Raw genomic sequence first — 144179 nt, 5'->3', positions numbered from 1 at the left:
GCATCTATCAACCCGAGGGATGTCTATCTCCATATACCAATCGATTAGCAGTCAATCTGGGGGAGGGGGATTGCATCGCAGTTCAGGCTCTGCTCTTCGGCTTTCCTCCTCTCCAGGAGTATTCACGAAAGTGATGGCAGAAGCTATTAGAGTCCTGAGACTGAGAGGGGATCCAATAGTACCATACTTGGGACGACTTACTACTGTTGACCAACTCCAATAATCAGGTTAGAGGTCACAATCTGCAAGTAGCCCAAGCACATCAAAAAAGTTTGGGTTGGCTTCTCAACATTCAGAAAATCAAACTCTGTTAGCGTCTCAACGAGTAAGGTTTTTGGGGTATGAAATAGATTCAATAGAACAAAGAATCTTTCTCTTACCAGGAGATGGGGGAGAAATGCAGTTGCGCATTGAAAACACTTCAAACCAACACAGAGGTTTCTGTAAGGCAAGCTATGTCTGTTCTAGGCCTGTTGACAGCAGCAATACCTCAGTAAGGTGGGCCAGATTTCATGCTCGTCCTCTGCAAGACAGGCATTCTAATGAATTGTTCATACAAGGAACCTCTGGAAAAGAAGTTCAGTATGGGGACAAAAGCAAAAAAGATCACTTTGGTGGTGGAGAGACCAGAAAAAATACCTCAAAAGAACTTCTATGGACTTTTCGGTAACTCGGAGGTTAACAACAGATGCAAACAGATGCAAACGCATGGGGGAGGGGAGCTCACCCCGAGGGACAGACAACTCAGGGGGTTTTGGTCCAAGCCAAAGGCAAGAATGTCCTAAATTGGAGGGGAATTAAATTCTATCCACCTAAGCCTCCTTTCCTTCCAACAGGTTCTAGAGGAACAGCATGTGCAAGTGTTGTCGGACAACGTGCCTGCGATATTATACCTACAGGGGGGCACAAGAAGCAATACCTTGATGGAACTAGCTCATCAAATTCTGAGTTGGGGTGGAGAACAATTTAGCCTCTTTGTCCGCAGTACAGTCCGAATTGGCTCTGAAAGTCAGGGGTTTTTCTTAGGTGACCTCTTTGTAAACCAAAGAATTTCAAAACATCGGCCTTCTTTCTTCAGAGGCAGGATTAAGCTCTCAAGCCCTGTACACATGGCCGAGAATCCCGTCGTAAAAAAAACTTTTTTCTCTACGTGATTCTTGTCAAGCTTGACGGGATTCTTGTCTAGCTTTCCTTGCATACACACTGTCAAGCCAAAATCTTGTCGTTCTCAAACGCAGTGACGTACAACATGTACGACGGCACTATAAAGGGGAAGTTTGATTCCATTGGCTCCGCCCTTGGGGCTGCTTTTGCTAATCTTGTGTTACCGCGTGTTAGTAAAAGTTTGGTGAGAGGCGATTCACGCTTTTTAGTCTTCGTGCTTTCAGAACGTTTTCTGCAGTTCAGTTTGTGCTTGTGGGTTCGTATCCTGTCTTTCAGGACATGTAGTCAGGTCGTATTTGTTTTACAGTGAGTTCCTGTCCACTCGTTACTGATTTTCAGGTCGTTCTTTATAGGACTTGCTGTTCTTCAGTGCGTTCTGTTTAGTTCGTTCTGATCAGGCGTTAGTTTTCTATCCATGTTCGTGCTGTGACCAATTCTCTCACATGCCTCTGCTGCGGGAGATCCAGGAGAATAATCCTGATGACTACAGGAATTTTCTTAGGATGTCTGACCCGGTTTTCAAAATCTCTTGGCTTTGGTTTCCCCCTATATCACCAGGCAGGATACCTTTATGTGGGAAGCCATCACTGCTTAGCAGAGGCTAGTTGCCACGTTACGCTATCTGGCGACTGGAAGAAGCTTGTAGGACTTGAAGTTCACGACAGGCCAGGCTCTGGGCCTCATAATCCCAGACACCTGTTCTGCTATTATACAAGTCCTGCAGGAAGACTATATGAGGGTAAGTTTTCTCCTTTAATATCACATTCTATGTATTTAATGCAGGGCTCAAAATTTCAAGTCCTGAACTACTAGCCAGGCCTTAAGAGTTGTGTAAAAACGTACAAAAATAATATGATAGGCGCAACTTATTAGTGTACAACTCTGCGCTTAAGGATATGAGCAATCAAATTGAATTGAACAACTTCAATGATAAAATTCCATGGATAAAAGCAGCTGCTGAAAAGAAAACAGTCCAAAGCAAAAAAGCAGAAAATGTAATGAATGACTCCCAGAGAGTCCAATACAGTCCTGCAGCAGCGCTGCAAACTCTACGCTTGCTATGATCCTAGACAGTGTTGAGGTAAGAAAGATGTGCTCCAATCACCACTTGTTGTTCACCACGTGGGGGATGGGAAAACCCCTTCAGGGGATACACTTACCAGATGGTAGATGTAAAATAGCATATAATCCACCTCGCTAGTATTCGTCAGACTTTCACCATATTCATGATATTCAGCATTAATGAGGAAAAGAAAAGCCCATATAGTGTAGTAACGTTTTTGGTAAGTTTATTAAACAAACAACCCCCCACAAGAGCTCCTCCCCTTCAGTAATATGCGTACCACATAAGATGAAAAACAGGCATATAAATAGTATATGTGTTTGCCTCACAATTCCTAGACCCTGACGACCGCTCTGTTTGATTTCCCCTCGGCGGCTTCCTGGTTCCTTCGTCGTGGAGCGCAAACGTCACTTCCGGTTACTGTGTTTGGAGAGTCACGCCCTGACGCGTTTCGTCACTTCCGGACTTCAACTGAGGGCGTGACTCTCACATACACAGACCGGATTTAAATATGTCCATGCGCATATGTGTATACATAAGTGTATGTGTGCATATTGGATGTATGGTGCATGTTATTTTATTCATTTTATTGAGTAATCTGGTTTTAATACACACCCATGCATCATATGTTTTATATTTTTAAATTTTATATTTTCTTCATATATGTTTTTTTTAGGAGGGCTCTGTTTGATGTAATTTTTATATGTGGTGGATTTTATGCATATATGGATTTTAACATTTTATGTATTTATGCATCTTTCCACATTGGTTTTTATTAATGTAGTTACATTTAAATATGTGAATACATGAGACCAGGTCTTAGTATGGATAGTTTGGATGAACAATGTTACCATGACTATCCGTCTGCACATAGGCTTTTAAGCATATGCTGATGAGATCCAGTTACACCTGGTTTTGTCTAGGTGTGAATACCCTAATATAATGATTGTTATCCTTTAAATATGAAACAGAGGAGGAAGGGGGCAGTCCCAGGTGGCTCTTGCAAGTATAGTGCAGTGCACGGTCTGTGTGTCTGGGTGGGGATGTGCAGCAGAACGAAGGCAGAGAGGGGCGGTCCCAGGCGGCGAAGTGCACGTTCTGTGTGTCTGGGCGGGGATGTGCAGCAGAACGGAGGTGGCGAGGGGCGGTCCCAGCGGCTCTTTCATGCTTAATGAACAGCACATTCTGCGAGCCTGGCCGGGGATGTGTGGCAGGAGGTGGAGAGGGGCGGTCCTAGGCAGCAGACTTTCATGTGATAGCACAGCCCTGTCATTACTCGCCCTCCTCATTTGTTTACTCGCCAAATGCGAGTAGGCGAGTGCAAATTTTGAGGGCTGTTTAATGTATGCTAATGTATTGTATTTCTTTCCTCCTTCCCTAATTACCATGATTGTAATATTCTGTGAATCTCCTCTTTGTGCCCATGCATGCTGTAATTTTTTAATGGCCCTTTTCTGGCCTACATGCAAATTTCCCTTCACTAACCTCTCCAGCATGCTATCCTGGGCCCAAACACACCTAGCCTACTCTGTTAACAATGTATTTTGTAGGATCCATTGTAGTTCCCCCCCCCCCCTCTAAAATGTGTGCTAAAGTATATTTTCACCTATAAAAAAAAAATTGGGATTTTTTTGTGGTCCCAAACCCATCTAGCCCCCCCCCCCCCCTAAAATGTGTTCTAAAGTGTATTTTCACCTATTTTATTTTTTTTTGTGGTCCCAAACTCATTTAGTAAAAAAATGTGCTCTAAAGTATATTTTCAACCAAAAAAAAATTATATTTTCTTTTGGTCCAAAACTCATTATTTGAGTGTTCTAACGTGTATTTTCACATTAATTTTTTTGTTTTTTGTGGTCACCTTACCCTTGTCAGGGTATCCAGTTTTACTGTTGCAGGTGCTTCACATGTACAGTATATGCTCAACAATGAAATAACAATATTAGCATGTGAGAAAAATGAGACTGCTATTGCTGACCTTCTAAAATGTGGGGAAATGAGACTGCCTGGGTGAGGAGACCGAAAAAATGTGTTCTAAAATATATTTTTACATTCATTTTTTTTTTGTGGTCCCAAACCCATCTAGCCCCCCTCCCCCTAATTATTTTCCAATGGGCCATCAGAGGGGGTGAGGAATGAGATAATAGGCCCTTATATTTTTGTATTTAAATACTCCTTAAAATAAATGTTATAATGATGTTGGCCAATAATGTTTTCATATAACCTGCTTGCAATGTTATGTGCAAAAGTACTACATTTTTTTATCTTGTTTGACTCCACAGCTTCCTTCCACGCCACAGGAATGGCAGACAGTGGGATCGGAGTTTGCCACACGGTGGGACTTCCCCAACTGCAGTGGAGCCATTGACGGGAAGCACGTCCGCATCGTGCCACCACCCTGTTCGGGTTCCTATTATTACAATTACAAGGGGTAGCATTGTGCTGATGGCAGTGGTGTCAGCACAGTATGAATTCCTCTATGTGGATTTGGGGAAGAATGGCCGGATGTCAGATGGGGGAGCCTTCAGCCAGACAGAGTTTGCGTTTCGTCTGCAGAGTGATGAGCTTGCATTGCCACCGGATGCAGAGAATGTGGAAGGACTCCCCTTCATTTTTTTGTCTGAAGCCTTTGGCCTGGGACTGCATCTTATGAGGCCATTCCCCCAGAGGACCCTCACCCCGGAGAGGAGGGTATTCATTTACCGGCTGGCCAGAGCCTGAAGAGTTGTTGAGAATGCCTTCGGGATAATGGCGAGCCGGTTCCGCCTATTTCTCACTTCTATACACATGGCGGAATATAAAATCAACTATATTGTGTTTTGCTGCTGCATTCTGCATAATTACCTACGGAGACGTTCACCAACTTATATGGCCACAGTTGGGTCCGAGGCCGGACTTTACTCTGCAGAAAATACCCTGCTGGGCCTAGAACATGGCCGTCCTGGCTTGCCCCCCAAAAAGTGCCCTTGCAGTCTGGCAGAAATATGTTGATTATTTCACAGGTGGGGGGGCATTCTTAAAAACATAAATAAATCTGTTTAAATAAAATTTTTGATGTCTTGCTTGTGTTTCTTTTAGCTGTCTCCTAGTTTTTCCTAGTGCCAAGTATATTTTCCTTAGGAAATAACAACCATTTCACTGGCAAAAAACACAAAAACTAAACACAATAAAGTTTTTATAGCAGATTTGAGAAAAAAAAACACACTTTGTTGTTGTTCAAATTTTTTATTTTGTGCATATTCACACATGGCCCCGAATTCAGAAACGAGATACGACCGCATATCTCCTGATACGCCGTCATATCTATGCGGCTGATTCAGAGAATCAGTTACGCATAGATTTCCCTAAGGCCTCGTACACACGACCGGATCTATCCGCTGGGATTGATCCGCGGATCAGTTCCAGCGGACAAATCCGGTCGTCTGTATGGCCTAGCGGATATTTATCCGCGGAGATTCGTCCGGCCGATCGATTTCAAGCGGATAGAAATTTCTTAGCATGCTAAGAAATCTATCCGCTTGAATCGTGTCCAGCGGATTGATCCGGTCGTCTGTACAGACTCACCGGATCAATCCGTCCGCTCCCCTCCCTCGCATGCGTCGTAATGATTCGACGCATGCGTGGAAGTACTTACGTTCCAGCGTCGTGCACGTCGCCGTGATAAGGTCAGCTCACCACGAAAACCATGAGTGTAATCATGAATGGAGTAAAAGAATAGTAGAAAGTCTCATCGTGAAACATGTAAAACTCAATGGTTTAATGAAGCTGATAACTTGCTTACACGAAAAAACGGATAAAAACGCCAAACACAGACACTTCCGGTGGGACGGTCGGGGTAGCACGTCACTTCCGGTCACGTCTGGAACCTTACGCGTTGCGTCACGTGACTTCATCAGAGGTTACTGATTGGCTAAACAATACTTCCTTATAAAGGTAAAAAACGGAAATGGAGCCGCGGACATTTTGGAATCCAAAACGGTATGGAAACATCACTGCGGCCATTTTAAAGAAGGGAACCAGACCTCAAATAGAAATAAATCCAAACAAGTAAAGACTTATACCTCAATATATATATATATTTAAAAAAACTTGCCAAAGAGGAAATAATATAATGGCAAGATAATCAGACTCTAAAATCTGCGAAGCATTAACGCTATAAGCAGATGAATAGCAGGCCAGGACAACTAATGGTAATGTCTGTGTATATTATATAAAATCCTTCAAGATAAAATTGAATAAAATTTAAATAAAAAGTTACATATTTCGGTTACGCTGAATCAGCAAAGCCGCACAAAAATATGAAACTGCACTAAAAAGTTGTAGATGAATAGACTAAACTGGAGTGAAGAGTACCCCGTCCGCTTACATCATGATATTAATAGTAAACAGGACCAATTCAACTACAATGAATCATATAGAATCAACACATGCCATAACATGAACAATGGGTTAGTGATATTTAAAAATTACTTAAAAAAACTATTTAAATCAAACTCAACATTTAACCCATTGGGCACAAGTGTATTTAGAGAGTGGATCCACTGGGATTCCTTCTGGCTAATAGTCCTAACCAGATAAGACCCTCTCCATGGCTTATTGAATTTATCTATACCCCAAAAAGATAATTGTTTGGGGTCTTTATTGTATTTTTCCGTGAAATGCCTACTGACACTATGTTTAGGAAAGCCCTTTTCTATATTGACAATATGTTCTTTTATCCGAACCATTAATGCTCTCTTTGTTCTCCCTACATACTGTAGATTGCAAGTACATTGCAAAACATACACTACACCTTCCGTGTGGCAGCTTATGAAGTCCATAATTGGATGACATTCATTAGTATGGGTGGCCACAAATTGAGTCCTTTTTTGTTGAGGACCTTTGGAGTTTTTGCAGGCATAACAGTACTTGCATGGGACAAAACACTTTGTATTAAAGAACGTATAACCACTCCTTGATGGAGGGTCAACTACATTTTTGACTAAAATGTCTCTAATTGTAGGTGCTCTTTTATATATGATGTTAGGTTTTTCTGGTAAAATTGACTTTAAATGTCTATCTCCTTTCAAAACATGCCAATGTTTTTTAATCAATTTTTCCACATCTTTATGTTGAATATTGTAATCCAAGATAATGGCAGGAGCCGTCATATCACGCTGTTTTTTCACATTCCCTTGTAACATAGTAGTTCTATCAAGGTCCGCAACTACTTGAATTTGTTTCTGAATGAATTCGTCTGAGTATCCTTTCACTTAAAATCTTTCTCCTATAAATTCAGCTTGAGCAAAGAAGTCCAAATTGTTCGTACAATTCCGTTTAATGCGGACTAACTGTCCTTTAGGTATATTCAGCAACCATGATTTATAATGACAGCTATTTAAGGATAAATAACTGTTTGTATCAACACTTTTGAAATGTGTTTTAGTGACAAGCTTATTTTGTGTTATAGTGATGTCCAGGTCCAAAAAATTGACCGATTGAGGTATTTTATAAGTCTTTGCTTTTTTGGATTTATTTCCATTTGAGGTCTGGTTCCCTTCTTTAAAATGGCCGCAATGATGTTTCCATACCGTTTTGGATTCCAAAATGGCCGCGGCTCCATTTCCGTTTTTTACCTTTATAAGGAAGTATTGTTTAGCCAATCAGTAACCTCTGATGAAGTCACGTGACGTGACGCAACGCGTAAGGTTCCAGACGTGACCGGAAGTGATGTGCTACGCGACCGTCCCACCAGGATTGTCTGTGTTTGGCGTTTTTATCAGTTTTTTCGTGTAAGCAAGTTTTCAGCTTCATTAACCACTTCCCGACCACCGCATGTACATTTACGTCGGCAGAATAGCACGGACAGGCACATCAACGTACCTGTACGTGCCTGCCTAGACGTGGGTCGGGGGTCCGATCGGGACCCCCCCGGTACTTGCGGCGGTCGGATTCCCTCGGGGAGCGATCCGGGACGACGGCGCGGCTATTCGTTTATAGCCGCTCCGTCGCGATCGCTCCCCGGAGCTGAAGAACGGGGAGAGCCGTGTGCAAACACGGCTTCCCTGTGCTTCACTGTGGCGGCGTATCGATCGAGTGATCCCTTTTATAGGGAGACTCGATCGATAACGTCAGTCCTACAGCCACACCCCGCTACAGTTGTAAACACACACTAAGTGAACACTAACTCCTACAGCGCCACCTGTGGTTAACTCCCAAACTGCAACTGTAATTTTCACAATAAACAATGCAATTTAAATGCATTTTTTGCTGTGAAAATGACAATGGTCCCAAAAATGTGTCAAAATTGTCCGAAGTGTCCGGCATAATGTCGCAGTCACGAAAAAATCGCTGATCGCCGCCATTAGTAGTAAAAAAAAAATAATTAATAAAAATGCAGTAAAACTATCCCCTATTTTGTAAACGCTATAAATTTTGCGCAAACCAATCGATAAACGCTTTTTGCGATTTTTTTTTACCAAAAATAGGTAGACGAATACGTATCGGCCTAAACTGAGGAAAAAAACATTTTTTAGATATGTTTTTGGGGGATATTTATTATAGCAAAAAGTAAAAAATATTGCATTTTTTTCAAAATTGTCACTCTATTTTTGTTTATAGCGCAAAAAATAAAAACCGCAGAGTTGATCAAATACCACCAAAAGAAAGCTCTATTTGTGGGGAAAAAAGGACGCCAATTTTGTTTGGGAGCCACGTCGCACGACCGCGCAATTGTCTGTTAAAGCGACGCAGTGCCGAATTGTAAAAACCCCTTGGGTCATTTAGCAGCATATTGGTCCGGTCAAGTGGTTAAACTGTTGAGTTTTACATGTTTCACGATGAGAGTTTCTACTATTCTTTTACTCCATTCATGATTACACTCATGGTTGTCGTGGTGAGCTGACCTTATCGTGTGGAGACCTGGACTGCTTCTACATACAGAGAACATCCCAGATTCCATTCCAGTGGCTTGAGGATTTCGTTCAGGCACATTTTCTGCTGTTGGGAGGTAAGCGCTCTGTGAGCTCATCCATGTGAAGACCCATCCAGATTGTTGCATTGCTATCCTTGGGCAGAAGTCTTTGAATTAGTTGCTGCACTCACCTTATTTCATGTTTTGGACTTGTTTCACTTTCAGATTTTTTCACTTTTTTGCTTTTTAGCATGTGGATGTGATTATACATTCACTCTTATGATCTCACATTATAGATTGTTATTATATCAGTTTTTATTGTTCACTGTTCTCTTTTAGTGTTTCATTTAGCGCTCATCACTTGAATTTTCATACCCTTATTTTGTTGTTAGCACATACTAGATTTGAGCAGCAATTTGTTTTGTACACCAGTCGTTTTTTTTTAGCTAAATAGCTTCCTTTACCTTACTGCAGTACTGGTTTCATGTCCTCATTGTTCGTTTTTGCTTTGAAGTAGCTGTAATTCTGCTGTGATCTCCACACTTCCTGCTTGTCTGGCTCCTTATGAAAAAACTCATGGGAGCTTCTTACTGTGGTCTAAGCTGTGTGTCTAAAACTCCTCAGAACCAATCAGATTAATTTTAAAAACAAACACTGCCCTGGATTTGTTTGTTTTTGTTCTGTGGGTCTCTTTACTTCACACAAACATGAAACCAGTTTAAAACCGAAAGTGAAACTAGAGGCACATTATATGATAGAATTTAATCTATTTTTAATCATTTTTAAAAGGAATCAGTTAACTTTTATGTCTCTATACCCTGTAAACAGTCATTTCAGCAAAAAAATGTTTTTCCTTTAGTGACCCTTTAATTCACTGTTGGCCAGCGCTTTAGTTTTAATTTTTATTCTAACATTTCTAGAATACAGACATATTTTTTTTTTTTTAACCCTGTATCTTCCAAAAACATTGTATGTAGTGGCCGAACGATGTGTCTGTAACGACCGATTACTGTGCCCACTAAATTTATAAAGATGACATTTTCCAAGGTCCAATAGTAAAAAGCAACAACATGGAGCAACATGCAAGTTCTGAAATACAATAATAGGGACACAGGAGAAGTACTTACTTTTTTCAAGCATTCTTTTAATGCTCCTTAACTGTTCCCTCATTTTGAGGTCTAGTAAACAAAAAATGTAGCGCTAAAAACCGAAAACTCCAAAGTATGTGATACCATGTGAGGTGACAAGGTAAGTATAAAAATGCATATACATAAACCACTGACATATAAATATAAATAGCTCAAACAGTGCTTGATGCAAAGAAAAAGTCTATATTTCAAAGTAGAAAAAACATCAATTGAGTGATGGGTGCAGGGAAAACAGATGAGCTGCTATCCGTTGATTGGGATACAACAGGTGCACAAGTTGTCTGTAGCACTCTATGAGGATCACAATCACATCAAGGTAGGTAGTGGATGAAATACGCTTACCGGATGGGTTGGACTCTACTACTGTACAGCAAAGAGTCAGCCAGACATAGTGGTCTTTGGAAACCGGGACCACTCAAACCGGAATGGGACCATAAGCGAGACTGGAACTCCAAATTGACATGGACGACAGGAACCAGCAGAGCTTGAATGGTGTGTTGGATCAATACCACGAGCTTTGAATATAATCCTTAGACCATCAGTCAGGAGATGCAGGGCAGGATGTTGCTAAAGCTCTCAGGAAACCATGGAGTGGATGATATGAAATGGAAAAAGAACTCCAATAGTGCAGGTCAATTAAAACCAATGAGGTTTATTTGTAAAAAGTCATAGGTAAATATGACAAGGATAAAAAGTGATCACGTACAGAAAATGGCAATGTGGGGTGCTCAATAGCAATACCCGACGCGTTTCGGCTAACTAAGCCTTCAACAGGGGCATAAGGATGCACCCCCACATTGCTCGCTTAAATACACTGAATGGTTATAAGACCCTCCCCCAACAGGGTGGTGCCCTAAAACAGGATATGATGTAATAGATGTGCATTGTGACAGACATAATATAAAAGGAAATAATTCTTTAACTACTTGCCGACCGCCCACCGTCGTTATACGTCATCACTTTAGAGATGAATATCTCGGTAACGGTAGCAGCTGCTGCCACAATCGAGATATTCATCTCTTCTGTGGGCGGCCGTGTTAACGATAATGGCGGTCTCCGCGGCGAATCCGCCGCGAGATCGCCGTTATCGGTGGCGGGAGAGGGGCCCCTCCCGCCGCTGTTCCGCGCCCTCCGCCGCTTACCGGAGCCGTCGGTAGCGGCGGAGGAGATCGCGACCATCCGGATGGTGAGCGGGGACGAGACTGAAGGAAAAATCTCCTTCGCCCGTCCCCATAGCTCCGCTGGGCGGAAGTGACGTCAAAACGTCAGTCCCGCCCAGCGTCTTAAAGAAACATTTTTTTTTTGTCATTTGAAAAAATGACATTTCCAAATTTTTTTTTTTTTTTTTGCATTTAAGCCTAAATATGAGATCTGAGGTCTTTTTGACCCCAGATCTCATATTTAAGAGGACCTGTCATGCTTTTTTCTATTACAAGGGATGTTTACATTCCTTGTAATAGGAATAAAAGTGATAATTTTTTTTTTTTTTTTTTTTTCAGTGTTAAAAATTGTAAAATAAATAAAAATAAATGCGAAAAGCAAAAAAAAAATGTTTTAAAGCGCCCCGTCCCGACGAGCTCGCGCGTAGAAGCGAACGTATACGCGAGTAGCGCCGACATATGAAAACGGTATTCAAACCACACAAGTGAGGTATCGCCGCGATCGTTAGAGCGAGAGCATTAATTTTAGCCCTAGGCCTACTCTGTAACTCAAAAAATGCAACCTGTAGAATTTTTTAAACGTCGCCTATCAAGATTTTTAAGGGTAAAAGTTTGACGCCATGCCACGAGCGGGCGAAATTTTTAAGCGTGACATGTTGGGTATCATTTTACTCGGCGTAACATTATCTTTCACAATATATAAAAAAATTGGGCCAAATTTATTGTTGTCTTATTTTTTCATTTAAAAAAGTGATTTTTTTCAAAAAAAAGTGCGCTTGTAAGACCGCTGCGCAAATACGGTGTGACAAAAAGTATTGCAATGACTTCCATTTTATTCTCTAGGGTGTTAGAAAAAAAAAATATATAATGTTTGGGGGTTTTAAGTAATTTTCTAGCAAAAAAAAATGGTTTTGTCTCGTAAACACCGACTCTGAAAAACAGGCCCGGGGCTAAAGTGGTAACAAGTATACATCACATACTAACATCGCCTCAATCACATAGAAATGCAACAAATACCACCATATTATACATATCATATCAATGAGAGGCAATCATCTGCAACATTCTATGATAAAAAATAATAAAATGTAAATATAAATATAAATAACACAGCTGTTACTGTGTCACCAGATGAGGAACCTCTCATAATTCTATGAGTGGGGACACTGCGCCATCATGTTGCTTTTACAAACATTACTTTGACAAGTGTTCCCACTGAGCATCTACAGACTGCTTCCTTGTAAGGGCGCTCGTCCTTGGGGTTAAACAACCCCACTGTGCTCATAGATTAAACACGATCGCCCCAAATTGTCACCGATCGGTACAGCGCTGCTACTAACAGTCCGCGCACCAATCAGGTGTAATGGGGGCGTGGCATAGAGCCAAGGCGGCCAATCAGCGAGCACCTATAGCATGACTTCCACACCCATCATGTGTGCAGCGATGCTCACACCAATGGGATGTGGAGGGGCGTAGCTTATGATCGCACCATCCAACCAGCGGTCAGACGTTCCATAGACCAATCGGGAGGTGGGCACGAATCACATGGACGCGGCTTCCAATAGGCTAGCGCCGTGAACCTGACAGCGCATCGCGCATCGGAGCCCCGCCCCCCGAACGGAGGGGGTACTCGAAGCTACAAGGCATGACAGCCCGAGACATGGCAGTGCCCCTGGCCGTTGGAGCGGCCCCGAGCGTGGTCACAAATATCAAGTGCTCCAACTACACAAGCACTACAGTACACGGGTAATTCACCTAGAGGTTATAATAACTGACAAGGCATGTGGGGGACTCCTCAGCACCTTTAAGCATAAATAAAAATAAATAAAGGAGACTGTATGCATTGTGGGGATGGCCCCAATTGGCCCGCCCAGACTGGGACAACGGGGACCACCCACAATGCAGAACTGTACTGTGAGAGGAATCAAAATTATAATAGGGAGTCAGCATGACTAATAGAGTCACCATATTGAATCTATATCAGCAACTGATGAAGAAATTAATAGACATAGAACATGAAGGTAAAATAATAAGGACACACGAGCCCAGGATGCTCACCCCTGGTTAATGAAACAGTCAACGTTCATACCATAAGGGGTGTAGCACCTGAGCTCGTGTATCCAAAAAGTCTCGAGTCTCGAGACGCCCCTTAATCTGGAGTCTCCTCTCCAGTGAGGGACGAATCTGTCGATCACCTGAAACAACGATCCCTTGGGATCGGAGTTATGGTGCTCGAGATAGTGGCGTGAGACTGTATGTTTGGGACAACCCTTTCGGATTTTAGCTATGTGCTCGTTGACTCTGATGGAAAAGTTTCTTATAGTCCGTCCCACATATTGGGATTTACATGGACATGTTATAAGATATACGATAAAGCTAGTGAAACATGTGGTGAACTGCTTCATAGTGTATATCCGACCTGTCACTGTAGAGGAGAATGAGTCTATCTTATGTCTAACTATGGTGTTGGTGACACAGACATTACAGGAGCGACATGGATAGAATCCATTAGCCTCTGGGAAGAAAGATATCTTCTTTGGGGGGTCGATAGTATTAGGAGCTATGTCGCTTTGAACAGAGCGTGCACCCCTGAAAATGATGCCGGCTCTATCTGGTAGCGACGGCCCCAAAATCCTATCGTTGAGAAGGATTTTCCAATGTCTATTTAGGATTTTACTAATCTCACTGTGTTGAATGGAGTAACTGGTAAAAAAAGACCACTTAAAGTTATCTTGTTTAGCCATCTTAGGTTTGACCTGTAGGAGGGAAGTCCTATCCGTTGCAGACACCAAATTAATAGCACTGTCAAGCAGTGCGGGCTCGTACCCTTTATCAAGGAATCTAGTTTTTAACATATCACTTTGAAGGTGGAAGTCACTGTCCCTAGTACAGTTCCTCCTAAGACGGAGGAACTGACTCCGAGGGACAGATTCTAACCACCTACGGTGGTGACAGCTATCGACCGGAATGTAACCATTCCGGTCGGTGGGTTTGAAATACGTTTTAAATTCCAATTTGTCATGCGTAGTCGATATCTCCAGATCGAGGAAGTGTATTGAGGTAGGGCTAGCCTCATAGGACAGAGCAATCCCCCGATTGTTGTCGTTCAACTGAATCATGAAAGCATCTAGAGATTCCATATCACCCTTCCAGAGGAAGAGGACGTCGTCTATGTACCTGGCCCATAAAAGGAGCTCAGGTCTCCTAAGAGCATAGACGACGTCCTCTTCCCACTGGGCCATAAACAAATTTGCTAGGCTGGGGGCATATTTAGCCCCCATTGCCACACCCCTAATTTGGGAATAGAAAACCCCTTGGAACCAGAAATAATTATGCTTGGTAGCAAATACTAGAAGTTCCATTATAAAATTTCTCTGTATAATGGGGAGCAATGAGTTTTTAGTCAGAAAAGTCTCGACAGCAGCCAGCCCAAGATGGTGCGGTATACACGTATAAAGTGCCGCCACGTCGGCTGTGACCAGTAGAATGTCTCCCTGGTGTCAAATTTTTTCCAACAATCTAATCGTGTCTCCTGTATCTTTAAGATATGAGGGCACTAGCTTGACCAAAGGTTGGAGATAATGGTCTATATATTTCCCTACCTGCGAAGTCACCGAATCGATCCCGCTGACGATGGGTCGTCCAGGGGGATTAGTCGGATTCTTGTGGACTTTCAGCAGGTACCAATGGTACCAAGAAGTCTAGTTCTTTTTTATTTAGAATTTGTAAAGAGGAACCCTCCTTCACAATATCTACCAACAATTTCTTATATTTGGTGGTAGGGTCATTAGGTAAGATGGCATATGTGGTCCGATCTTCAAGTAGTCTATTCATTTCTGAAATATATGCAACTGTCAAGTATAACGATCCCGCCCCCCTTATCGGCGGGGCGGATAACGAGATCCTTCCTGAGGCATAATGCTTTTAAACCTGCCTCAATGGATGGATCCTGATAGAACTTTTTTGGAGATAATTTGTCTAAGTCCTCTAATACTAAACTCCTGAACACATTAATAGATGAAGATGTACTTGGAGGATTGTATAAAGATGGATTTGACAATCCAGAATGGGTAACATTATCAGTAGAACTGATGGCGCAACTGTCAGTTGATCCAGTGGGCACAGAGCCTGTCTGGCCCGAACCAACCGGATCCTGACTAGGTGTCCCCAAAAAGTGTCGTTGAATATTCAATTTCCTTACAAATTTTTGTATATCGATAAAGGTGGTAAACTTGTTTAATTTCCTGGGCGGAACAAATTTTAACCCCTTGCCTAATACTTGTTGTTCATGTTCGGAAAGTTGGACTGAGCTTAAATTTTAAAACTTCCTGCATCTATTTTGTCCTTTTTCTTTTTGCGCTGTAAGCGCCTCCCCCCTCTGCACCCTCGTTTTGTCTTAAATTTCTGGGTGTGTGAGGGGTGGGTCCGTGAAAACCCTGATCATATGACTGGTCAGGGCCCCTCCACATCCCATTGGTGTGAGCATCGCTGCGCACATGATGGGTGTGGAAGTCATGCTATAGGTGCTCGCTGATTGGCCGCCTTGGCTCTATGCCACGCCCCCATTACACCTGATTGGTGCACGCGCGGACTGTTAGTAGCAGCGCTGTACCGATCGGTGACAATTTGGGGCGATCGTGTTTAATCTATGAGCACAGTGGGGTTGTTTAACCCCAAGGACGAGCGCCCTTACAAGGAAGCAGTCTGTAGATGCTCAGTGGGAACACTTGTCAAAGTAATGTTTGTAAAAGCAACATGATGGCGCAGTGTCCCCACTCATAGAATTATGAGAGGTTCCTCATCTGGTGACACAGTAACAGCTGTGTTATTTATATTTATATTTACATTTTATTATTTTTTATCATAGAATGTTGCAGATGATTGCCTCTCATTGATATGATATGTATAATATGGTGGTATTTGTTGCATTTCTATGTGATTGAGGCGATGTTAGTATGTGATGTATACTTGTTTAAAGAATTATTTCCTTTTATATTATGTCTGTCACAATGCACATCTATTACATCATATCCTGTTTTAGGGTACCACCCAGTTGGGGGAGGGTCTCATAACCATTCAGTGTATTTAAGCGAGCAATGTGGGGGTGCATCCTTATGCCCCTGTTGAAGGCTTAGTTAGCCGAAACGCGTCGGGCATTGCTATTGAGCACCCCACATTGCCATTTTCTGTACGTGATCACTTTTTATCCTTGTCATATTTACCTATGACTTTTTACAAATAAACCTCATTGGTTTTAATTGACCTGCACTATTGGAGTTCTTTTTCCATTTCATATCATCCACTCCATGGTTTCCTGAGAGCTTTAGCAACATCCTGCCCTGCATCTCCTGACTGATGGTCTAAGGATTATATTCAAAGCTCGTGGTATTGATCCAACACACAATTCAAGCTCTGCTGGTTCCTGTCGTCCATGTCAATTTGGAGTTCCAGTCTCGCTTATGGTCCCATTCCGGTTTGAGTGGTCCCGGTTTCCAAAGACCACTATGTCTGGCTGACTCTTTGCTGTACAGTAGTAGAGTCCAACCCATCCGGTAAGCGTATTTCATCCACTACCTACCTTGATGTGATTGTGATCCTCATAGAGTGCTACAGACAACTTGTGCACCTGTTGTATCCCAATCAACGGATAGCAGCTCATCTGTTTTCCCTGCACCCATCACTCAATTGATGTTTTTTCTACTTTGAAATATAGACTTTTTCTTTGCATCAAGCACTGTTTCAGCTATTTATATTTATATGTCAGTGGTTTATGTATATGCATTTTTATACTTACCTTGTCACCTCACATGGTATCACATACTTTGGAGTTTTCGGTTTTTAGCGCTACATTTTTTGTTTACTATTCTTGCTGGCTTTGTTTGTTTGTATGTAGCAGCTAGACATTTTGTTTCTGAACTAGCGCAGTTTTTTTCTTTATTTTTCATTTTGAGGTCTGACCACCTCTTTCTGAGCTGCTCCTTTGATCTTTTCACCCCAAAATGTCTCTTCAGATTTTTGACAACTTTTTTCATTATTTTTGACCTTCTGTAGAATAGGGTGGGTATAGGGCCCATGCTTGCCATCATAATCCGACTTTCTCAATATGTCCACCATTTCCGCGTAGGACATGTTAGATGCCTTGTATCTGCTCCTTGTTCGTGACGCTTCCTCAGGCTCAGGCTTGTTGTGTCGTCGTTTTTTTCAGAAATCGGCCTTATTGCAGACACTTGCTCATCAGATTCCACCATGTCGTGTGCACAGAAAGAGAAGGGGCGGGGAAACATCGAGAAAGAACGTCATGGGTGAGCTACGTGTGTGGAGTGTCACGCATGCGTAGTGTATACAAAGTTAACACACATGTGTCGTACCTACGTTCGGTGTGCGGAGGAAGTAGTAAAAGCGACGAACGTTTGACCGTAGGTATGATTTTAACTTGGGACATCAGTGGCCTATACTGCATAGAGATTGAAGGCCTATATGGGGATAAAGATTACTAGAGTTTAGACTGTGATTGACATTAGTATATTTGTCTTGTGTTTTGCCTTGCAGAAAAAATGAATCCATTTCTGGAACAAGATTTTTTAATAGAATTTATAGATCGGTTAAGAGAGGTGCCTGCTCTTTGGGAGACCAAAAATCCCATACACAAAAAAAGAGGGGTAAGGAAAGCAGCGCTGGAGACCCTGCTCCCATTTGTGCATACTCGCATGCCCCCCGTAACCATCCAACAGCTGGACACTAAAATTGGGACCTTGATAATAAAAATAATTAAAAAAAATAAAAATAAAATTGGGACCTTGAGAGGCACATACAGGAGTGAGCGCTTTAAGGTCCTGGCTTGTCGGAGGAACAGCAACAGCAGGGAAGGTATATGTCCCAACATTGTGGTACTACAACAGACTGTCCTTTCTAAATGACCACCTTGAAGCAAGGCACTCACTTTCCAGCCTTCCCTCCAGCCTTCCCTGCAGCCAAGATGATCCTTCTCTGGAGCAAGATGAGCCTTCCATACTGAAGGAAAACCTGGATGTGCCCATCTGGAGCCAGGTATAGTATTTTCAAAACATTTATTGTGAAAAAATGAATGCTGTAAAATAGATGTTTAATATGAAAAAAAAAAAAGTTTGATTAAAAAGTGTTTTTTTTTTTCATCAAAAAAGCTTTTATTGAGCAAAACAATAATATACAGGGTATACAAACGGCATATGATTACAGCAAACGTCAAGTGGTATCATATAGAATGCTTCACTGCGTAGTGTCCTGTCTGTGCGGGATAGCATAAAGAGAGAAAAAAAAACAGAAGAGCAGATAATACAAAAACGCTTACAATTAAGTGTCCTGGAGTACTGACATGTTGCATCGCATCGGCCACTAGGCATGTGCATTTCGTTTCGTTCCGAATCGAAATTCGGACAAATTTTTCATTATTCGGACATTCGGATGCATACGAATTCCCGAATTGCAATATTAATGAATTTACCGAATCCGAACGAACGTTTTCGATTCCGAATCGAAAACCCGCGGACGAAATTCGATCGGAATTCGATTATTATTTTTTTTCGAATTCCGATCGAATTTCGTCCGCGGGTTTTCGATTTGGAATTCGAATTTTTTTTTTTTTTTTTCGAATTTCGAAATTATATTCGAAAAGAGACTATTTGTTGTCGAATCCAGTCGAAATACTTTCGAATTCGACCGGATTTTTCGAAATTCGGTAGAAAACAAACGAATTCCGAAAACGGTCGAAATATTTTCGAATTCGACCGGATTTTTCGAAATTCGGTCGAAAACGAACGGGTTCCGAAAACGAATTTAACACATGTAACGAACCTAACTTAACGAAATTAATTAAATAACGAATTAAAACGAAACAAAACGAAACAAAATTTTCCCTTTTGCACATGCCTATCGGCCACCCATCCACCCCAGTACCCCCCATCCCTCAGATCCTTCCCATGGGCAAAAAGCATGGCCGCATCGGTCTCCCTTTAATGCTGGTCGCAGGTGTTTTCAGCCACTTGTCCCATATCTTTTCATATTTAGATGGACATCCCCTGTGCAAATAAACCAGTTTTTTGTACGGCAAAACATTGTTGACTTCTGTCAGCCAGTGGGAAAGCTCTGGAGGGTCTGGTCTCATCCATACCTTTGCTATAACCTTCCGAGCTACAAAGAGTGTCTCATGCAAAAATACCTTGAGAAATGTATTAATTTCCGCATCTGGGAAGATGCCAAGCAAGCATGGCTTTGGTTGTAGGGTTATGGGGGATCCCATCTTGTCGTGGAGGAACCTCACCACCTGTTCCCAGAAAGCTTGAATCTTAGTGCACTGCCACATCAGGTGGAAAAAGGTGCCCATATCCTGGCCACACATCGGGCAAGTAGCGGGGTAGTCCCTTCTGTATTTAGAGATCCTAAGGGGTGTAAGGTAGGCCCTGTTTATAATAAAGGTTTGTGTAAGGCGGTCTGATAGCTTAGGGGATACAAATTTACATGCATCCAGAGCATCGCTCCACTCATCATCCTCCATAAGGCCCACCTCCCCCTCCCATCTGGACTTCAAAGCATAGGCCGACGTAGTCGCGCCTGGGAGCAAAAGCATGGAGTGGAACTGGGTAATTAACTTTTTGGGGTCTGGGTATTTGATCGCTGCCATTAGAGGGTTGTCAGGCAGGGTTATGTCATCCTGAGGGAACTGGGCATGAAAAGCATGGCGTAGCTGGGCGTAACGAAAAAGCATATGGTCAGGTAAGTTATATTCAGTTTGCAACACATCGAAGGATTTCAGTTTTCCACCCCTGGCGACGTGGGACAAATAATATATCCCCCTAGAACTCCACGCCTCAGTGTCTCGGATGAGCTCCAACTCCGGGAGGGCAGCATTGTGCCACAAGGAGGTGTAGCCATGCGGGGACGAGATGCAAAGCCTGTCCGAGACCACGCTCCACACCCTCCTATAGTGATACAGGAGGGTGTGACGGCCCCCTATACATCTCACTCCTCTCGCTATTGTCACCAAAGGGTCGTCTGTTGACTGAGTCCACGCGGGGCACAGGAGGCGAAGGAACCTAACCCTGTCTACCTTGTCCATATGAAATAACTGCGCCAGCTGTGCAGCCAAATAGTATGCATTAAAGTCAGGAAGTGCCAGTCCCGCAAGATCAGTCGGGTTCTTAAGTCTATGCCAGGGGAGTTTATGTCTTGCGGCGCCCCATATGAATGGTTTGAGGAGAGCTTCCAGCGATTTGAAGCATCTGAGCACAAGATACACCGGAGAAGGCCACACCATGTATAAGACCTTAGGTAGCAGAACCATTTTTACAAAATTTATGCGACCCGTGACTCCCAGCGGGAGGCGAGCCCATGCCTGAGTCCTCTGTTTTAGCATATCGTACAGTGGTGTGACATTCAAAGAGATATAGTCTGCCGCGTCTCTAGTGGTTCGGACTCCCAAATATTTGATTTCAGCGACTCTCTGCAGCGGAAGAAGGGCCCTATCTCTGGTCACCGGGTAGCTATCGAGTGGGAGTATCTGGGATTTGTCCCAGTTGATCCGGAGTCCCGAGAAAGCGCCAAAGCGCTCTATCAGGGCCAGAGCCAATGGAAGGGAGTCAGTAGAGTCGTCTAGGTATAAAAGAGTGTCGTCCGCGTATGTGCTTATCTTCTCCTCCACTCCCCCCTTTCTAATCCCGTTATACCTAGGTGTGTACGTATGGCGATCGCTAGTGGCTCCGCCGCCAGTGCGTATAACAGCGGCGACAGGGGGGCAGCCCTGCCTCGTGCCTCTATGCAAAAGGAACTGACCCGAGGGCCAGCCGTTGGGCAAAACTCTAGCCACAGGGGCCTGGTAAAGGAGCTGCACCCATTGAATGAATTTGGGGCCTAGTCCGAATTTTGCAAGACATGTCCAGAGGTACCGCCACTCCACCGAATCGAACGCCTTGGCAGTGTCCAAGGCGACGATTATTCTAGATCCCGGGTTGTCATGGTTTGCCTGAAGGTTAATAAAGAGCCTCCTAAGATTGAAGGAGGTGTTCCGACCAGGCATAAAGCCCGCCTGATCAGTTTGTACTAGGGAAAGGATAACTGCGTTGAGGCGGATGGCAAGCACCTTGGCCAATATCTTGATGTCCACCTGTAGTAGGGAGATGGGGTGATACGACTCTGACAAGTGGGGGTCCTTCCCAGGCTTGGGGATCAGCACTATGGTGGCTTCCCTCATCGAGGGCGGAACTTCAGAGCTATCAAAGATGGAATTGTAAAGGGCGAGGAGCCTAGGGACCAGTGTATCGGCGTAGGTAGAATAGAACTCTGATGGCAAGCCATCAGACCCCGGTGCGTTGGATTTCAGGAGGCCAGCCAATGCTTTGGAGATTTCCTCTGCCGCCAGTGGCTCCTCAAGTGCCTGAGTCTGCTGTGCGGTTAGTCGGGGGATCAGTAGATTAGCAAAAAATTCATCCGACAGAGAATCTCCGTCAGGGGCTACTGTGTCATATAGGGAGGAGAAAAAGTCACGAAACATAGCGGTCACCTGTTCCGGATCAGTTACAAGGTCACCCCCCGGAGAGCGCAGGGAAATCCCCACCAGGGGTCTCTCCTCACAGTGTACCAAATAAGCGAGTAGTTTCCCTGCTCTCTCCCCATGTTCAAACGTTCGTTGTTTAAGAAAGAAGAGCTTCCGCTTCGACTTCTCATAGTGTAGTTGGTCAACTGTCCTGGAACAGAGTTTAAGTTCTGCAGCTGAGTCAGCGGTCGGGTTGTCAGTGAACTCCTTTTGTTTTGCAAGGACAAGGTCCGTGGCCCTATCTAGTGCCTCTGCAGATGCTGTTTTGAGGGAATTTATACGGGACGAGAGTGTCATGCGGGCATGCAGTTTGAAGGTCTCCCAGACTACCTGCGGAGACGCAGAGTCAGAGTTACCATCAAAGTACCGCTCCCATTCCGTCGCCAAGTCCGCATCCTCTGGGAGCAGGGTTAACCAGAATGGATTCAACCGCCACGAGGGCGGCGGGCGGGCAGGCCCAGGGCAGTGACAATTCCGCCCAGCAAGGGCAATGATCAGAGAGGGATCGGGAGGAGAGGCCGAAAAGTAGTACGCTCTGTCTGAGGGGTGGCCATATCTCCACGTATCAACGAGGTTGAAGTCTCGCGAATCTCGTGGGATGTGGCGCCACCGATGCAGCTGGGGTTCCAGCCATCCTGTCTAGGGAGGGGTCCAGCACATTGTTAAAATCGCCCAACCAGACTGCTGGCGTATCAGGATGAAGGGCCATAAAATCAAACCCAGCAACCAAAATAGTGGAGTGGAAGGGAGGTGGGACATAAAATGCCATTAGTAAAAGCACATCCCCATGCAGCTTAGCTTTCAAGAAGACATACCTGCCCTGCGGGTCTATCACTGAATCCTGGAGTTCAAAATGAGCCGTTTTGGCAATTAACAGTGAAACCCCTCTGGATTGAGAGGTGTGGACTGAGTGGAATCCCCAGCCCACCCATGGCCTTCTGAGTGTTCACTGGATTGAGCCCTCTGCATGTGTCTCCACCAGGACCACCACATCTGCCCTCTGTTTTTTAAGTACTGCAAAAATCGCAGATCGCTTGATCGGGTCTCTCATCCCACGGACATTCCAAGTAAGTAACTTCAGCGTGGCCATGGGATGAGACAGGAGGAATAAGAAACCCCAGGATTCAGATAACATTCAATTACAATCAGTGACACACCAGGACCACGTTTAAATACAGCAATGCATATTAGTACAATCACATTTGTATACCATCCAGGGACGTTTTGCTCAATTAAAAAGTAAAGTAAAAAATAAAAAGCACTAACGAAATACATTTGAACCCGCCCAACCCCCCTCCCTGCCCTGCACTGTCCCCAACTGGTGCGGGCTTGAACCCTCAACTGCCAACAAGGCAAGAGCAGCACCCAGATCATAGCATAAAAACTGAATTTTAAAAATAAACACAGGGGGGTCACCAGTGCAGTCCTAGATGGTATTCGGACAGACCACATAGGGGAGGTCTGCGCAGTGGCACCCCTCCAGTCTCGGTTGTGGGTTGCTGCAGGTGGGGCGAAACTTCGCTGTGTGCTATGGCACAGTGTAGGACTGTACTCGCTGTCCATTGCGAGCCCTTACGTAGAACGCCTCCCTCCGCCGGAGTCAATGAGAGAAACAAATAAAAGTCCTTTTTAAAAAAAATTGGTCCAACAAAGAAAAATAGAATAAGTGGCTACCACTCCATCCGGGTCCCCGTGATGCCGTACAGGCGATCGGGTATCGTGGGCAACCTGTCTCCCCAGTGAAGGAACAAACTGTACGGGTAAGGGGACATCCCAGCCTTGCAGACACAGTACTCCCCACGGGGGGGGTTACATATTGGGGAAAGGTCGCTTCTCCCGTGGTCACACGGCTGTCGGGCCCCGGGTATCAGAGAGCAATGTCAAAATGCCATATGGAGCCCCCGCCACCACAAAGGGGGAGAGGGAGCGAAAGCCCAGGGATGAAGAGGGGACAGAAGGTGATGGGGTCGATCGCCCCACGGGAGGCGAACTGGGATAAATGGGGATGACCCCCCGGACATGAGGGAGATCAGGGATCACAGGTTCCCCATGGGAGCAGGCGAAATTAACTGCAAGGCTAAGGCACTAGGAACGCCAATGTAGCAAACAGCATTGTACTTATCTGTGTCTATCTTGCCGCTCCAGCCAGGCCAAAACCTCCTCCGGGTCATCGAAGAAATGCGCTCGGTCCTCACCCTCCACACGTAGACGGGCCGGGAATAACATGGCGTATTTCACATGCTTGACGCGTAGACGCCGTTTGGCTTCCATGAAGGTCTTCCTCCTGCGCTGGACCTCAGCCGAGAAATCCGGAAAGACAGCCACCATCTTGTTGTCAAAGGGAATGTTTCCCCTCTCTCTGCTCAGGCGAAGGATGGCATCCCTGTCCCTGTAGTTGAATTTTGCTATGAATGTGCGGGGGGTGCCCCAGGCGGCGGCCTGCCCGACATGTGGTGTGCACGCTCCACAGCAAACATGGGGGAGAAGGCCTCTCTGCACAGAGCAGCTTTTCCAGGAAGTCTTGCGGGTCTCTCCCCTCTACCCTCTCGGGAAGGCCGATGAATCTAAAGTTACACCTTCGGGTTCTGTTCTCGAGGTTGTCTTGTTTCTGCAAGAGCTGGTTAATCTGCAGCTGCATGGCTTCTGAGGAGTGTTGGAGGGGGGAGGGAGTCTTCAACAGTGCCCAACCTCACCTCTGCCTCGGTAACCCTCTCCCTCAGCTTCTGAATGTCCTGTCTCACCAGGGAGATATCCACCTTCACCTCCTCTATCTTCGCCGTGAGGGTGGTCTGGCAGGCCGCTACTGCTTCTTGGCAGAAGCACGACCTCGTGATGCCGCCATCTTTTCCCGGGGAGTCTTTCTCCTGGCGGAGACTTGGTCGCCTTCGGCGGAGCCATGGCCACAGTGTCACCCGGGGTCCTGGGTGGAAGCCCAGGATATAGTGGTAAGGATGATCGTCCGGCGGAGCTCAGCCATCTAGCGTCCCATCCCATGACGCTCCAGGCCACGCCCGATCAAAAAGTGTTTTACATATCAATAGACAGTAGTGGCTCAAAAAGTTGGGGAGAAAATAATGAAAACTGCTGGGGTCAGAATGATTGTCTTTTCTATTTTTTTTTTCATTCAATTTGCAACAGTTATGAGCTGGAAATTGTGTGTGATTGATGAACCCAAAACTTCAACTAGGTCCCTTTTTTATACACAGGATGACATCAACCAGGATGAGGGTCTGGAAAGTGTCAGGCAGGAGGAGGCCGGGGTGAGTGGCAGAGAGGAGGTGGCAAGGGTGAGTGGCAGAGAGGAGGTGGCAGGGATGAGTGGCAGAGAGGAGGTGGCAGGGCCAAGTGGCCGAACAAGGTGCCAGGTGCCTCCCATCTGCCTTCCAACAAGAAGAGCCAAGAGGGATAGGAGTGTGAGCGAGGCAGAACTGGCCCTGATTAAAGAGGCACAGGCCACCCTCCAACAACCAACCACCCCTGAAGAGGGCTATGCCACCCTAGTTGGCGTCAAAATGAGTAAGATGGCAATGGGCCAACGCCTCTTATGCAAGCCCCTGCTCATTAGTCTTTTAAATAAGGGGTTGGTGGGGGCAATTACAGCATCCACTGTGATTTGTAACCACAGCCATCCTCCTCCACCTCCTTCTTCTACACCACCTCCTCCTCCACCTTCTTCTCCTCCACCTTCTTCTCCTCCACCTCCGCCACCTTCCTCTCCTCTTCCTGACACGAGTACACCTCCCGAGGCACAGGCTCCAGCCAAGTGGAGAAGGAAGGCTGCAGAGAAGGCTACAGAGTAAGCTGCAGAGAAAGCAGCAAAGAAGGCTGGAGGGAAGGCTACCAGGATAACCAGAACGTGATGGCCTTGCTTCAATGTGGTCTGACAGAAGGTAGGCTGTTGTAGTACCACAAACTTGGGACATATATCTCACCTGCTGCTGTTTCTGACCTCTGGGAGTCCAGGACCAGATTGGGCTGCCTCCTTTATGTGCTTCTCAAGGTCCCAATTTTAGTGTCCACACAGAGTTGCACAAATTGCAGCAGGTTCTCCAGTGCTGCCTTCTATTTATTTTATTTTTATATACCAGAATAAATGTTTTTTTATTTTTTAACAGTTAATACTTGCCTATGTGTTTTTATAAACCTAAAAATTTAGCTGGTGAGTAGGCAGGTAACTTTAAAAAAAAAAAAAGGTCTAATTAAAAAGGGACAGATAACACCAAACAATCTCCTTGAGCCCTGGTTCACACTGGGTACGATTTGAGATGCGATTTGACATGTCAAATCGCATCTCAAATCGGCGGCAATTGTCGGCAATGGCACTGTCCTAATCAGTGCGACGCCGCATCTGCGATTTCAAAAAGTAGTTCCTGTACTACTTTTTGCGATTTCGGGCCGCGATTTACATTAAATTGCGGCCGAAATCGCGGGAAAAATCACGGCAAAATCGCGGCCGCGAAATCGCGGTAAAATCGCGCATTTTACCGCGATTTTAATTCGCAGCAGTGTGAACCTAGGCTCAAGGTCAAAAATACAAGATAATAATGTTTAAATTGGGGTAACTTGACACAACTAATAATTTATAAATCAAATCATGGAGATCACTAGAAATTAAATAATAAAAATGCAGATCTGTGTATATATATATATATATGTGTGTGTGTGTATATATATATATATATATATATATATATATATATATACAGTATATATATATATATATATATATATATATATCTTGCTGTATAAAATAGTCAAAAATATTCATGAGATCAGCATTCAAAATGTTGCAAAAAGTTAGTCAGAACACTGTGAATATCAGCAGCAAAACAAGTTCATTATTGTTCATTATTGTACTATTCTAAAGAAGATTTAAATGCGCAGCATTTAAACGATGCAATAATTTTTACAGCGTGACGAATGTGCTATCTCCATTACGAATGCTACTTTTACCGAAGGTACGCTCCCGTCTCATACTTGATTCTGACCATGCGCAGGTTTTTAAGACTCGGAAAAGCATACACACGACCAATTTTCTCGCCGTAAACCTCCCTGGCGAGAATTACGACGAGAAAATTGAGACTCCCGACGAGAAAATAGAGAGCAGGTTCTTTTTTTTTCTCGTCAAGATTCACGACAGTTTTCTTGACGAGAAATCATACACACAAACAGTTTTCTCTGCAAAAAGCTCTGCCAGCAGTTTTCTTGTGAAAAACGAGCGTGTGTACGAGGCTTCAGAGTAGATGTGTTGGCCCGCAAATAGAACTTCCCTTTTGCGCATATCCGCTGTTTCAACTTATACCAAGGGTATTAGCAGAGCGGAGTCTACAGATCTAATCTTAATAGCTCCTTACTGGCCGAAAAGACCCTGGTTTTCCACCCTAATGAATCTCTCAGCAAAACCTCCCTGGAGATTGCCGATCAGGGTGGACCTTCTGTGTCAGATTCTCCATCCAAATACAGCTTACCTCAGTCTAACAGCCTGGTTTCTGGGGAAGAAATTTTGAAAAAAATAACACCCTTCTTGCATAGGAAGAAAGTCACCAGGGCTATTTACTTCAAAGTCTGGAAGGTTTACAATGCCTGGTGTTCCAGCAAAAACTTTAATTTCATGAGCACTATTTCAGTTTTAGAATTTCTCCAAGAAGAATTGGAGAAAGGGTTTAGCAGCAAGTACTGTCAAGACGCAGGTAGCTGCTTTATCATTTTTTGGGGAAAAAACACTGTCAAAGGAACCCTTGATTATCAGGTTATTTAGAGCTATGGCAAAAAGTAGGCCCAGACCTCTTATTAGTTTTCCCAAATGGGATTTATCCTTAGTTCTTCAAGGACTCACTAAGTCACAGTTCGAGCCGATAGAAGAAACATTGTTAAGATTCCTGACACTACTTTTGGTAGCAATGATGTCTGCCCGTAGAATTAGTGAGTTACAAGCACTATCAATCAATGAGCCCTTTTATGAGATGTCTGCAGATAGGGTAGTTCTGAGGACAGATCCAGCCTTCCTGCCTAAATTATCTTCGGTCTTTCACCGTACCCAGGAAATTATTCTCCCTACCTTTTGCCCCTTACCTTCAGGGGCCAGGAGATGAAACCTTCCACATTCTGGATGTCAGGAGGTGCCTTCTAAGATATTTGGAGATAATGAAGAGTATTAGAAAGTCATCTTCACTTTGTGACTCCCTTCCATTAAGACAAAAAGGGAGTAAAGCTTCCAAAAGTACCCCCGGAAGATGGCTAAAACAAGCCATTAACCACTTGACCACCAGTCACGTAAACCCACTTAATAACCAGACCAATTTTCAGCTTTCGGTGCTCTCACAATTTGAATGACAATTACTTAGTCATACAACATTGTACCCAAATGAAATTTTCATTCTTTTTTTTTCACACAAATAGAGCTTTCTTTTGGTGGTATTTAATCACCGTTGGGTTTTTTATTTTTTTGCGCTTTAAGAGAAAAAAGACTGAAAATTCTGTATAAAAAATATGAATTTTTCTTTGTTTCTGTTATAAAATTTAGCAAATTTAGTATTTTTTCTTCATTCTTTTGCATAATGTGAAAGATGAAGTTATGTCGAGTAAATAGATACCCAACATGTCACCCTTAAAAATTGCACACGCTCGTGGAATGGCGCCAAACTTTGCTACTTAAAAATCCCCATAGGCGACGTTGCAGGGTATTGTGGGGTATTGCAGAGTAGTGTGGGGTATTGCAGAGTATTGTGGGGTATTGCAGAGTATTGTGGGGTATTGCAGAGTATTGCACAGTTTGGTTATGTTGCAGAGTATTGTTATGGGGCAGGGATGGCTGAGCAGGGATGGATGGCAGGATCTGTGACTGCATTTTGAAAAAAAAATTATATTTTTAACTTTTTGCTATAATAAATATCCCCCAAAAATATATAAAAAACATTTTTTTCCCTCAGTTTAGGCCGATACGTATTCTTTTACAAATCTTTCGTAAAAAAAAAATTGCAATAAGCGTTTCTTGATTGGTTTGCGCAAAAGTTATAGGCCCGGATTCACAAAGCACTTGCGCCGACGTATCTCAATATACGCCACGTAAGTGCAAATATGCGCCGGCGTATCTGTGCACTGGACCCACAAAGTAAGATACGCCTAAAAACAGGCTTCATCCCGCCGACGTAACTAGCCTACGCCGGCGTAGGGTGGGAGCACATTTACACTGGACGCATGGTGGCGCTGCCATTGATTAGCCATTCAAATATGCAAATGAGGAAAATACGGCGATTCACGAACCTGCGCGCGCCCGACGCAAGCTGCGAGAGGTGCGCGTAAGTTGTACGTCCGGCGTAAAGTTAAGCCCCATAAAGGAGGTGTAACTCAGCAGCAGACATGTAAAGGTCTGCATCAGGGAACACAAGCCGGCGTATTTTATGTAGTTTACGTTGGACGTGTGTCTGGCTGGGCGTAGGTTACGTTCATGGCGTAGGCAGTGATCCGGCGTATCTTAGGCAGTTGTTCCGACGTAGTTGTGAGCATGCGCAGTGGGATGCGTCCAAGTCACGGCGCATTTGCAGTTCGTTAAACGTACTTGTCTGGGGCTCGGACCATCATTTGCATGGGGTCACGCCTCATTTGCATGGGTTTGCATGGGTCAAGCCCACTTCCACCTACGCCGGCCTGCGCCTTCGAAATCTACGCCACGCCGACGCAGCGTTGGGAGCACTGGCTTCCTGAATTCCATGCTTGCCTCTCTGTGCTGCGTCGGCGTAGCGTACATTGGTTTGTGCTACGGCGGCGTAATGTGCGCCCGCTCTCTGTGAATCCGGGCCATAGCGTCTACAAAATAGGGGATAGTTTTATGTTATTTTTAGTAATTTTTTTTTTACTAGTAATGGCGGCGATCTGCGATTTTTATCGGTACTGCGACCTTATGACGGACACTTCGGACACTTTTGACACATTTTTGGGACCATTGGCATTTTTATAGCAATCAGTGCTATAAAAATGCATTGATTACTGTAAAAATGTCACTGACAGGAAAAGGGTTAACACTAGGGGGCGATCAAGGGGTTAAAAATGTTCCCTCATTGTGTTCTAACTGAAGGGAGGTGTTGTAGTATATGTAGTAATATGTTGGGTGTTATATATATATATAAGTCCAAAATTGATCAGGCCAGATTTCAAACCTGTAATTCAAAGAGACAGGATGAATCTGTTTTTACACATCAAACCTGTAATTAGATTTTACACATCAAAGGAGGTTTGTCGATTGTCAGTGTGCAGGGGTCCAGGATGAATCTATTTAGCACATCAAACCATTACTCAGGCCACATGTGATCTAATTACTTATTAGAGTGAGTTTATTGGTATGCAAGGATGTATACTAATTAGCTCCCTAATACTAATTAGTGACTCCGGCTGGGGTCATTTACCTGCCACTCTTAAAGACAGGATGTAATTCCTGTCTTTCAGATCAAAGATGGCCAATCAAATTGCTCAGCTATTCAGTGAATAGGCAATATATAGCTAGATTCAGAAAGATTTACGCCGTTGTATCAGTAGATACGCCGACGTAACTCTGAATCGGCGCCGTCATAAGTTTAAATGTATTCTTAAACTGAGATATACTTAAACCTAGCTAAGATACGACAGCCTGCGCCATCATATCTTAGGGTACAATTTTATAGGCTGGCCTATAGGTGGCGCTTCCGTTGAGTTCGGCGTAGAATATGTAAATGCCTAGATACGCCGATTCACGAACGTACGTGCGCCCGTCGCAGTAAAGATACGCCGTTTACGTAAGGCGTTTTCCGGCATAAAGTTATTCCATCAAATAGCTGGCCTAGTCAATGTTAAGCATGGCCGTCATTCCCGCGTCGAAATTTGAAAAATTTACGACGTTTGCGGAAGTCGTCCGTGAATAGGGCTGGACGTAATTTACGTTAACGTCAAAACCAATATGTCCTTGCGGCGTACTTTGAAGCAATGCACACTGGGATATGTACACGGACGGCGCATGCGCCGTTCGTAAAAAACATCGATCACGTCGGGTCACCCTCCATTAACATAAAACACGCCCCCTCATCATTTGAATTAGGCGCGCTTATTACGCCGGCCCCATTTACGATACGCCGCCGTAAGTTAGGAGGCAAGTACTGTGGGCCAGATTCATGTAGAAGTGCGGCGGCGTAACGTATCGTAGATACATTACACCGCCGCAAGTTTTCATCGCAAGTGCCTGATTCACAAAGCACTTGCAATGAAAACCTACGCTGGCGGCCTCCGGCGTAAGCCCGCATAATTTAAATGGGCGTGTGCCATTTAAATTAGGCGCGCTCCCGCGCCGGACTTACTGCGCATGCTCCGTTTCGAAATTCCCGCCGTGCTTTGCGCAAAGTGACGTCATTTTTTCGAACGGCGACGTGCGTAGCGTACTTCCGTATTCCCGGACGTCTTACGCAAACAAAGTGAATTTTTAAATTTCGACGCGGGAACGACGGCCATACTTTATACAGCTCATACGTGTGCTGTGTAAAGTTAGGGAACCCAAAACGACGACTAAATTTGCGACGGGAAACTAGACTAGCAGCGACGTAGCGAACGCAAAAAAACTTTGTGGATCGCCGTAACTCCTAATTTGCATACCCGACTCTGGTTCACGACGCGAACTCCCCCCAGCGGCAGCCACGGTACTGCATCCTAAGATCCGACAGTGTAAAACAATTACACCTGTCGGATCTTAGGGCTATCTATGTGTAACTGATTCTATGAATCAGTCGCATAGATACTCTGAGGCCCCATACTCACGAGCAAACATGTCTGCTGAAACTGGCCCGCAGGCCAGTTTCAGCAGACATGTTTGGTCGTGTGTGGGCGCGAGCGGGCCGAATTCCAGCAAACATTTGCCCGCCGGGCCTTTTCCCAGCAGACAAATATTCCTGGACTTGTTTTAAAACAGTCCGCTGGAATTCAGCCCGCTCGGACATGTACGGTCGTCAGTACAGACCTACCGTACATGTCCAGGCGCCCGCCGTCCCTCGCATGCGTCGAATGACTTCGACGCATGCGTGGAAGCATTTTAAAGGCGGGCCGCCCACGTCGCCGCGTCATTGTCGCGGCGACACCGCGTCATCGACGCGGCGACACCGCGGACACGCCCCGCGTATTGTTTACGCGCGGACTTCTGTACGATGGTGTGTACAACCATCGTACAGAAGCCCTCTGGCAGACATGTATGGTGGAAACGGTCCGACGGACCGCTTTCACCATACATGTTTGTCCGTGTGTACCCGGCCTGAGAGATACGACAGAGTATCTGAGATACTCCGTCGTATCTCCTTTGTGAATCTGGCCCTTTGTGAATATAGGGCCAGATTCACGTAGAGCGGCGCTAATTAAGTTACTCCAAACGTATATCATTTAAGTTAGGGCGCCTTAATTTTGTGACGTAAGTGCCGTATCCACAGCGCTTTTGCGCCCAAATTTGCGCAAGCGCGACGTAAATACCGAGGCGTAAGGCGGGGTTATTGCAAGTGGGAAGGAAGTGGGCGTGCTCCATTGAAATGAGCCGTGACCCCATGCAAATGAAGGGCCGGCCGTACTGCGCATGCACGCACGAATCTGCACCTCACTGGGCATGTGCAGAACTCGGCTTGGCGCAATCAGTGAGATAGGAAAAAGGCCAAGCATACTTAGTGTGAGAATCGCCCTGTGCTTAAATAGCCCCAGACAAACACACTTCCCCTGCAAAAGTACATCCCTGTGTTTCCCTTCCTAAAGCAAGTGTCTTTTGCTCTGTTGTTTGTGGCTGTTTGTTGGTGAGTGTAGTGTTATATTAAAGATTTATTGTAGTAGAAGGTTGTAGTAGGTGTGTGTATTTTCGGAGTGTTTTTTGTGTCTGTTTCTTCTGTGTTTTTTGTTTGAATTTGTATTAGCTGTCTGCTTGTGTTTTTGTTTTTTTGGCTGTCTGATTTTTGTGTGTGTCTGTTCTGTGTCTTTTTGGCTGTCTGTTCTGTGTCTTTTTGGCTGTCTGTTCTGTGTCTTTTTGGCTGTCTGTTCTGTGTCTTTTTGGCTGTTTGTTGTGTGTTTCTGTGTTTGTTTGTTCTATTTGAATTTTGTGTCTGTTGCTGAGTGCTGTGTTGTGAGATGGCACGGAAGAGAAGAAAATTAAACTTCTCGGTGCGAGAGAAGCACTTGCTGGCCAGGGCGATCACCCAATTTGGGAGATTTTTGCATGGCCCTGACAGCCGGGAAGTCCCCCCGGCCAGGAAGAGGGCAATAATCCGAGAGATTACTGATCGGATCAATGCGGAGGGGGGGGGGGGAGACAAGGACCCCCAGTGGGATTCAGAAGAAGATCAACGATCTTAGGAGCCTGGTCCGGGAGAAGATGGCCAAGCAAGCAGCCCATGCCAGGGGCACTGGAGGAGGCCCACCCTGCACCGTAAGGTGGACTGAGGAGGAACTTGCGGTGGCCCGGTGCTTCCACAGCCAGCAAGTGGTGGGCCTGCCTGGCTTTCAATCTGATGATCCTGTGAGGACAGGTAAGTTTTTTTTTTATTTCCATCTGGTGAGTAGCATGTGTGGGTGGGGGAAGGGAATATGTGCCAAGTGTGTGGATCCTCCAACCTGTGTATGTTTTGTGTCCTCCACAGATGGCCAGGAGATTGCTGGTCCATCAGGCCCGGAGGTTGCTGGGCCATCAGGCCAGGAGGTTGCTGGGCCATCAGGCCAGGCTGCACCACCCCCAGGACAACAGGCTGCTGAGGAGCCCCAAGAAAGTCCGGAGTCCCCAGGGCAGGGGAGTGGCCACACCTCACCTCAGGAGGAGGTTCAGGGGGAGGAGAATGAGGGGGGGGGAGGTTGAGGATGATCCGAGGGAGCTTGCCCGAGAAGTGATGCTGTGTTGGGATGAGGATTCCCTTGTGGCTGACAGCAGTCAGGCCACCATCAGGGGTAGTCCCTCCCACTCCTCCCCCAACAGGGCTGCCCCCCCAGGGGGCTCCCCTCCTCCCAGGCCACAAGCCTCAACTGCAGGCAGGAAGGCCCTCTGCAAATCTGCAGAGGGACCAGGCCCTTCAGACCCGCCATCTGGGTCAGGTCACCCGGACTTTGGCCCAGATGGAGGAGAGCCTGGCCTCCATCAAGGAGTCTGTCAGTGACGTGGGCACTAACACTGTTGCATTCATCAACTGTTTCAGTGATCTGCAGGCCGCCACAACAGGCGTGGCCCTTGAGGTGACTGCCCTGACCCAGGCTGTCCAGGACAACACTCAGGCTCTCCAGGCCAATACGGCAGCCCTCACTCTGGGCCTGACCAGGATCGCCGTGGCCTTGGAGGGCAGGGCAGCAGGTGGGCAGCCAATCGGGGAGGATCCTCCTTCCCCTGCCCCCCCCATGAGGATCCTCCTTCCCCTGCCCCCCCCCCATGAGGATCCTCCTTCCCCTGCCCCCCCATGAGGATCCTCCTTCCCCTGCCTCCCCCCATGAGGCTCCCCTGAGGGGCCGTGGCCGTGCCCGTGGCCATTGATTTTTTGGGTGTACTTTTTTTTTTAATGTCATTTTTTGGTGATTTTTTTTTTTTTTTGTGTGTGAATGATGTATGAATGTGGGGGTGACATTCCTGGTGAAAAAGGGTGTCACCCTCAGTTTTGGTGGATTAGGGATCCCCAGGACCAGGGAGAAGTGATCCCAGGTCCATGTGAATGGTGTATGAATGCACAGTGACATAATTGGAGCCGTGGCGTGACGTTACTGCTCCCTAATACCATGTGGTTTTCTTGGGTCTAATCCAATTAGATGTGCATGTGATGTGTCTGTGCTAGGGACCACAGTGGGTGTGCATTCATGCATTCTCATTGTGCCATGTTTAATGTGTGTGTTTACTGTGCAAAGATGCCTTCTGCGAGGCGTCTCCTGGCTGCTGTGCCCTCAGCAGACCGGGTAGAGTTGGTTGGGGGGGGGACTGTCTGGTTCGGGGTTTCGGTCATCACGTATGTCAATCTCCAGGCCCCTTCTCACTGCGAAGTTGTGCAGCATGCAACATGCCCCGATGATCTGGCACACGAAGTTTGGGGAATACAACAGGGTACCCCCAGACTTATCCAGGCATCGGAAACGGGACTTCAGGAGGCCAAATGTGCGTTCCACCACTCCACGGGTACATATGTGTGCAGCATTGTAGTTTTTCTCTCCTGTGGTTTGGGGGTTCCGGTATGGAGTCATAAGATGGGGTCCCAGTGCATATGCAGAGTCACCTGGAAGGGAAAAGACAGGAGGATGTTAGTCATGCATGTGCCCCTCGTGATGTCTGCATCATGGGGGGGGGACAGTCATACCTGACACCCATGTCACTCACCAACCAGCCAGCCCCATACATGTTCTGTTCAAATTCTCTGGAGATGTTGCTGTGACGGTATATGTAGCTGTCATGGCTGGATCCTGGGTGTTTGGCACAGACGTGCCATATGAGGTATTGGGCATCCACTATCACCTGTACATTGATTGAATGCCAATGCTTCCTATTGCGGTACATGTGCTCTGTCTCATGGGGGGGCTGTAGTGCCACATGTGTGCAATCAATGTCCCCGATGGTGCGTGGGAATCCTGCAATTTTGTAAAAATCTGTAATTGTGTTCATTCGCTGGACCTCCTGGGAGGGTTTGATGATTTGATTGGCCATGCGTCTCAGGATTGCAGGGACAACTTGGTGCACACATCTGCTAATGGAGGATTGTGACATCCCAGCCACACCTCCACTTGTGCGCTGAAAAGAGCCAGTGGCCAGGAAATGGAGTGTTGCCAATACCTTGATCAGTGGCTGCACTGCATGTGAGCGTTGTGTTGGGCTGGTGAGATCATCCTGCAGGATTGTGGTTATTTCCATGATGGCTTCACGGTTGAATCTGAAGATGCGATACACCTCAGAATCACACATGCCAAACACATCTAGGCGTCTGCGGTAGATCCTCTCCTGTGCCCTCCTCCTCCTCCTCCGTTTCCTCCTCCTTCTTTGCGCCTCTAAAGTCACTAGTATAGTTATGAGCATGGATGCCCCTGGCATGGTGGCAGACAGATTGTAGTCCGGGAAGTGTGTGTGCTCAGCTCTTCCTTAATGGTGTTGCTTTAGCTGACCTTTACACGGCTGGAGCAAAGTTAAGGCACCTTTTATAAAGTGTAAAATTACTCCGGGAAACTAACAGATGCGCACAGGGCGTAGCCTACGCCGCACACACTTAATTTTGTGGATCGCCTTATCTCCCTCATTTGCATCTTTGCCTAGCAAAACAATGGTGTGTCTAGCGTATTTTGCGCTCGAAGAAGTGCCGGTGTAATTTTTTTAGGTAGGACGGAAACAAATAGTTTTCAGGCGTATTTGGTTTTGAGGATCAGGCGCAAAAATATGCGCGGCGCAAATTTAAATTACGCCGCGCATCTCGAGATACGTCGGCGTAAGTCCTTTGTGAATCTGGCCCATAGTACTTGCCTCTCTGACTTAAGGCGGCGTAGCGTAAATACGATACGCTACGCCGCCTTAAAGATGCGGCGCCCTACTTGAATCTGGCTAATAATCTTGGAAGTTCAGTCTTGTCACTTAGAGAATATACCCCTATGTATTCTCTGCATGGACATATGTTGGTCTGGAAGTGATCAGAACATGTATTCTCTAAGATGAGACTTTGAATTACTCTGTTGGACTTTTGGACTAGCTGTGACTTTTGGAACTTTGTTTGCTATTGGAAGTTAATTAAAATTGCGTTCTCTGGAGAACCTGTGTTGCTGCGGAACAACACATTTATAGTCATCATACTATACATCTATATCACTACATTTATTGGACACATATTAGATCACTACAGGGGGGTGGGACTGACTAGGGGAAATGACAGATCGCTGTTTATACATTGTATGAACTGACGATCAGTAATTTCTCCCCCTGAAAGAACTCTGTAACGAGGGATCGCGGGTGCCCGGCAATGATCGCGCCTGCCGGGCACTCGCATCGGCACCAGGGGCGAGCAGGGGGCGCGCATGGGCTCCCCTAGTGGCCGCAATGCAAAGTCACGCATATATTACGTGATTTTGCGCAGCCGAGCCGACCTGCCGCCGTAAAACTACGGTGGGCAGTCAGCAGATGGTTAATGAAGGTACAACATTTAGCAACTTATTACTTAGAGGTGCCTCTCTTCTCTTTTATACCCTGTAAAAAAATGCTTTAATATACAAGTGCTATGGATTACAAGCATATTTCTGGAACGAATTATGCTCGCAAACCAAGGTTTTACTGTATTGTTTTTTTTCTATTATTTCATTTTCTATTCTATTCTTTTTTCATTCTATTCCAAATTTGAATTTCGGGAGAAGGTTATATTCAAATGTATTCTATTTTTTTCTATTCTATTTTATATAAATTCAATTCATTTTCTATTCTATTCTATTATTTTGTATTTGATTCAAACTTATTCTTTTCTATTCAAATGTATTCTATTCGAAATTTGAATTTCTGAAAAAGGTTATATTCTTTCTACTGTATTCTGTTCTATTCTATTGTTATTGGAATGGCATGGGTAATGCAAGCAGGGACCCAATACCAGCGTAGGAGTAGGGATGAGCTTCGAGTTCGAGTCGAACATGAGTTCAACTCGAACATTGGCTGTGCGATCGGCATGGTGCCTCTGGCCAATCATGGCTCAGGGGGACTAAGTACATGCCCCACACTATATAAGGCTACCTGCGTGTCGGTCTTGTGTAGTGTGTTGCGGCGTTGTGAGAGAAATACAGAGAGAGTCAGATAACCAGATTCAGAGAGGTTTACGCCGGCGTATCAGTAGATACGCCGTTGTAACTCTGAATCTAAGCCGTCGTACATTTAAGTGTATTCTCAAATTGAGATACACTTAAATGTAGCTAAGATAGGACTGCCTGCAATGTCGTATCTTAGCTGTCTAGTTCCGCCGGCCGCTAGGGGCGTGAACGCTGATTTACGCCTAGAATGCGTAAATCAGCGAGATACGCCGATTCACGAACGTACGCTTGCCCGTCGCAGTAAAGATACGCAGTTTACGTAAGGCGTTTTCCGGCGTAAAGTTAGTCGAACAAAAAGCTGGCCTAGCCAATGTTAAGTATGGACGTCGTTTCCGCGTCGAATTTTGAAAATGTTACGTCGTTTGCGTAAGTCGTCCGTGAATGGGGCTGGACGTAATTTACATTCACGTCGAAACCAATACGTCCTTGCGGCGTACTTTGGAGCAATGCACACTGGGATATGTCCACGGACGGCGCATGCGCCGTTCGTTAAAAACGTCAATCACGTCGGGTCACGAGTCATTAACATAAAACACGCCCCCCTGTTCCTCATTTGAATTAGGGGCGCTTAGGCCGGCCCATTTACGCTACGCCGCCGTAACTTAGGAGGCAAGTGCTTTGTAAATACAGCACTTGCCTCTCTGACTTACGGCAGCGTAGCGTATATGCGATAATTGTAGATGTGACTCTTTCATACTGCTGGGTGTTAATGTTGTCACCTCCAGCTATCTCTCTATCCTCTGTGCTAATTGCCTCTATTGTGTGTGTGAAGATGTCCTGTGTTTACGCTTAAGAGATTGTGTATTGTACAGCAGGTAGTGAGGAGTCGGGACGTCTGGTCTCCTGTCTGGCTAGAAGATTAGATAATTAGCTCATGTTGATTATTGTTCTGGTCACCTCCTCTTTACTGTATAAAAGATTGTGTTTTTGATTCTATTAAAGACTCCATACTTGGCACACATACAAGTCTCGTCTTGTTGTGTGTTTCAAGGCAGCTAAAATCGAGTATCTATGTCCAGACTGATGAAAGCGCTACATGACGGAAGCATTCGGTCTGGATGCGGGGACCTTCCGTGACAGTGGTGGCTAGCAGCGGGATGCTTTCTGCAGTTGGGACATCAACCTCCACCTGGATCCAAGGTCCGGATAGCAGGAGAGGAGAGGTACAGATACCAGCCGCCATGGAAAAGGAATTCGGAAGGAGGTTGCGAGAGAAGCAGATACAGCACAGAGGACCAGTATCAGAGCAGGTCCTGCTAGGATGGTCCGATTCGATCCGCTGCGAACTCTGGAAGGAAGCACTAGCTCTCGAGCAGCAACACCAGGGAAAAGCTCTCCCCTCCCTCCATGTAAGGTACTGGTCGCAGTATGAAGTACGAATGCTGTTATTGGGGGAACAACCAAAACAGGAGTGGACAGCGGAGTTAAGCAGGCTGATCCAGGCAGAGATGCAGTTGGACGAAAGCTACAGAGCCCTTCGGTGGTATGTAGCCCAAGTGTGCCCCTGGTCAGCGGATGACAGCCCCACGGAAGGCTTTGACTATAATGGCCTGGGATTGTTGTATTGGAGGATGTACGAGGACCCCGACTTTGGGAGCGATCGGGAGTGGCGTTTGAAGGACATAATGGAATACAGAGAGCGAAGACTGAATCTCTCGGAAGTGCACTGGCTACAGGAAGATTTGGAGTTTCTGGCCGTTCAGGAATGGGAGCTGGAATTTGCCTACAGACGGCTGCTAGACTCTGCTCAGCGCCAGGGCTGGGCTCCCTTTGCATGGGACTATCAGGAAATACCAGTGGACAATGCTGAAATCCTGGCTGAAGAATCAGCAATGTGGCAGGGTAACAGTGTGCTTTGCCAACCTGCCCCTGCAGCTATGGACCCGGAGGTCTTATGGCGGATGCAGCAAGTGCTGACTGGCCTTGATGATCCTGTTTCTGCATGGGATGATCGTGAATGGAGAAATGTGCCTGTCCAGCAGTATGCCAGTGAATCGGCAGTGGAAAATCTGGAGATTGCCATTCCCAAAGCTGAAGTACTGACCGCAGGGCCGAGCTCTGCTAATCTTTGCTCAGTACCTATAGCATCTTATGGGTTCCATGGACAGGAGATGGTGAACCCATATCCCCAGACACCAGTTGCAGAGACAGGGGATTTGATAGACTTTTCTGCTGAGGAAGAACAACCTGAGGAGCCTCCAGCAGAAGAGCGGGTATCGGGGCCAAACTTCACTGTGCTCTGCTCAACACCAAGGGCAGTATCGGTGGAGTTGCAAGAAATTTCCCCAGCTGAAGCGCTGGTCACCGGACAGAGGGTTCAAGACCTCTGCCCCACCCCTGAGGCTCAGGGTAAGAAGGTGGCGAGGAGAGGAGAGGAAGTGTTTATCGTCCCTCCCCAACAGTTGGCCAGGGTGGAGAATGTGGTCTTTCCTCCCCAGCAAAGATCTGTGCATCTGGGAGACAGTACCACAGACATGTTGTCCCAGCAGCCATATAAGGGAACGGAAAAGGAAGCAGCCAGCTCACCTCCCCAACGACAGCTACATAGATTGGGTGTGGAGGAATCCAGCCTCCTTCCCCAATGGTTAGCTGGAGCGGATGATGTGGAGTCCCCAGCAGAAGTGCTGGCAAAAGGGAAGAGCGTCGCTGGCCCCTGCCTAGCACCTACAGTGTCTCTACAGCTTCAGGAAGCTGGGGTGGTCGGCCCCTCGGCCCAGCAGCAGACCAAGCCTTGGAATGTTAAAAACCACCCAGCTGAAGTGCTGGCAGCCGGACAGAGAGTCAATGACCTCTGCCCCACACCTACTGGTGTCAACTACTCCTTGCAGCCAAGATTGGAGGTCATGCGGACAGACTATGTGAGTTCATTTTGTCCGACAAACGCATGTCCAGACCAGGTGGAGGTCTGGGACCTTGTTAGTCGACTTTTGATGGGGGAGAAATGTCACAGACTCAGACCTTCTTATGTCTAAAATCATCCTATGACCACTAGGGGCATAGGATGCCTGAAGACTGATATCTTGGACTACAATGAGATGGGATTATTATGTAATTATTATCCACATATATTCCAAGATCTGTAGGACTATTTTAAGGTTGTTGATTCTGAACTCAACGGGTTAATTGTAGATGTGACTCTTTCATACTGCTGGGTGTTAATGTTGTCACCTCCAGCTATCTCTCTATCCTCTGTGCTAATTGCCTCTATTGTGTGTGTGAAGATGTCCTGTGTTTACGCTTAAGAGATTGTGTATTGTACAGCAGATAGTGAGGAGCCGGGACGTCTGGTCTCCTGTCTGGCTAGAAGATTAGATAATTAGCTCATGTTGATTATTGTTCTGGTCACCTCCTCTTTACTGTATAAAAGATTGTGTTTTTGATTCTATTAAAGACTCCATACTTAGCACACATACAAGTCTTGTCTCGTTGTGTGTTTCAAGGCAGCTAAAATCGAGTATCTATGTCCAGACTGATGAAAGCGGTACATGACAGAAGCATTCGGTCTGGATGCGGGGACCTTCCGTGACACAGACCATCTCTGTTCTCTTCCTAATAATACAGGCAGGCAGTTGATTGAGCTAAGCTGCAGTATATTAAGTCAGTGTACTGTATACTGGGCACAGTGTGCATGTAAATCTGACTGCAGGCCATTTCCTTGTGTACCTATTCCAATACATCAAATACAGTATGCCTGGAAGGCCAACAAGGAGAGGCAGACACTCACAGGCCAATAAAAGAGGGCAAGCAGGCTCTGTGTCTAGAGGCAACCGTGCTGGTCGTGGACATGGTGTATCCTCATCAGCACGTGGCCGTGGGGCACGCTTGTCCTTTTTTTCGGCAGCTGGCCGTGTTGAGCCTCAACATGCAGAAGAGTTGGTAGAGTGGATGACCAAGCCGTCCTCATCTCCCTCATCCTCTGTCACCCAGGCTACCTTGGCTGCCAATGCAGGTGCCAAAACGGCCTATTCCATCGGCTCGAGGTCATCAGTTACCAGTGGCGTCACTAGGGTTGGTGTCACCCGGTGCGGTGAAACATGGTGTCACTCCCCCCCAGCACCCAGCAGGACAGGCGGTAGTGTCACCCAGGGCATTCTTCTCAGGGAAAAGGTGCAGGAACTCAACCTCGCACCACACCTTCCCCCAAAGTAGGGGGGTGGGGGGTTGAGCGTGCCACAGCAACTGGGTGTGGGAGGGTCATAAAGGGTCATTAAATACCATGAGGGTGCTACATACAGAGTACAGAGTTCAGGTGGGTGCAGGGTACAGAGTGCAGGTGGGTGCAGGGTACACAGTGCAGGGGGGTACAGAGTGCAGGTGGGTACAGAGTGCCAAGTGCAGGGTGCATGGGGGGTACAGAGGGCAGGGTTCAGGTGAGTGCAGGTGGGTACAAAGTGCAGGGTGCAGGTGGGTACAGAATGTAGGTGGGTACAGTGTGCAGGTGGGTGGTGGGTGCAGGGTACAGAGTGCAGGTGGGTGCAGGGTGAAGAATGCAGGTGGGTATAAAGTGCAGGGTGGGTACAGAGTGCAGGTTGGTGCAGGGGGGTATAGAGGGCAGGGTTCAGGTGAGTGCAGGATGCAGGTGGGTACAGAGTGCAGGGTGCAGGTGGGTGCAGAGGGCAGGGTTCAGGTGAGTGCAGGGTGCAGAGTGTAGGTGGGTACAGAGTGCAGAGAGGTGGTGGGTGCAGGGTACAGAGTGCAGGTGGGTGCAGGGTGAAGAATGCAGGTGGGCACAGGGTGCAGGTGGGTGCAGAGTGCAGGGGGGTACAGAGGGCAGGGTTCAGGTAAGTGCAGGGTGCAGAGTGCAGGTGGGTACAGAGTGCAGGGTGCAGGTGGGTGCAGGGTGCAGGTGGGTACAGAGTGCAGGTGGGTGCAGGCAGGGGGATGCAGGTGGGTACAGAGTGCAGAGTGCAGGGGGTACAGAGGGCAGGGTTCAGGTGAGTGCAGGGTGCAGGTAGGTGGTGGGTGCAGGGTGCAGGTGGGTACAGAGTGCAGGGTGCAGGTAGGTTCAGGGTGCAGGTGGGTACAGAGTGCAGGTGGGTGCAGGGTGAAGAATGCAGGTGGGCACAGAGTTCAGGTGGGTGCAGGGTACAGGTGGGTACAGAGTGCAGGGGGGTACAGAGGGCAGGGTTTAGGTGAGTGCAGGGTGCAGAGTGCAGGTGGGTACATAGTGCAGGTAGGTGGTGGGTGCAGGTGGGTACAGAGTGCAGGGTGCAGGTGGGTGGTGGGTACAGAGTGCAGGTGGGTGAAGGATGCAGGTGGGTACAGAGTGCAGGGTGCAGAGAGCAGAGTGCAGGGGGGTACAGAGGGCAGGTGGGTGCAGGGTGAAGAATGCAGGTGGGCACAGAGTGCAGGTGAGTGCAGGGGGTACAGAGGGCAGGGTTCAGGTGAGTGCAGAGTGCAGGTGGGTACAGAGTGCAGGGTGCAGGTAGGTGGTGGGTGCAGGGTGCAAGTGGGTACAGAGTGTAGGGTGCAGGTGGATTCAGGGTGCATACCTACTTGCACAGGGGGACGCCAGACACTGTCCTCCCACAGTCCCACTCACACTGAACAATACAATGAATTAATACACCCCCCCTCACTTTGTGGGCTCCGGCCGGCGCTGGACTCTGTGGACAACCCCCACCCCCCCCCTCCGCACCTGTTCCAAATATGCCTGCCACGGTGCCATCTGAAGTCTGGAGAGGAGGGCAGCAACCATCACAGGTGCAGCCGCTGCGCCGCCCGGGCGGAGAAACTGAAAGTACTGTGTAGTGACGTGACTGACGTCACATCATCACACAGTGCAGTGTGACAGGCACAGGCTGAGCTGAGGCTCGTCGCTCGCTAGCTCAGTGGGGGAGCGGAGGAAGAAGGAGGAGTCGGACACAGACACACACGTGGCTGCGGCGCTGGAGAAAAAAAAAAACCTCATCATCGGTATGGTGTCACCCCTCTAGCGTGTGTCACCCGGGTGCAGACCGCACCTTCCTAGCAAGGCCTCTGTCAGTTACTCCTTCCCTAGCCCCACCATCATGCACGGAGGAGTCCCCCAAACTGTTCGACCACAGTGTTGGGTACATGCTGCAGGAGGATGCGCAATGTTTTGAAGGGTCCGATGATGGTACCCAGCTTGAGGAAGGCAGTAACGTGAGCCCAGACAGAGGGGGTGCCCAAGAAGGACAACAAACTGGCAGTCATGTTCCCCCAGCTGCAGCATACTGCCAGATTTGCTCAGGGGGACGAGGAGGGAGGGGATGATGAGGTCACTGACTCTACGTGGGTGCCTGATAGGAGAGGAGGAGGAGGAGGAGGAGGAGGCGGCACATCTCCAATTGTATATATAGGGCCAGATTCAGAAAGAATGGCTTAAGTTTAGGCGGGCGTAGCGCATCTCATATACGCTACGCCGCCGTAACTTAGAGAGGTGAGTACCTTATTCACAAAGAACTTGCGCCCTAAGTTACGGCGGCGTAGCGTAAATGGGCCGGCGTAAGCCCTGCGTAATTCAAAGTAGGCTGGTAGGGGGCGTGTTGTATGGAAATTAATCGTGACCCCACGTAAATGACGCGCCAAACGAACGGCGCGCGCATGCTCAGTATCACGTCGAATTTTCTCCCTAAGTTACGCCGGCTCAATGCTTAGTCGACGTGAACGGAACCTAAGCCCATCCTTATTCACGTACGACTTACACAAACAACGTAAAATACAACGCTGTTCTGATGTTTCCGACGTCCATACCTTAACATGACTTACCCCTGCTTTATGAAGGGTAAAGTTACACCGGTCGTACGCCTTACATAAACAGCGTATTTTAATACGCCGGGCGCAAGTACGTTTGTGAATCGGCGTATCTAGCTCATTTGCATATTCGACACGGAAATATACGGAAGCTCCCCTAGCGGCCAGCGTAAATATGCACCTAAGATACGACGGCGTAAGAGACTTACGTCAGTCGTATCTTGGACAAATTCTGGCGTATATGATTCTTTGAATCAGGCGCCGAGATACGACGCCTCACATTCGGACTTACAACGGGGTATCTGGAGATACGCCGTCGTAAATCCTTTGTGAATCTGGCCCATTGTGTGTATATTTTGTGTTGGCTGTTGTGTATTATTTGCTGTGATGGGGTGGGGTGTGACTGTATTCTATTTTCTATTGCTTAACGATGTTGCCTTTGTCTGGATAAGTAAATTGTGTTAATCTTGTCTGAGGCAGCTTTCCATTCACCTATTAAGTGTGCTAATGAACTCACCTGTTGTCTGCTAAGGGATGTATTGACACTCAGAATAATGTGTATTGGGGGCTCGTTATGTAACCATTGTGTGATGTTGTGGGTGGATCCAGGTCATTATTACGGTCATGGTTACTGCAGTATTCTCAAGTGTATATAAAGAGCCTGTATTCCTTCCAATAAAGTTCATATTTCTGTTTGACCCTCAGCACAGAGCCTCGTCTCGTATTTGGGGGAGAATTATTCATATGGGTTTCTTGTTCGGCTGGTTGGAGTGTTCGGTAGCTGCCTTGGTGTTCGGGAATGGAATATCCTAAACTACTTTAAGCCCTTTCATACTTGGGGTGTCGTTACAGACTCCTTGTAAGTCACATTAGGAGCAGAGGTGTTCTTCTGTGGAAGGCAAGTGGTACGAACACATGGGATAATCTGATCGATTTTATAGGAACTCTGGTCAGGGGACTCCCTATCTATACACCCTTCATTGGTAAATACATTCCATGTAAACTTTGTTCTGACAATACAATATACAATATCGTTTTTTTGTATATGTTTTGAAATGATATTGAGAAGTGTAAACAACATATGTATATTTTTTGACAGTAAATCAATCCTCTGAGGAAGACTTTGACCACGCAGGTCGAAACACGTTGGGAATTTTGCACACCAGACATGTTAATACAATGCTGTGCATTTTCATATGTTTACATATGTTTGTAAAATTTCAATGGTGTTACACACCCCGACCAGAGCTCATATTTTAAATGTCTATGGCCCATGTACGCCGTCGTAAGTCCTAATCCGAGCCGTCGTATCTATGCGCCTGATTCTTAGAATCAGTTACGCATAGATATCCATTAGATCCGACAGGCGTAAGTCTTTTACACCGTCGGATCATAACTGCATATTTTTTCTGACCGCTAGGTGGCGCTTCCGTCGAATTCCATGTCGAGTATGCAAATTAGCTAGATACGCAAATTCACGAACGTACGCCCGACCGACGCAGTAAAGTTACGACGTTTACGTTAGGCTTTTCCCGGCGTATAGTTGCCCCTGCTATATGAGGCATAAGTGCGGCGTACCAATGTTAAGTATGGCCGTCGTTCCCACGTCGATATTTGAAAAAGTTACGTTGTTTGCATAAGTCGTCTGTGAATGGGGCTGGACGTCATTTACGTTCACATCGAAACCAATGACGTCCTTGCGGCGTACTTTGGAGCAATGCACACTGGGAAATTCCACGGACGGCGCATGAGCAGTTCGGCAAAAACGTCAATCACGTCGGGTCACAGTTGATTTACATAAAACACGCCCCCCTGATCCAAATTTGAATTAGACGGGCTTACGCCGGACGATTTACGCTACGCCGCCGCAACTTATGGAGCAAGTGCTTTGAAAATACAGCACTTGCTGCTTGCACAAAATTACGCCGCTGACTGTGAATCTGGCCCTTTGTGTCTAGTCTATAATATATTATACTTTTTTACATCTTTGAATTTGTGTAATTTGCTGACAATACCCCATTGGGGGAGTCTTTCCCATATTTCATATTCTATTCTATTGTTTTTTCTATTCTATTGTCTTCTATTATTTTATTTTTAATTCTATTTTTTATTGTATCCCTTTATTTTGTATTCATTTTTTTTCCATTCTTTTATTTTGTATTCTGTTTTGTTTTGCTCTATTATATTCTAGTATTTTATTTTCTATTCTATTCTCCTTTGAAACTCAAATTCAAATAAGAAAACTTTTCGAAAACTATCTGAATTTGGTTTGATGACTATCTGAATTTCATCAGAAATTTTTGTCTCATTATCTCGGATTCGTTTAAATTCTTACTATTGTAATTCTGATACATCCGAGGAGTACATGCCCCCCAAAGTCCCATTAGAGGAAACCTTTTTGTAGCTTGTTTGTTTTAGGGATGTGTGCACTACTTCCTACCCTGAGGACAATTAGCACCATTTACTGAATATTAAATACGACAATGTCACTTGGAATAAAAGTAAAGGTAACCCCGTAATCTTCAGCTGCCACCAGAACAGGAATAGGAGGAGAAATCTTCCAATGGGGACGTTCTGTTTCCATGACAACAGTCTAATATCCTTTCACGTCCTGTTGAGTCCACAGGACAGGAAGTAAAGTAAAATCTCTCTAATTAGACAAAGATGTAAAAAAAAAGTGACGCAGATTGTAAACCTCTGCTCTGTCAAAAAAAAAAAAAAAAAGGTTAGGCTTCTGAAAGAGAAGAAATGAACTGCCATTTATAAGGCAGTGGTATAGTTGCACAGTTATGTACTTTACAAATGTAATTTGTGAATGCCAGCAAATGCAAATTAATAAGTAAAGAGAGAAAAAGAAGCAGGCAAGAGAGCCTGGTCATGTGACCTGTCAAGGTCACAATACCAGCACTTATCATGGAGCCCTCTCTCTTATGATAAGAGAACACCATGAGGTATTAACAGCTCCACCCTGCAGTCCACATTTAATGAATGAACTGTAAACTGCGAGCTGCGGTGTGTATTACTGAGCAACGTATAATGGAGAGATTTCAACAAAAATATTCATGGATTTAAATTTTAAACTATATATTGAACTTTTTCTCATAAAATCTGGATCCAGCCACAATTTTCTAAATCCTGCACACTGCTAACCCTGGGGAAAACTTAGAATATTTGATCAGGAAGCTTCCCAGACCCATGTACAGCATCTCTATTCATCATCTAGGAAACCTGTGCTGAGATTGGAGGCAGTATTGCAGTGGTGTCCTGTCCAAAATACACAGAGGAGGAAGGAGGAATTACCGCTGGCTGGCCATTATCATTCAATGCACCATTAGACCCAGTGGCAGTGGGGTCTATCTATAAGGTAAGAGGCTATTACCTCCGGGGGAGGATATGAGGAATCTGTCGCTATACTATACATACTTTCCAGACCTGGACTCCCTTGCCCGTCCCTTTTCCCCCCTCTCTTCATTTTGCTCATATATGAAATTATCCTGCTGTGATAAGGACTGATTTGCTCCCTGGATGATTAGATTCTCTGTGGATGCACTATTCATAAGCACTTGTCATATGGACTTGGTTTTAGTTTAGTCATATTATATTTTATCTTTATGGACTTTACACTTTTAGATTTATTTGCACTAACTTTATTCACATAGCACTTTGTTAAACAATTATTTAGCGGTACTTCAATATTTTTATAACATTGTCTGGGTGCTGGATACACTACAGAAGTCAGCTGCTGTTTACGCCCTCACTATAGCACTTTATTATCATTATTGTATATTTGTCGAACACTTTTGGTAGCGCATTAGTACTTTTGTTTACAAACATGACAACATGTTTACTGTCTTCCCAAAATTGTATTTGTTTCGCTCATGTGAAAAGTGGGCACAATTTATTTGGACTTGATTAGTGTTTTTTGCTGGGTTCACTGCCTTTTTAATAATTTAGCACACCTGTGGACAGGTAGACTTTGTCCAATGGTGTGTGAGGGATTTTTCCAGAGGCCTGAGGGCCATAGTATATAAAGGGGCTCTGGCAGTGTTTCGGCTTTTTGGCTGGACGGGTTGAGCGAAGTAGCTATAATGCACCTCCCTTTTGCTCTGCTCACCTGTCGTGGAGGCTTTGTAATGGTTAAGAACCTCAAAAGGGTTAAGATGGATTTCTACCGCTGTTTTCCGAATTGTAAAGTGTAGATAAGATGTGTGCATGCTGAAAGTAAGGCACTGACATGTGCTCAGTTCAACTACTTTCTTATCTAATGATTTATTACAGGCAGTGCTAAGCTCTTTTTACACACAGCACGATATGTCACTGTTATGGTAATATGAATCTAAAAAGCACATCTGATTGGCTGAAATACAAGAGTACAAAACTGTGATGGTCAAAGTTTGATTGTCCTCTGGTCTGTCTTCCCTTCCGCATATTTCTGGATGCGTGGGAGAAGGGGGTATCCGCCATTTCTGTCTTCTACAATCATCTCGATGGGAGGGGGTGTTATTAGAGGCCATTTTGAGTAAGGAAAAGTTAAAACAGTTGTGTACATACAAAAGCAGACTTTATAGTATAGAAAAGATACATAAAAAAGAGGCATTTTCTGGTTTTCATTATACTCATCACAATCCTTCACAGTCCCCCCTAAAATGGCTATTTTCTATCTGACCCTCAAACTAAAGGTCCTACTCGTCTGGCCCATTCCCCTTAGAAACTCTTTTAAGCTGTGTATAGAAAAAGGACAGCAACTAGTTCCACCCCCTCGACACAGCTTAGGGAAGAGCAGTCAGGTTCTACCTATCGCTATAACCCTATATCCCTGTAAAGGAGTGAAGGGTTTATCCTCTTCCTTCATAAGAGGATCCTCTTCTTCTTGGTGGAGAAATGTAGGTGTACTGTTATCTACTGCCTTGCTTGTTAACTTCTTTACAAAGGGAAGAATACAGCATACAACCAGAGCTAAAAGAACTAGGATTATTAATACTGTAACCCCTATTTGGGCGAGTATCTTTTGCCACCCACTCATCCAGCTAAATTATTGATCCCACGGGTCTGTAATACCTGAGTTCTTCTTCAACTCCAATGACAGATCTTTTCATTTCTTTATAGCTAGAGTAACCTTACCATTTGGGCCAGTATTGTCAGGAATGTAGGTGCCACAGGTTTCTGTTTTCTTTATCATTTTACAGACACCTCCTTTCTCAGCTAAAACCATGTCTAAGGCCATCCGGTTCTGGTATGTCATATAGGAAGTGGGGGCTAACTGATCAGGGCATCTCTGGTATAATTTACAAATCTCTGTTGGTTATAGTATATGTAGTTAATCCAATCTACATTCTTGTTGACGGTTATTATGGGGTTCAAAGACTCAAAACCAGCTTTTACCTGGTCCCTGGCTTTGAATTGATCAGAAACCCCCCTTGGGACCCATATGGCATCTATCCACACATGACGGTCAAAGCTTCCGGAGGGAGCTGTTTGCTTCCTCCTGTGACTGGGTGTTGGGTCAGTGTATGTATATCAGGAGTATCCTCTGCTAGGATATGGAGAGGCATAATGACATTTGCAAGGGCACATTCACCGGTCCAGGGTCCCTCTAATCTGGTCCTGATTTTTAGGTCCCCGCAGATCCAGTATACTGTATGTCACCAAGGGACTGGATTTGGTTTTGTGTTAACTTCCCTGATACACTGCTGTAGGTAGAGCAGTATCGCTCAGTGAAGTTACCCAGGAACATTCCCTTACCCTGGTAATTAGAGTAACAGGTGTAGTTCCTGGGATATATGGTGATACCCTCTCCAGGCTTCGGGATTTTGGTAACAAAAGGATACTCCTTTTTCCACGTTTCGCACACAGAGTGATTGGTGGATGTATTAGTGAACAGGCTGAGGAAACATTCCTCACTGTCTGCAGGGATTGTCAGTGGAACAGTACCCAAGTATGGCCTTGTACCACCACAGACATAGCAATTGAACTTGTTGTGTTTGTCTGCGCTATACTTCATCCATTCTAGCCACAGATTGGTGTCAGAGAAACCAGTCTCTGCAGCCATGGTGTCTTCAAAGGTGGGATTTGCCATCGCTACCATATCACCTAATGTGTGGATGGAGGGTTTGAGAGGGTTGACCACTAGTTTCCCGCGCTTGGGCGTCCACTCAGAGGAGTTATTTATGTCTCTCAGTTGAAATTTTCCCTCCCCCTCTGCCCCCAATGGTCACAATTTTGTGTGATGGCTACCTGCTGAGCCCCCCCCAGACCAAACAGAAAAAAGGATATGCAGCATGGTCATCATGAAGTGGGTGGAATCTTGTCCTCAGGGGTTTGAACTTTCTTGCAGTGGGAAGCGTGTATCCAGGTGTTCTTCTGGCCATCCGGAGAACATGTCCACCGCCACTAGGGCATATTCATATCGGCCACTTTTTGGCATCTGTATATGATCAATCTGTATCCTCTGGAATGGATAGAAGGGCTTCGCCAAATGCTTTTGCGGTGTCTATTCTGTCCTCCCTGGGTTGCATTTTGCACATACTGCACATGAGGCGCAGTAATTTCTGGTAAAGGTGGTTATCCCTGGGGCCCAGTAATACTTGCTGATCAGTGAGTTCATTAAGTTCTTAGAGAGATGTGCAGGTCCATGTGCTCATTGGATGACTGCTGGATACATATATTTTGGTAAACAGGTTTTCCCTCTCATCAGATATAGATCTCCATTGTATTCTGCTCCTTTATCAATCCATTCCAAATGTTCTTCTGTGTAAGCCGCATTTTGCATAGAGGCTAGGTATAGCCTGTCAGATGGCTCCTCCCTTTGCATTGAGGCTAGATATAGCCTGTCAGATAGGGATAGCCTGTCAGATGGCACATGGACTGCCAAAGGCACCTGCACTGAAGACATATTGATTAATTTCATATATTGATTCTTTGACACATTTACTTTAACCAATTAGTGGTTGTGCGCATGTTTTTAATAATTTTTTCCCATGATTTTGGGGTTTTAAGGGTTGCACCATATTTTATCACAATTTATTACTGTTTTATTTGGATGAGCGCAGAGTTTCTTCCACTTTTATATTTGTACTAGTAGGTGTGGAAATACTTTCAGGGGAATTGGATGTTGTTTGCTTAGGTCATAGCCATCTTTACCACAGGGCAAAAGGGGGCAGCTGCCCAGGGCCCTGTCAATCTTTAGGGGCCCAATTTAAGCAGAGCTGCCCCTTAAGCCGCGGTCCGCCCGTCGCCTGACTGCACTTTCTGCGCACAGAAGCCGGCACCTGGCCGGGCCTGGCATCGATGCACAGCACTGTGCAGTCTCTGCTGCTGAATATTTTCTCTAGCAAGGAGCGAGGAGAGAGGAGTGGGCGGGACCTTGAGCTCCACTGACGCTCTGACCCCGCCCCTTGCCGTGAATGGTGTGTGCGCTACACGGCGGGAGGCCTCGGGGAGGTAGGAGTCAGACTGCGCAGTGGAGCCGAAGCAGAGTGCTCCTGTGAGTGAGGCAGCTCAGGCAGCCACTGATCAGAGCGAGCTGAGCTGGTCAGGACCGGACAAGGTAGGTCTTTCTCCTCCCTAGGCTCCTGCTTCCCATATAGGTAGTTAATCCAGACAGTTAGGGCCAGATTCTCGTAGATCGGCGTAAAACTATGCGGCCGTAACGTATCTCGTTTACGTTACGTGGCTGCAATTTTTACGGGCAAGTGCTTGATTCACAAAGAACTTACCTGTAAAGTTGCGGCGACGTAGCGTAAATTCTCCGGCACAAGCCCGCCTAATTCAAATGATCCAGGTAGGGGGCGTGGATCATTGAAAATAAGGCGCGTTCCTGCGCCGATCGTACTGCGCATGCGCTGTCCCTAAAATTTCCAGACGTGCATTGCGCTAAATGACGTCGCAAGGACGTCATTGGTTTCGACGTTAACGTAAATAGCGTCCAGCGCCATTCACGGACGACTTACGCAAACGACGTACATTTTTAAATTTCGACGCGGGAATGACGGCCATACTTAACATTGGTTGCCCCTCATATAGCAGGGGTAACTTTACGCATCGCAAAAGCTACGGAAACGTCGTAAATTCACTGCGTCGACCGCGCGTACGTTCGGGAATCTCGCGTAAATAGCCAATTTGCATAGTCAACGAGGAAAACGTCGTCGGCGACACCTAACGGTGGGAAAAAAAATTGCATCTAAGATCTGACAGCATAAGAGCCTTACGCCTGTCAGATCTAATGGATATCTATGCGTAACTGATTGTAAGAATCAGTCGCATAGATACGCCGGGCCAGATTAGGACTTACGACGGCGCTAATGGCGTTGCGCCGTCGTAAGCCCTTTGAGAATCTGGTCCTTAGTTAGTAAATCCTGACCAGTCCAGGCTGTGGCTGTGTCCAGAAGGATTTATTTGCATGGCCTGGGCCACCACCAGACACTGCTTGATGGGCCTACTTTAGGCCTGATTCACATGTATGCAGGTTGGGGGCCACATTTTCAAAGGCACAGCATCCTATTCATTTGAATGGGCTGCTATGCCTGCGTTTCCCACAGAAAAAAAGGTGCATGCAGTATTTTAAAATTTCAGTGGCCTTAAAATCCATCCTGCTTTTGCACCATGTGACTTACCTGCAGTTCCTTCACTGGCAAGCTTGCTGCATTTTTAGGTATGTGGGCCATGCATTTAAAAACAAAGTGCATTTGCGTTAACTGTGTCATGCAAACGCACTGTGTTTTTAAATGCATGGCCCACATACCTAAAAACGCAGCAAGCTTGCCAGTGCAGGAACTGCAGGTAAGTTGCATGGTGCAAAAGCAGGGTGGATTTCAAGGCCACTTGCATGCATGCAGTGGCGTAGTGTGGGGGGGGGGGGGGCAGCCGGTACAGCTTCCCTGGGCGCAATATTCAGGGGGGCGCAGTTTTGTCTCTGCAGCCTGTCAACTTCCTTTTTTTTTTTTGATAATTCTATGTGTGTGTTTTTTGAAATGTTGTGGTGGAGAGCTAAATTTCATGGACGGGGGGGCCCAAGAAAATGTTTGCCCAGGGTCCAATCCATATTAAAGACGGCCCTGGCTGAGGTGTATCGCTAAAGTGAACCAAGGCCTCCATGGCCAGAATGGGAGGATGGCTATGACTGTCACCTGCTCTCTCAACAGTCTCAGGAGGAACCTCATGTATAGGGCTGTTGGAGGAAAGGCGTAAGCCAGGCTGCAATTCCAGAGTGTGACCAGTGCACCCGTTCCTTCCACCTGGGGATGTGGAAATCTGGATAAAAATCTCTGAAGCTTGCTGTTGTTGTGAGAAGCAAAGAGGTCGATTTGCGGTAGACCCCACTTGTGGACCAGATGAGAAAATACTCTGGGATGTAATGCCCATTCCGACTGATCTGGAAATTTCCGTGAGAGATGATCCGCCTGTACGTTCAACCTCCCGGGGAGGTAGACTGCCCTGAGAGACTGTAGGTGTATTTCTGCCCTGCTCATTATGGGCTCTACTTCCATACTTCCCCAGGCTCCTCCTTGCTGTTGTGGGCAAAACAAATTATTTTGCCCAAAACCAAAATCGTGTCCTAAGCTTCCGTCGGCCAGTGCACATATGCGAACCGGTGCAGCTCTATGACATCATCGGGGGGGCCCTAGGCCAGTAAATACAGCACAGGGCGGCCGCCCCACACCTATAGGAAGACAAAAAACACACACTGCACAGCGTGACCCTCTCCCCCCAAGAAGGAAATGCTTGAGAAAAGAAAGAAACGGGGCAGGTAAAGACCAAGGGGCAGATCCACAAAGAAAGTACGCCGCCGTATCTATTGATACGCCGGCGTACTTTCAAATTTCCTGCGTCGTATCTTTGTTTTGAATCCTCAAAACAAGATACGACGGCATCTGGGTTAGATCCGAAAGGCGTACGTCTTCGTACGCCTTCGGATCTTAGATGCAATTCTTCGGTGTCCGCTGGGTGGCGTTCCCGTCGTAATCCGCGTCGAGTATACAAATTAGCTATTTCCGACGATCCACGAACGTACGAGCGGCCGTCGCATTCTTTTACGTTGTTTCCGTTCGGCTTTTTCCGCTGTATAGTTGAAGCTGCTATCTGGTGGCGTACGCAATGTTAAGTATGGCCGTCGTTCCCGCGTCGAATTTGAAATGTTTTATTTCGTTTGCATAAGTTGTCCGTGAATGGGGCTGGACGCCATTTACCTTCACGTCAAAACCAATGACGTCCTTGCGACGTCATTTGGAGCAATGCACCCTGGGAGTTTTGGCGGACGGGGCATGCGCAGTTCGTTCGGCGCGGGGACACGCTTCATTTAAATGAAACACGCCCCCTACTCGCCGCATTTGAATTCCGCGTCCTTACGCCGCGAGAGATACACTACGCCGCCGTAACTTACGGCGCAAATTCTTTCTGGATTCAAAGATTTGCCAAGTAAGTTACAGCGGCGTAGCGTATCTCAGATACGCTGCGCGGGTGCAGATCTTTGTGAATCTGCCCCATAGTCTGCTGACAATAGAAAGAAACTGACATGCTGGCCCCCCAAAGCTCCGAAACCAAGTCATGCTGGAAAATGGCAGACTTCCTTTCTAAAGAAGAAACACTGCAGGTACCCCTCTAAGACCAAACAGAGGAAGGTTTCTCAGACTTTTTAGCGCAATGTTAGCAGCCCAAGCACTGAGACTTCGCACTGGGAGAGGCTTGAACCCAGACGGCTACCGCTCAGCGGCAGAGTTTACATAAAATTGCTTACTTCATCACTGGCGTGGAGGTATGAGGAAAAAAAGAAGAATGGGGTGGTGGCTAACCATGCCTTTATTTATATTATTCACTGGTCCTGGGGAAGGGGTCAAGAGGCGGAGCTCTATCACTAGTATGCTGCCATGTTGGCATCAGGAAAGTTAGTTATTTGATGTAGTTATTTAATTAGTTAGTTATTTAGAGTTTGTGTGAAATATTATATTTACGGTATATATATTCAATTATAAGTTGATTATGCATTTGTAAGTTTTGGTACAGAGCTGAAATTCTGTTACTTAAAGAATGTATCCATTATAAGAATTTGGCCATTTAGCAGAAGGTCAACACTATGTTTTTTTTTTTATATAGGAAACTGTTATGTGTTGCTGCCAATCAAAGAAGTTTAAATAACATGTCAGCTACTAGCAAAGTGAATATTTGGAAAAGTATTAATATGATCATTATGCATCTAGTTCCAGCTATATATGGGTATAGTTGCATGTTGCTGACTTGTAGATTTGAGAATAGTATAAAAGAGTGTTACAATGAGGCATGGAGACATAGCACTCCTTTTTCACATACACATAGGAGAAGACACTTTCATACACAGGCATCCTTACACTGAAGAAACCATTTTGTTTACTTTAGGCCTATATACAGCCTACCTCACAAACTGTTCTAGCAGACACCTCTCTGACAAAAGAGAAGAAAGAAGCTGTACTTTCTTTTTAAGATTTTATTCCTAATATCTTTATACTACATTAAGCTGTATGAAGATTTTAACTTTGTATGTATTTTTAAATTGATGCCAAGTGTGACCAAATGAACTCACACTCTGTTTTAAGACAGACTGGCTAACGAACTTTTGAATAAAACGCCTAGAAAAATACACTATTGACATAACACGTGTCTGGTGTACTTTTATACTCTCCATTCCCTGTTAGGAGTGGCAGCAGGAGAACCAAGGCAACAAGCTCCTCCTCTTGATGCCAGCTGCACTCTGAAACAAGATTCATGCAAGCCAGGACAGCAGCTACAGCCAGAAGATCCCATGGGAATAAACATTAAAAGGCTGATACTGCGCTTTAAAGAAAGATCTGTTAGTCTGGGCCAAGTTTTTAGACTCGTATAATGGTAGGTCCTTTTTTCCGGATGATTTTGTTTCAGCTACTGATTTTAGGCTGTTCCCAGACACTGTGGGTTCTTAAGGTTTTGGAGGATGCACTGGTGTTGTGGTGGTTGGCCAAGTTACCAACAACATTGTCCTTTTGCAACTTTTTTCTGTTGTTGTGGCATTTGACATTTGGAGCAATTCCTTTTGTCAACAAGTGTATTGTCATTCACAATGACAGCAAAGGGGGGGGGTGGTCTTTGCTGTCAACTGTCTATCCTCTAAGTTCCCCCCACAGTCATTACGTTTATACGTTTATTTTGTTTTCCTTTGTTTAAAATAAAAAATTTGGATGAAGGCTCAATATGTGCTTGGGAGTGTTACCAGTTTAGCGGATGCTTTATCTTGCTTCCAGATGAACCGTTTCCACAGTCTTCACCCTGATGCAGCCTCCCCTGCCTGGATCACTTGTGGAACTTGATTTGAATCCACTTGCTGTAGCATTAAAACATTCTGTTGCCCCCAAAACATGGACTGATTATTCAGCTGCATGAGATAAGTGGGTGTCCTTTTACACGTGCACATGTTTTTCTTTCTTTTTCTATTTGACTCACCCTTGGAAATTTAGATGTTTGCCTTCTTGTGTGGCTTATTTGAAGAAAAGGTTTTCCATAGCTACTTGTCCAAAGTTTTAGCAGGTGTCTCCTTTTTCTTTAAAATGATGGATTTTCCACCATGTGGTACCTTTTTCCTTGTTAAACAAGCGGTTAAAGACAATAACATTTGTAAACAGTATTTTAAAACAAACATGGCACTGTTTTGTAGCAACCTCTCTGTAATTCATCAGATATTGTGCAATATAAATTTCAGTTTTTATCCTGGCAGTTCCCTTATGGGCAGTGGTTGTCTCTCACTCATGTCGAACACATTCCGGTTCTACATAAAAGTTGCTCTTCTCCTCCAGACTGTGCCAGGTGATATCCTGGTAAGATTTTCTCTCACGGTTTACTCTGTATGTTTTCCTTCATTTTCGTGATGTTTTTGTTATTGCATTTTTTGGAGCCCTGCGCATATCAGAAATTGTTCCACATAACAAGAAAGGGTAGTAGGGTCTGATATATATTCAGAAATCTAGCACAGACCAATTGGGTAAGGGGGTTTGGGTTTCTTTATTTTAATGCCTAAACAAGTCTATTTGTACGGTCACCAGAAAGTCACCACAAAGTAAACGTCAGATGGTTCTCCTGTCACAAAGTTTAAATTCTTTGCAGTACTCAAGAATTATCTGAGGTATTTAGGTTTATCAGACTATTGTTTTACCTCTCATTTCTTTCGTATAGTGGCTGCAACTAAAGCAGCTAGACTGGGTGGTAATTAGGAAGTCGGGTAGCTGGGAATCTAAACGGTTTGGTATTTATGTTCCCTCTAACTTTTCTTTTTCTTTTAGGTCTAAAGCACTATGTCTGGATCATCAGCCATTCGTTTGTTTTCTGGGCCCAAAGGAGGGCATCTCTGCATTGCTATTCAGATAACTTGAATCTTGATCCAGAACATTTTACCATATTATAGAAAGGAGTGAGAGGCCTCCAATGGCATAATTTATACTATCATCGTTCTTGTTTATGTTTAATTTGCCACTTTCCATCTGTATTAGTGATACATCTGGGTGGTAATGACGTAGGTAATACAATAACCCTAGATTTACTGTAAAAGCTCAAACGTGACCGCCATCATTTAAAAATGGCCTCTCCAAATACAACCATTGTTTTCTCCAAAATGGTCTCTAGGTACATTTGGTTGTTGTGCCCCAAGTTTAAAGTGTTCCTTTAACCCCCCCTGGCGGTATTCCCGAGCGTGACTCGGGGTGGGTTTTTTATGTCACGATCGGTAACCCCGAGTCACGCTCGGGGTAGATATGCAGAGCCTGCAGCGTGCGCTGGCTTACCTTGTCCTGGATCCAGCGATGTCACTACGCTGTGTGAGCGAGCGAGACCTCGCTCGATTCACACAGCGTCCTCCTGTGCCGCCGATCTCCGTTCCCTGCGACGTTACGACGCACGGGAACGGAGATCGGCGCCAAATTCAAAAAAGTAAACAAACACTATACATACAGTATACTGTAATCTTATAGATTACAGTGCTGTATGTAAAAAAAAACACACCCCCTTGTCCCTAGTGGTCTGCCCAGTGTCCTACATGTCATTTTATATAATAAAAACCTTTCTTTCTGCCTGAAAACTGTAGATTGTCCATAGCAACCAAAAGTGTCTTTTTATGTCAAAAATGGTTTTAGATCAGCTAGAAAACAGCGATAATAAATTATAATCACTTGCAGAATTGTGCGATAGCGATTTGCGGGGAAATTCGTCATAAAAAAAATAAATAATGACAGCGACAATTCTGCAACTGAGAAAATTTCAGTGATTTTGATTTGATTACATTATTGAATAATTTTTATTTTAATTATATTATTACTTGCTATAATTATTTATAATTATTTATTATATTATAATTTAAAATGTTGTTTTTAAAAAAATGTCATACCCGGGATGCCTATTAGATTCTTGTTTGGTCAGATTTAAGTGAGTTATTCCTAAAAATCACAGGCCTACAGTATAAAACACCAAATTTCCTTGCAAATAATTGTACCGCTTTCAGCATGTTTTTTCAGACAGAATCATTCCGCCAGGGAGGTTAAGGCATGACTAACAGCACAGTGCTTGTGCTGTACAATTCTTTTTTTGCTTTGTTATGTTTTGCTTAAGTCATTATGGCTAAGCATTGTCAGATTTGCTATAGTCTAATATAATAGATTTATTATGTTATTTTCTAAATGGTCTAAATATTTGAAACCAATAAAAGTGCTGTGGCCAATTTATGCCAATTTTGTGCTCTGCGTCCTCTATCATATATGTATTTGGGGTTTTCTTTGGGTCATTAGTGTAGAGGCAAACCCCATGTCAAAAATGGGCACAATTTATTTGGGCACACTTGGCATGGGTTTGCCTCTGCCGCAACCTTATTTTTGAGGTAAAGATCTGGGTTTGATTAGGGTTTTTTCTGGGTTCACTGCCCCTTTAATAATTTGCCACATGTATAGACAGGTAGATTAACTGAAAAAGAGGAGACTTTTTTCCCCCCAAAACACGTTGGCTACGTTTGATACTTTTAACTAGGGATGCACAAAACTTTTTTTTTTTTTTTTTTTAGTACTTGCTGATACCAATTACCAATCCCTAGCTGCTACTGTTTTGTTTCCACTTCAGCTGTGAGCAATGGTACAAAGCATTGAAAAATTATTTACAGCACTCTGGATGATGGTTATGGTCCGTTGGCTTTATAATTTTTTTTCTTGTATTCTGTTAATAAAAAGCTTTGTAAAAGAAAATGTATTTACAAATGAAATTTATTACACGCAAACGTGTAAATATCTGTTAACTCTAAGGTGTACAAATATTAATGAACAAAGCAGACAAAAACTATTTTTTTTATTATTAATTATTAATAGTTTAGTTTATAAAATAGAAGTGGGCAACAAATCATCAGGAAAATAAATAAATGGAGAAGGAGAATAAGGAATTAATTGGGGCTGATTAGAGTAAATAATAAGGGGTTCAACAGAGCAACATTGTATTTAAAAAAAAAAACACAGCAAAAAACGTTTTACTTGACAGGTTGCTTTAAACTGACTTCATCTGCAGCTCAAAATTCATTCTTTTGAGCTGTAGATGAATAAACAGTAGGATACAAAATGAAACAACGTTTCTTTTTATCCGTCTGTTTTAGTAGCTGAGCACTATTGTTGATAAATATTGCCTGGCTGTTTTTTTTTGACAGCTCCAAAACCCACTGACTGAGTCATCGGTTGTTAAAGCGGTGGTTCACCCTAAAAACTACTTTTTCTTATTCCACTGCCCCCCCACATTACAATCCGATTAAGGCTCTTATTATTTTTTTCATGCTGTACATACCTTAGTACAGCATATTCACCCGTGCATCCGGGTTGCGAGTCCCGCGGGAGTGGGCGTTCCTCACATGTGTGTGATTGACGTTTTGCCCAAAAACGAGCTCCCCCCGTCGCGTAAGCCGCGTCACGATTGGCGAAAGGAGCCGAACGGCGATGCGCATGCGCAGTATAGCGCCGACTCACCGTTCGGCTCCTTTCGCCAACCGTGACGCGGCTTACGCGACGGGGGGAGCTCGTTTTTGGGCAAAACGTCAATCACCAGCATGTGAGGAACGCCCACTCCCGCGGGACTCGCAACCCGGATGCACGGGTGAATATGCTGTACTAAGGTATGTACAGCATGAAAAAAATAATAAGAGCCTTAATCGGATTGTAATGTGGGGGGGCAGTGGAATAAGAAAAAGTAGTTTTTAGGGTGAACCACCCCTTTAAGTAAGTGGCGGCCCCACTCCTCAACAACCGGTAATTGCCAGCTTTATTTTTTGTTTACATTTCAACTGCCAGTGGGGGATCCTGCTGCCAGTTTAAAGAACCGAGCCTGAAATTTGCACCAGTACCCATACTCATGCAAATGCTTAGTATCGGCACCGCTGCTAATACCACTATCAGTGCAACTCTACTCTTAACCATTAAATGTTTCAAAATGGCCTTAAAGTGAGATGAACTTTTGTACCAGGCATTCCTCAGTACACATCCAAGACTTTTGTAGCCCCTGGAAATGAAAGATTGAACCCGGTAAATCAGAACATCTCTTATTCAGACTAGTGTATATGCCAACAGATTCCCCCCCCCCCACTCTGAAGAGTGAGGGCAATGCATACCCTCATTGTGAGAAAAGCTTCTGGGTGTGCTCGGACAGTTTTGGGGTCCAAGGCTTGCGATAAAAAGATAGACCTTTGACTTAGAGGAGGATGCCTGGATGGAGGGAAATGTATCCAAGTAACTTCCTTAATAAATGAAATATGTATTTTCCCAAACAAGGTGTTCATCATTAATTGGCATATGTAAAACAGACCTTTTACAAGCGGTATAGGAAATCGCCAGCTGAAAAAGACAATATCTGAATGATGCCTGTAACTGCCTTTAAAGTGGAAGGGTTAGTTTTACTCCCATTCGTGATTTATGGAAACTCAGGCTGCTGCCCACTTCAGAATCGGTCCTGTAGGTCAGTCTGCGCTCCAGGGGTATGTTATCACCCCTGGGCGGCAGTTGGCGCTAGAGGGGTTCTGACGGATCCACCTTCTCCCAGCAGCCAATCAGAGGAGTTCTTCCCTCGTTGGGCATGCTGGGAGGGGGGTATATCTGGGGCAGCCGTTTTTGTTCTATGCGGGGCCCGAGTTCCAGGTGCGGTACCCACCTTCAGGGTACGCGCATCCATGGGCCCCGCCACCGCCGCCTGTTTCGCTGAGGCTGTGCACCATGCAGAGCCTCATCCAGACATTGAGAGGGGCCCCAGCGACTTGCGGGGTCCCAACCTTCTGTTGAGAGGATCCTAAGCTGGAGGCTGTGCGATGGGGGATAGGCTTGGGGGAACCTAGAACTAGAGGTTGTCCAGAAGGCCTAGACAAACCATTGGGGATCCGGTCACCACACCATATGACAGGTATGCTCAAGCTGTCAGTGGGTGACACTGATTGAACTAACTGGGAGGATTTGCTCAAATTGATCTCACAAATCCCAAGTTGTCCAGCCTGTGGCAGAGGCCCTGAGTCAGGTCTGTGGCAGAGGTCTGTTTCCTCCCAGTGATCCGCAAGTGACGCTCCGGCTGCCAGGCCTGAGATAACCGCCTGTCCGGGAGCACTTTACCCACCCTGATTGGGGTGGCGACGTATTGAGCTATATCATTGCTAAGAGCAGGTTTGCTCTCTCTTCATATCCAAGGCCTGATACTAAAGTTTTCTCTACGCTCATCAACCTTTCTCTGTCGTGTCGTGTGCCATGTTGATGTTGGCCGTGTTGGGCCTTGGAATAAAGCATTGAAAACTGAATTGATGTCTGGACACTTGCTCTTTATTCACACTCACAGAGATCACCCCTAGACCAAGTCAAGAAGGTAACTCAGTAAGCCAAGCCCAAACTAATCAGCGGCTCCTTCGGGGGTGAGCGCTTCATATATATACAGTACAGACCAAAAGTTTGGACACACCTTCTCATTCAAAGAGTTTTCTTTATTTTCATGACTATGAAAATTGTAGATTCACACTGAAGGCATCAAAACTATGAATTAACACATGTGGAATTATACATAACAAAAAAGTGTGAAACAACTGAAAATATATTTCATATTCTAGGTTCTTCAAAGTAGCCACCTTCTGCAGCAGACACATCTCTAGAACTGTTAAGAGGAGACTGTGTGAATTAGGCCTTCATGGTAGAATATCTGCTAGGAAACCACTGCTAAAGAAAGGCAACAAGCAGAAGAGACTTGTTTGGGCTAAAGAACACAAGGAATGGACATTAGACCAGTGGAAATCTGTGCTTTGGTCTGATGAGTCCAAACTTGAGATCTTTGGTTCCAACCCCCGTGTCTTTGTGCGACGCAGAAAAGGTGAACGGATGGACTCTACATGCCTGGTTCCCACCGTGAAGCATGGAGGAGGAGGTGTGATGTGTGGGGGTGCTTTGCTGGTGACACTGTTGGGGATTTAATCAAAATTGAAGGCATACTGAACCAGCATGGCTACCACAGCATCTTGCAGCGGTATGCTATTCCATCCGGTTTGCGTTTAGTTGGACCATCATTTATTTTTCAACAGGACAATGACCCCAAACACACCTCCAGGCTGTGTAAGGGCTATTTGACCAAGAAGGAGAGTGATGGGGTGCTGCGCCAGGTGACTACCTCTTGAAGCTCATCAAGAGAATGCCAAGAGTGTGCAAAGCAGTAATCAAAGCAAAATGTAACTACTTTGAAGAACCTAGAATATGAAATATATTTTCAGTTGTTTCACACTTTTTTGTTATGTATAATTCCACGTGTTAATTCATAGTTTTGATGCCTTCAGTGTGAATCTACAATTTATATAGTCATGAAAATAAAGAAAACTCTTTGAAGGAGAAGGTGTGTCCAAACTTTTGGTCTGTACTGTGTATATATATAATATATATATATATATATATATATATATATATATATATATATATATATATATATATAATGTGTGTGTGTGTGTGTGTGTGTAGCGCTTAGACAATGTTATTCATGACAAAAAACATTAAAAATAAATATTGAAAAAAGAATGTACCAATCAAATGAACAATAATCGTGCATATATAAATGGCTGATACACATCAACTGGATAAAAAATGAATATTAACCCTCCTGGCGGTATCCCAGAGCGTGACTCGGGGTGGGTTTTTTATGCTGAAATCGGTAACCCCGAGTCACGCTCGGGGTAGATATGCAGAGCCTGCAGCGTGCGCTGGCTTACCTTGTCCTGGATCCAGCAATGTCACCGCGCTGTGTGAGCGAGCGGGACCTCACTCGATTCACACAGCGTCCTCCTGTGCCGCCGATCTCCGTTCCCTGCGACGTTACGACGCACGGGAGCGGAGAACGGCGCCAAATTCAAAAACGTAAACAAACACCATACATACAGTATACTGTAATCTTATAGATTACAGTACTGTATGTAAAAAAACACACACCCCTTGTCCCTAGTGGTCTGTCCAGTGCCCTACATGTTCTTTTATATAATAAAAACTGTTCTTTCTCCCTGCAAACTGTAGATTGTCCATAGCAACCAAAAGTGTCCCTTTATGTCAAAAATGGTTTTAGATCAGCTAAAAAACAGCGATAATAATTTATAATCATTTGCAGAATTGTGCGATAGCGATTTGTGGGGGAATTCGTCATAAAACAAAAATAATAATGACAGCGACAATTTTGCAACTGAGAAAATTTCAGTGATTTTGATTTGATTACATTATTGAATAATTTTTATTAGAATTATATTATTATTTGTTATAATTATTTATTATATTATAATTTATAATTTTGTTTTTAAAAATTTTTTATACCCGGGATGCCTACAAGACTCTTGTTTGGGCAGATTTAAGTGAGTTATTCCTAAGAATTACAGGCCTACAGTATAAAACGCCAAATTTCCTTGCAAATAATTGTACCGCTTTTGGTACGTAATTCCAGACAGAATCATACCGCCAGGGAGGTTAAAGTCCATAAATAATACAATTCAACCATGTGAATAAGTGAAAAAAACATCAATTTGTGACTTCTGTGTACGATAATGACCCGCCACCAGAAAAGATGCAGGCTTACCAGATCAAATGGACTTAAGGGGACATATGTCAACAGAAGTCAAAATAAGCTTATATGGAGTACAATCACAGACGGTGAATGGAAGGATTGTGGTTTCAGATAGACATCATGACATCTGATAAACGATGACTGGAGTAAACGAGACTTGTGGTGGAGAACTCAGTCCTGAGATTTGTAGACAAAGGTTATTCCATCAAAGATGTTGATTTAGAACTTCAAAAAGTTATATTATTAGACAGAAAATCATTAACATCTGTTAAACCTAAACGCCCTGTAGAGGATAGTTTTAAGTTTGCCATGTTGACTTCCTATTCCACCTAATACAAACAGGTTAGGAATATCATGAATAAACATTGGAACATCCTTAGGGGTGATGGCGGCGTTTTGGGCTCTTTGCTGCCCGAACAAGCTAAGGTAGTTTTTAGGGGTGTGCCTTCACTGCAAAGCAGGATTGCCCCAAACATCATCAATCCCCCTGTTAGAAGATCTTTTTTTCATGATTTGGTTGGTTTCTTTCCATGTAGGAAGTGCACAGTCTGCCAATATAATTCATTAGGTAAACGTAAAATTACCCAATTTTCGTCCACTGTCACAAAAAAACAGTATACAAGTAAACCATTCTGCACTTGTGAGAGTAAGTATATTGTATATTTCAGGGTTGTCCCGATACCACTTTTTTAGGACCGAGTACAAGTACTGATACTTTTTTTCAAGTAGTCACCGATACCGAATACCGATACTTTTTTTTTAAATGCAGCCACGTCCCTTAATTCAGCCATGTCCCTAAATTCAGCCATGTCCCTAAATTCAGCCATGTCCCTAAATTCAGCCATGTCTCTAAATTCAGCCATGTCTCTAAATTCAGCCATGTCCCTAAATTCAGCCATGTCCCTAAATTCAGCCATGTCCCTAAAGTCCCCATCAGCAGTGTCCACCGCAAAACATCCCCATCAGCACAGCAATGTCCCTGTCAGCGGTGTCCCCATCAGCACAGCAATGTCCCCATCAGCAGTGTCCACCGCAACATCCCCATCAGCACAGCAATGTCCCTGTCAGCGGTGTCCCCATCAGCACAGCAATGTCCCCATCAGCAGTGTCCCCCGCAGCATGTGTCCCCATCACCGCTGATGGGGACACCTCTGATGGGGACATTGCTGTGCTGATGGGGACATCGATTATGGGGTCACCGCTGATGGGGACATTGCTATCCTGATGGGGACACCATTGATGTGGACACCCATGTCCCCATCAGCAGTGTGCCAAACAACGGTGTCCCCATCAGAACAGAAATGTCCCCATCAGCAGTGTCTCCATCATCGCTAATGGGGACACCTCTGATGGGGACATTGCTGTGCTGATACCATTGATGGGGACACCTGTGTCCTCATCAGCGTTGTCCCCATCAGAACAGCAATGTCCCCATCAGAACAGCAATGTCCCCATCAGCAGTGTCCCCAGCTGCACAGCAATGTCCCCAGCAGCAAGTGTCCCCAGCAGCAAGTGTCTCCATCATCGCTGATGGGGACATTGCTGTGCTGATGGGGACACCCGTGTCCTCATCAGCGGTGTCCCCATCAGAACAGCAATGTCCCCATCAGCAATGTCCCCAGCTGCACAGCAATGTCCCCATCAGCATGTGTCCCCATCAGCAAGTGTCCCCATCAGCAAGTGTCCCCAGCAGCAAGTGTCCCCAGCAGCAGTGTCTCCATCATCGCTGATGGGGACATTGCTGTGCTGATGGGGACACCATTGATGGGGACACCCGTGTCCTCATCAGCGGTGTCCCCATCAGAACAGCAATGTCCCCATCAGCAGTGTCCCCAGCTGCACAGCAATGTCCCCATAAGCAAGTGTCCCCAGCAGCAAGTGTCCCCAGCAGCAAGTGTCCCCAACAGCAGTGTCTCCATCATCGCTGATGGGGACATTGCTGTGCTGATGGGGACACACGTGTCCTCATCAGTGGTGTCCCCATCAGAACAGCAATGTCCCCATCAGCAGTGTCCCCATCAGCAAGTGTCCCCAGCAGCAAGTGTCCCCAGCAGCAAGTGTCCCCAGCAGCAGTGTCGCCATCATCGCTGATGGGGACATTGCTGTGCTGATGGGGACACCATTGATGGGGACACCTGTGTCCTCATCAGCAGTGTCCCCATCAGAACAGCAATGTCCCCATCAGCAGTGTCCCCAGCTGCACAGCAATGTCCCCATAAGCAAGTGTCCCCAGCAGCAAGTGTCCCCAGCAGCAAGTGTCCCCAGCAGCAAGTGTCCCCATCATCGCTGATGGGGACATTGCTGTGCTGATGGGGACACCATTGATGGGGACACCCGTGTCCTCATCAGCGGTGTCCCCATCAGAACAGCAATGTCCCCATCAGCACAGCTTGTGTCTTCATCAGCAGTGTCCCCAGCTGCACAGCTTGTGTCCCCATCAGCATGTGTCCCCATAAGCATGTGTCCCCATCAGCGCAGCACAGCAATGTCCCCATCAGCGCAGCACAGCAATGTCCCCATCAGCGTTGTGCAACATTCACTTGCCTCCGCTGTAGCCGGCTTCTGCTCCTCTTCTTTTTTTCTTAGATTCCAGAGTCCCGACTCCCGCCCACTGCTACACACGTGGAAGATTTGTAATTTCAAACAGCGGGCGGGAAGAGGGGAGGTGCCGCGCCTGTGACGTCACTGGTTGTCGGGACATCGGCGGTCCCAGCAGCCAATCAAAACACAGCCGGATCGAACACACAAGCGGGCCGGGGTTTGGAGACCCCTGCGCTAGGGGAACACAACAGCTGTCATTTGCATTTGAATAGCTGGTTGTTCCCCCCGCCGCGCTGTCATGTATAGCCCCTCCCCCTTGCCCAGAAACTTTGATAGACAGTCGTATCAAAGTGCCCGGGCAAGGGGGAGGGGCTATACATGACGGCGCGGCGGGGGGAACACCCAGCTATTCAAATGCAAATGACAGCTGTTGTGTTCCCCCCTTGCATAGTAACTAGATGTCGGCAGCGGCGAGGGGAGGGGGATTGAGCAGCTCTCCTCTCCACTATACGAGGACTGCTCTGCTCCGCTCTCCACCCGCACTAGAAAAAAAAAAAAAAAAAAAGTATTCTATTTAGGCATCGGGAGTATTTGCGCGAGTACAAGTACTAGCGCAAATACTCGGTATCGGTCCCGATACCGATACTAGTATCGGTATCGGGACAACCCTAGTATATTTAATTACTTGTCCCTGTGGGATGCAGTATGTTGGTCGCACCATTCGCACTTTTTCTATTAGAGTTGGAGAGCATATCTCTTTAATAAAAAGTGGTGACACCAAACATCCTGTCCCCAGACATTTCAGGCAATACCACAATAGAGACCCCAAAGGTACTCAATTTGTTGCTATTGACAGGTTTATCCGTCCATTGAGGGGTGGAGCCATGACCAGGGGTGTCTCCCGTTTGGAGATTTACTGGATTTATGAGCTTCAGTCTCATTTTCTGTCAGGCATGAATGTTAAATGGAACATTAATGCTTTCATCAATATGTCTTAAATAGGGTCCATTACACATACTGGGCCAGATTCTCGTACATTTGCGGCGGCGCAACGTAACCCGTTTACGTTACACCGCCGCAAGTTTTCAGTGTAAGTGCAAAGCACTTACCTGTAAACTTGCGGTGGTGTATCGTAAACACGTCCGGCGCAAGCCCGCCCAATTCAAATGGGGCGTGTACCATTTAAATTAGGTGCGCTCCCGCGCCAGACGTACTGCGCATGCTCAGTTTAGAAATTCCCGCCGTGCTTTGCGCGATGTGATGTCATTTTTTAGAACGGCGACGTGCGTAGCGTCCATTCGTATTCCCGGACGTCTTACGCCAAAACAAAAAAAAATTTAAGTTCGACCCGGGAACGACGGCCATACTTTAACATGGCTCGACTAAAGTTGAGGCATGTTAAAGCATGACTAACTTTGCGACGGTAAAAAATTACTAGCGACGACGTAACGAATGCGAAAACCGTCGTGGATCGCCTAAATGCTCATTAGCATACCCGACGCAGGAAAACGACGCGAACTCCACCCAGCGGCGGCCGAAGTATTGCATCCTAAGATCCGACAGTGTAAGTCAATTACACCTGTCAGATCTTAGGGCTATCTATGCGGAAATGATTCTTTGAATTAGCCGCATAGATAGGACAAGAGATACGACGGTGTATCAGGAGATACGCCGTCATATCTCTTTTGTGAATCTGGCCCACAATTTTTTTATTTATTTTTTATTTTTCTGGGTTCTTTAATTATCTATCTAATACCATGTACTAGCAACATTGTAATTTTTTACTATACTTATGCATTTATGATGTACAAACACTCATGCGTGGGAATCCAATTCACAATGTCATTCGGCATGGTATTGATTTTTTAACCACATATAACCATTACTCATATGGAGTGTTCCAAGTTGTGGAGGATATATTGGTTTTAATTTTAAACCCTCCCTCTTTCCATAAAATTTTTGATAAACTACTTTTTATCCATCTCATTTAAATTCATCTTTGAATGGCAATGAGTAGTTATACATAATTGATTTTTTGTATCTAATATGTGCGTCAATATTATTTAATAATTTTTAATGATATTATTATTAAAATTACCTTTTCCACCATTGGGGCTCATACCTCAATCGTGTATTTGTGGTTTTGTAAACCATTTGGTATTTTTTAAAATTATTTGCATACTTATTCTTTGCTTTATGTGCCACTATGAGCGTAATGTAAACATTTCGTTCTTCCGGGCCAACCCGTGGAGCGTAGTTACATATCCTGATCGAGGCTTGGCTTGCACACATGCGCAATCACGCGGTCATGCGAGCCTTTGCTTCCACACGTGACACACGGATGTCTACGGACATCCAGATCGAGGCTTGCTTTGCGCGCATGCGCCAATCATGTAGTCTCGTGTTCTGAGGGCATGTTTTTGCTTCCACACGGCACATATGGATTTTTAAGTGAGCATAGTTTTCTGTCAATGTACGGCCCCATAAAGCTATTGATTATGCATACCAGCTTCTTCTCATATGTCAGAGATGTATGTTGTTGTTTCTGACTTGTTCCTGCGCATCTGGTTTCATATCGAGGCTTGGGATGTGGATAGATTCATCATATTGAGGTCTGGAACGCACGCCTGTCTGCCATTTTTTTCATACCGGAAGTGAAGTGTGGTATCGCCTAGATGGCATGGTGAGTTGAATTCTCACCAATTAGGGGCTTATTGATTTGATTGTTTATAAATTGGAGGGGGCTACAGTGGAGGTACACCCCAGACGAAGTGTTGTGACACGAAACGCATCGGGGGACTCCACTGCCGCCTCACTTTGTTTATACAAAACGTGTGATATTCCAGCTACATGTAAGTGCAATAGCTGCAATAAATCTTTTTATTTTTTTAAGCAAGATTACGCTATGTGGCCATTTTTCTTTTCCATCTCTTTACTACATTGATACACTCGAGAAACCAGTCTGGGGACTGAGTTCTCCACCGCAGGTCTCATTTACTCCAGTCATCGTTTATCAGATGTCATGATGTCTATCTGAAACCACAATCCTTCCATTCACTGTCTGTGATTGTACCTCCATATAAGCTTATTCTGACTTCTGGCGACGTATGTCCCCTTAAGTCCATTTAATCTGGTAAGCCTGCATCTTTTCTGGTGGCGGGTCATTATCGTACACAGAAGTAACAAATTGACGTTTTTTTCACTTATTCACGTGGTGGAATTTTATTATTTATGGACTTTAATATTCATTTTTTTATCCAGTTGATGTTTATCAGCCATTTATATATGCACGATTATTGTTCATTTGATTGGTACATTCATTTTGCAATATTTATTTTCATTGTTTTTTTGTCATGAATAACATGTATATATGTTGTTCTTTTGCTTTTTTCAAACAGCAGTGTTAGCAGCTACATCGCATATAGGCAGCGCAGGGTTATTTATACATTTTTAAAGTAGAACTTTTTTTCCCCATTTTGGATAGAGTAAGGAAGGGTCATAACCCCTATCAGATTTTTTTTTTCACCATCTGTGTCCCGTTGTGTAATGATTCCTTCACTTCCTGTCCCTTAACCAATCAGGAAGTGAGAGGAAATCCCTGTAAATTAAGGGAATTCCTTGGGGACCCTCAGGTCACCAGAATTAGTGGCCCCATTGGAAGATTTCCCCTCTATTAATTTTCTGGGGACAACCCAAAATTTGGGATTTTCTTTTACTTTCACTTTCAATTATAATGGTAAACAGGACAAATAGGGAGAGTGAATCTCCCTAACGGGGACACAGACAGCAATAAAAACTGACAGGGGTTCCAATTTCTCTCCACTTTAAAAACGTTTTGCCTTTAGTTATACTTTAAGGAGGGAACATCTTCAACAGAAACAGTGAGATGCTTACTGAGTACAGAAATGGCAGGATCCACTACCAAAACAGACCATTTTTATATCTTTTCCATGAGATATAGCTCAGCAAAAAGTTTTGAAGGACTGAATACCTTTACAGGATTTGGCCAATCCTCTTGCAAAGTACAGTTAATTTGTGTGTAAAATAAAAAAAATATTTTTAGACATTGCCAGTGGTTTATTGCCCATAGTAGCTTGTTTGAGCTGGGGAGATTTCGGTGCTAATAGACCAAGGCTTGTATGCACTGCATCAATAAGTGAGCTCACAGTAGAAAGCAGATGGCATGAGGCTTTAGCTTCTTTATCATAAAATGCACAATGTGGAAATTCCCCTGCAGGATAATTTTCCTCATCAAGCTAACCTTTCTTAGTATCTTCCTCAAAGATGTTGGGAGATTCAGCATAATCCAGAAGTAAGCTTTTGGGTCCTGAAGTCTGAAGGTTCTAGAAGAGCTTCCCACAAGAATCAGCCATAGTTGCAGTGAAATCTGACTTAAGCTGGCCATAGACGGATCGAAATTTGTCCGGTTCAGCACAAGCCAGACAAATTTCAATCCATCTATGGGCAGGTTGGTTGTCCAGAAGTCAATCTATTGATCAGCTTCAGTACAATCAGCCTGTTAGTTTTTTTTTATGCGATCACTGCAGCTATAGCCACCAGCAGTGATCATTGTATTCTGACGGCTAGGAAACCTCCCACTGTCTTCTGCAGCAGGAGGGATTCCCCCATTGCAGAAATTAAAACAGCATAATCTATGTCCTGCTTTAGTCAGGTAGGCTTTTTGTTGTGAACATGAGAGGGAACTTAAAGGAAGGAAAATGTGTTGATATAGGACCTTGCTTTGGTGCAGGGGAAGAGCTGTCACCCTTAGCATTTTGCTGTATTTCCTCAGTGCTGTCTGTAGCACCCTTCAAGGTGGGCATACCCCGAAAGGATCTTTAGGGTCCAAGTGCCATAAGAATGGACTATGGCCCTGGACTTGTATAGCACCCTGCAACTAACTACACTCGCTTCACCATGTGCTAAGGCGTGCACCAAACACTGGATCCAGAGCACAAAGCAAATATTACACAGGGTACAGTTCCCAAGATGTACATTGAGGATAACCAATTATAAACAGTTGAATCTTGATAAAAGTGTCAGTTGAAGTGGTAAAGAAAATTAAAAAGAAGAAAGTGGTAATCACCTATGAACACCAGCTAAAAACTGGAGTCTTACGGAGTGAGTGGGGTTATATGAGGATGCACTGGGGCATTCACAGCAAAATCCCTTTTGCCAATGTCCAATCATCTGGAGGTAGTGGCATATAATCCATAGTTTATGACTTCCTGTCCTGTACGAATAAGATACATATTTTCTATGCCCAGTTAAGGTCCCATTCACGTGCACTGAGACCCATACAGCATAAAAGAGGCATTTGTTTATGTGGCTGGAGCAACTTGGAGCTATGTGCAGGCAGTCTAAGTAAGTGAATGCAGATTTTATGTCTACATTTTGGCAGTGAACGGGGACCCAAGATGGATTTATGGGTGATTGGATGCAAATAGACTATACATTAGGCTACCTCTGATGGGTCAAATTTAGGTGCAGATAAATGGAAAAGGAGGCTGTCAGAATCCGGAAAGCCTGTGTAAAAGTGATCCAAGAATGCTAGAGGTTCACATACTATTGACACACACAGGTAACTGAATAATTTTCCTCAAAAAATAATTAAGCAGGTATAATGTTTTGGTTTTAAGACTTTTGTGGAAGTCAAATCAAATTTTTGGTCATATTTAACTGATAGCAGTCCTAGCATTGTGTTCCATCTGCTGAGGTTGAAAAAAAAGAGATACATACCTGTAAGTCCAAAAAATACAGTCAACCACAAGACAAAAATAAATTATTAAAATCCTGTTTCCCCAAAACCTTAAACCTGCTGTTGATCATAAGGAAAACTCCCTTCTATGTGGCAAACACCACAGTGGGTATGAACAATGTTGGGAGGGGCAAAGCTAAGCTCAAACTGAATTGCAAAATGTAGCTGCTTCTCTTCTGTCTTTCTTCAAAACGGTCGATACATGCCAAGTAAACAAATGGGTGCTGTGAAGGACTAGCTTATTATTATAACTGCTTAACAGCAGCAGAACATTGATTTTGCTCAACAAAAGATCTAAAATCTTTTGGCTCCTAGCACTAGCTTAGATCAACATAATAAATAAATCACAGCACACAAAATTGTTAAAAAAATAAATGTTGACAGAATAATCAGATGTAGCCTATACAAATATGCATAGTAGGTAAATAATAAATATGAACAATTTAAAAACACAACCAATGATCAGCCTGCTAATCAAGTAATTTTCTTATCAATATGTCATGTAATTATTCATTTGTACATGAATGTAAAAGGTCAAGACATCAGTTTTATTAAAATATTTTTGTGCCTTGGGTAACATTGTTTTCTCAGTAACAATCCACTAGAGACAGAGATGGGCAAATTATTTGTATATTTGTACAGTACACTAAATGTGTTTGTTTTTCTTCACTTGACACATAAGCTCCTCATCCCAAATTTTTAAGCTTCATTATTTCAAAATGTAAATTATTTTGAAGGCTCTTTCAAACAACCAGCATGTTTTTATACTTAAAATATGAAACAACAGTAAAAATGCATCTGCATGATATACACTTGCTAAAAAAAATGCTTAGTAATTTGCCCATCCCTTACCCACAACCATTCAATATTATATTTCTTCTGTATAGCAAAGTAAAAAAAAAAAAAAAAGAAAAAATGTTGCCATTGTCATGTGTCCATGATTTCTCTGGATGGAGATTGCTCAGGATTAATTCCTTGTGTATTGTGAATTGTTTGATTGTGTGATATTGAATTTTGCAGTTCTAAAGCGATTGTGTTTTGTGGGAACTCCTTAACTTGTTTTTTGTATTCAAAAAAAGTGCACACCTTTGTGGCTATTGCAATGATATTCTTGCCAATAAATATTGTTGAAACTCTGCTATCCTGAAATAAAACCATGTTCACAACTCTAATAAAAATTGTAACAATATTAATGGTGACAAGACTTAGAACTGGGTATAGCATCATCTTCTGTGGAGCAATATGCTCTCCTTGCATGCTTATTTCACTCAAAGAGACACAAGGTAGGATCAACAGTAAGATGTAGCAATAAAAAAACATAAGTCCTTCGGCCCATATAGGGAGACCAGTCTTTTGTGGCTCCCATAAATTAGCTTGAATATCCAAAATATCAAGTAAATCAAGAGCAACCCAAAAGAGACGTCCTCTTAGATCTTCTTTTTTCCTGAATGTTCTCACATACTCCATGCTATCCAATGATACAAGTACAAGATATAGTCCTGGCACAGAGATGGATAAAAGCAATGTCAGCGCCTTCCTAGCCACAGTATCAATATTTTTCTTATCAGCCTTGTAGTTTTGAAATATAAAATACAACTTAATTTCCAAAACAAATATATATAGAAACCATAAAATCATTGCATATCCTCTCTTGGCCGTCTTAACTTCTGCTCCAACCCACACAGCCACATAACGTAGAACAATTAGGAAGCAGATGTCTCCAACCATCACAATGATGCATACTCCAATCTTTCTTGGACCCTGATTTTGCTCCACAAGATAGGCATCCATGAAGGCCATACTTGTCATGATCACAATAGTTGTAAGACACACGTGACGTTTGTCTGGAGGTGGAAGAACCATTTTTTTCCACTTTATTGCAGGTTTTCATGAAGTATATACAACTATCATGTATTAGGACTGATTGTCAACTCTCGTATGGCTATAGATAGTGGGTGGTTTTGATGACAAATGTTCATTCATTGTAAAATGCTTTCTGTTCCAGCAATGCCATGTTTTATATGATATGTGCAATTACATATATTTCTTTGTAATTCCATATGTTGTTTTTTTCCGATTTAGACGTTTTAGGTTTTGTTTTTTTTAAATAGTTTTCTCAGGTGAGTAAGGGATTGAAGGATTTATTGAACAAGCTGTAGGTATTATTTCATAATATTATATTGCTAAATATCGTAAGGTTCAAATGTAAGGTCTGATTTGAGTGGATCAACAGATCCGTGTTTTTTAGGCCATGGTACTCCAGATATTCATAAAAGTCTACAATTCATTTATCCAGATTCTCCTTTTTTGTGTAAGTTGTCCTCTCTGGAAAAAAAAAAACAATAAATATTATACATAAATAACATTTCATAAATGCGTCTATATATATATTTTCAAACATAAAATGTATTTATTTAAAGTGATTGTAAAGGCTTTTTTTTTTACGAAAAAAAAAAACAAATGTTATACTTACCTGCTCTGTGCAATGGTATTGCACAGAGCATTCCCTCACCTCCTCTTCTGGAGTCTGTCGGTGTTCTCCACCCCTTCTTCTTACAATTGCCCCTTCAGTAAGACAGTTGCTGAGGGAGCATCCATGTGTGTGTGCTCCTGAGCAGGACTGTGTGCGTTTATGGACACACACAGCGCAGTTCGGCCACACACCCTGCTCCCTCCTCACAGGGCATTGACAGCAGCAGGAGCCTATGAATCAGTGAGGGAAGTAAGTGTTTAGGGATGGAGAGGCAGAACAGGGAGTGGAGCGTTTATTTCCTTAACCACTTAAGGACCGAGCCGCTTTCTGAGATTTGGTGTTTACAAGTTAAAAAAAAAAATTTGATAGAAAATTACTTAGAACCCCCAAACATTATATATCTTTTTTTCTAACACCCTATAAAATATAATGGTGGTCGTTATATAAATAAAATGACAATACTTTTTGTCACACCGTATTTGTGCAGCAGTCTTACAACTAAAAAGTTAGCCCTATTTTTTTATATTGTGAAAGATGATGTTACACCGAGTAAATTGATACCCAATATCTCATGCTTCAAAGTTGGCGACAAATTTTTACCCTTGAAAATCTCCATAGGCGATGTTTACAGAGGAGGTCTAGGGATAGATTTATTACTCTCGCTCTAACGATTGCGGCGATACCTCACATGTGTGGTTCGAACATCGCTTTCCTATGTGGGCGCTACTCAAGTATGCGTTTGCTTCTGCACGAGAGCTCGGCGTGACGGGGCGCGTTAAAATTTTTTTTTTTTTTTTTAAGAAGGGTGAAAAAAAAAAGTTTAAACGTGCCCTGTCCCGCCGAGCTCATGTGCAGAAGCAAACACATACGTGAGTAGTGCCCACATATGTAATCGGTGTTCAAACTACACATGTGAGGTATCGCCTTGATTGGTAGAGCAAGAGCAATAATTCTAGCCCTAGACCTCCTCTGTAACTCAAAACATGCAACCTGTAGAATTTTTTAAACATTGCCTATGGAGATTTTTAAGGGTAAAAATTTGTTGCCATTCAACGAGCGGGCGCAATTTTGAAGCGTGACATGTTGGTGACATGTTGGCTATCAATTTACTCGGCGTAACATTATCTTTCACAATATAAAAACTGTTTACTGTTGTCTTATTTTTTAATTAAAAAAAGTGTATTTTTTTCAAAAAAAGTGCACTTAGCGTGGCTACAACAAAATTGCCGCCAATGGGATTTTCAATAGTAACTGAAAATAACCCAAAAAATGGCGACAGCGCTGAAAAACGCAGCATTGTCAACAGTGAAAGCCCAAAGAGGCTAAACAGTGTCCAAACTCCTCTTTGAAAAAGACCCCAGCAGTAAAAAGAAGCACAGGCCAGACGTTGCTGGCCAGACGGACAATGCTCCTGACAGCAATAATGTAATGCAGCAGAGGGAAAAGAAGCAGGGAAGGGAGGATAGGAGGACCCCCGAACCCCAGGAATGCCCAGCCGTACCAACCCACCAAAGCGGGAGGGACTGTACTTACCCGTCCAAGCGAGGATTCACTAAAGCATTCCTGACAGGCCTACAACCGCAATGGAGGTAGCTGTCGGCCCAGTCCACTATGAGTGAGACAACACCACAGCCCAGTCATGTGTGGACCTCGGAGCAAAGCTCACCGGCCACCCCAGGAGTCATGGGGTATGTCGTGGCAGACCCAGCCTCTTTTGCAAAGGTGTGCTCACGCTCGCTGGCCGGACTGAGTAGACTACAAGGATCTATATATCCAGCCTGTCTCTCAGCCAACAGTTGATAGAAGATTCTTTCAAGAAAAAATAAAATAAAATAACATTTTTCCTCAGAGCGCTGGGCCCAAAGGGAGCCATACGTCCTTCTCCTTTGATAGGCAGAACGAAACTGAGGCTGCATAATGCAGGGAGGAGGGTTATGTCTGGAGGGACCGCCCCCTGGGCGGGGCTGTTCAACTCTGTTAAAGTAACATGTATTTAATTATCTAACATGTTTCTGCCTAGTCCTTACCTGTACATAACCCACTTGTCAAGATTTAAGGAGCTGTGTCCGTCCATGGACGATAAGAGAAAAAGCATTTCCGCTTCATAGCCTGTTTCCTACTGCGCATGCGCGAGTCACACTGCGCTTTCTGAATGGTCCCGCTGTCTTCTGGGACCTGTGTGTCTCCCAGAAGGCAACAGGGGGGAAGGAGGAGGGGCTGTAAATGACATAGGTTGCTGCAGTGCCCTCACATGGAAGTGGCACATGTGGCATCAGAGGGGGAGGGGGGAGGAAGCAGATAAGCAGAGCTTCCACTTTTGGGTGGAACTCCGCTTTAATAAACAGTAATGATTGGACATTTCTTCCATTGAAAATGTGTTAAAAACCTAAGACCAGGGACAAACCAGCAAAGCATGTCCGATGCACCATCACGCCAATTCCAGCATAGTTACATAGTTACATAGTTAGTCAGGTTGAAAAAAGACACAAGTCCATCCAGTTCAACCACAAAAAACAAAATAAAAAAACACAGTAAAATCCTATACACCCAACTTCATACCCACAGTTGATCCGGAGGAAGGCAAAAAACCCCAGCGGAGCATGATCCAATTTGCTACAGCAGGGGAAAAAATTCCTTCCTGATCCCCCGAGAGGCAATCGGATTTACCCTGGATCAACTTTACCTACAAATCTTAGTACTCAGTTATATTCTGTACATTTAGGAAAGAATCCAGACCTTTCTTAAAGCAATCTACTGATCTGGCCAGAACCACCTCTGGAGGGAGTCTGTTCCACATTTTCACAGCTCTTACTGTGAAAAAACCTTTCCGTATTTGGAGGTGAAATCTCTTTTCCTCTAGACGTAAAGAGTGCCCCCTTGTCCTCAGTGATGACCGTAAAGTGAATAACTCAACACCAAGTTCACTGTATGGACCTCTTATATATTTGTACATGTTGATCATATCCCCCCTTATTCTCCTCTTCTCAAGAGTGAATAAATCTAGTTCCTCTAATCTTTCCTCATAGCTGAGCTCCTCCATGCCTCTTATCAATTTGGTTGCTCTTCTCTGCACTTTCTCCAGTTCTCCTATATCCTTTTTGAGAACTGGTGCCCAAAACTGAACTGCATATTCCAGATGAGGTCTTACTAATGATTTGTACAGGGGCAAAATTATATCTCTGTCTCTGGAGTCCATACCTCTCTTAATACAAGAAAGGACTTTGCTCGCTTTGGAAACCGCAGCTTGGCATTGCATGCCATTATTGAGCTTATGATCAACTAAAACCCCCAGATCTTTCTCCACTACAGACCCCCCCAGTTGTACTCCCCCTAGTATGTATGATGCATGCATATTCTTAGCCCCCAAGTGCATAACTTTACATTTATCTACATTAAACCTCATCTGCCACTTAGTCGCCCAATCAGACAGAGCAAGAAACTAAAACAGTAAATGCTACAGTTTGTAACTAGCTTTTAAGGTAAGATGCACATCGATGGGCTTTGCACAGAGCAAACAAAATGTATTTCCAAGCACACGTACCAGCTAGTTGGCTAAAAAACATAACATAAAAACAAATAACACTGTTTAACAATTTGTATTAAAACAGGTGTAAGTTGCATAGCATTTGCAAACATACAGTATGTGGAAGCCACACTGCCATAACAAGGCCCCTTGGCACAGTTTGGTCCCAACTCTAGCCTATGAAATCATCCATGTTGGAGCATACTGTATATCTCTCTAATCCTCAAGTCATCTCTTCACTAATTTACTAACTGACATATCAGTATAGATGTCACATCACTTCCTCAAACTTAATCTGTCAAAAACTGAGCACATAATATTACTTCTCCCCTGATCCCATTTCCTCAATTTAACCATTTATTTACCACTAATAGCAGAACTATCAGTCCATCCACACATGCCAGATGCTAGGTGTAATCCTAGATTCTGACCTCTCCTTCAGACCCCACATACAATCACAAGCTAATACTTGCCTGAAGTAAATATGAATTAACCATGATCAGAGGGGCGTGGCCGGATGCAGGAGGGAGTGAGAGCGCTGGTGTGAGTGTGTGTGTGAGGCTCCACTCCACCCCCCCCATCAGCTAAAATCATGCCGATTCTAGTATATCCAAACTGGGACCCTGATCTCGCCTGAGCCCAGTATACGTGTCCCAGCCGCGGTAACTACCTTTGATAAAAGGATAAGCCAGTGCTGCTATATTGCCGACCGCTGCAATCCCCTGCTGATCCCCACTGCCACGCTCGTATCATCTGTGGACGCAGCTGGGGGATCCCACTGTGTCCACCTGCCTGGTGCCGGCTTGGCCGGTTGGAACGAGGACGGATCTTAGCAGGGGACCAAAGTCTATTCAGAGCACGGAGCCGCCCGAAGTCACGGAGCAGCTTGAGATCCGGCGAGAACTCACTGCCATACGAGAGTGTGTCCTCTCGTTACTCTGTTGGCTTACAGCAGGAGTGGGAGCTGGTGAGGGATGCTAGAGGTGTTCATAGCCCATTGTGAAGGAGACTCGACTAAAATTCACTGTTGGAGGTCAGTAAAAGGCAACATCTATCCCTCCTCGCTCCCTCATTGCCTATACTCTTTCCAGCACTGACAGAGTTCCACTACTTATGGCACTATTGTATTTGGGGTTAAAAGTAATGGAAAAATAAAGAGAGCCTGTATGAACTGCATAAATTGGTGAGCAGGTGAAGTTTGTCCCCAGTGAAGATCAGCGGAGAGGGCAGCAGTGGATGCAACAGCACCAGGAATAACCTCAGAGCAGTGAAGTGAAGTGCTCTATTTCAGTTTCTTTGACCCTTTGCTCTCATTTGGGGTGGTTTTTGTCCTGAGACTGGTGGTACTCTTTATGTGCTGATCTTTAAACCCCCAAAACACCACTTCAGAGCCACGGTTGAGACCCGCATATAACTGACCTGCTAAAGTATACCAGTGGGGTACGCTGTGACCTGCTGCAAATTGCTACGCTTTGCTGTTTTTTTTTTTTTTCCTTTTTTTGGGGAAACTTTATTCCACTGACAATACTATGTTCACCATGACCAAAAGGCGTGGGCCCGATGACCAGGCACTACCAGAAGGCGCCCCCACTACAAGGTCCGCTAAGGAAAAAGAGAAAGAAAGAGGAAATCTGGCGGCAGCAGCCAAGCTGGAGAGGTTCGCCCATTCTGCCCATAGTACACTCCATTCACCCATCAAGGGGGGTCTGTCGCCGCCAGTAACGCAGACCAAAGGCTCATCAGTGTCATCAGCCGATAGAAAGAGCCAGGGGCCGACAGCTCTTAAACCAACCAATCCAACCAACTTAAGTGGCACCAAAACCATGAGTACTAAAGGGACTGGGGGGGCAATGCCTGGAACTGTATCATTACCGGCTACATCAGAGTCGTTTGAACCTGCCACTGCAGTCGATCTTGACCTAGTAGAATAGCCTACATTAAAAAAAAGATGTTTTTTTGTGCTGTTAATGCTTGCAAAGAATTCATCATTGGCTTTGATAATAAATTAAAGAGCCTGAAAGATTAATTAATCTCAATGCACCAAGATATGAGTAAAACTGTTGAAAGGGTTACCACCAGGGCTCAAGTCCTGCGGGAACGCGTGGGAATGGAGTTCCTGCACTTTTTTCACAGCAGGAACGCAGTTCCCTTTGCAGGACCTGAGCAGCCGAGCCGCCCGAGCCAATCCTTCACTATGCAGCGATACCCAGCTCGAGTCACTGTCAGGGGCAGGCAAACCTTAGTAATCCTTCATGTTACTGGCCGCTTCCTGTATATGGATTCATCGGGTAATGTGCGGGTATTCTGTCACTTCCTCGATGCCGCAATGTCTCCTGGGAGCTTTTGTCATTGTTCCCAGGAGACATTGCGGAGGTCTGCCACGAGTTATCGTGGGATTTAGAAAGAACTTGGTTAAAGTTGTGGTTTAGTAATTATGCATATGAGCTTATCATTTTTGGTGGGGGGAGTGGATCTTGGGTGGGAGTTCCCACACTTTTCCCCCAGGACTTGACCCCTGGTTACCACTCTGGAAGAGAGAATAAGCACTGCTGAGGATACATTATATCCGCTTGAGAATGTACTTAGGGGGCTACAGGAGAAAACGAGCATCCAAGCGGCTAAATTAGACGAGATCGAAAATAGACTTCGCATGAATAATGTGAGAGTGATTGGTCTCCCAGAACGGAGTGAGGGCCCTAATACTATAACATTTATGGAGAGATGGCTCAGGGAAATTTTTGGGCCTGCTACCTTTTCACCCTTTTTCTCAATCGAGAGAGCTCATAGGGTCCCTTTTAAACCCCCACCGGCGGGCAGGCGCCATAGACCACTACTCATGAAACTCTTTTACTATGGCGACAAGGTGTCCCTGCTCCAAATAGCCAGGGAGATGGGGGACATTATGTATAAGGGTGTTAGAGTTTCATTATACCCTGACTTTTCTCCAGACCTTCAAAGGCATAGAGCTGAATTCACGCCAATCAAGCACACGCTACACCAGCATAAAGTAGAATATGCTCTACTGTATCCAGCCCGCTTACGAGTTACAGCGCTGGGTAGGACTATTTTTTTCAATGCACCGGCGGAAGCCGCACAATGGTTGGAAGATAATCGCAAGGATTTGTAGAACAATGCCATCAAACTATTCTTTTTTTTGTTTTTTTCTATAAATTTTTATTTTTTTGGGCCATTTGGTGCTAACATGTTGACAATGCCACTGGTGTAACTTTTTTTTGCTTTGCTCCCTCTTTCCCTTTCTCCCCTCTTCTCTCCTTTAAAGAATGCAAGGGTAATTTTTTTTAATATATATATATATATATATATATACTTACTTTTTTACATATATAAATACTAGGGGTGCAACGGATCACCGTTGATCCGTGATCCGAACGGGTCACCCCCTTCGGATCGGCACGCTATGCGATCCGCGGATTGCCTCCTCGGGCATAGCATTAGGAAAGGCCGCGGCTTCGGCCTAGCTTTGGAGCCGCGGCCATCTTGGTACACCCGGCGGTGGCCCTCCTCTCTGTTTACACCCACAGAGGAGGAGGAGCCCGCACTTGAGGGAAACACGCCGCTGTCTGAGGTCTGCACTACTGTGGGGGTTACTGTCTGAGGTCTGCACTACTGTGGGGGTTACTGTCTGAGGTCTGCACTACTGTGGGGGTTACTGTCTGAGGTCTGCACTACTGGGGGGGGTTACTGTCTGAGGTCTGCACTACTGGGGGGGGGTTACTGTCTGAGGTCTGCACTACTGTGGGGGTTACTGTCTGAGGTCTGCACTACTGGGGGGTTACCGTCTGAGGTCTGCACTACTGTGGGGTGTCTGTACTGAGGGGGGGTGTCTGTACTGAGGGGGGAGATGACACCATTTTTATTCATTTTTTTGCACCGAGTGACGCCACTGCAGTGGGGGGAATGTGGATATTACAGTGGGGGGGGGGAGATGTGGATATTACAGTGGGGGAGATGTGGATATTACAGTGGGGGGGGGTAGATGTGGATATTACAGTGGGGGAGATTGTTTTTTTCTGCTGATCCGAAAAATGATCCGATCCGTGACTCCTGATCCGATGAACGATCCGAACCGTGAGTTTTTTTGATCCGTTGCACCCCTAATAAATACACATATTGTACCCCCTCCTCCTCTATGTCGGGGGGGGGGGGATAGAACGTGAAGAATATGCACGCTCACAAAGTTATTGAATCAAAATTTTTTTTTCCCTTTTGAGATCTATCACATTCTTTGTTCGTTTTTTCTTTTGTTGTCGCTTATCTATGTCAATAATGTCACTGAATTTTTTTTTTCTTCTCCTTTCCCTTTTTCTCCCCTCCCCCCATTTTGGGGGGGTGGAGAGGATGGGGAGGGAAGAACTTATATGTTAATAATATAACAAGATTAAGGTTTTGGGCTTTTCTACTTTTTTTTTAGAATAGTTGCAGCATATACACTCCAATAATGTCACTGAATTGTTTTTGAGTGGGCTCATATTTTTATTGTACACTTGAATATTTGATGTAATTTTCATGTCGGGGGTTTATTTTTTCCCCCACCTTTTTCTTTTGTTTGCGGTAGGACATTGGACATTTAAACCTTGCTTAAGGGGGTGGGGAGTGGGGGGTGACAGCCTCACCCCTCGTTTGAGTGAGTGAGGTTGTTGAGTGTAAGAATGGGATGGTGGGTATGGTTTGGGGAATTTGGAGAGGCCACAGGTGGAGCCCCAATGGGCGGAGGGGGGGAATGGGGGGGTTGGGAGGGCGGACAGGGGAGGGCGGACATTTTGGCAGGAGGGAGCTTTGGGGGAGGGTTTGGGTGGGCAGTTATCTCAATTACTACAAGGTGCGGGAGGGGAGGATAGAGAGGTCGAGTTCGGTTGGAGAAAATGTTTAGAAGGGAGAGAGAGAGGCTATCCTAGGCTCTTACTTATTTTTGTCCCGTCTTATGTTATGGAGGATTAGATCAGGGAACGTACGAGGGTTAGGGGATCCTATTAAAAGAGCATTGGTTCTGTCATCAATGGAGGGGAGGGGGCCGGGGATACTCTGTCTACAGGAGAAAAACCTAATTAGAGATACAATGGCCCAGATGGGCTCTTGGAAATTTCCATTTCGTTACCACTCTGTACACTCCTCATATTCGAGGGGGGGGAGCATGATGGTGGGGAGAGGGGTGTCGTTCACCTGTGAGGAGAGCTGGATCGACGAACAGGGACGGTACATATTCTTGTCCTGTTCTATTGAGAACAGACCCTATGTACTAGCCAATATCTATATTCCCCCCCTTTAATTTTGCTGTTTTACAGAAACTAGTGGAATTTATGCTGGACATAACGGGTATTCCCCTGATAGCAGTGGGCGACTATAATGAAGTCTTGATAGATTTCCCTCGATACCTGGACCAAGTACAGAACGAGGGGGCCGTTTGGCCCAGTTTTTGGAAGAGACAGGGCTAAGGGATGTCTGGTGTACTCGTCACCCCCGGACTCTGCAATATTCCTGTTATTCTAGCTCCCATGCAACTATCCAGAATTGACATGGCTTTGGCTAATGACCAAGCATTGGGCATGGTGAAGGAGATAGAGTATAGCCCAAGAGGGGTTTTAGACCACTCATCGTTAGAATTAGTAATCAGAAAGGGGGACAGAGCCCCTCCAAGAGAATGGAAAATTAGCCCATACTGGCTTGAGCTGCTAGGTGAACCAAGGGAATTGTTGAATAGCTTGCAAGAATATGTCCAAATTAATACAGGCTCGGCGGAGGCTGGAGTGGTCTGGGACTCTCTGAAGGCCTATTTAAGGGGCTTGCTGATCCAGAGGGTGGCAAGAGTACAAAGGGAATCCAGGGTGAGAGAGGAAGACCTCAGAAGTGAAGTGACGCTAGCCGAACAACAATACATTGAGGATCCGTCTTTGAGTAAGCAAAGGGAATGGTTGGATAAACAGCAGGTCTATGATGAGTAAGGCAGAGAATCACCAAATCTTTCAGAAACAAAGACATTTTGGTGAAAGGGAGAAAGTGGGATGACTGTTGTCTCTATTGGTTCGGGCTAACACCCCCTCTTCCATAGCGGCAATTAGGGTTTCAACAGGTGAAATTTCCATTGATGGAAGGGAGATAAGACATACGTTCTATGACTTTTATAAATCCCTATATAAATCCAGGAGAGGAAATGAAAGCATGGAAGCTTTCTTCCAGGGAATAACAATCCCAACTTTGTCTAAAGAGGACAAAAAAAACTTGGAATCCCCTGTAACATTAGAGGAAATTCAGCTTGCAGTGGCGGGGATGTCTATCCATAAAACACCCGGTCCAGACGGGCTCCCAGTAGAGATATACAAACGATTTGGCGAAATATTGTTACCAGAACTGCTGAAGACATTGAAATGGGATTTTTCTGAAGGGCATCTTCCTCCTTCCATGGAGGAAGCAAATATTATAGTAATTCATAAAGAGGGAAAAGACCAACTTGACCCCTCCTCCTACCAGCAAATTTCATTGCTTTGTACGGATGTAAAAATTCTCGCTAAAGTCTTGGCAACTCGCTTAAATGGATGTATTGAGAGCCTTATCCATCCTGACCAGTCAGGTTTCATTCCAAATAGGTCAACAAGCACCAACATTAGAAGGGTCTTTTTAAACATACAGATTCCAACTGATAATGAGGGCCCTAGAGCACTATTGGCCCTTGATGCTGCTAAGGCATTTGATAGCCTTGAGTGGCCGTACCTGTGGAAGGTTCTAGAGAGCTTTGGGTTTGGCCCATCCTTTATTAGGTGGGTCAAACTTCTGTATAACGAGCCACAAGCAAAAATTAAAATAAATGGTGAAGTTACAGACCTATTTAAGCTGGAAAGGGGAACGAGGCAGGGTTGCCCCCTTTCCCCCCTCCTGTTTGCGCTCACCATGGAACCTTTAGCTATTAAAGCTCGGCTCAAGGAAGATATACAGGGGTTCAGTAGGGGTTTGGAGGAAGACAGGATATTGTTATTTGTGGACGATGTCCTGTTCCTCATAGGGGACGTTGATAGCGCGTTGGCTTTAGTGGTTCAAATGGTCAGCGAGTTTTGGCAATTCTCGGGGCTGGCCATCAACTGGGATAAGTCGGCCGAAATGTCCCAGCTGAAAATTGTCACAAAACTCAAATACTTGGGGGTTTGGATTACTCATTTCAAGGAGTATTAGTAATAACATAGTTCCATTACTATTAAAACTGAAACAAAAAAAGGACACCTGGAACCGCCTCCCTCTCTCTGTAGCTGTGCGATGTAATTTAATAAAGATGATCTGGCTACCCCAGATTTTATAAGTACTCCACAACTCCCCGATTTGGGTAAGCCAAATATGGTTTAAAAGAATGGAAACTTTTTTCAGAGACTTAATGTGGAAAGGAGGTCAGGCCAGAATCAGTTTACAGACTATGCAACTCCCAGCAAATATATTTCCTGGCGTCCCAGTTACAATATCTAGCGGGCTGGTGCACTCAAAATCTAGATAATGTCAGTAGTAGATTAATGCTATTAGGGGCCCCACATAAAATATTGGTAGAAGCCCTTGAGGCAAACTCATTCATCTATAAATGCCCGACCATAAAGCTAATTGGTAAAGTATGGCAGACAACGAAGGCCCTGCTGGGATACACTGGGGTAACTGAGTTTGCCCCCCTCTGGAATAACAAGAACCTAATAGAAGTAAGGGATATAGAGAAGTCTAAAGAATGGGAGAGGCAGGGAATTACACGGCTACTCCATCTTTATGAGGGTAATCTCATGAAAACGTTCTCAGATTTGAGACACGAATTTAACATATCCAACAAGACGTTCTATAAATACTTACAGATCAGACATGCCATCCAAATTCAGTTTAGGTCACAAGAGATTGTTAGGATCCATATCCCTGCTCTTCTCAAAACAATTAAAAACAAATGGTTCGAAAGGCTCAATCTCAGAGATGTATGGTAAATTGGGGGCTAGAGCCATAAATCAAATTGGTACTTCCAAGAGTCGAGATAGATGGGAAAGAGATCTAGGGATAGTGACTTCGGAGCAATGGAGTAAGATTCTACCAAGAGGGGCTCTGGTGTCAATTGCCCCGGCACAGAGACTGTCCCACCTATTTCTATTGCACGGCGTCTACTACACTCCAAAAAAAAAAATCAAATTAGGGTGGAAACAGAGCGATGAATGCCCTAGATGTAAGGCAGCAGGGGACCTTATCCACATGGTCTGGAGGTGTCCTAAGCTCTATATATATTGGATAGAGGTAATAGACAGGGTCCACAAAATTTTCAAGACCTCACTAGAACCAGAGGCTAAAACCTGCCTTCTATGTTACATGGAGTATCACAGAGTTCCACCAGGAGCCCTGGAAGGTATGTTAAGGTGCCTATTTCAAGCACGTAAGTTAATAGCTCAGAGATGGCAAGCGCATGCCCCTCCATCTGTAAAAAACTGGGTTGAAACCATCAATGCAATGATCTGGAGCGAGAGGGTGGCCTTTATTAAGCAAGGCAACTATAAAAGATTTGAAAGAATCTGGGGGCCCTGGTTGGGGGATATGGGATACCCCCTATAGAGGTTACAACTCTTTGGGGCCTGGATCCCCACCCCCCCAGAATTGAACTAGCAACCTACAATAATAAAGGGCACTAGAGCTCCTACCCCTAACCCCCTTGTTTTATTTTCCTTTTGCTTTTTCCTCCCCTTCTTAATATTTTCTATGCTTTTTTTCCTCTCAGGCGGCTCCTGAGAGCTTGACCCCCTAACGCTGGGTTTGGATACGCTGATTTCCTCCTCTCTCCGTCTATATTCTAATCTCTTCTCTCTCTACGTAATGCACCAACAGGTGCCCAGACGAATGTATTTGCTCCTATTCGGGGAAACTCAAATAGATGTATAACTGCGCACAGGGTGGGTTGGTAAGGGAGGGTCGGTTGGGACAAGTTTACGGTTTGTACTTAAATATCTGAAATGTTTATTTTATACCTTTTGTAAGAATACTTGTCTTGACATCACAAAATAATAGAGAATTAAGAGAAAAATATGCAATAATCAAAACTAATATAAACTATACAACTATTGCATATGTGTATTAAATTGTCTATCTCTATAATTAGCTAGTCTATATGTAGGTAGATTCAGGTAGGGGCGCGCTAATTTGCGGCGGCGTAGCCTAGCGTGTTTAAACTACGCCGCCTTAAGTAAGAGAGGCAAGTACATGATTCACAAAGTACTTGCCTCCTTACTTAGGGCGGCGTAGTGTAAATGCGGCGGGCGTAAGGGCGCCTAATTCAAATGGGTTGGGGGGGGGCGTGTTTAATGGTAATGAGGCTTGACCTCACGTTTTTGACATTTTTTTGTCACTGCGCATGCGCCGAGCGACTACATTTCCCAGTGTGCATTGCGGTTATGTACGCCGCACGGGCCTATTGATTTTGACGTGGACGTAAACGACGTAAATCCCGATTCGCGGACGACTTACGCAAACGACGTTAAAATTTTGAAGCTTGCGGTGGGAACGGCGGCCATACTTTAACATTGTTATTTCACCTAATAGGTGGAATAACTTTAGGCCTGTAAAGGCCTTACGGAAACGGCGTAAATCGACTGCGGCGGCCGGGCGTACGTTCGTGAATCGGCGTAGAAACTCATTTTCATATTCTACACCGGCCGCAATGGAAGCGGCCATCCGAAAAATTGCAATCTAAGATAGGACGGCGCAAGCCGTCGTATCTTAGATATGTTTAAGCGTATCCCTGTTTGAGCATACGCTTAAACATAGGTCGGCATAGATTCTGAGTTAGGTCGACTTATCTACTGATAAGTCGGCCTAACTCTACCTGAATCTACCTATAAGACTCTAATAAGCACAATGATATAAAGTTAGCTATGAAAACAAACGCATCAATTTAGTAAAACAATATCTTCTATTTATTTCCCAAGAAAATAGGAATATGCTAACATCACACGCTAAACAGCAGAATATCGAAAATACTTATCACAATCCTCCAGACATAGTCTGGGCTCTGGATGGCAAAAAAAGGGCCTGTGCCCCATGGCTCAGGCCAAAGCCAGGATCCAAAGGGCAAAAGACTATTCCTCTTGTGTATGCCCTTTTTACACAAACATTCACACCCACTCATAACCACCCTCACTTGCCTTCTGTCCAATGAGATATTGCCAAGCGGTAGTACTTTTAATATATTATATTGGCCTCTAGGGGCAGCATTGTCCATGCATCATATGACCATGGGTCATCTTAGCTAGCCCTTATTCTCTTTGAAGCTTGCGTGCAGAGTGGTAATCACTGATTTTCATCGTATCATCCTAGCCAGAGAGGAGCCAGGCCCCTTGCTATGCAGATTCTGATATGCTACAAAGCTTTGAATGTAACTTGTAACTTTTCGCATTCCCTTTTGGTTTTTCCCTCTTTCCTTTTCTATCCTCCCTTCTCACCAGGCCTATTTTCATTGCTGTTTATATTCAGCATACACCGTTCCTTCACACTTTCCTCTTTCTCTTTGCGTCCCTTCCCATTTAATTTCCTCCGTTTGCCCAGCCACTCCCTCACTCTTTTCATTCCCATCTCACCACCTCCCAGTGTTCTATTTGTAACCTTCCCAATTGGTAACTCCTTTACTAAATCTATCAAACCAAATTATAATTTTACATTAATCTTAGAAATTTATGTCTGGGTTGGCAATTTTTGGCATGCCAGGTAATCAACTATTCTATAGGCATGTCCTTTGCTTGTATACATACCAGGGCTCAAGTCCTGCGGGAACGCGTGGGAACGGAGTTCCTGCACTTTTTTCACAGCAGGAACTCAGTTCCCTTTGCAGGACTAGAGCAGTCGAGCCGCCCGAGCCAATCCTTCACTAAGCGGTGATGCCCAGCTCGAGTCACTGTCAGGGGCAGGCGAACCTTAGTAATCCTTTATGTTACTGGCCGCTTCCTGTATATGGATTCATCGGGTAGTGTGCGGGTATTCCGTAACTTCCTCGATGCCGCAATGTCTCCTGGGAGCTATTGTCATTGTTCCCAGGAGACATTGTGGAGGTCTGCCGCAAGTTATCGCGGGATTTAGAAAGATTTAGAAAAAAAAACCATGCAGTTTAGTAATTATGCATATGAGCCTATCATTTTTTTTTTTTTGGTGGGGGAGAGGATCTTGGGTGGGAGTTCCCACACTTTTTTCCCCAGGACATGACCCCTGATACATACATATACATTGCAATAAACCCTAATAAAATACTGTATTTTAACTTTTCCACTGTAGGCCACCAACTCCTTCCATGTGATCCCTCTCCCCCCTGCCTACCACCTTGTTGGGCATCGCCCTAGATCAGGTGACCCCTTGTAGAGTCACACTTGATTACCCAGCACATGGGACACCCACGCTGGAGCCACCTGGAATGGAACGTTCTCCGGGGAACCAGCTGGACCTCCTTAGTCGTGACCATGAAGCCTCACCTGGACTGTCTTCGTATTCCTCTACTTGGTAATGATTGATTTTAATTAATCTTTTCTATACTATTTATATATTGCATTCCACTTTTTCCTCCCTACCCCTCCCCTTTTTTATTTTCCTATGAAAAGTGCCTCTACATAGATAGGGCCTAGGGCAGGGTGGGTGACCAAGTGATATGAATACGTAATACCATTAAATAATCTCTTGTAACTTCCTTTTCAGTTACAACAAAAAAACTCTGAAGAAGACCATTATGTCTGCCCTAGATATGAGGGAACGTCTGCTGGGTGTCCGCGATGCGGGGGGGTCCGCAGCCTTGGTGCTGCTGGACCTCTCTGCGGCGTTTGACACCATTGACCATTCTATCCTTCTCTCTAGAATGCAATCCTTATTTGGCTGTGAGGAGGCAGTGTTAAATTGGATTAGATCCTTCCTGTCCGAAAGAACACACTCCATAAAAATGGAGTCGTACCGCTCAAATACCCAGTCATTGACCTGCGGGGTACCTCAGGGCTCTGCCCTTTCTCCCTTATTCTTTAACTGCTACATGCGCCCACTTGCCGACCTCATTACCAGCTATGGTCTAGGCTGCCAGATCTATGCGGATGACACACAGACCTTGGCAGACCTTGCAAGTGGACCTAATATGCCTGAGCAGCTGAATAAGGGATTATCTAACATCCAACAATGAATGGACTCAAACAGGCTAGGCCTTAACGCCGACAAAACTGAGCTTTTGCTGATCGGCCCACAGGCCAACTCTACCTTTTTACCTGCCTGGCCATCCTCGTTTGGCCCTGTCCCAACTCCAGCTAAGCAGGTAAAAAATCTGGGTATAATTTTTGATGCTGAACTAAGCTTCGTACCTCACGCAAAATATTGCATAAAATCAGCCAACTATCATCTGCAATTATTACGGAAAATTAAGAATCTCTTCACTCAGCACAACCGTATGCTCTTAGTTCATGGACTTATCCACTCTAGGTTAGATTGTTCTAATGTTTTCTTTCTAGGGCTCCCACAGAAGTGGATAAAACGATTGCAGATTACACAGAATCATGCTGCAAGACTAGTCACAAACTGCCCAAGGCGGAATCACATCTCCCCGGTGCTTAAGAATCTACACTGGCTCCCGATAGCAAAATCCCAGGCTGCGGTCCATGGTCAGGGAGTAGGGATAGGCTTTTTGTGCCCTGACACCCCCCCCTTCTTTTTATATTTCTGTTTATTTCTTGTCTGTTCCCCTCTTTTACTTAGATGTCCTAGTTTCTTCTTTTTGCTCTTGGGAACTGGATACCCCCAGCTTGTTGGTAAGCGCTTAGACGCGAGTTTCACAACTCGCATTCGGCGCTCTATAAGTATTTATTCCAATCCAATCCAATCCAATTATGGTCGAAACGCATTAGGATTTTTTATACATGCGATGTTCACTGTATCCAGCTGTATAATAATCTGTTGTATGCTGTAAACTATATGAAAACACATTGCTATGTCCTTTGTCTATACCGCTACTCATGTCCTATTTATACTCCCCATTTCTTTTGGTGTATGTGACACTCCCCTAATAAACCCTTTTACATTTTTACATATTGCATCCAACCCTTTATTTGAGCTGCCTAAAAACCCCATTGGGGGGAAAAATTCTCTGTCGTGAATGTAACTTGTTACCTTACATCTGCCTGTATGAAGCGAAATTCCAGAACTATGATTTTAAACCATGTTGCCTTCCAACATGGTTTAAGCGCTTTAACAATTTGCCCCTTCTTAACTAGTGACACCACAAAGATACTAATTCAATCCCTGGTTATCTCCTCGACTACTGCAACTTTTCTCTTGCTAGCCTACCTTTACATGGGCTATCCCCTCTTCAGTGTATCATGAATGCTACCGCTTCACTCAGCCATCTTAGTAGCTGATCTGCGGCTGCTGTCAATCCCTCCGCTGGCTTCTGCTGTTCCAATGTATAAAATTTTAATAAACACTAACCGTATACAAAGCCATCCACAATTCTGCTCCCAGCTACTGTACATTACCAATCACATCTCAAAATATCATAGTTACATAGTTAGTCAGGTTGAAAAAAGACACAAGTCTATCCAGTTCAACCATAAAAAATTATAATAATAACAATAATAATATCATACAAGACCATATACCCAATTCTATACCCACAGTTAATCCAGAAGAAGGCGAAAAACCCCAGCAGAGCACGATCCAATATTCTACAGCAGGAGAAAAAATTCCTTCCTGATCCCCCAAGAGGCAATTGGATATTCCCTGAATCAACTTTACCTATAAATGTTACTACCTAGTTATATTATGTACATTTAGGAAAGTATCCAGGCCTTTCTTAAAGCAATCTACTGAGCTGGCCAGAACAACCTCTGCAGGCAGTCTATTCCACATGTCCACAGCTCTTACTGTGAAGAAAACTTTTTGTATTTGGAGGTGAAATCTCTTTTCCTCTAGACGTAAAGAGTGCCCCTTGTCTTTTGTGTTGACCGTAAAGTGAAAAACTCAACACCAAGTTCACTATATGCACCCCTTATATATTTGTCCATGTTGATCATATCCCCCCTTAATCTCCTCTTCTCAAGAGTGAATAAATTCAGTTCCGCTAATCTTTCCTCATAGCTGAGCTCCTCCATGCTTCTAATCAGTTTGGTTGCCCTTCCCTGCACTTTCCTCAGTTCCCCAATATCCTTTTTGAGAACTGGTGCCCAAAACTGAACTGCACCAGATGAGGTCTTACTAAAGATTTGTACAGGGACAAAATGATATCTCTCTCTCTGGAGTCCATACCTCTCTTAATACAAGAAAGGACTTTGCTCACTTTGGAAACCGCAGCTTGGCATTGCATGCCATTATTGAGCTTATGATCTACCAAAACCCCCAGATCCTTCTCCACTATGGATTCCCCCAGATGTACTCCCCCTAGTATGTATGACGCATGCATATTCTTAGTCTCCAAGTGCATAACTTTACATTTATCAACATTAAACCGCTGTCGTCACCCAAGAAGCTTCTGACGTTCCCCCAGTGGACGAGAGCCTGAGAGTTTTGTGTACCGGCCGGCACATTAGATTCTAGGCAAATCTTAACCCCCCTGACGGTAAACCCGAGCGCGACTCGGGTCTGGTTTTTTATGTTACTATCGGTTAGTCTGAGTCGCGCTCGGGATGAATGTGCAGAGAGCGCAGCGGTGTTCCTTACCTTGTCCAGGCGATCCAGCGATGATCTATCATTGCTGTGATCGCCGCCGAGACACACACCGCGCCGTCCATCGCTCATCTGACTTCCTGGTTCCGTTCCCATGCACCGCAATGGTGCATGGGAACGGAACTGGGAGGGAAATTCAAATGTTGCACCAACACAAACACATAAAAAGGTGGTGATACAATGTAATCTGAGAGGATTACACTGTATCACTTTGAAAACTGACACAGTGCCCTTTCATTGCCCCTTGCCATTGTCATTGCTGACATATAAAACCTTATAAACCATATAAAAAATGGCATCAAAAAAGCGCTGTCCTCCAAATGCGCTTTTGGACCAGCTGAGCGACAGCGATAGCGGCAGCGACACGGAGTTGCTCGCAGATCAGAGCGACAGTGAATCATATGGAGATTTATCATCTGGATCTGACACTGACACTGATATAGAAAGTGACGCCGCAGATGATCCCGCACCTGACCTGAGTGATGTGCGCACTTGGTGCCCTATAGACAGTGATGCGGACCAGACAGCGCCCCCGAGGTTCCGATTTACTGGATCTCCTGGGATGAAGGTAAATGTGGAGGCCGACAACCCTATGGCGTATTTGAAACTCTTTTTATCTGAGGAGGTCATTTTACAAATTGTGACGGAGACCAATCGCTACCACGATCAGCAATCTGCTACGCTGCGTGGCAGATTTTCCAGGTCCAGAAAATGGGAACCGGTCACCGAGGAGGACATTTGGAATTTTTTGGGACTCATCATCCTTCAGGGGGTGGTGGGCAAACCGCTCCAGAAGTGGTACTGGACCACCAATAAGATGCTGGCCACTCCGTTTTTTGGCACTGTGATGTCCGAGTATCGCTTTTCACTAATAATGAAAAACCTGCACTTCGCCAACAACGAAGAATTTGACGAGGCCACACATCCTGCGCCAAAGCTGAAAAAAATCTGGGAGGTGTGCCAGATGATTGTTGCCAACTTTCAGCGGACCTATGTGCCAGAAAGGGACGTAAGTGTGGACGAAAGTCTGATGGCCTACAAGGGACGCCTGAGTTGGATCCAATATATTGCGTCCAAAAGAGCGCGCTTTGGGATAAAATTTTACATGCTATGTGAATCATCCACCGGCTATATATGGAATTCGGTAATTTACACCGGGAAAGGTACCAAATTCAATCCCAGGTACAGCCGCTATGGGATGGCCACGTCTTCTGTCCTGTCACTGCTGGACCCATTGCTGAACCAGGGATACTGCGTGACAACAGACAATTTTTACACGTCACCAGAACTTTATGAGGTTTTGCTCCTCAATAAAACGGACGGGTATGGTACCGTGAGGCCAAACCGGCGTGACATGCCATCTACGTTTGGCAAGAAAAAAATAAAAAAAGGAGAGATGGTTGCCTTTCAAAAGGGCAAAATGATGGCAATGCGCTGGCGAGACAAAAAGGACGTGTGTCTCATGAGCACCGTGCACAGCACCTCCACTGCCATGGTCCGCACAAAATACGGAAACGAAGTGCTGAAACCACAAGTCGTGATCGACTATAACCACACAATGGGAGGTGTCGACCGAGCCGATCAGGCGATGACTTTTTACCCGGCGATGCGAAAACAACAAAAGAAGTACTATAAAAAGATTTTTAGGCATCTCCTTGAACAATGTCTTTGGAACGCCTATATCCTTTACAAAAAAAACACGAACATACCTCTTGTTCATTCGGACTTTATTTGGAAGTTGGCTGAGCAGATCTTTATCAATCACCCGACGGCATCAGTGTCTGCTAACAGACACGGACGACGCTCTGTTGACGTTGGGAATCCAGAGCGCCTGACAGGTCGTCATTTTTTGGAACCTGTACCGCCAACCGCACGAAAGTTAGCGCCTACCAGGATGTGCGTCGTTTGCTGCGCCAAGAGGGATGAAAATGGGAAAAAAGTCCGAAAAGAATCAAGGTACTATTGCCCAGATTGCAATGTCGGACTTTGTCTATTTCCTTGCTTCAAAGTGTTTCACACTATGGATGTGTATTGAATTTCTTTCTTTGACTAATTTCTTTATTTTTCATTGCTTTGTTAAATAAAATTATATTATTGATTAATTATAATTCATGTGTTTTGTGTTTCAAATTTATCACATCTGGAATGTCTACTAGAGTCTTGTTTTGGTCAGGTTTAAGTAAGTAATTACTAAGAATTGCAGGCCTATAATACATATCACCAAATTTCCATGAAAAAAAATGTACCGCTTTTGGTACGTAATTCCAGACAGAATCATACCGCCAGGGAGGTTAAACTGCATAATTGTAAGTGCAATTTTAACTTTTTAAAGCGGGGGTTCACCCTAAAAACTAATTTTTAACATTAGAGCCAGCATACTAAGGACATTTACTTTCAGGAGGTCTTTTTTTTTCTCTCCGTACATACCTTGATATTCTGATTTTGTCCAGGGCTTCCGCGTTCTGATGACTCTGGGACTGGGCGTTCCTATCCCTGCCTCAGGGTTCCGAAGACTGCGGGACTGGGCGTTCCTATCCTTCAGTTCGATGATTGACGGCTTGTGAAACGCGCATCACCAGATTTCCGTAAATAGCCGAGCTGCGAGTCGGCACTATACGGCGCCTGCGCCCGCCGTGTAGAGCTGACTGTGCAGGCGCCGTATAGTGCCGACTCGCAGCTCTGCTATTTCCCGACATCTGGTGACGCGCGTTGTGCGACAGGTCACCTGTTTCACAAGCCGTCAATCATCGAACCGAAGGATAGGAACGCCCAGTCCCGCAGTCATCGGAACCCAGAAGCCCTGGACAAAAAACAGAATATAAAGGTATGTACGGAGAAAAAAAAAATTACCTGCCGAAAGTAAATGTCCTTAGTATGCTGGCTCTGCTAGATGTAATGTTAACATTTTTTTTTTTTGGGTGAACCCCCGCTTTAAATACATTTTTTACACATTTAACGCACATGTGGAGCTTTCACTGTTTCTTACATGGTGGACAATGTTACTGCTAAAATTTTCTTGAGGAACAAGATCCAACAGGACCGTATATCCGAAACTGGGAGATTGGGACCTATTATATGCTGTTTCTGATCCCCTGTAATAAGGGATCATGGGAATTTGGTAAGAGGCCAATTTATAAGTTTGGTGGAGGAGATATCACGTTTTCCTTTGGACACATTTACAACCAATCTGTAATGTGGCACAGATGCACGGGTGTTTGACACACTATCTGCTGTTTAACAGACGTTTTGCTGTTAATATTTTGGACTATTAACTCATTTATAGCCAAAGTTCATATTCAGGCAATGTCTTTTTCATCTAGTGTCTCTTATATTATTAATATTTTTAATCTTTTTTGTTTTCACTTGTAAATTACTATCACAATCACTGGTGTGGGATTTTGAGGTGGCTGCATGCTGCACCCTAGTGGCCATCAGAGGTCGCTCCTAACATAGACGCCTTTTCATTTTTAGCACTGTAGATCACCCACTTGCACACGCCTGTGTCTAGCAAGCAGGGTGTTTGAGGTAGCGCGATTTATATTTTTCTTATTCTTATTAAACCTCATCTAACACATAGTCGCTCAATTAGACAGAGCATTGAGGTCGGCTTGTAAATTGGCGACATCCTGTAAGGACGTTATTCCACTGCATAGCTTGGTGTCATCTGCAAAGACAGAAATTTAAATTTTGATCTCAAACCCAATATCATTTATAAAGATATTAAAAAGTAAGTGTCCTAGCACTGAACCTTGGGGTACACCACTGATAACCTTAGACCAGTGGTTCTCAATCCTTCTAGTGCCGTGACCCCTTGATAAAATTTTCCAAGTTGTGGGGACCCCTAACAGTAAAATTATTTTCATAGCGTGGGTTGTCAGCACCCAAGGCAAGACAAGTGATTTTTACCCCACACCTCTCTCTAGCCTTCTTTCTCCCCTTTTTTCTTTGTTCCTCCCCCTCTTTTCCTCTCCCTTCCATGTGTTCTCTATTTTTATTCCTTCTCTTACTCTTTGATGGGTAAGAGAAGTAATAAAAATAGAGAAAACATGGAAGGGAGAGGAAAATAGGGGGAGGAACAAAGAAAAAGGGGGAGAAAGAATGGGATGTAGTGGCAGTGCTGGGGGAGTTCTGATCAGCCAACTTGGGTGCTCTTAATCAAGGTCATCCGCTGGTCTGAGAATTGTAGTGGGGACTTTTAATGGCAACTATAATCACAGGTAGTGTTACTTACTGTATCTTACTTACTTACTGTATCTCCGACTCCAGTGTCTTATAGTAGTGACATCTATGCTGAAATCAGGAGATAGGGTCTCCTTCAGCCCTTCCCACTTCACATTCCTCACCAGTCAGCTAGCCTCTAGTCTCTGCCTACCAGCCATGCCGTGAACTGAATGGGTGGTTGTGAAGAGGCTAAGTGGGCGGCCACGGGCTCCAGAGACAGTCCTGCTGGGCAGCTGCGAGAAGGCTGGGAGATCGATGCAGGCTTCAGGAACAGCCCAGGATTCGGTGACCCCGGGCAAATCGTCATTTGACCCCTAAGGGGGTCCCGACCCCCAGGTTGAAAACCACTGCCTTAGACCATTCAGAGTAAGAATTATTAACCACTACTCTCTGAATTCTGTCTTTTAGCCAGTTTTCTATCCATTTACAAACTGATATTTCCAATCCTGTAGACTTTACCTTACACAATAGCCGTGTGTGCGGAACTGTAGCGAACGCTTTTGCAAAATCCAAGTATACCACATCCACAGCCACAACTCTGTCCAGGGTTTTACTTACTTCTTCATAAAAGGAAATCAGGTTTGTCTGACAACTTCTGTCTTTCATGAATCCATGCTGTCTGTTGCTTAAAATATTTTTTTCCTGCAAGAACTCATCTATGTGGTCTTTTATTAATCTCTCCAGTATCTTCCCAACTATAAACTAACAGGTCTATAGTTACTTGGTAAAGACTTTGTTCCCTTTTTAAATATAGGCACCACATTGGCCCTGTGCAAATCCAGCAGTACTATTCCTGTCATTAATGAGTCCCTAAAAATTAGATACAATGGCTTTGAAATTACAGAGCTCAATTCTTTTAGGATCCGTAGGTGTATGCCATCTGGTCCAGGTGCTTTATCCACCTTTATTTTGTCTAAATATTTCTGAATGAGAGCAATAATTCTAGCACCAGACCTCCTTTGTAACGCTAAACTGATGACCTATAGGGGGCTTTTAAAGCTTTGACTTTGGAAAATGTAGGATACTGAAGTTTCTCACCATTTCACGGGTGCCCAAAAATGTAAGGTTTGGCGTGTTGGGTATCTATTTAATTTTATATACTTTTTATATTGACAAACATTTGTGTTGTCACCTGTCTAAACAACAAGTTTCTTAAGGGTATTGACAGGGAGATATATCTATTTAGCATTTCTGTTAATAAAAAAACAGCATTGTGAAAACAATACAGGCAGAATAAGTGCAAGGTCATCACTTTATATTCATAGTCACATACCAATTAGGGTAATATACAGTATAGCCGTGTACATATTAAAAGCAAGGATAAGATTTGTTTGCCTTCACCTGGGTGAGACAGTCAAAAGGAGCGCCTTTTAAATGTATACTAAACCTGTATTTGGAGTATGCCAAGTAAGTGTGATTATGTTGAAAAAAAAAATGACTGTACTGATAAAATTGACAAACAGTGCCTTGAAAAAGTATTTATACCACTTAAATTTTCCATATTTTGTTACAACCAAAAACCTAAATGTATTTTATGTGAAAGACCAACACAAAGTGCCACATAATTGTGAAGTGGAAGGAAAATGATGAATGGTTTTCAACATTTTTTTTACAAATGAATATGTGAAAAGTGCTGTTGTATTCAGCCCCCTTTACTCTGATATACCCCTAAAACCTAGTGGAACCAATTGCCTTCAGAAGTCACCTAATTAGTAAATAGATTCCGCTGGTGTATAATTGAATCTCAGTATAAATGCAGCTGTCCTGTGAAGCCCTCAGAGATTTGTTAAAGAACCTTAATGAACAAACAGCATCATGAAGGCCAAGGAACACACCAGACAGGTCAGGGATAAAGTTGCGGAGAAATTTAGAGCAGAGTTAGGTTATAAAAAAATATCCCAAGCTTTGAACATCTCATGGAGCACTGTTCAATTCATCATCTGAAAAAATAGAGTATGGCACAACTGCAAATCTACCAAGGCATGGCCGTCCACCTATACTAACAGGCCGGGCAAGGAGAGCATTAATCAGAGAAGTAACCAAGAGGCCCATGGTACCTCTGGAGGAGCTGCAGAGATCCACAGCTCAAGTGGGAGAATCTGTCCACAGGGCAGATCCTGTCCAAATTGGCCCAGTATATATGTATACATGTGTGTACGAATGTGTGTCCCAAGCGTGTCAAGATCCTAGGGGGTAAGTGACCGCACCAGCCAGGAAGACACTGGCTGCAAAAAGCACCTAGAGGCGATTCAGTTCGCATGTATAGCGCTATATAAGTCACTCATTCATTCATTTATTCAGGGCAACTGTTAGTCATGCACTCCACAAATCTGGCCTTTATGGAAGAGTGGAAAGAAGAAAGCCATTGTTGAAAGAAAACCATAATGCCTAGTACACACGAGAGGATTTATCCGCGGAAACGGTCCTCCGGACCGTTTCCGCGGATAAATCCTCTGGCGGATTTTGATCTCCTGGTTGTACTAACCAGGAGATCAAAATCCCCGCGGAATTCCGTCCGCGGTGACGCGTTGCCACGATGATGACGCGGCGACGTACGCGACGCTGTGATATAAGGACTTCCACGCATGCGTCGAATCATTACGACGCATGCGGGGGATGGTTTCGGACGGATTGATCCGGTGAGTCTGTACAGACCAGCGGATCAATCCGTTGGAATGGATTACAGCGGATAGATTTCTTAGCATGTTAGGAAATTTTTATCCGCTGGAAATCCATCCCCGGGGACAAAAATCCGCGGAAACAGATCCGCTGGATTGTACACACCAGGGGATCTATCCGCTGAAACCGGTCAGCGGATCAATTTCAGCGGATCGATCCTCTCGTGTGTACGGGGCCTAAGAAGTTCAGTTTGCAGTTTGCGAGAAGTCATGTGAGGGACACAGCAAACATGTGGAAGAAGGTGCTCTGGTCAGATGTGACCAAAATTCAACTTTTTGACCTAAAAGAAAAATGTTATGTGTGGCGGAAAACTAACACTGCACATCACGCTGAACACATCATGTTGTGGGGATGCTTTTCTTCAGCAGGGACCGGGAAGCTGGTCAGAATTGAGAGGAATATGGATGGAGCCAAATACCTTAGAAGAAAACCTATAAGAGTCTGCAAAAGACTTGAGACTGGCATGGAGGTTCAACTTCCAGCAGACCAACGACCCAAAACACACAGCCAAAGTTACAATGGAATGGTTTAGATCAGGGGTGTCAAACTCAATTTGCTTTTCGGGCCACATTAGCATTATGTTTGCCCTTACAGGGCCGGTTGTATCAGCACCCCACCTCCCTTACATCAGGTGTCAAGAGCCCCCCGCCATCAGAAGTCGAGCATCCCCCCCTATCCCTTACATCAGTGCACTCCCTTGCCTTGTGCTGCTGCCAGGATGGCTGCACGCAGAAGTGGAGGAGTCATGCCCTTTCTGCTGCTGAGACCAGGTGGGTGTGAAGGCCACATGAAATGACCTGGAGGGCTGGATTCGGCCCACAGGCCTTGTGTTTGACACCTGAGGTTTAGATCAAAGCATATTCATGTGATAGAATGGTCCAGTTAAAGTCCAGACCTATATCCAATTGGGAATCTGTGGCAAGAGTTGAAAATTGCTGTTCACAAAAACTCTCAATACAATCTGACAGAGCTTGAGCTATTTTGCAAAGAACAATAGGCAACAATGTCTCTCTCTAGATGTGCCAAGCTAGTAGAGAGATCCCCAAAAAGACTTGAAGCTGTAATTGCAACGAAAGGCGGTTCTACAAAGTATTGACTCAGGGGGGCTGAATACAAATTCATGCCACACTTTTCAGATATTTATTTGTATAAAATCTGGAAAACCATTTATCATTTTCCTTCCACTTCACAATTATGTGCCACTTTGTATTGGTCTATCATATAAAATTCCAATAAAATACATTTACGTTTTTGGTTGTAAAATGGCAAAACGTGTATAATTTCAAGGGGTATAAATACTTTTTAAACCAGTATTTTAAAAAATGTTTTACTTTTATTTTTTCTTTTGATTTTCCTTTTCTGACTCTCATATATATTTGATGATACCAGATATATTAACAGTAAAAAGCACATTACACACTTAAAATATGAGGCTGGGAGGATGGATACAGATGACACAAAGGGGACAACTGTACTAAATGCCTTCTTCACAGTTTTTACATATGAAAAAGAAGGGTTTACCAACAGCGCCTGTAGTGTTAGTGACACAACACGTGACATACCCACGTGGCTAACAGAGGCCATTGTTCCTAATCTTTGTGGATAGCATACTAACAGGATTAGTACCAGCTGATTGGAGAAAAGCCAACGTGGTACCAATATTCAAAAAAAGGGCAGAGACATATTCCTGGGAATTATAGGCCAGTCAGCCTAACATCAATAGTGGGTACATATTTGGAGGGGATGATTAGGGACAATATCCAAAGCTTTACTGAGGAGAATAATATCATTAGTGGTAATCAGCGTGGGTTTATGAGAGGCCGTTCCTGCCAGACCAATCAGCTAACATTCTACGAGGAAGTAAGCAGCCATCTAGATAGAGGGAGGCCTGTGGATGTGGTGTATCTGGACTTTGCAAAAGCATTTGATACAGTCCCCCATAAATGCTTAATTTACAAGCTGAGGTCTGCAGGCTTGGACCATAGGTTTTGTGCCTGGGTAAAAAAATGGTTACAGGGACTGGTCCAAAGGGTGGTGATAAATAACATGTACTCAGACTTGTCTGGAGTGGTAAGTGGGGTACCCCAAGGTTCTGTCTTGGGACCAACATATTCATAAATGATATAGAGTATGGAATAACTAGTTCAGTCTCAGTCTTTGCGGATGACACAAAGATAAGTAGAGTAATAAACTTGCATCGGTGCATAGAAATTTTGCAGAAAGACCTGAACATAGTAAAAGAGTGGGCAAATGGCAAACAAGCAAATGAGGTTTAATGTGGAGAAAAGTAATGTAATGCACTTGGGGTCAAAAAACATTAATGAAAAATAATCACTAGATGGAGAACAGCTGGGAGAGTCAAGCATGGAGAAGGATCTAGGGGTGCTAATATATGACAGATTGAGCAGCAGCATGCAGTGCCAAGCTGCAGCTACCATTAGCTACCAAAGCAGGCATAAAAATAGGGATATACTCCAGGGACAAAACTATAACTCTGCTACTCTATAAAGCTCTGGCCAGCCCTCATCTGAAGTTTTCCCTTCAGTTCTGGTCACCAGTCCTCCCAAGGGATGTGCTGGAGCTGGAGAGAGTCCAAAGAAGGGCAATGAAACTAATAAGGGGACCTCAATTACAAGGAACGGCTGCAAACACAAAATGTATTCTCGCTGGAGAAAAGACGCCTGAGAGGGGACATAATAGTCATCTACAAAGATCTCAATGGGGATCTCAGCATAGGAAATAAACGATTCAGTCAAAAGGAGTTTAAAAGGACAGACAATGAGACTGGAGGAGAACCGGTTTAACCTTAAACTGCGTAGGGGGGTTCTTCACTGTTAGGGCAATAAGATGGTGGAACTCTCTTCCACAATTGGTGGTGGATGCAGGGAGTATGGATATCTTTAAAAGACTCTTACATGTACATCTTAAAGGACACAGCATACAGGGATGTGGAACATCATTATACAGACTGATACATGCACCTAAACAGGTTGAACTAGATGGACTATTGTCTTCTTTCAGGCTCACCGGCTATGTAATTATGTAACCATGTGGCTGTTCCAGTGCTGGGGCCTCCCCCTGCCCTAAGGGGAGTGTCACGCCGATCGGTGGGGCCGCGGACATGCATAGTTGCTTGTGCAGAGTTTCAGGAGAAGTTGGCTCCTGTTCGCACATACGCGGTGACGGTATTGCTATGCGCAATGTGCGATGGCACTGCGTCAGCGTGCAGGAGTTTCACGGCATATTTAGGCCCAGAGACACCCTGCAATTGCACTGCTATAGCTGGGAGGATCAGACACGGAAACACATTATCTTTGTTGCAACAAGGTAATATACAAATCCCCCTTTTTTTTCTCTTTTTTTTTCTACGGCTGTTGAAATAAAGATTAATTCCTCGATTAATTGTCAATTTTTTTGATTGATCAAAATTCTTTTGATCGGTACTAGTGGTGCAACGGATCACACATGATCTGTGATCGGAACGGGCCACCATATGCGGATCGGCACACCACGTGATCCGCAGAGCTCCGCTGCTGCCTCGGCCATAGGAAAGGCCGTGGCTTCAGCCTAGCTCCCATCTTGGTCCACCTGGCGGCGGTCTAGGTGAGCCTAGAGCAGCGCGCTGACGTCATCACCCGGCCTCAACTGCTCGTGTAGGGCGAGATGTTTGTGTATATTACAGTGGGGGAGATGTCTGTGGGTATTACAGTGGGGGAGATGTCTGTGGATATTACAGTGGGGACTGTATATGGTGGTGATCCAAAAAAAAAACAATTAATCGAACACAAAAATTTTAATCAGTAACAGCCCTACTTTTTTCCCTTTAGTTTGACTGTGCAACCCAGGCGAAGGCAAACAAATATCATCCTTTCTTTAAAAATGTACACGGCTATATATTACACTAATTAGTATGTGACTCTGAAAATAAAAAGTAATGCCTTACACTAATACGAAACCAAAAATAATTCCTGCGCTCGGTACACCTTGGGTAGGATGTAATTGATGATACCCTAATGGGACTACAGCAAACCAAAACCACCCGATACTATGCAAAATAACAATTCTGTACAACAAATGGTGCGCTATCCCTGTAACATATCATTAAAAAATCATACAAATAATGTGTAAACATAAAAAAACTATGATAAATTAAATAGTTTGATAACATAAAGTGCCAATAGTGCTACAAAAAAGTGCACAAACATTAAAGGGGTTGTAAAAGCCTCGCATTACGGTGGTGAGTTACAGACAGAAGAACATGAAGTGAGGATTTCTCAGAAGAACATTTAAAAGCAAAATCGAAGGATGAGGTAAGTGAAGGAGGACTGCATTAAGGTAAAGCAAGCTATTTAGGGAAAACATTTTTTTCCTTTACAACCCATTTAACCACATCCCTACCGCGTCATTGTGAAATGACGGCGGCAGGAACCCCTCCTCGATCCGGGTGGACGTCATATGACGTCCTGCGTTCCCGGCGATCTAGGGCGCGCGTGCGCCCGCGGCGACGCTCGTGACCCGGGTGCCCGGCGGCCGCGATTGCCGCCGGGTACCCGCGATTGTCGGTAATCACGGCAGGAGTGTGGATCTGTGTGTGTAAACTGTCAGCGGTGAGGAGACCAATGTGTTCCTCGCCCCCTAGTGGTTAACCCCTTCCCTGCCAGTCACATTTACACAGTAATCAATGCATATTTATAGCATTAATCGCTGTATAAATGTGAATGGTCCCAAAAACGTGTCAAAAGTGTCCGATGTGTTCGCCGCAATGTCACGTGACAGTAAAAAAATCGCAAATCGCCGCCAATACTAGTAAAAAAATTAATAAAATAAAAATGCCATAAATCTATCACCTATTTTGTAGAAGCTATAACTTTTGCGCAAACCAATCAATATATGATTATTGCGATTTTTTTAACCAAAAATATGTAGAAGAATACGTATCGGCCTAAACTGAGGAACATTTTTTTTTTTTTTTTTTTAAATTGTGATATTTATTAAATAAAAAAGTAAAAAATATTGTGTTTTTTTTTAAATTGTCGCTCTTCTTTTGTTTATAGTGCAAAAAATAAAAACCGCAGAGATGATCAAATACCACCAAAAGAAAGCTCTATTTGTGGGAACAAAATGATAAAAAAATTGTTTGGGTACAGTGTACCACGACCGCGCAATTGTCATTCAAAGTGCGACAGTGCTGAAAGCTGAAAATTGGCTTGGGCAGGAAGGTGCGTAAGTGCCCGGTATGGAAGTGGTTAATATACAAAATCTGATATAAAAAAAAATGGTAATATACAATGATTAATAGTCCATAGGTGAAAAAAGTGCTCGATGTGCAGTAGATATATTTCCAAAGTGCAGAGGGCTCAAACGTGCTCCTTAAAAGGGTTGGCCGCTTACCCCACAATATCCCAATTTAGAGGGATCAAACAAGCCTGCATAACATCAATATCACAATTCCATCTTGGAACACCCAATTTTTTACTTTTTGAGTTAATAAATATCACAATTTAAAAAAAAATATGTTTTCCTCAGTTTAGACCGATATGTATTCGTCTACATATTTTTGGTAAAAAAAATCGCAATAAGCATTTATTGATTGGTTTGCGCAAATGTTATAGCATCTACAAAATAAGGGATAGATTTATGGCATTTTTTTTTTACTAGTAATGGCGGCGATCTGCGATTTTTATTGTGAACGTGACACATCGGACACTTTTGACATGTTTTTGGGACATTCACATTTATACAGCGACTAGTGCTATAAAACTGCACCGATTACTGTGTAAATGTGACTGGCAGGGAGGGGGTTAACACTATGGGGCGATCAAGGAGTTAATATGTTCCCTAGTGAGTGATTCTAACTGTAGGGGGAGGGGACTCACAAGGGGAGGAGACCGGTGTGTGTTCCTCTGTACTGTGTTCCTCTGACAGGACATGGATCTGTGTGTTTACACACGAAGATCCATGGTCTTGCCGTGATTGCGGGCAACTGCCGGTGCCCGGCGGACATCACAGCCAGCAGGCACGTGCACCGGGTCCCGAGCGATGCGGTGTCTGCTCACGCGCCCTCTAGCCGACTGGGAAGCCCAGGACGTCATATCACGTCCACCCGGAGGGAGGGAGGGTTCCCGCCAACGTCATTTTACAATGACTCGGTAGGGAAGTGGTTAAAGGAACCTATTTAGAAAATAAAAAAACAAACCTTTATAACCCCTTTAAGCTTCTTTATTGTGAAAGTGACCAAGTGCTTTTTGGTATGGTTGTCACTCTGAAGTAGTGGTTTTATCATCCTGGCTAATAAAATACTGACTGCTAGTGGGCTATGTTATTAGCCATATAGGGTTAAAATTGCCACTCTATTTTTCCTGCGCTAAATTGCCAGTTCATAAGTCCAACAATTCTTGTCTGCTAGAGTTTAATGGTATTTCAGAGGTATTAAGATTTAAGATTGTTTCAAATACCAATATGAATTGCACAAAACATACAACAGAAAAACCTGTAAATAAGGGGAGATGATCTCCATACTTTGAATACTACTACTTATCTGTGTACAACAGTGCAATGTAATGATGGCTAAAAATACAAAATAATGTCTACTTACAGAGGTTAGGCTCAGCAGTCCTCAGTGCTGTCACTGCTGGTTGCTAAGGAAAGTAGTTGCTAAGGGAAGTGTTAAGGAAAAGCTTATTCAGCTTGAAGAGAGGGTTCTGTGTTCAGTCAGAACAGGAAAGCCATGTTGAAAATATAATTAAACTGATTACATCTGTCACTGCAGCCTAGGAGAGTCAATTTTCAAAATCAGTGTCTTTTTTTTATTTATTTTTTATTGTATTGTTACTGTATATTAACGTGACATTAAGGCAGTATTAAACCAACACCAAAAATTTAATATATTGCAGCTTACCAATTCATAGATGTGGTGGCTGCATTTGTTTATTTTCTTAGGTTTTTCCCCTGTTTTTTTCACCTGGTGATCTGGCCAGTAACATGCCTCCTGTATTTAGAGTGCCCCCACTCTGGATGAAAGAAGCATGGGGGCACTTTTGGATAGCAACATTGTTTATCTGGGGGAGGGGAGTGTTAGATGTACTAGCAGATTTACAGTATATACACTAACAAATTGAAGCCAAACACCAGCTCACACTGCGGTTACACAAGCAGATATAACAACAGTTTTGTTTCTTTTGGGATAAAGATTTTACAAGAATAAATAAAAGGTGATCATTTTAAATACTGTCTCTGGTAAACGGTTTGTCTCAACACTCTAAGAGCCCATTCACACCTAGGCGTTTTGTCGCCTGTAGTGTGACGCCCGCTGCCGCCCCGACACGCCAGAGGGATGATGTAACATTGCCCTCTATGGAGATGGTTCACATCTCCACGCCGAACGCCTGCCGCCTGAAAAAAAGTCCCGGACCTTTTTTTCAGGCGTCTTTCGGCGTTCGGCATAGGAGATGTGAATCATCTCCATAGAGGGGGTGAGGCTGCATTCACAATCGCAGCGTTTTGTCGCCGCGAATCACGGTACAAAACGCCGCTATTTGTCGCCGCAATTCGCGGGACAAAACGCGATTTAGTACGCCGAGGTGTGAATGCAGCCTAACTGATACATCTTATAGGACAACTTGCTTTGATTAGGCAGCCAAATCTTCCGGGGCTGAAGTGGTTAATAGAAAAACTTACTGCCAGGATCACCAGGTGAAAAGAAAGAAAAGAAAGTCTTAGGCCTAGTACACACAAGAGGATCGATCCGCGGAAACGGTCCGGAGGTCCGTTTCCGCGGATAAATCCTCTGGCGGATTTTGATCTCATGGTTGTACTAACCATGAGATCAAAATCCCCGTGGAATTCCCTCCGCGGTGACGTGTCGCACCATCGCCGCGATGATGACGCGGCGACGTGCGCGACGCTGTAATATAAGGACTTCCACGCATGCGTCGAATCATTACGACGCATGCGAGGGATGGATTCGGACAGATTGATCCGGTGAGTCTGTACAGACCATCGGATCAATCCGCTGGACTGGATTCCAGCGGATCGATTTCTTAGCATGCTAAGAAATTTTGATCCGCTGGAAATCCATCGCCGGGAAAAATATCCGCGGAAAAATATCCGCTGGATCGTACACACCAGGGGATCTATCCGCTGAAACCGGTCCGCGGATAAATTCCAGCGGATATATCCTCTCGTGTGTACGGGGCCTAAGGCAAGGTTCACACAGGTACGGCACGACACTTGTCCTACTTTGGATCTGACTTTGCCCTGCGACTTGAAGTCAGAGACACGTCCGACTGCAATGAATGGGGATCTGACTTGGATCCCCACCAATACCAGGCACTGTGTTTGGTATGAATCTTGAGGGGGAACTCCACGCCAAATTTTAAATAAAAAAGCGCCATGGGTTCCCCCTCCAAGAGTATACCAGGCCCTTCGTTCTGGTATAGCTTTTAAGGGGAACCCCCTACGCCGAAAAAACGGAGCAGGCAGCCCGGCTGGTCAGGAAAGGGGGTGGGGATGAGCGAGCGCCCCCCCTTCTGAACCGTACCAAGCCACATGCCCTCAACATGGGGGGGTGGGTGCTTTGGGGCGCATTGTGGCCCCCCACCCCCAAAGCACCTTGTCCCCATGTTGATGAGGACAAGGGCCTCTTGACAACCCTGGCCGTTGGTAGTCGGGGTCTGCGGGCGGGGGGCTTATCGGAATCTGGGAGCGCCCTTTAATAAAGGGGCCCCAGATCCCGGCCCCCCACCCTATGTGAATGAGTATGGGGTACATCGTACCCCTACCCATTCACCTGGGGGGGGGAAGTGTCAATAAAAAAAAAACACTAGGTTTTTAAAGCAATTTATTAGGCAGCTCCGGGGGTCTCTTCCGACTTCTCTACTCTCTCCCGCTCTCTTCTGCCGGGCTCCTCTGCTCTTTTGCCAGCGTTGGCCAGTCTTCTCCAATGTCATCTTCCCTTTTCTCTTCTTCCGATGTGGACACAGCACTCTATCCCGTTGTAGTGCCATGCACGCGGTGCACAACGACTTATGAGACCTGGAGAGCGGGAGAAGAGGCCAGAGAAAGCGGAGAAGTCAGAAGAGACCCCGAAGTTGGAAGAGACCCCACTGAGCAAAAAAGCGGAGTCCATCGGATCGCCCTTGTTAAAGGACCCTAGAAAATAAAACTGATGCAGCCAAAACATCTAAGAACTGCTTTTGGGTTTAATACTGATTTAAACCCTCACTACTTTCAATCACTTGCAGCAGCTACTTTAACTACTTCAGCTCTGGAAGGTTCTCCTCCTTTCATGACCAGGCCTTTTTTTTTTGCAATATAGCACTGTGTTGCTTTAACTGACAATTGCGTGGTGGTGCGACTCTGTACTCAAATAAAATTGATGTCCTTTTTCCCCCCACAAATAGAGCTTTCCTTTGGTGGTATTTCATCACCTCTGAGGTTTTAATTTTTTGCGCTATAAACAAAAAAAGGCAGACAATTTTGAAAAAATAAAAGATAATATTTTTTACTTTCTGCCAGAAAACAGATCAAACTAAAGAATTAAAAAAAAAATCGAATTTCTTCATCAATTTAGGCAAAAATGTATTTCGCTATGTTTTTGGTAAAAAAAATCCCAATAAGCATATATTTTTTGGTTTGCGCAAAAGCTATAGGCCCGGATTCACATACATTGGCGCATATTTATGCCGCCGTAGCGTATCTAATAAACGCTACGCCGACGCAGCGCAGAGAGGCAAGCACAGAATTCACAAAGCACTTGCCTCCCAAACTGCGCTGGGTTTCCTCGGCGTAATCCGGCGTAGGTGGAAGTGGGCGTGAACCATGCTAATGAGGCGTGACCCCATGCAAATGATGGGCTGAGCGTCATAAAGATACGAATAACGAACGGCGCATGCGCCGTCCCATGGACGCATCCCAGTGTGCATGCTCAGAATCACGTCGGAACGAATGCCTAAGATACGACGGATCACTGCCTACGGCGTGAACGTAACCTACGCCCAGCCATATTCACGTACAACGTAAACGCCGTAAAATATGACGGCTTGTGTTCCCTCGTCCATACCTTTGCATGGGTTGCGCCTCATATATGGGGAATAACTTTACGCCGGACGTACGACTTACGCAAACCGCGTATATTATGCGCCGGGCGCAAGTACGTTTGTGAATCGGCGTATCTCCCTCATTTGCATATGTGCATAGAAAATCAATGGGAGCGGCAAATGCGCCCAGCGTAAATATGCGCCCACGATACGACGGCGTAGGCAAGTTACGCCGGTCGTAGGAAGCCTATTTTTAGGCGTATCTCAGCTTGTGGGCACGGCGCATAGATATGACGGCGCATAGTTACACTTACGTGGCGTATCTCGAGATACGTCGGCGTAAGTGCTTTGTGAATCCGGGTCATAGTGTCTACAAACTATGAGATATATTTCTAGATTTTTTTTGTACTCGTAATGGTGGCAATCAGTGATTTTTTGAAGGACTGGCGGACAAATCCGACACTAAGTGACACTTTTTGGGGACCAGTGACACCAAAACAGTGATCAGTGCTAAAAAAAATGCACGGTCACTGTTCTAATGCCAGTGTCATTAGTACAGCGACAGTGCATTAGTACATCAGGGGTAATAAAAGGGTTAAACAAGAAGAAGAAAGAAAGGGCGCACCAGCCTAGTGCATTATCCTTAAACTGATTTTATTAAAAAGATAAAATGAAACTACTCACAAACGTAGCTGAAAAATTTACAGTAAACAGTTTCCACAGGTAGCAGCAATGGGTCAGAACCAACACACACCAGATGGTTACACAGGGAATGATGAGGACCACTGCCGGCTGATGCGTTTTGAAGGACAACCTTCTTCCTCAGAGCCCAGGAAGAAGGTTGTCCTTCAAAACACGTCAGCCGGCAGTGGTCCTCATCATTCCTCTTTGACCATCTGGTGTGTGTTGGTTCTGACTTCTGACCCATTGCTGCTACCTGTGGAAACTGTTTACATTGTAAATTTTTCAGCTACGTTTGTGAGAAGTTTCATTTTATCTTTTTAATAAAATCAGTTTTAAGGATAATGCACTAGGCTGGTGTGCCCTTTCTTTCTTTTTTTCGTTTATCGTTAGGATACCCCTATCCTTGAGGGCAGCAAAGCCAGTGCGCAGGAGTGTTGTTTTCTGCAATCAAAGGGTTAAGTGTTTTAGGGTTAAATGCTTACTTACTGTGTGGGGAATGGTTTAACTATAGGAAGACAGAGAGCCATGTTCCTGCTTAGCAAAAACACAAGATCTCTGTCTTTCTTAATAGCAAAACGGCGATCTGCCCTGTTTACATACAAGGCAGTGCACCCAGACCCGAACACATGTACGTGATTTTGCGGGTAATCACTTTTTGAGTATGCAGTTTCTTTATCATCTATTGTTTGCCTATCTGTTTAAGCTGGTGCCATGTCTACTGCCCCAGGATTCTTTTTTCAGGGTGACTCCTTTCTCTAACAGCATCTTATGCAGGGACAGGGAGTTGTGTGCACTGTGTGCATTAATAGAAACACTCCCCTGATCCTCTCTTCCTTCCCTCTCCAAACTAAGACTGACTTGAGACTGCACTGTCCACTGTTAACTTTTTACTGTGAAGACAGAAGCAGCACTGAAAGTTGTGAATGGAAAATACTGGGGTAAGAATATTAAAATAATAAATTGTAGTATAAATGAACACGCCTCATCTAGGGTTTATCTGCCTCCCTCCAGGGCAAGTGTATGTGTGAGCCAAAGTACACACAATGGAACATTTACTGGTTGTCATATTTCATGTTTTGAGAAAATTCATCTCACCTTTGCAGCAAAATAATTGAGTGTATTTTTAGTGTAGCACCCTCTACCATAGGTAAGTGCTAGATGTGAGTATTTGTTGGTGTTAGCTGCAAATGCAGGTAAATTTAAGCTGGTCTATTTGAGCTAGGCCTATTTGTTTTGGATCTGGGGGCAGGGAGTGGTTAGTGTAACAGTGGGTGTGACTGACATGTACTTCAGCTTTTGGGCGCCTGCCCTGTTTCCAGTGAGAATGTTCTGGAAAGGGGGCAGGGCTGAGAGTTGGAGTGGCATGGGGTGTATGTAGGAGCTCTGACCAATTCCCAACTAGAATTGGCAGGGGGTGGGCCTCCTATATATTTCCTCAGTCAGCCTGCTGGAGGCATTGTTGTTGACCAGGTGAACTGAAGAATGGAGTGCTAGACTGCGTTCTGGAGAGACACCCCCATCTGAGGGGGGGAGGGGGTGTGGATCCAATGGAGGAGCTCGGGAGCTGGGAGGGATCCTCTCCTTACACGGCCATGGAGGTGTCCTGGAACAGGAGCTGGAGAGCAGTTGGTCCACATGGTCTTGGTAAATTCTTCAGGAAGGACTCGGGGCAGGAGTCGGTGAGTGAGGCACAGTAGTGATCTGGAAGAGGCACGCCAGGGAGAGCTGGGAGGGAGCCTTTCCTGACTCGGTCATGGAAGGGGGTCCTGGAAAAGGAGCTGGGTGTAGAGCCAGAGGAGAGACTGTGGAGTTTGTGTCAAATCGATGCAGCCCAAGGGCGCAGGATTTGCAAGTTGGGACCGCTGGGATCAGTAGTCCACCAAATATTTTCCTCAAGTAACATCCACAGCCAAAAAAAGGGGGTACTGCAGGCCCCCTGGCCTATTCAAGATCATCAATTGAAACTGCTAGGACTTATTCAGAGTGAGGCCTAGTGGGCTGAAGATGGCAGGACAGGAGTACTAATCTGTGACAGGAAAGTGATGTGCAGGAGAAGTGTCCTGAGGTAAAGATTTGCAGGGAGAGTACAGAGGCGGGAAAGTTCTGAGGTGAAAAGTCTGCCAGGATTAGGATCGGCCATTTTATCCCATCTGAGGAGTATAACGCATAAACCGCTATATCGTTTGTAAAGATAATGAGTGAACCATTTCATCATGTAAAGCTGGATCCGCTCTAACATGGCAAATACCAATTTGTTCTATGGGCATCCCATATCCCTTCCCTTAACCAAGTTCAATTCCCCAAATAAAACAAAAAAACAAAGCAAAAGACTTTTCAGTGTCTACAAGTGTGACGTATGGATATCTGGCAGCAGGGTGAATATGCGTGGATGTTAGTAACTCGTAGCAACACACTACTACATTTCCATAAAATGTGTGCAAAATGCGACAACATATTCAAATGTTTGTTCACCAATGCCAGGAGTGTGCCAAGCAAAATAAGTGAGTTGAAAGCTTTGGTGCATGAAGAGAACTATGATTTAATTGGTATTGCTGAATCTTGCCTTCATTCTTCACTATTAATTTTCCTGGCTATGTTCTCTTTCGAAGAGACAGTATAAAAAAGGAAAGGTGGCTGTGTCTGTCTATGTGAAAAGTGATTTTAAAGTGAGTGTGAAAGAGGACCTAGTTGATGAAAGAGTGTGACGAGGCTGAAGGATTATGAGTGGAACTGCATATTGGGGTGCGTACTACAAATTTAATCGTTGGAGTTTGTTATGGGCCACCCCTTGTTAACGAGGAGGTGGAGAGTCAGCTCCCTGAAGATAGAAAGGCCTGTAAGGACTGGGACAGTTATAATCATAGGGGATTTTACCTACCCAGAAATTGGCTGGGAGTAATGGCACTGCAGGAACAATTAAAGGGCAAATGTTTATAAACCTATTACAATACAATTTTATGGAACAATTTAGAGAGGACCCAACTGAGAATGATGCTCTGCTGGACCTGGTAATCGCAAACCATGCAGACCATATAACTAATGTATATATAAAAGAACATCTGGGTAGCAGTAACCATAACATGATTTAATTTAATGTAGCTGTAAAAAACACTCACATACTGGAAAGAAAAAAAAAACTTACAGTAACTTCAAGAAAGCAAGTTTTCCAAGGCAGAGTGCTGCTCTCCAAGACGTAGACTGGAAGGCTATATTGGCATTGATGAACACAGAACAGAAATGGGAATTCTTCAAAACAACTATATGCCAACACACTGAAAAATATATTCCCATGGACATCAAGTTTAAAGAATAACTCCACTTTTGTTGGTAAAAAACATTCCCCTCTGGGTGATCAAGGATTATAACAACCTTTGTTGCAGATTCCTACCTTTTGTTATTCAGAAGAAATCCATGTGTGTTTGAGGGGAACCCCCTTAAGCTGAAAAAAACAGCAACATTTTTATCGGGACTGCGACATTATGGGGGACAGATTGGACACTTTTGACACATTTTTGAGACCATTGACAATTATCACTGGCAAGGAAGGGGTCAACACTAGGGGGCGATCAAGGGGTTAACTGTGTTCCCTAGTGTGTGTTCTGTGTTCCCTAGTGAACTGTAGGGGGATAGGAGTGACTGGAGGAAATTACAGATCATGGTTCCTAGCTAGTAGGAACTCACGATTTGCCTCTCCTCACAGAACAGGGATGTGTGTGTGTACATACACACGTTCCGGTTCTGCTTTTTGTCGTCGCGACTGCCAGCCACGTGCAACGGCACCCCCACAGTGAAGCGGGTGCGTGCGTGTGCCTCCGCAGGCGCAAGTGCCTGCTGTTCCGCTTAAAGGAGCCGACGTACAGCTACGACGGCTCGTGGGATCGTGCCGACCTGCCGCACTATAGTGACGGCGGCTGGTCGGCAAGTGGTTAAACATAGCCTAGGGAGATTTTTAAGTACCATAGTTAGTCGCCATTTTACGAGTGTGTGCAATTTTAAAGCGTAACACGTTAGGTATCTACTGTATTTATTCGGCGTAACATACTCTTTCACAATATGCAAAAAATGTGTCTAACTTTACTGTTTTCTTATTTTTTTATTTTAAAAAAAGTGTTTTTTTTTTCCAAAAAAAGGCCACTGCGCAAAAACTGTCTGACCTAAAATATTGCATTGACCGTCATTTTATTCTTCAGAGTCTTTTCTAAAAATATATAATATTTGGGGGTTCTAAGTAATTTTCTAGCAATTTTAACCACTTACCGACTGCCCGCCGACATTATACATCGATATTTTGATGCTAAATACCATTGTTATGGCAGCAGATAGCTGCCATAACCCCAGTATTTTTAAAAAACGGTGGACGGTCCTCTTTCAGGTAAAAGTGGATTCGTGGCGAGATCACTTTTAATGGTGGTGGAAGAGCCCCCCCCCCCCCTCAGAGACGATCAGGTCCTTTCCCCTATGAGGCTGGAAGTCGAGTGAGGGAAAGATGGCCCCCACTCGGCTCCATACCATTGGATGACGGAAGCAAAGGCCATTGGTCCTCAAGGGGAATTTTTTTTTATTGAAAAAAGACATTCCCGACAAACTCCATGGCAGCAACCTGTGGGTTAGCCCCACCTCCATAACTACCCTATAGGACATCTCTCCGATACATTTTTGCTCCGGGGGGCATGGTCTGGACATGGCCGTGTGAAGACGCAGCTTTTTGGAGCTCCTTGCCCAGACCATCCCTTACCGGCTCTAATTGAATAGAAATCGGCATGCAATCTGCCAAAAAACGAAAGGGGAAAGCAGGTACCAGAGTGACACGTTCGGGTGCAGCAGCAGGCGAAATTCAGCATTATTTCAGGCTGAATCATCGCACTTCCCCTGGGGCCCAGGCGACTGCCCCGCACGGCTCACCACGTGGCGAGCCAGAGGAGGCCCTGGATTACAGCAAGTGAGTTGCAGCCCTGGCCACCCCAACATCCCCGATCTGTATACCTGACCCGACTGGAGCACCTTCTCTGGAGATGGCCTCACCCGCACAGCGACTTGACGGGGCTCAGATAGACCCAGACATCCGGTCCCTATTGCAGGCGCTCCCCACGAGGTCGGACATTGCAGCCCTAATACTCCATTTGGAGGAGACGCATCGCAGGGACATTCAAGAGGTGAGGGCTGATGTCTCAGCCTTGATGGACAGGGTGGCCACGGGGGAATCCTCCTTTATGACACTGGAGGCCAGGGTATCGGACCTGGAGAGAGCCGGAGATCAGCACCGGGACACGGCCATTTTGCTCCAACTGCATCTCGAGGAGGTCGAGGACCGGAGCCGATGCAGCAATTTGCGGCTCCGGTGGGTCCCGGAATCAGTGGGAGCAGAGGACTTGGACCAAGCGGTGCAGACCCTATTTCGGACAGTGCTGGAGGATCCGTCGGGTGTCGTGGAGGTGGACAGGGCACACAGGACACTGGGTCCCAGGTCGGAGGATCCAGAGAGGCCCAGAGATATAGTCTGCAGACTATTGCGCTACGCACAGAAGGAGGACATTCTCCGCAAGGCCTGGGATCAGGGCGAAGTACCCCTGGAAGAAGCCCGAGTCAAAATCCTACCTGACTTGTCTGGAGCGACCCTGAGGAGACGGGCGATGCTGAGACCTATCCTGGAGCTAGCGAGACGGAAAGGCTACACATATCGGTGGAGATACCCGCTGGCGGTGACTTTCAGGAAAGACGGCAAAGCCTTCACACTACAGACCCGAGCGGACCTGCCGGCGCTTTTCCGCTTCTTAGAGGAGGATCGGTTCCAGGTACCGGACTGGCTGCAGCTGCTCCTGCGGCCAACCGGAGGATCCGGTCCCTCCAACTACCGCTTACCAGCCCAGCCGCGCCAACAGAGAGGCAGGAGAAGGCTCAGAGCACCATCGGGGGGGAGATCGCCGTGAGTAGGCCCTGGGCCACATTGATATGAGCGCTGTCCCGCTTCCCCTAGTTGCCCCATAGTTACTATTGCCCCAGAGTTACTGTTGCCCAGCTGGCACCTGTGGTGCCACTGCTGTGAGCCCTGCCCCGTTCCTCCTTATCGCCCCTTGGTTATTACTGTCAGGCTGGTCACTGTTTTGCCCCCGCCGGGGCGGTGGGGGGATGCCTTCATTGGGGTGGTATACTGGCTGGAACTGCTGGACTGGTTTCCCGCGGCCCCCCGCCCTCTCCCCATACCCTTGTGATGCTGCCCGGCAGCCCTGCACACTCCGGCAGCCCTGCACACTCCGTTTGACATTTTCTGCCCAGACCCTGCCGGCGGGGGGTGGCCCTGTGGCTCTTCCCTGGCAGAGGTTGGTGCGAGTGGATCCTGAGTCGTGCTTCCCTGGGAGCTATCCCACCATCCTGTCGAGGTTAATGTCTCCCCCCCCCTGATGAACAATGTTTCCCCGCTGTGACATGGGGGGGATGGAGGACTGCGGCCCTGATGTGTGAGAACACTGCAGATTCTGAGGGTGTCCCCGCTATTACCCTCCCACCCGGGAATAACGTGGGGATCAGTTCTTTGGTCCTGGGGGAGCCCTTATGGGGTGCTTGGCTGCTAGGGGGATGTGGGGTGAATATGGATCCATCTGGGGAGGGGGTGGGCTAGAGCGGGGGAGGGTTTGATCACATCCTGGAGGGGCCAGTGAACATTTTTAAACCAGGAACCGCCAATCCCACTGACTTTCCTGAGGTAGTCCTGCGGGGCTCGGGACGTGGCTTATTACAACTGGGACAATGACATGCTTTTATTTCTGTGTTTCTTTTTATTGGGGGAGCGGTTACGGGGAAGCGGGCTCATTGTGCCGCCATTACTTGCACGCCTGCAAATGTTAATGTGGTGGGAGGGAGCGAGGCCGGGAGTAAGGCATGTAAACCTGAATGTTTTGTATATCGCTCTCTCTCCACATATGGCCGGCCAAGTGACGTAGAAGTGCTCAAGATGCCTGTAAGATGTTAGCTGGCACTGCCTGCTCTGTTTACACTGTTTGCACCATTTGAAAGTTTGTTTACATGTTACTTTGAATGCCTATATCCTTTGGGCCAGATTCTCAAAAGAGTTACGCCGGTGTATCTATAGATACACCGGCGTAATTCGAAAATACCGCCGGCGTATCATTGTTTTGTATTCTCAAAACAAGATACGCCGGAATTAGGCTAGGATCCGACTGGTGTAAGTCACTTACACCGTCGGATCCTAAATGCAATACTACGCTGGCCGCTAGGTGGCGTTCACTGATCATGCCCCGATCTCATTGACGTACGCACTCTCGGAAGCCCACGGAACACAGAGGCGCCCCTAGAGACTGAACGAAAGTCTGTTGCACGACGCAGACGTTTTGGCTGACGTTGTTAAGGAGATCGGGCATTACTTTCAAACAAATAGTACGGAGGATAGCAATCCTGCCATAGTCTGGGAGGCGCATAAGGCTGTAGTTCACGGGATACTAATCAAACACAGGGCTACACTGAAAAGACAGAGGACAGAACAACTGACGACCCTTCTTCAAAAACTACAGGGACTGGAGATCAGACACAAACGAGCCCCCTCGGGAGATCTGGGTTCGGAGCTCGATGTAGTGCGTAAGCAGGTCACCGACCTGCTGCACTATAAGGCTAAAGCGGCCCTACAGGTTTGCAGGCGGAGAATATATGAGTCAGGGAATAAATGCGGGAAGATGCTAGCTGGGGCTCTCCGTGCACAAAACCTGGCGTCATACATACCGCACGTCACCTCCGCCGGGGGACACAAAAAGACATTACCCCACCAGATATCTCAAGAGTTCAGATCCTTCTACCAGACACTGTATAACCTACCCCCCCGACCTGATGGCCCTAACCGGATGGCAGACTACTTAGCATCCTCTCTAATGCCAATCGGAACTCCAGCTGGCGCCGAAAACCGCCAAGGCGGGGAAGGCTCCGGGCCCGGACGGTCTCACTGCACCTTACTATAGGACCCTCTTCCCTGCTCTTGGTGAGCGAATGGTGTCCCTATTTAACAACCTAGGCACGGGTAAAACGCTACATGACTCTACGCTTCTGGCTTATCGCCCGATCTCCCTACTAAACACTGATTTAAAACTTTTTACAAAAATCATCGCCACAAGACTGCAACAACACCTTCCTGGCCTGATTCACTTAGACCAAGTGGGATTCGTCCCGACGAGAGATGCCAGGGACAATACAATTAAGGTCCTCAACTTGCTGCATGTTGCCAACACCACAAAGATGCCGTGCGTTTTTGTGAGCACAGATGCCGAAAAGGCATTCGACTGGGTAAACTGGCAGTTTATGTTCTCTACCCTGGAGCATATAGGCTTAGGTGAAAAAATGAGATACTGGATCGCGGCGATATACTCCAACCCGACGGCGAGGGTGAGGGCGAATGGCGACCTCTTGGAGCCATTTGCTATAACAAATTGAACCAGACAGGGCTGTCCCCTCTCACCCCTGTTATTTGCGCTCTCGCTCGAACCCTTTTTGAATCATGTTCGGCTGAACACGGGAATTAGGGGGGTGGAGGTGGATAAAGCGCAATACAAAGTCTCGGCATACGCTGACGACTTACTGTTTTCCTTGACGGAACCAGCGGTGTCCCTGCCCAATTTGATGGCAGAATTTGAGCGCTACGGGGAACTGTAGAACCTCAAAATAAATTTGAGCAAATCGGTGGCGATGGGCATGGGAATTCCGCTACAACAACTTTCCCACCTTCAGAGTAAATTCCGTTTAAAGTGGACGGACGAGGCGCTGACCTATTTGGGAACTCGCATACCATCCAGACTATCTCAAGTTTACAAACTGAACTTCCCTCCACTTCTTAAGACCATTCAAGGACTACTGACGACATGGACTAAAGGGCTACACTCGTGGTTTGGGAGGTGTAGCATACTGAAGATGACGATTTTGCCCAAATTCTTGTATCTCCTACAGGCCCTCCCGATATCCATCCCAGCAGATTACTTTAAGCAAGTGTACTCGACTTTTAAAACATTCCTCTGGGCGGGGAAACATCCCAGGATACATAGGAAAATTATTTCCCTACCTAAGCGACTGGGGGGTATTGCGATGCCTGATGTCCGGGCCTACTATTATGCGGCACAGCTGTGCCGACTTGTTGACTGGTGCCGTCATGGGGACGTCAAGCTTTGGCCGAGACTGGAGCAGGCCCAATGTGATGTCCCCTTATAGCGGGCCTCCTGGTGTCACACCGCTATGCGAGGGGACATTAGGCGACACCCGCTCATAGAAAATACCATCGCAGTGTGCGCAAGGCTTCTGACGAGGACACACTAGAGTTCTCGGACTTCGCCACTACGCCCGGTACTGGGTAACCCACTTTTTGATCTGGGAATACGAGATGGGAAATTTAAGGCCCTGAAGGCACTGGGCCTTTGCCAGGCATCCCATTTCAGTGAGGCGGAAAGATGGAAGACGAGGGCGGAGCTAATGGACCCAGGGGGAATTTACTGCTTGGATTTTCTAAGGGCTTAGCAACTATGCCATTTTCTCGGAACCATGACACCCCCCCCCCCCTGCGACGGGACAGCCTCTCACGTTACTAGAGGAATGGTGCACTGACACTGGGGTCCTGCCACATGCACTGTCCCTTGCACACAAGCTGGTGATTTTGCCGAGGGAGGATTACCACCTCCTGTGCTTCGCGGAGTGGGAACGGTCGCTAAACTGTACATTCTCGGAAAAGAAAAGGGAAAAAATCCTTTCTCACACACACAAGTCTTCCATATGCACCAGGGTACAGGAGACTAATTACAAGATCCTAACCGGGTGGTATAGGACCCCAGACCTGCTGCACAAAATCTTCCCTGCGACGTCGGACAGATGTTGGCGTTGCATGGAAGACAAGGGCACACTGTTACACGTCTTCTGGTCCTGCCCTCGCCTCCGGAACTTCTGGAGCGAGGTCCGACGGATTACGCAACAGTTTTCGGACCGTGAGGTCCCTGATGATCCGGCATTCTTCTTTCTCCACGCGACTGACGCCCCTATGCGGGTGTACAAAAAATCAGTTGTTCGCCATTTGTTGGACGCTGCCAAGGCCTGCATTCCAATCCGATGGAAATCGCCTCTCCCGCCGACTATTGCCATGTGGATGCAGAGAATAGATGAAATCAATAAAATGGAGGATCTTTTCCTAACGAGCCAAGATAGGCAAGAGGCTTACACAGACACCTGGCGTGTCTGGAATATCTTCTCATACTCCGATGAGGGTATAGCCCTTAGAGGTGAGACTGCCTCGACCTGAACTTTTTGATTTCGTCTGTAGTAGGCTCTCCACAAGGGGCACAGGAGGTAGCACAGTAGTGATGGCCCTTCTGGTGGGGAACGGGATGCGATGTCCGTGTTCACGACCCCCCCCTCTTCCCCCCCCCCCTCCACAATACCTAATCCTCCCACCCCCCTCTCCCTTTCAGTTTTCTTCTCTTCCCCTTTTTTCTCTGTCTATACTTTCTAGGAGAGTGCTCGCTCTCTATCTCTGTCTCTACCTATCTCTTTCTGTCCCTATTTTCTATATAAATCTGGAAAGTAAGGGAATCGGGCCCATGGGACCATGGCGACTAGTTAGATTCTGGGTGCGCGGGTTGGGACGCACATGCAGACGAAGGGGAAAACAGGGAGAGGGAAGGCGGCGTCGTTAGACGTACAACCATGTCCCTATGCAGATGGGTGGTTAGCTGTCCCCTTCACTGTGATGAACAATGTTGCTTTGTAATGTTTACACTGACCTGTCTTCGATTCTGTGTTATGCACCTTGATGTTTTATCCTATTTTCTATGCTGATGATTGTAATGTCACGGAGGTTCCTGTGGACCCCCTTTTCCCTGTTTATAAAATTAATAAAAACATTTTTTGCTCCGGACTATAGGCCGTATTCCTTTTTTGTCCTCCTCCGTAGGACGGTTCTCCTAACTGAAGATGATTTCACTGCGATCAGGATCAGCCGAGCAACTAGGCGTCACGTCCCTCCGATAAGCCTTGACTGTTAAGCAGGGTATGGAGTGTATGAGCAGAGTAGCACAGAAGAGGTGGAAGCCTTACCACTGGCTGGCAAGCGCGCACAGACCATATTGCCTAGCTGTCAGCAGGTGGCCATTATCTGCCACAAAAGTCCGCTGTGTGTGTGGGAGGTCCACTCGGGGCCTGGTGATCGCATGGTGGAGTGGTGAGCCAAAACAACACTTACCATGGCAGCCGTGTTTGTTTTTATATGTGGTATTTTCTGTGCTCCTGTTTTACCTATGTTTTTTCTCTGGTGTCGTTTTTTTTTGGGGCATGGCGGCTGGTTCCTCCTGGCTCCAGCCCCCACTCTCTCTTCCCCAGGGCACGCTCAGCGCATGCACGGACTGAGAATGAACAAGGCCTAGTTTCCGCATGTGCACAAGCGTCTCGTACCTGGCGCTGACATCACGCAGAACCACTTTTAAATCTCCAGGGGAAGCCTGCAGAGCCTCGGGAATGATCTTGGGTATATGCAGCGACTTCCCCGGGTCTCTGGCATGGCTTCCCCAGGTAAGGGGTCTGTTTTGTGGGAGTGGATGGTCCTCTGTCTTCTGCTGACCTGTTTGCTCCTTGCAGTGGCCTGCATTAAACATTATGGATCCTTCACTGCCCTCTCATAGCAGGTATGCTTTCGGGGACTTCCCTGTGTTTGCCTGCTGGGGGGGGGGGGAGAGTGGGTTCAAGGGCACCAGGCTTAACTTTTTTTTTTCCTTCTCTTTTTTTCTCTCTTCCGTCTTCTCTCTTCTTTCTCTCCACAGCCCTTCTAGGTCTAAGGAACAGTACAGTTCCCGCAAAAGAAGCAGTTCAAAATCACACCGCCGGCCCTCCTCCTCCAGGTCCAGGCACCACAGATCTCTCTCTGGTTCCAGACACTGCAGTAAAGATCCTCCTCGCCCCCTCGCAGGGTGATGGAGAAATCGTGTTGGGGGTGTAGGGCCTGGGTTCCTGCTGGGCGTCCACAATTCCCATGGTGAAGTGGGCACAGTGGTGGACACGACCCTTCCAGAAAGGGTTCCTTTAACAATGGAGGTCCAACAACAAGAGTCAGCACATCCACCTTACTCCAGCTATGAGAACGTCCCTCCTTTGGGTGCTCCAGTTGGAAAATCTTCACAGTTGCCACTCGATCATCCCCATCACATGGGTCATGGTAACTTCAGATGCCAGCAAGGGCTGGGACACATTGCCCTTTGGAAGTAGCACAGGGCAGGTGGAACTCCCCTTCTCTAGGGATTGTGTCCAATATCCTGCAACTACGGGCCTCATTTCAGGCGCTTCATCATTTAGCCCTGGTTCACACTGGGTACGATTTGGAACGATTTGAGATGCGATTTGACATGTCAAATCGCATCTCAAATCGGCGGCAATTGTCGGCAATGGCACTGTCCTAATCAGTGCGACGCCGCATCTGCGATTTCAAAAAGTAGTTCCTGTACTACTTTTTGCGATTTCGGGCCGCGATTTACAATAAATTGCGGCCGAAATCGCGGCAAATCGCGGCAAAATCGCGGCCGCGAAATCGCGGTAAAATCGCGCATTTTACCGCGATTTTGAATTCGCAGCAGTATGAACTTAGGCTTAAGGAGAAGATGCTCAGTGATGCTCAGGTTGGACAATACAACCACTGTGGCCTACATAAAAGGCAGCGTGAAACCCGCAGCTAGTCTCTGCAACGGGAAGTGGAGCCAATCATGAACTGGGCACAGAGGAATTTATCCAACGTTTCAGCGGTCTTCATACCCGGGATCCAAAATGTTCAGGCATACTTCCTTTCTCATGTTCAGATGAACAACAACGAGTGGTCTCTCCATAAAGAAGTGTTTGAGTGGCTCTTGTCCCTGGGAGTGTCGCCGGAGGTCATCCCCATGCAACAAGTTGGCCAAGTACTACTCAAGGTTCCAAGACCCTCAGGTCTATGGAATAGATGCCCTCACGGACCAGTGGAGGTTCCGCAAGGCTTATGCCTTCACTCCAGTGCCTGTCTCCCTGAAGACTCAGAACACAGTAGGTGGAGGTGATAGCGATAATTCCTTTCTGGCTTAACAGGCCATGATTTCCTCTCCTGACACTCCTCAATTATCAGGAATCAGTTCCTCTGCCACTCAGGCTGGACCTATTGTCTCAGGGCAAAACCCTGCATCCCTGTACCTCTGACCTGCACCTCAGGGCTTGGTTCTTGAGAGGGGAAGGTTCGAAGCTTTAGGCTGCCCAGAAGAGGTCATCCCTACCCTCCTGAACGCTAGAAGAAATAGCACCAACAGGGTCTATGAATGTATATGGACCAGGTTCACAGATCATATGTCCTCCAGGTCCAACTTATGTAGTGCTCCGGCAGTTCAGGACATTCTTAGTTTCCTGCAATCTGTTCTAGACCTATCTCTATAGTTCACTTTGGGTACAGGTATTAGCCATCTCGGCATTCACATGAGTTTCATGTGCAAAACACTCTCTTGTTCGACAGTTTTTTAAAGGTGCTAACAGGCTTAGGCCTCAGAGGAAGCCGAGGTTCCCCAAGTGGGATCTCACTCTTGTTCTGCATTTCCTTTCACAGCTTGGATTAGATCATGGTAAGCAACTCTCAGTGAAGGAACTTACTCTCAAGAACACCTTCCTGGTGGCTGTTACTTCAGCAAAAAAAGTGTCTGAAATCAGAAATCTGGGTTCAAAGAAGCCTTTTCTAACTTTCTTTCTGTACAGAGCAGGTTTAATCCCTATGCTGGGGATCGAATCCTAAGGTGACCACAATTTTCCAAGAAAATCAGGAAATTGTGCTCCCTACCTTTAGATTAACAGAAGATCAAGATGTCCATCCCCTTGATGTGGGGCACATCCTGAAACAATATCTGGAAGTCACGGCTCCCTTTCGGCAATTGGATTTTCTTTTCATCCATATCCATGGAAAAAACAGGGGAATGCGGGCTTCGGTTAGATCCATTGCTGCATGGATTGTTCAGATTATTCAATGGGCTTACAAAGCGAAGGGCTTGGCTCCTCCAGAGGCAGTGACAGCGCATTTAACCCAGAGTATCTTGACATCTTGGGCAGCTTTGCGCCACGTCGCTCCCAAAGTAATCTGTAAGATGGCTTCCTGGTCTTCTATCAACACCTTTGTATCTCACTACTGAACCAGCTGCCTTATCTATCAATTTTTGTTTGCAAGTACTGTCGGTGTTAAATAAATTTGTTTTCTTTGCTCAGCATTTTCATGTACAGCAAGTCATTTCCCACTATGGATGAGCACGATGTTCGGGTCGAACATAACTTTGACTCGAACATCGGGTGTTCACTGAAAAACTAACATTATGTGGCATCAGCAGCGGGAGAGTACCTGGGCGTGTTCACAAGTCTATTTGCCAGAGCCGCTATGAAGCTGACAGCGTGAGAGGGCTAAATGGCTGAAGGAGACTTTTCTGCAAAAATACAAAAAAGTATATAAAACACCCAAGCTCATCTTTAGTGAGAGACACTGGCTGGCAGTGGCTTTACAGGTACTTGTTTATCTGCAGTTTTCTCTTCCTTATATCCCTTCAAAATGGCAGAAAAGTGTTAAAAAGCTTTCTTCATCTGTCAGGAGCAGGGAGGAGGGGGCAGAGAGGTTGCAGTTACAGTGTGTGAGACCTGATCAGGACCACGAGTAGGACCACATACCGTGCATCCGGAAAGTGTTCACAGCGCTTTACTTTTTGTAATATTATAGCCCTATTCCAAAATTGATTAAATTCATAATTTGACTCAAAATTCTACAAACAATACCTCATAATGACAACATGAAAGAAGTTTGCTTGAAATATTTGCAAATTTATAAAAAATGTATGAAAACCGGTACCGTACATAAGTATTCACAGCCTTTGCTCAATACTTTGTTGAGGCATCTTTGGCAACAATTACAGCCTCTAGTCATTTTGAGTATGATGCTACAAACCTAAAACACCACTTTTTGGGCAGTTTCTCCTATTCTTTTTTATTAATTAGATGGGGTGCACATTTGCTGTTGGGGTTCTTTCTTTAAGTGGGGGTATTTATAGTAAGTGGGAGCACTTCCGACTCTGCACTTTGAATCCACAAAGCAAACTTGTTTACCCCTTCAGCTCTCCTACCACTCAACATGCTCTCTCTACCACTCCTTCTGACACTTATGTCCTCCTTAAACTCTATTTCCTTCACCCCTCTCTCCAACCCACACTTTATAAACATCACCCTCATGTCTCTCTTCTCCTTTTTACTGCACTCATCAACTCTTGCTAATTCTAAATTCACATGCCTTTGGTCTCCACGACTGTACTCTTCGCTGGTTCCCATCAGGGCTCAAGTCCTGCGGGAACGCGTGGGAACGGAGTTCCTGCATTTTTTTCACAGCAGGAACTCGGTTCCCTTTGCAGGACTAGAGCAGCCAAGCCGCCCGAGCCAATCCTTCACTAAGCGGCGATGCCCAGCTCGAGTCACTGTCAGGGGCAGGCGAACCTTAGTAATCCTTTATGTTACTGGCCGCTTCCTGTATTTGGATTCATCAGGTATTCCGTCACTTCCTCGATGCCGCAATGTCTCCTGGGAGCTTTTGACATTGTTCCCAGGAGACATTGCGGAGGTCTGCCGCGAGTTATCACGGGATTTGAGTGGAGTGGATCTTGGGTGGGAGTTCCCACACTTTTTTCCCCAGGACTTGACCCCTGGTTCCCATCCTATTTATCCATCCTAACCTTTTATTTTTTTTTAACAATCAGGAGTGCTTTATTGAAGGAAAAACAGACACATAATATACCAGCAATATAGACAGTTCGATAGTCAAGAATAATGCATTACAAAGCATGTCAATCACAGATTTCACATATCATGCACGCTCAACAGTACAATCAGTAACACAACCCAGACCAAAAGAATGTATAAGGGAAGCGGAGTGTGCTCCAGGGAACCAGGACCGGCGGAGTCCACTCCAAGAGAGACTCCGCCACCTGGCTGATTAACGTTCCATCCATGGCAGCCACACCTTATCATACTTCCAGGGACACCCACGACTGATATAGGTCAATTTATATAGTGGCAACGCTGCATTAACCCTATTCTCCCACGCGGACACAGAAGGGGGGGCAGAAGAGGTCCAGTTGGTAAGTATTTCTTTTTTGGCATAGAACAAGAGGTATAAGATCAGTAGCTTGCTATGATGGGACCTGTGATCATCGTCCATGACGCCCAGCAAGGCCAGCGCAGGCGTCATGGGCACTGAAAGCTCTAGACGAGCATTCAGATGGTCAAACACACCCGTCCAAAATGGCCCCAAAGCCGGACACGTCCAGAACATATGTAAGAAAGAGCCCCGTTCCACCCGACACCGCGGGCACAGTGGGTCCCTGCCAGGGTATATCCTAGACAGGCGCACAGGGGTGAAATAAACCCTGTGCAAGGATTTTGTCTGCACAAGCTTATCTCCCGCAGATATTACCAACCTGGGGGCACGCTCCAGACACTCCTCCCAATCCTCCCTCTCCAAATCCGGGATATCCAACTTCCAAGCGTCCCAGAGCCTGTCCAATTTAGGGGAGTCAATGGGAAGCAATACGCCATACAGGGCAGAAAAAGGCTTTGACAGGTCCTCACCAGATAGGAGATCTTCCACCGGGTCAAACCTAAGCTCAGGCGAAGTGGGAAATCCATCCTAACCTTTAGTGTCAGTTACAACTCTACTGCCCCCTCTTCTCTCCTTTTCTCTGTCGGGGTCCCCCAATGTTCTGTTCTTGGACCTCTCCTATTCTCCATCTACACCTTCTCCCTGGGTCAGGTAATAGCCTCCCATGGCTTCCAATACCATCTCTATGCTGATGACACCCAAATCTATATCTCTACCCCTCAGCTCACACCTTCAGTCTCCTCGCGTATCACTAACTTACTAACAGACATATCAGCTTGGATGTCACACCACTTCCACAAACGCAATCTATCTAAAACTGTGCTCATGATTTTTCCTTCCCCACATGCCTCTGCTCCTGATCTCTCTGTCAAAATCAATAACACTACTATCAGCCCGTCTGTACATGCCAAGGTTCTAGGTGTAACCCTGAACTTGAACTATCTTTTAGGCCCCACATCCAAACACTTTCCAAATCTTGCCATCTCAACCTCTGCAATATCTCCAAAATACGCCCCTTCCTAACCAATGACACTACAAAACTTCTAATTCACTCCCTGGTCAGCTCCAGCCTCGACTACTGCAACACCCTCCTCAAGTTCTTACCTTTAAATAGGCTATCCCCCTTCAGTGCATCATGAATGCTGCCAGCAGGCTCATCCACCTTACCAACCGCTCAGTGTCTGCTACTCCTCTCTTTCAGGATTTTTCCCCAAGCCTTTTCTATCCTCTGCAGCTCCCTACCCCAATCTCTCCGACTATCTCCTACTCTACTTTCTTTTAGACAATCCCTGAAAACCCTTCTCTTCAGAGAAGCCTATCTGGTCCTCATTTAACAAATGTATTTTTACTTTCTTCATCAGACCTTCCCCCACAGCTATTACCTTTTGTATCACTTGACCCTCCCTCCTAGATTGTAAGCTCTAACGAACAGGGCCCTCTGATTCCTCCTGTATTGTATTGTATTGTAACTGTACTGTCTGCCCTCACTGTTGGTGCTATATAAATCCTATATAATAATAATTATTATTATTTTTCTTTGCAGGACCTCTCAAGCTCAAAAGGGTTGGATAGGGAGCATCGGTGCACAGCCATTTTCAGATCTCTCCAGACATGTTCAATCGGGTTCAAGTCTAGGCCACTCAAGAACTTTCACAGAGTTGTCCTGTTGCCACTCCTTTGTTATCTTAGCTTTGTGCTTATGGTCATTGTACTGTTGGAAGATGAACCTTTACCTCAGTCTGAGGTCCAGAGCGCTCTGGAGCAGGTTTTCATTAAGGAAGTCTCTATAAATTGCTGCATTCATCTTTACCTCGATCCTGAGTAGTCTCCCAGTTCCTGGCACTGAAAAACATCCCCACAGCATGATGCTGCCACCACCATGCTTCACTATAGCGATCGTATTGTCCAGGTGATGAGCAGTGTTTGGTTTCCTCCAGACATGACGTTTGCCATTCAGGCCAACGAGTTAAATCTTTGTTTCATCAGACCACAGAATTTTGTTTCTCATGGTCTGAGTCCTTCTGGTGCTTTTTGGCAAACTCCAGGCAGGCTGTCATGAGCCTTTTACTGAGAAGTGCCTTCCGTCTGGCCACTATACCATACAGGCCTGATTGGCGGAGTGCTGCAGAGATGGTTGTTCTTCTTGAAGGTTATCTTTTCTCCACTGAGAAACCATGAAGCTCTGTCAGAGTGACCATCGGGTTCTTGGTCACCTCCCTGACTAAGGCCCATTTGCTTAGTTTGGCTCTAGGAAGAGTCCTGGTAGTTTCAAACTTCTTCCATATACAGGTAATGATTGAGGCCACTGTGCTCATTGGGGCCTTCGAAGCTGCAGAAACTTTTCTGTACCCTACCCCAGATCTGTGCCTCGATACAATCCTGTCTCTGAGGTCTCCAGAAAATTCCTTGTACTTTATGGCTTGGTTTGTGCTCTGACATGCACTGTTAACTGTGGGACCTTATATAGACGGATGTGTGACTTTCCAAATCATGTCCACTCAACTGAATTGACCACAGGTGGACTCCAATCATTTTAAGTGTTATGCTCAATTTGAGTGTTATGACAAAGGCTGTGAATACTTACAGTGTGTGCATGTGATTTTTTATTTTGAATACATTTGCAAGGATTTCAAACAAACTTCTTTCACATTGTCATGTATGCGGCGCCTGTGGATCCCTGGGTGTGGGAATAAGCCGAGGATAATACACTAGATAAAGGGTGTCCAATCTTTTTACCTTCATGGGCCACATTGGAACAACAATAAGGATAGCTGATGAGCAGAAAAAGTCAGGCAGATAATTAATAATAGTTAACGATCAATGATATAGATATGGGTAGATTCAGGTAGGGGCGCCTAAACTTAAGGACGGCATAGCCTAGCATGTTTACACTACGCCGCCTTAAGTAAGAGAGGAAAGTACATGATTCAGAAAGCACTTACCTCCTTATTTAGGGCGGCGTAGTGTAAACACGGCGGGCGTGACCTCACGTTTTTTGACGTTCTTTCACACTGCGCATGCGCCGGGCGCCTACATTTCCCAGGGCGCATCGCGGCTAAGTACGCCGTACGGGCCTATTGATTTTGACGCGGACGTAAACGACGTAACTCCCGATTCGCAGATGACTTAAGCAAACGACGTAAAAAATTCGAACCTCGCGGCGGGAACGGCGGCCATACTTTAACATTGTTATTCCACCTCATAGGTGGAATAACTTTAGGCCGCCTAAGGCCTTACGGAAACAACGTTAATCGACTGCGGCGGGCTCGTGTACGTTCGGGAATCGGCGTAAAAGCTCATTTACATAATCTACGCCGGCCGCAATGGAAGCGCCACCTAGCGGCCATCCAAAAAATTGCAAGCTAAGATAGAACGCCGCAAGTCGTCCTATCTTAGCTTTGTTTAAGCGTATCTCTGTTTGAGCATACGCTTAAACAAACGCCGGCGTAGATTCAGAGTTAGAAATCTTTCTGAATCTACCTAAATGTACCTATCTGAGTAAAAAAAAAAAAATGTTAATGATATTTTTATTATAAAAATAAAAGGGCAAGTGCGATATTTTACATTGTTTTTGAGAAACGAACACATCTATATCTGATTTGATGGATGAAGTAGCAATTCTCAATGAATTCTCAAGGTGCTCATCAGATATTTTGACTCTAATTTTAGTCTTCATGTTCTTTATCCTTGAAAATAGTGGCTCACATATATGTGCTGTTGAAAACTGATGTTATGAAGAAGTAGGGCTGCAACTAACAATTATTTTCATAGCCGATTATTGTTTAGATTAATCGGATAATAGCCTTAAAAAAAAATAAAAAAAAAGCATTTTTAATTTTTTTTGGGCCAATTTGTTGTTGGGCAGATTACAAAACACAAATTGCTGCAAAAACACATCATATGCTTTTCTGCGGCTTCTCCATTGAAGTATATTGAACCAAAAAAATCAAAATAGCACCTTTTGCGTTAAACAGTCCTTGCCCTTTCCAAATACGCAGCAGCTGAAAAAAAATCATGGATGTGAACGTGTCCCATAGGAAAACATGTAAATGAACTGTAGTGTGTTTCTGCAAAAAGCACCAAAAAACAGAGGTGTGACCCCGGCCTGAGATGTTTAGTAACATAATGGGGTTAAAAAAACTAAAATAAGTACAAAAAGAGCAAATAATCGCTACTGTATGGGGTTCATTTTTTTACTGTGGGACAGTAGCGATTTGCTCTTTTGTACTATAAAGGTTTTTTTTTTTTTTTTAACCCCATTATGTTACTGGCCGATTAATCGATTATGAAAATTGTAATCGATTATTTTCATAATGGATTAGTTGCTGATTAATCGATTAGTTGTTTCGGCCCTATGAAGAAGGCATGATTGTGAAGAGTGGGATATTTTTCTTTAAAGCGGGGGTTCACCCTATTAATAAAATATTTTTTTTTTTTCTTCTAGCATAAAATGAGGCATAGTAGCGCGAGCTACAGTATGCCTGTCTTTATTTTTTTAGTCCTGTACTCACAGTGTAATCGTAGAGACAAGATTCCGACCCCCCTCGGGGAATGGGCGTTCCTATGGAGAGGGAGCATGATTGACGGCCGGCTATGGCACGTCACGCTTCTCCGGAAATACCCGAAATAGGACTTGGCGCTTCACGGCGCCTGCGCATAGTCTGTGCGCAGACGCCGTATAGCGCCGTGAAGAGCCGAGACCTGTTCCGGCTGTCTTCGGGGAGCGTGACGTGCCAGAGCCGGGCGTCAATCACCTTCCCTCTCCATAGGAACGCCCATTCCCCGCGGGGAGTCGGAATCTTGTCTCTACGATTACACTGTGAGTACAGGACTAAAAAAATAAAGACAGGCATACTGTAGCTCGCGCTACTATGCCTCATTTTATGCTAAAAAGATGTTAATAAGGGTGAACCACCGCTTTAAGAAGGTATAACTTATAAAAGTCCAGCAAAGGGACACGATCAAAAAAAAGAAAATTCAGGCTGCATGTGTTTGCTTAGGCCCCTTTCAGACTGGGGCGGGAGCCGCGGTGGCGGTATAATGCCGCTAAAAATAGCGGCGCTATACCGCCGGGATTGCCGCGGGAATCAGCCGCTAGCGGTGCGGTATTAACCCCCGCTAGCGGCCGATAAAGGGTTAATACCGCCCGCAATGCGCCTATAGAGGCGCATTGCGGGCGGTATTGCCGCGGTTTCCCATTGTTTTCAATGGGAAGGAGCAGTGAAGGAGCGGTATACATGCCGTTCCTCTCACCGCTCCAAAGATGCTGCTGACAGGAGATTTTTTTGTCTCCCGCCAGCGCATCGCCTCAGTGTGAAAGCCCTCGGGCTTTCACATTGAGTCTGCAGTGAAGGAGTTTTTCAGGCGGGATAGCAGCGCTAAATTTAGCAATGTACCGCCTGAAAAACTCCTCAATGTGAAAGGGGTCTAAGTGTAAACTAATTTGTTACAAAAAAATTCAAGAAATCCAACATTTATTAATATTGAGGATTTTGTCCCCGTTATGGTGATGAGAGGGAGGTATTATCTAGTCTTAACACATTCCCTTTTATAGGATGACAACGCTGTTCAGTACAGTTGTCACCCTAGCAGAGGAAGTGTGTTAATCACAGGATTAACTGGTTAAAATAAAGCCACCACATCTAAGGACTGGTAAACTGCAATACAGGCATACCCCGCTTTAAGTACACTCACTTTACATACACTCGCGAGTAAGGACATACCCGTGAGTGTATGTAAAGTGCCTTACAAGTACTGTACAGACATTTTGCAGCCGCAGTAGAAGGAGCTGAAGCTCTGAGAGCATAGCCCGCCCTGTTCCAGTGTGCCCCTGACACCCACACTACAGCCCCTGAGACCTCAACTACAGATCCTGACACCCCTACTACAGTCCCTGACCCCCCACTACACCCTAGAAGTGAAAAAAGGTATTGTTTCACTTTAAGTACATTTTCGTTTTACATACATGCTCTGGTCCCACTGTGTACTTAAAAGTGGGGTATGCCTGTACTATCAATTTATGTTCTTGGGATTAGATTGAATATAAATGTAACAAAGTCCCGGGCCCCTTTAGGCCTAATGGTGACCTCCAGAGTCAGGGACAGCTGACATCCTTCTGTGTAGAGTGGGTTACAAGGCATGGTGGGTGTAATGCAAGATGAAACAGTGGGCGCCAGTCACTTTTTGAATGCAAAGAGATTTATTGTCTCTTAAACAGAACTGTGGGAGAGAGGGTTAGGGCCAGGACTCTCTTAGGTAGATGCAATGTTAATTGGCAGACTCCGAGACTTCTATAGGCAGACAGATATACAGGTGAAGGCCTCCAGCTGTACACCACTTCTGTATAGGTAGGATGCTGTCTCCTATAGCAACAATCTTGTAGAAGTTACGAACTGTAATTGTATCCAACTATTTGCAACACAAACAGCTCTCAGCTTACCCCAAAATAACTCACTGTGGATTCTCACTCAATGGGCTCCAGTCTCCCTCACTAGACTTCAAATCCAGGAGCCACTGGATGCCCTGAGCTCTTCCACTTTTAGCAGTCAGTATCTTCCTCAAGCGTCACCCCCCCCCCCTTCCCTGCTGGGTCCCTACCTTGGACGTCACAGATACTCCTCAAGCATCACACCTGCAGACACACTAGGTCCCTGGCTTGGCACTCACCTATGCCCCACTCACCTCTGCTGTCCCGCTGGGTACCTGGCTTGACACTTGCTGAAGTTTACCCACTTCTTCACCATCCCCGGCTGGCGAGAAGTCTTCTCTAGTACTAGCCTCAGCTTACGCACAGTGGTCTCTGATAACAAGGTAGATGGTCCCTTAGCAGCGACAGCTTCCCTTTTACCTCCGACCACAACAGGTTCCCCGGCCGGCGGAGCCGTTACCTCTGGTTGGACTACAAGCCCACAGTCCCAACCCTACGCTGCTCTCCTGCTTCTGGATAGGCTCTCAGACAGCCAAGCAGCCAGATGTACCGGCTTCTGGCCTAGCAGCCTGGGACAGCAACACACATTCACCCAGACAGCCGTATGGGTGGCACAGAACCCCGATCACCTGACTTCACCCAAATAAATAGGACCTCCCAGCAGGCCAAGGGACCCATGAAAATCCCTGCCCATTGGCTGAGAAACCCCATTCATTCCTAATCTGCTCTTACTATGCACTTGTATTATATAATGTCACCATCTACAGTGCCACCTAGTGACAGAAGAGAAAGTGCAGCAAGTCCAGAATTAGGGAGAAATCAATTGATCTCCTAACACTTGTCCAACTAAATTTCATAGCAGCCCTGCCTAAACATCAGGGTGCTGCATAAATATGCTTTAATGCATGATTCACATGTATCCATACCTGCCAACGTTTTTAGATTCGGCGCGAGGGGCACCTATTACCAAAAGTATGTAGGCATAAGACACATCCATGTCACGCCCCCTTAAAGGAATCATAAAAAAAATATTAGTCAAACCCACAAGTGCTTCTTTTAACCACTATCATTCCTTGATACTGGATTTCGAAATTTACAGATGCAGAAATTTAGAAAGCAAATGGCACTGGGAAACACTTTTTAAAAGATAAATTGTGCATTTTATATACAACTATATAGATCAGACCAAAATGAGGGACAAATGAGAAGGAAAGAGGGCAGAGGGACTTTGTTCTAAATGAGGGGCAGTACAAACCACAAACAGTTTGGGATAGTTGGGAGCTATGCCTATGCCTTTTTAGTGCTTTTTGCATTTTGCACTACAGAATGTGTTCCATAGGAAACCATGTTAAATGGACTGTAGTGAAAATCTGCAAAATGCAAAACACTAAGGGCCAGATTCTCATCCAGCTGCGTATCTTTGCGGCGGCATAACGTATCCGATTTACATTACGCCTCCGCAACTTAGACGGGCTGTATTCTCAAAGCACTTGCTCCGTAAGTTGCGGCGGCGTAGCGTAAATCGGCCGGCGCAAGCCCGCCTAATTCAGATTTGGAACAGGGGGGCGTGTTTTATGTAAATGTTCTGTGACCCGACGTGATTGACGTTTTTCACGAATGGCGGAAATCTCCCAGTGTGCATTGCTCCTAATACGCCGCAAGGACGTATTGGTGTTGACGTGAACGTAAATTACGTCCAGCCCAATTCACGGACGAGTTACACAAACAACGTAACATTTTTAAATTTTGTCGCGGGAACGACGGCCATACTTAACATTGGTACGCCGCACTTACGCCACCATATAGCAGGGGTAACTATACGCCGGGAAAAGCCTAACGTAAACGGCGTAACTTTACTGCGTCGGCCGGGCGTATGTGAATTTGCGTATCTAGCTGATTTACATATTTCGACGCGTAAATAAGCGTACACGCCCCTAGCGGCCAGCGTAAATATGCAGTTACGATCCGACGGCGTAAGAGACTTACGCCTGTCGGATCTAATAGATATCTATGCGTAACCGATTCTAAGAATCAGGCGCATAGATACGACGGCACAACGCAGAGATACAACGGCGTATCTCCACTGAGAATCTGGCCCTAAAACTGCATAGGTGTGAATCCAGCCTAAACACCCCTCTATGTTAGCTGTGATAGATCTTTGGGTGGCCAAATGTAAACAGACTCCGGTATCATGTTTTTGTCTAGATAACAGAAAAGTTATTTTCCGTTTTTTTCCAGACCTGGATTGACTTGGAGATGGGGGGGTGTAAAAGACACAAGTCGGTTTACATCCGCCTATCCATAAGGCTGCATGATCGGGTCCATCTGAAAAACTGACAGGCAGACCTGATTTCAAAGCCCATGTAAAAGGGCCAAAAGACTTTCTTTTTTTATTTTCACCTTGTGATCTTGCCAGTAAGTCTGTTGTTTTTGAACAGAACACGCTGCCCTGCAGATTTAGTAGTTAGAGGGTTGAAACCATTTAACATTGCTTACAATAGTCAGCATTTATTCATTTATGTAAACCCTTTATCCCAAAAGATAAAAACTATGGGCCAGATTCACAAAAGGGATACGACGGCGTATCTGCTGAAACGCGTCGTATCCCTGTTTCTATCTATGCGACTGATTCATAGAATCAGTTACGCATAGATATCCCTAAGATCCGACAGGTGTAATAGTTTTACACTGTCGGATCTTAGGATGCAGTACTGCGGCCGCCGCTGGGGGGAGTTCGCGTCGTAAACCAGCGTCGGGTATGCAAATTAGCAGTTACGGCGATCCACGAAACTTTTTCCCGTCGTTACGTCGCCGCAAGTGTTAGTTTGCCGTTGTAAGGTTAGGCCATTTTACAAAGTGTAAAATTACTACACCATGTAAAAGTATACCCGTCTTTCCCGCGTCGCTTTTGAATTTTTTTTTATTTATCTTTTTTTCACGTCGCGATTCACAAAACGTCGGCGCGTCGTAATTTCACGCAAAGCACGTCGGGAAATTTGCGTCGGGAGCATGCGCAGTACGTCCGGTGCGGGAGCGTGCCTAATTTAAATGGTACCCGCCCCATTTGAATTGGCCCGCCTTGCGCCGGATGGATTTAGGATACACCGCCGCAAATTTCCAGGTAAGTGCTTTGTGGATCGGGCACTTAGACAGAAAATTTGCAGCGGTGTAACCTAAATCGGTTACGTTATGCTGCGCCCGGGCTACGTGAATCTGGCCCTATAGCTGTAACTTCTTAACCACTTCAATACAGGGCACTTATACCCCCTCCCTGCCCAGACCAATTTTCAGCTTTCTGTGCTCTCATGCTTTGAATGCCAATTTTTGTTTATAAATGTGGGCCAAAATTTATACTGCTACATATCTTTGGTAAAAATAACCCAAATAAGTGTATATTATTTGGTCTGTGTGAAAGTTATAGAGTCCACAAGCTATGGTGCCAATCGCTGAAAATTGATCACACCTGATGTACTGATGGCTTATCTCATTCTTGAGGCCCTGAAATGTCAGGAAAGTACAAATACCCCCAAAATTACCCCTTTTTGAAAAGTAGACAGTCCAATGTATTTAGTAAGAGGCATGGCAAGTTTTTTGAAGTTGTAATTTTTTCCCACAATTCTTGGGAAGATAAGAATTTTTTTTTTTTTACACACACTTGTCATAACAAGTTATTTCTCACACACAGCATATGCATACTTCTAATTGCACCCCAAAATACATTCTGCTACTCTTCCCGAGTATGGCAATACCACTTGTGTGAGACTTGTTCACAGTCTGGCCACATACAGAGGCCCAACATGCAGGGAGCACCGTCAGGCATTCCAGAAGCATAAATTACACATCTACTTTCTTAATGACCTATTACATGTTGAAGGCCCTGGAGCACCAGGACAATAGAACTACCCACAAAATGACCCTATTTTGGAAAGAAAACACCCCAACGTATTGTTCACTTTTTTTCCACAAGTCTTCAAAAAAACGTGAATATTTCTAACAAATAGCATGTACATAATAAAAACGACACCCAAAATATATTCTGCTACACATGTGTGAGACTTTAAAGGTCCGTACACACGATCGGATATTCCAACAACAATTGTGTGATGGACGTGTTTTGTCGGATAATCCGACCATCTGTATGCTCCAAATGTTGTTGGAATTTCCGACAACAAATGTTGGATAGCCATGCTCTCAAATTGTCTGACAACAAATGTGTTCCGTTGGATTATTCGATCGTGTGTACACAAGTCTGTTGGATTAAAATCCAAAGTACAAACACCCATGCTCCAAATCAATGCTAACCATCAGACAACATTAGCAGAAGTTGCCCAAAGGGTGGCGCTTAAGAGCTGAAAAACCACGTAGATCGTGAATGTTGGCTGAAAAAGTTCTGCCGTCTGTATGCAGAACAAGTTCACGGCCAATGCCCTTCGGACAAAAATCCACGGATTTGTCCGATGGAAATCCGATCGTGTGTACGAGGCTTTACACAGCCTGGCCATATTGAGGTCCAACATGTAGGGAGCACCGTCAGGCATTCTAGGAGCATAAATTACACGATAACAATTACAATTTTGAAGGCCCTGGAGCACCACAAAAGTAGAATTACCCACAAAATTACCCCATTTTGAAAAGCAAACACCCCAAAGTATATTCTATGAGGCATAATTAGTCTTTTGAACAGTTATTTTTTTTCCCATAAGTCTTCGGAAAACGTGGAAAGAAAATGAAAACTTTTTATTTTACACAAAGTTGACAATTTATATAATATTTCTAACACACAGCATGTACAAAGCAAAAATTACACCCCAAAATACATTTTGCTATATCTCCTGAGTATGGCAATACCACGTGTGTGAGACTTTTACACAGCCTGGCCACATAGAGAGGTCCAACATTGAAGTAGTACCTTCAGGCATTCAAGGAGCATAAATTATACATCTAATTTCATTCGTACCTTTCACACTTTTGAAAGTCCTGGAGCACCAGGACAGTGGAATTACCCACAAAATGACCCAATTTTGGAAAGCAAATACCCAAAGGTATATACTATGACATATGGGCTGCAGATAGGTACTTGGGTACTCTGATGGGCTGGAGACAGGTACTCTGGTACTCTGATGGGCTGGTGACAGGTAACCAGGTAATCTGATGGGCTGGTGACAGGTACTCGGGTAATCTGAGGGGTTATGACAGGTACTCGGGTACTCCGATGGGTTGGTGACAGGTATTTAGGTACTCTGAAGGGCTGCAGATAGGTACTCGGGTAATCTGATGGGCTGGTGACAGGTACTTGGGGACTACGATGGACTGGTGACAGGTACTCGGGTAATCTGAGGGGTTGTGACAGGTACTTGGGTAATCTGATGGGCTGATGACAGGTACTTGGGTACTCTGATGGGCTGGTGACAGGTCCTCTTTATTACTGGGGGTGGCAATCAGCGTGTGTTGGTGTGCACTGTAAGCAGTAACGAGCGGTTACCCCAATCTCCTCCTCACACACAATCGGTGTGTGAGGAGGAGAACACAGTAACAGCTCTTTATCATGGTTTGTTTACATTCTGTGACCGGCTGTGATTGGACACAGCCGGTCACGTGGTTAAGAGACATTTTTATTGGCTCTTTACACTGATCTGGGATGGGCTGTGTCCCGAGGGACATGCCTCATCCCCGAATGCCACGCGGCGAGTACGGGAGCATGTCATACGACACCTGCCCAGGATGGGAGAGTGTTTGACGGCGTCATTTTGGTATGGAACTGGTTAAAAAGTGTTAGCTGGAGTTTGGCTTCAATTTGTTAGTGTATCCGAATCTGTTAGTATATTTAACACTCCCCCCTCTTAAAGAGGTTGTAAACCCTATAAAAAAATTAAAATAAAATGTAAGACATTGCATACTAGCTCATTATGAAATACTTACCTTAGAGTGAAGCTCTCTTAGCTTCACCCACACACCGCTGAGATGGCTGACATCTTCCCCGGTGTTCCTTCCGGGTTCATAGGTTCCGGTGCTGTGAGTGGCCGGAGCCGCGATGACGTCACTCCTGTGCATGTGTGTGAGAAACGCCGGTTACGGCACAGGGCCCTGAAGAAATGGCACGGGAGGCCGTTTTTTCAGAGCCCATGCGCCAATGATGTTGGCGTATATAGTAAATATCTCATAAACAATGCAAGTTTAGGAGATATTTACAATACCTACAGGTAAGCCTTATTATAGGCTTACCTGTAGGTAAAATTAAAAAGGAAGGGCCAGATTCACGTCGATCTACCTGATTTAAGATCCGCTCCCACAAGTTTGCGAGGCAAGTGGGTAATTCACAAACCACTTACCTCCAAACTTGCGGCGGCGGATCGTAAATCCCCCAGCGGAATTCAAATTCCGCAGCTAGGGGGAGTGTACTATTTAAATCAGGCGCGTTCCCGCACCGATTTAAATGAGCATGCGCCGTCCGCGGAATTTCCCGGCGTGCATTGCTCCCACTGACGTCACTAGGACGTCAGTGGTTTCGAAGTGAGCGTAACTAGCGACGCGCGGGTTTCTGAATCGGCGTACGCAAACGACGTAAAAATTTTTAAAAGCGAAGCGGGAACGACGGCTATACTTAACATCGGAAACGTCGTAAGAACACTGTGTCGGGTCCGCGTACGTTCGTGAATTCGCGTATCTCGCTGATTTACATATTATTCAACGTAAATCAGCGGGAACGCCCCCGGCGCCATTTTCAAATTGAAAATAAGATCCGTGTAACACTGTCGGATCTTAGCCATATCTATGCGTAACTGATTCTATGAATCAGACGCATAGATAGGACCAGTGTAAGTCAGAGATACGATGGTGTATCAGGAGATACACCGTCGTATCTCTTTGTGAATCTGGCCCGAAGACTTTACTTTCTCTTTAAGACTGTCAATCCTGCTGTCCAGAGGTGTCTCTGTTGCTCCTTCATCCAGAGTGGAGGCACTCTAACACAGAAGGTGTTCTACCGGCCAGATTACCAGGTGAAAAAAGAAAAAAGAAAGCTAATGCAGCCACCACATGTAATGATTGGTAAGCTGCAATATATAAAACATTTTGGGTTTAGGGGTTTAATACTGCTTGAAACTCTTCTTTCATATAGGCCCAAGCCTGTTTCATTTTGGAACTACTGCAATGAAATAATGATAACAGCACAATATCCATAAATAAAACTACAAGTAAAAAAATCTAAAATAAAAAACTAAATTTCATTGCCCATAAATCTATATTATATATATACCGTACACACACACCGAACGCCTGAATTTTGAGAATATGTCTTCCAGCCACCACACTCATAATTCACAGTATGCAACGATGAGGACTGCAAGCAACAGCCATGTTTGCCGATTGCCTTTAAAAATCTGTTTGGTAGCTAAAGAAAATTGATTGAGTGAATTATTTAGCGTGTCCTTGGAGTTTGATGCCTATATACCATACAAGAGGCTAATAACCTTGCTTTTTTTTATTTGTTTGATATAGAAATTAGATATACTGTGCTTTTTTTTTCCTGGGGCACGGCTTTAGAGAGAAATTGAATTGCTTCAAGGAGCCTGTATAGAAAATGAACATATACAGAATATCTAATAAATGCAGACTGTCTTCATCATGTCTCTTGCTATGGAATGTATAGTTCCCTTACCTTCAGTCAGACTGGGGGTCCAAACCAAAGACAACTGCAACATCCGGGTACCAGTACCTCACAGAACTCGCAGCTCTTCAAAGGCCACTAGTACCTCACATTGATTAGATTTTCTCCTCAGGTTGCTGTTTCCCGCTATAACCCTTCGCCATTAAGACAATTAGCAGACACCCACTTGTATCTGGGAAAAGAAATCCAGCACTGACAGAATTAAGAAAAAATAAATAATATAAAAAATAATTGCTTGTGGTCGACTTGTATGTGTCTATTGACAATCCGTCCAGCCGGAGTCTCTGCATTATTCATTGGCAGTGTGCTTGCACAGAAAGATATGTCGGGGAGCTCGCCCACCTCTTTCCTCCTGTCTGGAAGGCTTCCTTTCCCTTCCCAATCACACAGCACTGCATTCAGGCAGTCATTTGTAGGAGAAATGCCAGGAACAGTGCAAGAGTGTTGTATGAAGGAGGAGGAGGGGAGAGGGAAGTAGGTAACCAGCGAAGATGCTCTCCTCGTTTCTGCTATGAAGAATAGAGTAGCTCCCACCCATCATGTGCACTTGTCTGTGCTTCTTCCCTCTGCTTGCTGCATGCATAGAAGCTCTATCAGCAGAATGGATTCTGAGATTCCAGCTGTAGGCATGGCATTCATCAGTTCAAGAGATGCTAGTTACCACATGACAGGCAGATTTTAACAGAGCAGCCATGCTAATTAAAGCTTTCTATACAGTAATCAGTTTTTGATCTAAAAAAAACTGAACATATTTCCCTATTCACGCATACGAGGTGGATGCGGGAATCCTCTCTGCTGAGCTTATTGAATTCTGACAATACAGACTCCTCTACTGTCAGGATACACTGATCAGCATTGCTGCCGATTGGCTGCATTTGCTGATCGAACAAAAATTTACCAGCCGTTCTGTTACATCAATTACTTTCGAACGAGAATGGCCATAGATAGATCAGATAGATAAAATAGATCAGATCAGATAGATAATAGATAGATAAAATTCAGCTAGGACCTCGGCATTGGCATCCAGCTATGGCCAGCTATAGTAAAATCTCTTAGGGCTCAACACAAGGGCCGAAGACTGATGTGAATGTACAATGTATATGTAAAGCGTTGCGTAAAATTGACGGCGCTATATAAGTACCTGAAATAAAATAAATATGAGGGGATGGTAAATGCCGGCGGTTTGGCCACCATTTTACCACCAACTTAAAGCGGGAGTTCACCCATTTCTAAAAAAAAAATTTTTCTTCCCCTAGATTCCTGCTCGTTCGGTCTAGGGGAATCGGCTATTTGTATTAAAATATGAGCCGTACTTACCCGTTTTCGAGCTGCATCTTCTTCCGTCGCTTCCGGGTATGGGTCTTCGGGAGCGGGCGTTCCTTCTTGATTGACATTCTTCCGAGAGGCTTCCGACGGTCGCATCCATCGCGTCACTCGTAGCCGAAAGAAGCCGAACGTCGGTGCGGCTCTATACTGCGCCTGCGCACCGACGTTCGGCTTCTTTCGGAAAATCGTGACGCGATGGATGCGACCGTCGGAAGCCTCTCGGAAGACTGTCAATCAAGAAGGAACGCCCATTCCCGAAGCCCATACCCGGAAGCGACGGAAGAAGATGCAGCTCGAAAACGGGTAAGTACTGCACATATTTTAATACAAATAGCCGATTCCCCTAGAGAAAACGAGCAGGAAGCTAAGGGGAAAAAGTGCCCTCTAAGGGTGAACCCCCGCTTTAAGTAGGACAAAGATTATGCCAGGAAAACAATACTCACGAAATGGAAACTGACAGAGGCCCATACAATTGCAGCCTGGAGATCAATGATCAATGCAGTGCTCCCTCTATACTGGCTCACAAATATGGGTCGCAATTGCCCTTAAAACTTAAGAAGATTTGGTCAGCCTGGGAGGCAGCTAGGAATCTTGAAATTTACCACATCCGCCTCCTGTTTTTGGAAGACCCCCTTCCCTCCCCACTCTTTTTGCTTCCTTTTTTCTTTTCACCCTTCACCCCCCCCCCCCAAACTTTTTTATTCTATCTCTTAGTCGACTCCAACATACATTATGGAATGTATTTTATTGTGGCTCGTGTCTCAGGCCTCGTACACACGGACAAGAATCTCGTCAGGAAAAAAACATTGGCCCAGATTCAGGTAGAATTGCGCGATATTTGCGGGGGAGCAGGGCAAAGATTTTGCCCTGCGCCCCCGCAAATATTTTGCGCTGCCCTCGATTCACGGAGCAGTAGCTCCGTGAATTGAGAGGGCGCGCCGGCAAATTTGCCCAGCGTAAGCGCGCGCAAGTTAAATGATCCCGCCGGGGGCGGGAATCATTTAAATTAGGCGCGCTCCGTCGGGAAACTTTCCAGACGTGCATTGCGGCAAATGACGTCGCAAGGACGTCATTTGCTTCAAAGTGAACGTGAATGGCGTCCAGCGCCATTCACGAAGCACTTACGCAAACGACGTGAAATTCAAATTTCACGTCGCGGGAGCGGCGGCTATACTTTAGCATTGGCTGCCCCTACTATTAGAAGGGGCAGCCTTGTGCTAAAGTTGCCGTACGGAAACTCCGTACCTGGCTTGCGCGGGGCCTGCGCAAGTTTGTGAATCAGTTGGTAGCATGCAATTTGCATACTACACGCTGATCACAATGAGAGCTCGTCACATTCGATGCCGTCGCTGCCATCTTGCTTCACCCTACCTATGCCTTGGAAGCTACCGCGCATGCGTCAAAGTCATTTCGAGCATGCACGGGTTTCCACGGCGACAGGTAAGTATGCACACTCTCGGGTT

At 45.2% G+C, this 144179-nt stretch overlaps 1 protein-coding gene across 2 annotated transcripts; it reads right to left on the bottom strand.

The window, feature by feature from the left end:
• Window positions 1-73204: 73204 nt before the first annotated feature.
• TMEM121 (transmembrane protein 121) lies at window positions 73205-142048 on the bottom strand. 2 transcript variants are annotated; one of them, XM_040332091.1, is made up of 2 exons: window positions 141382-142048; window positions 73205-75167 (listed from the first exon to the last, which is right to left on the bottom strand). In XM_040332091.1, the coding sequence occupies exon 2, from the start codon at window positions 74703-74705 to the stop codon at window positions 73770-73772; it is 936 nt and encodes a 311-aa protein (XP_040188025.1). In that variant the 5' UTR covers window positions 74706-75167; window positions 141382-142048; the 3' UTR covers window positions 73205-73769. The 2 variants fall into 2 exon arrangements, with proteins under 2 accessions (XP_040188025.1, XP_040188026.1); XM_040332092.1 differs by lacking the exon at window positions 141382-142048 and adding an exon at window positions 79509-79710.
• Window positions 142049-144179: the final 2131 nt, after the last annotated feature.

This window comes from Rana temporaria, chromosome 13 (assembly GCF_905171775.1).
Source record: "Rana temporaria chromosome 13, aRanTem1.1, whole genome shotgun sequence".
NCBI classification, from domain to species: domain Eukaryota; kingdom Metazoa; phylum Chordata; class Amphibia; order Anura; family Ranidae; genus Rana; species Rana temporaria.
This window is presented reverse-complemented; position numbering and strand designations above follow the sequence as displayed.

Bases quoted from the DNA above. Each gene is read 5' to 3' on its own strand.
- TMEM121 (XM_040332091.1), bottom strand. From the start codon at position 74,705: ATGGTTCTTCCACCTCCAGACAAACGTCACGTGTGTCTTACAACTATT.